Below are 133,844 nucleotides of genomic sequence, written 5' to 3'. Positions count from 1 at the left end.
TTTGAAAACTAAGAGCAGGCTGGCGTTTGTCACTGCTCGGATTAGACTTTAGCATAATGGGATTAGACGCCGTGGACGGGCGGAGGCCTGGCAGGAAGTCCACCACCTCCAGCCCGCAGGAGGTCTTCCACTTTTAGACCTCCAGACATGTCCGGTATTGAAGGATTTAAATGGAGAAAATGACTGGATATTTATACCCCGAGAACTTGAGTCTTCTGCGCCTCTAATATATTCAAACCATGTTTGGAAAAGGTCTCCGGTAAGCTGGACCTCCATCATCACTTAAGACGAACCGCTGGAGAATCAAAGTCCTGAATATCAGCTGTAAATGACATGAAATCCAAAGGAGATGAAGTGGAGCAGCGAGAACCTCCTCCATGAAGAACGGTTCACTCTGATGTCACATTCAGCTCACGAACATCTGACCAGAAAGCGTTCCCACCAACAGCTGCGGGTGAACGACGTCCAAGAATTGGGGCGGACTCCTTTGACCGGCCTGAACCTTCTCCGATCGCGTCCACAGAGCAGAAGCCGTAGGAGATGAGGAACAAGGAGCAACAGAACGGGAGGCGAGCGGCTTCTCAAGAAGCGACACTGATTATAAACCTGAACCGGAATGGATTCGGGACGAAGACTCGGAGAACCTGCGCTCACCGAGGTGCAGCTTCGCGGACGGATCAGTAACACGTGGAGGTCACCACGGAGGGTTCGGGCCAGAGGAACATTCAAACGGATTTGACATTCTTATCAGGGAACAAACCGTCCGAAGAGGGACGACATCCAGGAAGAGCGGATCCTCGTGGAGAGAAGACCAGGAGAACCCATGGAACCGGAAGGGTTCTTCTGACAAGAACGAGAGACACACGGCACCAGATGTTTGCTGAGTCCAGATACTTGAAGGTGTCAGAATCCATGTGTCTGTAGCTGATCGATAGTCCGATCATGCTTGGATGTCGGGTTTAGAGCACGTCGTGACATCAAGCTGCTTCTCATTTCCTCTGAGGACCTTCTGGTTCTGACCAGTGGGAGGCTTCAGGTCCTCTACCAGAAGAAGCTGGTCTGCAAAAGCTCCTGATGCTAAAATGACTTTGCGTCACGAGGAACCCAGAAACGGTTGCATGAGGACAGACGGAGGGATGGATAGATGGGGGGATGAGCGGACGGACAGATCCATGCTCTTCATGTGGATTTCCGCACACTTTTGAGAAGATACTTGAGAATCTTTAGTTGCATTTCAGATTTGGAAAACAAAAAAAACTCCCCTTCTTCTCCGCTTCTCCTCCTTCCAGACGTTGACCAGTTCTCAAACATGGCCTGCGTTCAGTTTCCTTACTTCTCTAAGTCCGCCCAGTCTCCCTGGTCCACCCAGGAGGTGTTTGTCAGCGGCCCTCAGAGAATGCTGTGGACTCAGGAGGGTTTGAGATCCAGGACCTCACAACTCTGCTGCCTCTGAGCAGCACTTTTGGAGGAAACACTTCTCTGAATAACCCAAGCAAACAGGCAAATATCAAATCTGTCATGCCTCACACACGCCTGGACACCAGACCTCTAGACATGGACCACTGTTTATGGTTTGTGAGCTTTACAGTTTCGAATTATTAATATCTGTCTGAGTGTGTGTGTGTGTGTGTGTGTGTGTGTGTGTGTGTTGTCGCCCGAGCAGCTCCACACTGGGCTTTCTGTGCGAACATTAAGGTAAAGAGAAGGTACATTACATTCAGTGAGGAGGAGGAGTTCTGGGGGTCCATCTTCACATGGAGCTCTGCTGGCAGAGATTATCCGAACATTTACACCGAGTCCGGCTCTTCACCACGGCGGGGGATCTGACCCTGTGGAGCGTGTCTCCCCCTACGTTAGTCCTCCAGCAGATGCATGGCTGTGGGCTCGATGGTCCTGCGGCTGTTTGGGAAGTCCTCTGCCCTCCCCCCCTACCCCTCTCATTCCCCCCCTGCAGTTACATCACAACGCCAGCTGGGCCGCGCACAGATGGACGGAGGGACGGACGGATGTTATCTGGTCGAGCCGAGGAGCAAGGTCCACGCGTCCTGGTGGGGCAGGGGGATCTGCGCGAGCTAGCAGACGTGCGCTGCCTCCCTGTCCTGGAATAGCTCCACCTCCGTAAAGACCATTAGCAGCCTAAGCTAAGCCTCTTAGCGCAGACTCCTGCTCTCCTAGAGCACGGGAGGCCAGGAACCCCAGCAGGTCCAGACCACAACTGCACCGGGGCGGAGTGGGGGGGGCGGGGGACAGAAGAAGATGCCCCGGCAGGCAGGAGGTATGGATGGCGGGCTGGAGACAAACCAGCCACCGCAAACTCCACAAGAGCAGAACCGTGAAGGCAGGAAGTCCAAGAACTCCTCGGATCCCTGGTGTTTGATTGTGTGATCAGCAGATCTTCACCTAAGACTCCCCTTCCTCAGCAGACACCTCCGGGAGGCTCGGACTCCCTAAAACCTCCAGCTTACACTTCAAGGCTCTCGTGACAACTATGTACTCAAAAAGGTCACGAGACGACGAGGTGTTCAGGAAAACTGCTAAAAATTATTTTAGTGGCTGACAAGGACCACAGAACTTGAGGAGGACCGTGATTATAATCCATTATCTTATTAGATTATGGAGATGAATGTGAGTTGGACCCGCAGGTTACATCCCCTGTGTGTGTGTGTGTGTGTGTGTGTGTGTGTGTGTGTGTGTCCTGCAGCCTGGATCTAATGCAAAGAGAAGACTGATCGTCTTCATCCCCTTTTGCCTGCTCCCTTCAGGGTCCACAGCCAATCATCTGCCTCCATCCAACCCTCAGCCAATCATCTGCCTCCATCCAACCCTCAGCCAATCACCTACCTCCATCCAACCCTCAGCCAATCATCTGCCTCCATCCAACCCTCAGCCAATCATCTGCCTCCATCCAACCATTTCCTGTCCTCCTTCTCATCCATCCATAGACCTCCTGTCTGGTCTTCCACCGGACCTCCTGCCCGGCAGCTCCAACCTCAGCATCCTTCTACCCAGATCTTCTCCATCCAGAACATCCACCATGTGCTGTCCCTCTGACGGACTCCTTCCTGATCCTCTCCATCCTCCTCACTGCCAAAAAGGAACCTCTGCATCTTCATCTCCGCCTCTCCGCCGAGGAGCTGTCAAAAAGACACGAATCCCAGCGCGGGTCAAATCTCAGGAGGTGCGGCTGTGTGAAGAGGATGTGAGAAGAACCCTGATCTTCATCAGGTAAGCCAGTCAGACGGCCGGTCTTCTAAACCCGGTTTCCTGCTGTCGGATCCACATCCGAGGAGCAGGTGGCCCGGGATGGGACCGCAGCCTCTCCTTACCCTAAACCAGCATGTTCCTCCACGGAAGATCTGGTAGAAACACCATCCTCTAGCAGCTGGACCTGTTTATCACTGCTCCTCACGGTCAGGAGGAGTTTGATTGGTCACTGAGAAGAAGAACCCGATCACATCCTGAACTTTCACTGGACGCTTTGAGAACCTGCCGTCATGGACGAACAAGTGAAGGAACATCACGATGACGCCGATCTCAACATCTACGCCTCTTGTTCTTTTAACTTTCACAGAGAAATGCGTGGACATGAACGAGGAAAGACCTTCTGCAGAGCAGCGTGATGTTTGAGCTCCACCTCCTCCACCCTGGGATCATCTCACCTTTGTCGTGAGGATGCAAATGCAGTCCATCCTCAGGAGTCCCTGCGGCAGACCTTCACCTCAACATCTCCCGGGCGTAACTTTCCCGCTCCGGCAATCGCTGCTTGTTGCCGTCGGCGACACCCTTCAGTCTCCTCTCTTTCTCTCTTCTTCTTCTCTCTCTTTCTCTCCTCCTCCTTCTCTCCCTCTCCTCTTCTTCTCCTTCTCTCCCTCTCTCTCGTCCTCTTCATGTCCTCCACCTGCCTCCACCTCCTCGTCCAGAGGAGGACTCTGCTCAGAAACATGGCCGCCGCACGCCCTCGTCTCCATTTGATGGTGGCTGGGCACCACATGGTGACCTGACGGCATGCAGAGCTTCATACACACACACAGACACAGAAGGGCAAGCAAAGAGCAGCACACACACACACACACACACACACACACACATGGATGGGCAGGCTAATACACTCATAGAGAAATGCAGAAAACACACACACACACACGCACCACTCTGCTGTTTTATGAGGTCAGAGTCTGTTTGGCAGGAATGAGTGTGTGTGTGTGTGTGTGTGTGTGTGTGTGTGTGTGTGTGTGTGTGTGTGTGTGTGTGTGTGTGTGTGTGTGTGTGTGTCGGGGGGCAGAACAGCAATGAATGCTCTACTTTACAATTTAACTGTGGGTTCTGGAGAACTTAAAGCCCCCTGAAGCTTCACACAAAGATGGGACTTCACTCACACACACACCCACACACACACACACATACACACACACAGACACGCACCAGATGTGCATGAGATGCACGGAAGGACTGCAAGGTGCAGGAAGGACAGCATATATCCATATCACTATCTTTCATGATATTTATAATAATGTTTCCCGTCTTCCTATCAGCACATATCCAAATGCACTGCAGACAGCAAAGTAGGAATTTCACATGTTTCTACAAAGTCCATTAAAACTCTTTGGAGCCTTGAATCACTTAAAAAAGCTCTGGGGACATGAAGAGTCGGAAGGTAACGGTCAGATATCTGTGGCATCACACACGTCTGGACGTGGTGTTCTTCACTACTATGGAGTCATCTTCAAGACCACAAGATCTCCAGGAACGAAGATCGGAGGAACTACTGTTTTTCACCTACAACCCGAATGATTTCCTCCTGAACAGAAAATATATGTGAGTGTGTGTGTGTATGTGTGTGTGTGTTAGAGAGTACTTCACCTGTGCTGGTGTCACTGGTATTGTTTCAAATAATATCAGATGATCGATTGATCACAGATTGATTCCAAAATCTTCTGCCCAGCGAAAAAAAAAAGATCTACCCAAGGAATCCTCCGTCCCTTAAGGATCCCACAGTGGATCCCAGCGTAGATTACATTACATTACATTACATTTGGCAGACGCTTTTATCCAAAGCGACTTACAATAGAGGACATAAGGACTGCAAATAACACTTGCAAATACAAGATCCCACAGTGGATCCCATAGTGGATCCCAGTTTTGATCCCTCAGTGGATCCTCAGCCTTTCGATCTCATAAGAAAAGCGAACCTTCTGCAGCAGTGAGAGCCGTCAGCAACGGCGCATCCCCACGGGAGTTCTCTTGGAGGTTCCTCCAGCAAAAACCAAAGAATAACACACGTCCTACCTTGACGGGGGGCTGAGGTCCGGTGGAAGTCCTGGGAGTGGCTGGACCTAGACCTGGACCTGGACTCGGGCCGGTGCAGATGACTTTTGGTGGCCCAGGACTGGTTAGGCTGAAAGGGAGAAGAGGGTTAGGATGTGACGGTCGAACAAAAATCAGTAGAGGATGGTTTCCAACCTACCTGAGATGTGGCTCTTGGTTCATCTCACCCAGAGGTCCGCTGAACGTGAACGCCCTCTGGCCCGGGCTACCGGGACTTGAGGCGGCCTCTGTGGCCACCAGGCCCTGGATGGTGCTGGACACCAGGGCTGAGATGGTCACCGGATCGCCAGGGGCGGGACTAGGTTGTGAACCGGCAGCTGCGGCGGAGCTTTCTGAAGATACCGGAGAGTCATGAGCGGCAGGAAGCTTCATCTGTCCAGACGCCTGAGAAGGTGTCTTTGGAGCTGAAGTCCCACCAGGAGGTTCCACGCCATTTTGTTTCAGTACAGAGGGAGACCCCGATGGAGATGTTTCTGCCGCAGTGGGCCGGGCGGGGGGGAGGGGGGCCCGGTACTTGACTCTGGACGGGGCTTCCTTAGGGGAGGTGGACTCCGATGCAGGAGGAGATGGCTTCACTGCCGCTACTCCTGATGGGATTGCAGGAGCAGGACCCTTGATGGACCTGGGTCTGGGGGCCGGAGGCTGCGGCGTTCCTCCGGGAGGCTGAGGGGCGAGGGGACCCGAGGTGGGCTGCGATGGAGCAGAGGGACCTTCTGGTGGGGTGCGAAGGGCGGGTTCCTCCTTGGGACCGTCAGCCTGGTCCACAGCAGACTGGCTCTCTCCAAGGATGGACAACTCATAGTACTCCTGGATGTCTGGAAGGAGAGAAGAAAGGGTTAGAAGAAGGTATGGCTGCATATGTTTCGAAGGATCGATGGAAATATAAAACGAAGCCTGGCTTATGTAACGTGGAGATGAATCGGGGTAACAAATCATGGCGATCCAGACTTAGAACAAACATCTGGATGTCCGTCAACATCAACAAGACCTCAGATCAGAAGATATCTTCATCAGAGGGGAGGCAACTAGGAAGTTGTTTGAGGAACAAATGATGATGAGGTGCTTCTTCATGGAGCAGTCACTCAGGTTTGACCTTCAAACCACCTCCGGGAACTAGCGAGGAACAGCAGAAAACAAAAGCTGCAGCCGAGGCGCCTTCGCTGAGAAGCTCAGACACTCCAGGAGGCCCCGGCTCCTTCACAGTGAGGACAACATGGCAGGTCACGGAGGTCCTTAAAGATCTCTGAGGGACATCTAGCAGCTCTGAACACATTCAGCTCTGATCAAAGAGCGTTTTATTTTTTTACACGCCTCATGGAACTGACTGTGACTCCACAGCTGCAGCAGGTTCTGCAGAACTTCCAGTGCAGTATCTTCAGCCAGCACCTCCGTGGGACTCACCGGCACACCGGTGACCTCTAGTGGCAGGACGAAGAAGCCGCAGGCAGCAGCGGCATGTTTATCTTCTGACACACACACGCGAACCGTTTTCCTTGGCCTTCTGAGGCAACATCTTCTGTGTCTGATCTAAGAGATGTTCTTGTGCGGTAGAGGTCCACCAATGTCCTCGCAGCCTGTCTGTCTGCCGACCCCTGGGTCTGATACCTCCTGAAGGTGTTCATGAAGCTGCTTGAGACCTCCAGACTTTCCATGAAACACACCTGGTGACTGAGAAGGTGTGAGGCTGAAGGAGGAGGCCGATGACCCGGCGTTCCAGGAGCACGGCGGGAAGAACGCCGGGCGGGAGATGAGACAACTGACCTCCACAGTTCGGACAAAGTCCTAGGTCTCAGCAGAAGAAGGCGAAGGTCAGGACATCCGTCTCACGTCTGCTTTCGGTCAAGGCCAAGAGGAGGAAGGACGGAGAACCTTTGAGCTTCTCATTGAGACATGAAACCAGGAACCTCTAGGACTTTGGATAGAGTTCCATCAAGAGGAGGAGAAAAAGAACCAAGAAACATGTCAGGGAGGACCGGCCCAGCCAGTGGAGATATAAGGGAACATCTTCACCGGGAACATCTCTGGAAACATCTTCACATCCTCACAGGAGCTGTGTGGAGCCGGTGAAAGTTCTTCACCGATTTCCATTAAACCTGTTTGTTTTTGTTTTTTTTGTTTTTTTTGCTCCTTGAAGTCCAGATGTTTTCTCAAACGACTGAAAAGTTATTTCTGCTCGCCAGACGGCCGTAATGACAGGCCCCTGAGCTGCGAGCGTCGGGAGGAGAAGAAGAGGAGGAACCGGCAATTATCTTCACGCAGCAATTAACCAAGTCATGGAAGGAGAAGTGTTTGGGCCAGGAGAAGTGGTGCGTTCAATGTCAGCGCAGGTTCTGGACACTGAACACACCGTTGCAGAGATATCTGCATTTCTTACATTCATGCAGCTGATGCAACACATATATATACTGTAATTTCCGGATGATAAGCCACGACTTTTTTCACGTAAACAACGATGCGGCTAATATATGGACTTTTTTTTGGGGAGGGGGGGGGGGGGGGCGCTAACAAGCTTCACACCGCTAAAACATTTATCCTCGTCAGATCGGACCGATGAAATGACCGGGAAATTCTGAGTCCGTTCAACTCCGACACAGAAGAAGACGACTTTGACGGTTTTAGTGCGCAGGAGGAAGCCCGAGATAGCGACCGGCTAGCTGGTGCGGCTTATATTGAGGTGCGCTCAATAGTCCGGAAATTACGGTACGTCTTCTGCTGCTCATCTGGAGTCGGGTGTCGGGGGCAGCAGCCGAAACAGTGCGGCCCAGACCTCCCCCTCCCTGGTCACATGGTCCAGCTCCGCTAGGGGACCCCGAGGCGTTCCAGGCCGGCCCGGAAACGTAGTCTCTCCAGCGTGTCCTGGATCTTCCCCGTGGTCTCCTCCCACATGGACCCGGCTGGAATGCATCCCCGTCCAGAAGGTATCCTGACAAGATGCCAGAGCCACCTCATCTGGCTCATCTATGCTGAGGAACAGCAGCTCTAGTCCGAGCTCCTCCAGGATGACTGAACTTCTCACCCTATCTCTTAGGGAGAGTCCGGCCACCCTATACAGAAAACTCATTTCGGACACTTGTATTTGCAATCTGGTTCTTTGGGTCACTACCCACAACTGGGGCCCATAGGTGAGGGTGGGAAGGTAGATCCACTTGTAAATTGAGAGCTCAGTTCCTTCTTCTGCGTCAGAGTCCACGTCGCACCCATCCACCTGTCCATCTCCTGCTTCATCCTTCCTTCTCTCGTGCGTAAGACCGTGAGATACTTCAACTCCTCCACTTGGGGCAGGAACTCCTTTAACCCTTTAACCCTAACCTCTTCCCAAACCCGGAGTGGCCACTCCACCCATTTCCGCTTGAGCGCCGTGGTCTTGGATTTGGAGGCCCTGCTCCTCATCCCGACTGCTTCACACGTATATGCAGCCGCTCGGCCATGGAAAGCCATTCTACGAAGGTCTCTCCTCAAAGTTCTTCATCTCATCTGTAGGCTACATGAAGTTTGGAGGTCTGTAGCCATTGACTCTACAGAAAGTTGGCGACCCCTTGGCCCTTTGCCGACCCCAATCCGTCACTTTATGTAGCCTAACACTACATGGTTGCTGTCGTTCCCGAGCGCTTCCATGTTCTTCTAACCCATCTGACGGTTGACTTTGGATTATTTGGGATTGTATTTGTCGCACAGGTGGTCTCCTATCGCAGCTCCACGCCGGAATTCATTGAGCTCCCGAGAGCGACCCATTCTGTCACAAATGTTTGTAAAAACAGTCTGCGTGCCGAGGCGTTCGATTTGAAGGGATTGGAACACCTGATTCCAGTGATTTGGATGGATGAGACAATACTTTTGGCCATATAGTGTAAATATATATACACACACACACATATATACACAAACACACAGCTCCTTCAAGTTATGGATCTGCTCCAATATCTCTGGCTGATTAAGGAACCCAAACAAAACACAAAGGTCAACACACACGTTTGTGTGTGTGTGTGTGTGTGACTAGCATCACAGATAAAGTCCTGTAAATCTTTATCTGAATTAATAACTGATTCTTGACGTTTCATTCTGCGGTGCAAGAAGAAGAAGAAGAGAAGGTGGAGAAGGTGGAGGGTGTGGTTCTCACCCAGCAGGGCACTGAAGAGCTGGCTCTGGAAGATGCTGATGACCCGGTCCAGAGACTGCTGCAGCTGCTGGTCCTCCTCCGCTGGGTTCTGCTGCCTCTGGTCCAGCTTGGCCCGGTACTGCTGCAGGAGCTCCAGGGCCCGCCGGGCATCTGGACACAGTAGATCATTCAAAGATTCGGGACCGGCTCCGTGTGAACGGAGGACCATCAACAGGTGATGAATGCTGACACGTCATCTCCTCAATAAAAGCAGCGAAAGGTCAAAGGTCGCTCTGGAACTCCTCCCACCTTATCAAACCTGATGTTTGCCCGTCACAGAAAGAGGAACATGTCCACACACACACACACACACAAACACACAGGCGGACCAGGTCCTGGAAATATGAAAAGTGCCCTTCAGCCCTTCAGATGTTCTGTTGGGTCCACCAGGGTTTGGATCAGCAGCTTTATTTGAAGGGTTTAATTCTCCAGACCAGGATCCAGGTGGGTCTCCACCTCTTCTCTTCTCCTGGACCTCAGGTCCTCCACCCAAACATCAGACACACAAGCAGCAGTCTGAACCAAACATCAACGCCAGCGTGGAGGAGAAGGTGGAGGAGAAGGTGCAGCAGGAGAGCAGAACGCGTTTCTCCCGGTTCCGGGTTCCCGGAGGTTGTGTTTTATCTGAATCTTCTCGGTGCACAAAAGTGAACTCAAAGATCGTTTCCGGTACCTTTCTGTCGGACCGGCATGGTGCGCCGCGGTCCTCCGGTCCTCCGGTCCTCCGTGTGTCGGGTCCCAGGCGTGCGTCCTTCCTCCGGGCAGAAGTGCGCGCCTCTGGCCGCGGTGGGTCCCGGAAACTCGGTGAAGTTAGTTTGCGCGCTTCGGCGTGGACGCGGACTCCCGGACCCGGACCGCCGTGATCCGGATCCCGACCCTGCGCCCAAACCGGTTCTCCGCCGTCAGACTGTAGACGCGGTCAGACCGGTTCTCGGGCTGCCCCGGGACGACGACACGCGCACGAACGCGCACGCGCACTTGCTTGCTTACACATAACACACACACACCCTCCCTCTCATCCCTGTCTCACAAACGATTGGATCACACACACACACACACACACACAAACATACAAACACACACAAATATACACACACATGAGCACATACCCTCTCTCTCTCTCTCTCTCTCACTCTCACACAAGAACACACACACACACACACACACACACACACACACACACCCTCTCTCTCTCTCTCTCACTCACAAAGGGCTGGATCACACACACACACACACACACACACACACAAACATACACACACATAAGCACACACCCCGTCTCTCTCTCTCTGTCTCACACACACACACACAAACACACACACTCAAGGCTGGATCACACACAAACACACGCACACACACATTCAACTGTGGCTATCAAAGCCAGACTGAGAGGCTTGGAGCCCATTGAGATGTTAAACAGCTGTATTGTGGAGAAGGATCACAAGAGGATCAGAGGAGGTCCAGAGGAGATCCTGGATCACAGGTGGGTCCAAGAAGGATCAGAGGAGGATCATCGGAGGATCACAGGGGAACCAAGGAGGTCCAGAAGAGGATGGGAGGTGGACCATAGGAGGTTCTGTGACCCACGTAAGAGGCAAGGATGACGCCTGCTGAAAGTGGCGGTGAAGATCCAGGCCTGGAGAAACGGCGGTCATGTGCCCGGAGCAGGATGATCAGCGTCAGCTCCATCATGGGCTCGTCATGACCTACATCCACCCGGACATCGATGTTCAGACAGGGTCGGCCTCCAGCCGGGCGTCGGCCGGGACAACGGACGCACAACAGACCCATGGAAGTTCACCTTGAAGCCATCCTGCTCCGAGAAGGTCTCACATCAGCCGACGGGCGCTGACATCGATCTTCTCCTGAAGGTCGGAGGCAGATCCACCGTCCGTCTGACCAGCAGAAACCCCTCAGCACCAAGAAGGAACCTGAAAAGAACAATCTTCTCCGCTCGATGTCCACCGAGCGATCGCGGTCCCGCGGGCTCTGAGGTCCGGGTGAAAACGGCTTTGGCATGACGGTTGCTAGGCGACATCCCAGAATCTCCCGGAAGAACCTTACGGTCTCCAAGCGAGCATCTCAGTGATCTGATGGTCCATCTTAGGAGCTGAACGTCACAGATGATGAAGAGGAGTTCAATCGGAGGCTCCAGGTGTTCAAGGGTGAAGGACTCCAGGGTCTGCAGATGCCATCACGCCAAAGTCATCTTCTACCTGACCCCTGCTGATGCTGCTGGATTCCATCTCCTGGGTCCTTCAGACTTCCTCAGGTCCCGAGCTCTGTCCGCTCTCGATCTCCTGCTGGTTTCAGCCTCCAGGATGACGAGCGCTGAAGAGAAGCTCTCGGTTCTTCTGCTTTTTCCAATGCCTTCGTTCGGGAGGCTACATAACCTCTGAGACCCTCAAAAGTCTAGACATTGGTGAATCTCCAGAAGGTGGTCACCATCTGGAATATGAGCCTACAGCATTTGCATTTCAGTTTGAGGGTTTGGCATCTTCAGAGCAGCTCAGGGTCTGGATGATGTTCCTCAGCAGCAACGATCTGCAGGTCTACCTTCTGTCTGTGTCTGAGGCTAATACACAACCTCACCTGTCTGTCACACCTTCTCTGAGGAGAAGGTGTTCTTCCCAGCCCTAACTCCACTCTGGTCACATCTGACCAAGAATTAATTCAGCAGCTGAATTATATTCCAGTCATTTAGCAGATGCTTTTATCCAAAGTGACTCACAAAAATTGCAATTCAATAACCGAAGATCCAAAGTACCGGTAGTCGTTATACAGAAGTCACCACTCTACAAAATAGCCACCACAAAACCATATACTGTACATACATACATTCATTTCTTTGTTTTTTTTTTGTTTTTTTTTTGGTGGGGGTGCTAAGTGCGATTAGTGGGGTAGCGCTTAGTGAAGAGGTACGTTTTCAGCTCCCGGCGGAAGATGCGCAGCGACTCTGCTGTTCAGACCTTTTTCGGGAGTTCGTTCCACCCCTGAGGAGCCGAGACCGAGAAGAGCCGAGACCGGTTCGATCGGCAGCCGGGGGCTCGGAGTGACGGGGCGGACGGTCGGCCAGAAGTGGCAGATCGGAGGGGACGGGTAGGGACACGTGGCTTGACCAGATCCTGGAGATAAGACGGGGTTGTCCCATTCACTGTCCGGTAGGCGAGCACCAGGGACTTGAACTTGATGCTGGCGGCTAGCGGGAGCCAGTGAAAGGACATAAGAAGGGGAGTCGTGTGGGAGCATTTGGGACGGTTGAACACCAGGCGGGCTGCTGCTTTCTGAATAAGCTCCAGAGGCCTGATGGTCACCGCTAACGTCACCAGCTAAGGAGTGAGCCTTTCTCTCACGCTCTCTCTCTCTCTCACACACACACACAAACACACTCAAACAGATGTTTTCTTTTCCCCCGCATTGTATTGTGGTAGCTGAGCTTCCAGCCTCCAGCAGACCAGGGCTGGCCAGTGTTCTCTCCCAGGGTGTTCTTCAGCTGATGATCATCTCAGGACACGTTGGAAGCTAAACTTCACCCCATTGGATGGAGCTCTGCTTCCAGTCTTTGGTCTCATCTGGCTGAACGTGGAGCTACAGCTCCACAGCTCCACATCTCCACGGACGGAAGCAGCACGTTGCAGATCAGAGGTGGAGACAATGGGAAGCAAAACTGCAGCCTGTTGAAGTGGCATTTTGTTTGTGTGTGGACACTGCAGCCATTGTTAGCATGCCGCGTGGGAACACACACTCTCTCTTACACACACACACACACACACACAGCAGCTGAATGCAGGTCATGGATTTAGGTTCGGGGATTGTTATTGATCAGGTCACAAGAGCTTATTGACCACTGGAGTCGGCTCACAAACACTGTCTGTCTCTTACACACACACACACCCACATCCCCCCCCCACACACACACACACACAGATGTTGGAGTAGGTGGGCCAACAAGGGATGCTATCCAGTATGTTGATCACTCCAAACACATACATGTGTGTAGGTGGTTGTGTGTGTGTGTGAGAAGAACAGAGGGAGGAACACATTTGCGAGTGTTTGTGTGTGTGTGTGTGTGTGTGTGTGTGTGTGTGAAGAACAGAGGGAGGAACACATTTGCGAGTGTTTGTGTGTGTGTGTGTGTGTGTGTGTGTGAACAACAGGGAGGAACACATTGGTGAGTGTGTGTGAGCATTAGCCTCTATTGTTAATTGTTAGCTCTGACCACAGTCAGCAGTTGTTCAGGAGAAGAAGGGAAGACTGGCGTTCCATGCGGAGGTGTTCCATCACCACCACCACCACCATGTCGTGGCTTTCTGCAACACACACACACACACACAGATTGTGTGTTTCCACCTGCAGTAGAAGGAGGGATTAGAAACCCAATAAAATAGATAAATGAGAGCTGACGGTGAAGTTCTGAGGGGAGCCGGTCAGGAGCTGTCTCCGACCGCACTGCCACGCCTGATCTGAATGGGCTTCAAGTCCCGGAGACCTGGAGGATGGAGCTGGGCGTTGCAGGTCAGGAGAAAGAAAAGGCGTCGGTCTCAGAAGGACTGATCCGGGATAGACGTCAGAGGACGGAGGGATAAAGAGCAGTGGGCCGCCGGTCCAGTGGACGGGGAGACAAAGGAGCATCTGTCGGAGGGTTTACTCTCCAGGCAACCTTCATCCCCCCTCTTCCTGCCTTGTCTCTTCTCCAGTCAACCCTTCTTCTGCCCGATCGACAGCCGTCTGTCTTTCCTTCTCTCCTCTTTCCATCCTGGATGGTCCCTCCTTCCTTCTTCCATTCCTTCACCCGGTTGGCTGACGAGCAGATACGAGAGCCTCCGGTGGATGTGGAAAATGCCATCCGTCGGTGGGAGGGGTGGCCGGGCGTCGAAGGGATCTGGTCGGTGTCCTCGGGATCGGCTCTCTGCTGTTTGCGGACCATGTTCTCCTGTTGTCCTCATCCAAACGTGACGAGAACTTCGATTGAAGCGATCTGGATGAGAACCGGCACCTGCTCATCCAAGGCGGTGGTCCTCAGCCGGAAGAAGGCGGAGTGTCCTCTAGAGATTCTGGGAGGAGATCCCACCCCCACTCGAGCTCAAGTTTCTCGAGGTCTTGTTCAGGAGTGAGAGGAGAACGGATCTGGAGACGGACAGGTGGATCGGTGCAGCGTACGGGGTCGATGAAGACTCTCATCGGTCCGTCTCTGTGAAGAAGGTGCTGAGCCCAAAGGAGAGGCTCCTTCTTCTAACTTGTGGATTTATGTTCCCAACCTCAGCTGTGGATGGAGACCAGAAGAACTAGATCATGAATCCAAGCGTCTGAAGTTCCTTCTAAGAGTGACCGGGCTCTCCTCAGAGATAGGGCGAGGAGCTGGTCCTCCAGGGCCTCAGAGGAGAGCTGCTGCTGCTCCTCAGTATCCAGATAAGCCAGATGAGGAGGTCCCATCAGGAGGCCTCAGGAGGAACCTACCAGGAGGAGGCCCTGAGGAGGGACAATGTCTCTGGTCTGGCCTGGACTGGACCAGGTGGACAGAAGATGGATGGATGGCGCTCATTCATTCATTCATTCATTCATTCATCCTCAAGACCATTAGCCTTGCACAAAGTGTCATGGGTGCTGGTTCCAATCCCTGCAACCAGTGGGTGAGGGTAAGGGTTCATCCTGGAAGGTCCATCAGATAGACATCCTCTCATTTTGGAACAAAGAGAACCCACACAGGAGAACATGTACCAGGCAGGACAATATGGAGAGGAACCGGGCAGGAGGACGTGTGGAGAGCCGAGGCAGGAGAAAATGGAGGGAACCCAGGCAGAAGAAAGTGTGTAAAACCCAGGCAGGAGAACATATGGAGAACCCGGTGCAGGCCCAAAGAGAAGATGATCTCCGGTGGGATCGGTCAAAGCCTCCTGTGAAAGAGCCTCTGACCCAAACTGGCATGGGGCAGAAGAGAGACGTTGATGGAAAACCTAGCAGATCCTGCGTCTGCGAGCGCCGGCGTGGATCTTCTGTTCCGAGGGCGGGAGAAGGACGCAGCTCAGCCACAGAGGAGCCCACAGTAGCAATAGTGACATTTTATTATTGTACAATAGAGACTTTAATACATTATTCCAAACACCTCTTATATACTGAAAAATGGTACGGCCCAAAGCCCAAAAAGGCTCGGGGGTCGCTGCACAGCGTTCTTTCAATTTTATACATATATCACTTTTTTGTAAAAACTGTATCTTAAATAATATGTACAGACTGCGTTTGCAAAATGCATTCTAAACACGGGATATATATTATATATATACTTCTGCAATGACATTTCTCCGCATACTGGAACTTAAACTGGAAGGATTCAACTTGCATGTGCAAAGAAAGAAGGAAGGAAGGAAAGAAATAGTCCTTTTAAATAGTCACTCATGATTTTCCTTTTTTTTTTTTTTTTTTTTTTTTTTTTTTGTGGTCCAACTTAAAATGGTACCGCTTCTCTCTCCGAGGTCCGAGAACGGTTTGAGCCACACAACAGAAGAAGCAGCGTTCCCGCGGGGTCGGAGCCGGTACTGCAGAAAGCATGAGTACATTCACGATCAGGAGGCGTCTCCGAGGCCCCCGGCGCGGACGGCGTTTAAACACGTACAAAACGGGGGGTTGAGAGCCATATACATATATTTATATTTATATATATTTTTATATATATATATATATATATGTGTATATATATATATATGTAATATATATTTGTATAGCACTAATTCACAGTTACAGTAGAAATACATTTTGTACAGATGTGGATCGCACACGTGTGGTCTCCGGGTCGTCCTGTGCGTACTTCCATCCATCAGAAGTGTCAATATAAAATATCACCGTTTTGGAGCAAAGCTTAGGAATATCAATATATTTAGAAAGAATTACCTGAAACATGGAGTAAAAAATAAGTATATTATCAAACCTTTGATTCTCTGTTCTCATCGCAACGGCTCGTCCCAGGCGGAGACGTGTCCGGGTCCATCTGGACTCTCGTGAGGAGGAGGACGGGGCGAAGGCGAACCGCCTTTCCGCACGTTCCATCCCGGCCGTGACACGGGAGAGCAAAGTCGGCGGCGTCCACGACCGTCTCCGTGTTTCCGGAGACGTACGATGGGCTCCTTGTTCCTGGAACTCCGCGAGCTCGTGTCAGAACTTTCTGACGGGTGAAGATTTGATGGAACTGCGGCGTTGAGGCGGGAGTTCCTCGCTCCTGTTGTCCACGCCGCCCGGCCTCAATTCATTTTACAACTCTCACCAACGGGGTCGGCAGATCTGAGCCACGTGCGGCCAGAATCGCCGGCCGGAGCCCGCTGAACCCGCACCTCGTACGGTGTCGCCCGACTGACCGAGGGAGAGTCTCCTTCCAAACGCGAGGAGACTCCAGACGCTCCGGACTGAAGGCGCCGGTCCGCAGCCCGGTCACATCCCTGCGGTTCTTCTCACATCTGGACCACAGAAATGCGAGCTGTGGTATTTTGGGGCGCCGTAAATATAACCGGGGCGGATCGGAACCTCGGGCTCGCTGCGAGTCAGCGACGGAAAACATCGTAGCGGGCGAGGAACCTGAGGCGGACAGGAAACGGCCAACCACGTCTCAGTACCAATAAAACCACGAGTAAGAAAAGTCATGTTGCCGAGACGACGGCGGGATACACGTCAGGCTCTCCCCGTGTGGCACAAATAGTATCAGTGTTACAGTGTACAAGTGTGTGTGTGTGTAAACATTAGCGGGGGTTGCTCTCGGGATGGCACTGCGGGGCAGGAGAGGGCCGACGCTCAGGCTCACTGCCACGAACAAAACAAGCGGCGGTGGAGCGAAGACACCGGCGTCCTTCCGGAAAGAGAAGGAGAGAGTCTTAAGCTTTTCTTAAAAAAAGGAGGAGAGAACCGAGAGGCCGAGGACAGCGGCTGGTATGTACACAAGGCGGAGTCGTCAAGGTTCCCGTCCCCCGTGCGACGGAGGCCGTGGAGGCTGCGGGAGGGCGTGGAACCAGGAGGGAGGTGAAGAGCAGAGAACGGGACCATGGGCAAAGGAAAGGCAGCGCAGAAGAGAAAGCGGCTTCCGTTTCAAACGGAAGAGGCCAATCGGGAGGCCGGACGATGGCGGACGCCGGAGAAGCTCTGGGCCGGGGAGAGCCGCGGATGGCAGAGCCCGGGTGTGGCGCCGGAGTTTGCCTTTGGTCCAGCAAAGCAAACCGCGGCCGGGTGTGGAGCCACCCGGAAGAAGAAGGTGAAGGAAGGCGGCTCCGCTGCAGCTCCGCGGGCCTCCGGTGGGGACGGGGGACGGGGGAGGTACGGGGGGTGGCGGAGGCCGGGGGCCGGGAGCCGTCTGTCTGCGATAGAACTGTCTCAGCGCGAGCTGCCGTCTCTCAGGACCACCAGGTCCACGGTCCGCTGGAAGCTCTTCAGCAGACAGACGGCCGTCTCGTGCTCCAGGTGAACAAAGCTATGTCCGTTAGCCTGCAACGCAAACACACAGCCGTCAGCAGCGCGTGTGTGTCCATGCCCATTTGTGTGTGTGTGTGTGTGTGTGTGTGTGTGTCTGTGTGTGTCTGTGAGGGGGAAGGGGTCTTCCGTTCCATCCAAATGATCTTTCTGACGTCAAAAGACAGTCGAGTAGCCCGATTGCTGTTAAGCTAAGCGTTCAGATTTAGTTATCTGGATATCTATCAGGATTATTTCTAATCAATACTAGAGTACTGATGAGGATCCTCCCTTTGAAGAGACAGTGAGTATTAGTACTGCAGACACTCATCTGTACTGTAGTGCTAACTTCAGACAGTATATCACTTCTGGTGCCTCCAGAAGTTTCTAGAGGCAGGAGGCGATCATCCCCCAGCTGTGAGTCCTGGCAGAGGAGGCTCTGAGGATGTGGGCCTTCAGAGAAGGCGGTGGACGGGTGGGGGGTCAGTGTGTGCGCGGCCCTTCTGAGGCCAGCGTGTCCAGGGGGCTGTTACCTGCAGGATCTTGTCTCCGGGCTGGAGGACGGAGGCGGCGGGCCCGTCATGCTGTACCCTAGTAACAAAGATACCCTATAAGTCAAAATGATACACCGTTAGGACAACACAGGGACACGATGGTTTAGAATCTTTGCCTTTCTCTTTTCCACCCGCCTACACCTCCACCCCCACCCCAGGCTAGCCTCTGCCAGAAGCACCAGGCCCCCTCAGATGCCTCCTCCTTCCTCTGTGAATTTGGAGAGGCGTGCAGATACGGCCGAGGAGCATCGACAGCATCCTCTGTTCTTTGGAAGCACCGACGTGGACGAGAGCTAGCGGAGCCCCAATCGCCTAAAGGTACCGACAAAGACTCGGCCAGAGAAAAGATATCGGAGGAGATGTGCCGTCAACGAGCGCGGAGAGGAGAAAGTGAGGAATGGGCTCTGACTAGAAGGGCGAGGCAGAAGGTCATTGGATCCCCAGGTTCCCCACTCACCAAGGCAGAGATTGTAAAAACACCAACATCTTTTCACAGGAAGCTAAAAGATGTTCTGGAGACACAGGGGGCAGGACATGTATGCAGGAGACACACACACACACACACACACACACACATACACATACACACACACATACACAGTGGCAGGGAGTCAGAGAACAGGACTGTGAGGGCGGCAGCATCTACACACTACAGGCCGGGGGGATGGACACACGCACACACACGCACGCACACACACACAAACACATACAGCAGATGTTGGAGGTATCACCAGGGACATGGGCAGGTGGACAGTGAGCCTCATACGTGTGTGTTTGTCTCCCAGGCCAACCATGAAGCTTCATGGCAGTGGACCGTAAACGTATTGATCAGTTATTGTTTTCAGTATCACTGATCGTCCACTAAACCTGTACGGAGCTCGCTGAACATCACGCATGTGCTTCAGAGTAGCTGGAGGTTGAAGGTGAGTCACCACAACCCAAACATCTACAGTCGTGAGAGGCGTTGCACGCAAAGCCGCCAAAGTCCAAGACAGCAGGAACCCAGAAGAACGCCGTTGCGTTCTTATGTTCTCACCAGCAGACCGGGTTCCTGCAGAGGAGCGGGTGTTTGTTACGGACGGCAGCTCAGCGTGCAAAGAGGACCAACCACGGGTTCTCAGGAGACCACGTCACTGAGGCACTGCCCCCACCTGGACTGTACATCAACAGTGGTTCCGGTTAATCTTTGACAGCTTCATCGGACTAGTTCATTACGGGATTTGACTCTATGCATGAGGGTCAATAATACTGAGATGATCTGACGGTGGGCGTGCCAGCAGTGACGTTTCACTGATTCGAGCCAAATAAAAAAAAGAAAACACAGAAGATTTCTCTTATATCTCTCTTATTATCTCTTATATCTCTGATTCCACCTCAAAAAGCTCATGAAGATCATGTGATCTCCACCTCACGTGGAAACGGAGCATGTTGATGTGCAAAGCGCGCTACTGTCCACCAGGGGGCGCCACACTCCGCCCCATCTCTGATGCCCCCCCCCCCCCCCCACACACACACACCGAGCCTCTCCTCTGGCCCTCAGGAGGCACAGCTCAATGTAGATGTAGGATCTGCTGAAGGCGGAGCGGTAGAGCGGAGCGGACGTCTCTCGGAAACCCGAGCCGGGGCCGGTGGCCCGACAGGGTCCACCTCCCTGGAGGTGGAGATGTTTAAAGTGAATGGACGAAGACGATGGGGGTGACGTCCTGCTCTCGCCAGCGCCTCGGGCAGCAGATCACCACGGATCTCAGGTCTTTGTCAAACCTCTGTCTACATCTTCGACCTGGCGTCTGGGCGCAGGTTTGAACCCAAACCTTCCTGATCAGCAGCTCATCAAAGTTGAGATGATCAAATCTCCTGCAGAACCCAGGATTCAATGAACGACCAGGATCCATACCAGGAGGACCTTCAGATACACTGTCCTGTCACCTCCATCCAGCCAATCATACTCCATAACACACTGCGTCAGTGGATCCCTCAGGTCTGAGGAGGGAACCTTCAGCTTTAAGGTGGAACCTTCAGGTTTGAGGAAGGACCTTGGAAACGATTCCTCTTAAATTGTGACTTCAGCAGATCCCCGGCGTCCTCCAGCTCCGACTTCATCGTCCTGCTGCGTTCTGACATCACCTCAGTCATGGCGTCCCATCAATAATTTTAAAAGTAAATTTGGACTTGAAGCAGCGCCACACGAAACCCAAAGATGGACGGATTCGCCATTACGTGGCGTTGGTCTGGGAGAGATGGGGAGCGCTTGCTCTTTAGATACCTTCTCCTTTGCTCAGGGGATTGTCCTCATTCTTCGGCTCCCACTGTCCTATCGCGATGTTCTCCCTTTGCACATTCCTACGGCCTACTTCTGCTTCTAGATACATCCGTATGACTTTAGGTGTTCTAGGTCAGGTAAGTGAGCGAGCGCAACCGCCGTCCTCCAAACGAAATCGTTCGTACGCAGGTTTGGGCCTTAAAATATTTGCGAGGGATGTGAGAAATTCATGGAGCGACGTCTTCGTCCGTCCAGGTTTGCTGCCATGGAAACCAGTCGGAGTTTAGCGGACGGGCCTGATGGTTCCTCTGGGTTAGACTGGCGAATTTTAACTTCATATCTGCTGAATCCTGCAGGAAATAACTGTTTAGCGCTGGCCCTGTTTGGTGCCTGCGCTCTAATAACGGATGGGAAGTGCAGCTTGCAGGAATGTTCTGGATGGATGCGGAGATGGGGATGATTAAATAACAGCACGAGTCAGCAACTCTAAAAAAAAAAAATTGTCTTATCTCAACTTATATGAAACGATGAATTGACAGTTCCTCTGTAATCACTTCAAACCAACTTCAATTTATGCACCACGTGTCACGCGGGCTGCACTGAGGCTGGAGCTTTAAAGAAGCCTTCTTGAAGGCTTTCTATTTATGGACCGGCTGTCTCTGCAGTTGCTCAACATCTGAATAAAAAAAGTCAGTATTATCTGTCATACTTCCCTTCAAAGTGTTGAACATCTAAGATCACCCACAACGTCCCACGGCGCAGCAGCCTTCCCAAAATAGCTGTCAGCGTGCAACCGGCAGCCATCTTTCTCCGCACTGACGGGACGGGAGAAGCGTGTTTGTGCCACGTGCGGGAGGCCAGGACAGGGACAGGAGGAGGGGCGGCTGGAGGCTTCGGTGGATCCCCCGCTTGGATACTCACAGAGTCAACGCCTCGGACCGCCTCTTCCACCCGCCTCAGGCAGGTCATGTGGTCGGTCCCTGCCTTCTGACTAGGCTAAGAGGTGCGAGTAATATTCTGTCCGTGGACGCGGTGACGTCTTTGACCGTCCCGACTCGGGCCGGGGGGGGCGACGCGCGGCGGTTCCGACGCGGCGGCACCGACGTCGGACGCCCACGCAGCCAGACGGGCGGAGCGGCGGACACGACGCTGCTGTCATGAGCGGCGGTTTCCATGGCAACTCTGAGGTAAAGCTCAGGACGCCGCGATTGGCCGGCGGGCCGGGTCGGGTCGTACCATGTCGGAGGGTTTGAAGGGGTTCCCTTGGCCGCTGATGCCGCCGGAGATACTGAAACCAAGACCGGGGTTCTTCTCTATTCTGACACATAACTGGGAGCAGTGGAAAGATGGAGAGAGAAGAGGGAGGACAAAACAAAGACCGGTGAAAGCCACATTTACACAACCGAACGGGCGGCGCGCATGCACGAGTGGCAAGTCTTCATGTGACGTGCAGCACGATGCTCTGTGGAGACTAACTGTGCCAGAAGATGACTCCGAGATGGAGTCAAGCAATAACAACTGCGCGCATCAGAATTCGTCTCACGTCTGGAAATCCTCCTCTGGTGCCGTCTCTGGGTCTGATTCTGCTCAGACATTTGCCGTTTTGACACGAATTGCGCACACACACACACACACACACACACAGATCCACTCTGGTGCAAGCACAGTTACGTAGCCTTGGCCTCGGCGTGTCCGACGGGAACAAAGGTGCCGGCTTATATCGGCACACATCCTCGTCAGGGTGTAACGGCCGCGCGCTAACCGACGCTTCGCCGGTCACATGAAGACGTCGCTGACTTCAACGCTGCCTTCATTGTGTTTGGCAGAACCGGAGCCAGAGAAAGCTGCGAGGGCGGCCGGTTTGTGCACTTTCAGTGCCCCCCGGGACACCACGGGACCGAAACCCTCTCATTTCGACCAAATTGTTCCTCGAGCATCGGCCCTTTTCATATCGACCTTCAAGACGGCATGAGAGGAGCTCTCTGCAGACAGACAGACGGGCAGACAGGCGGTCGGATACCTGTTCCTGGAAACCATCTGTGCTTTTCTGGCCCTTGGTCTGCAACAAGCAGCGAGCGCTCTGCGGTCGCGGGTTGGTGTGAGTGGTCACGACGACCTGATTGCTGTGGACCATGCCTTGGCCGCCGTGGTACTGGGGGTTGGTCGCCGGGAGGGAGGGCTGGTGGGAGCTGTGGGGATTGTACTGAGGTTGGTTCCCAGATGAAGACAGGCCCATGGGAAGGCCTGAGGGATATCCCTGACCCGGAGCTGTAAGGCGAGGGGCGTTAGGTGGAAACAAAGCAGAGAATTAGCAAACGAGTCGACGTTGACCTTCGGCGTTTTTACGTGTGCCGTTCAAAGCGGTCACCTTGAGTCATGTTGCCTTGATACTGCCCCGGACCTCCCGAAGGAACAACGGACAGGGGCATCCCCGGCTGGTACTGGCCTCCTTTGTTCATCATCCCACCGTCGTAGACCTGCTGCCCGACCACGCGGTGAGGGGTCGCGGCCGAGGAGGAGGACGAGGAGGAAGTGACGATCATAGCATTGTGTGATTGGTGAGAGGTATTGTGGGAGTGGACGCCCTGCGCAAAGACGTGGAGGACGAAGCAAACAGAACGGGGTCAGTTATCATGTCCTCAAGGCTGCTCTGCTGTTTGGGGCTCATCGGAAATGTCTCCGTCGTACAAAGAGCCGTCTCGGTACGGCCGTCCGACCACGAGTCTTCCGTTAACGGCTACCTGGGCCACAGGCCTCCGACGGCTGTTGTGATGAGCCGCTTCCGATACGTGTCGCTAATTTCTCAGCAAAAACAAAACCGCCCCGTTCCATTTAGACAGCCGTGTTTCTCCTCCAATAAGGATTCAGATGTACAACCACTCAGCTGGGTGTTTTGGACTGTCCAGACCCTTCGGACTACCTTGGGCGGTGCTGGCCGTTTCGGACTTCTCGGCAGGCCCGCCTCTGACAGAGTCTGAGGTGGATCAGACCGACCCTGAGATACGGAACGGCGCGAACGTCCACCGTCCAGAACCTGGTTCGACTCGGCGGCCTCGTCCCGGCAGCCGCGCTGAAACTTCCCCTACAGCTTATCAGATCTAGTCCATCTCCCAGCAGCAGATCAGCAGATACGTGGGCTTTGTGAAATATAAATAGTCCGTCTTTTGTCATGTGTTTTTTGAATAACAGGCTCCCGGGTTTATTTTTAGCCTCAATCACCTCGCCGAACTTTTTTGACGGAAAAGAAGTTTGAGGCTAAGCGATAACAGCTCTGACCTTTTTCATGAGGTTGTCAGGTGGGACGTCCCTCCTGCCGAGTGAGTATGGAACCCACTGATTGCTCACCGACACCCCCTCTTGATCATTATCCAGCATGGCAGCCTGCTGGGAGGGGGTCTGGGGGACGGGGAAGGGACAGAAAGACGTGACATCAACACCACTGAACTTTACGGCAGCTTTGTAGAACGCGTTCATGTCCGGGTCCACATCTCAGACCCCCGTCGCCTGGCTGCTACAATGACCTTCTCACCATCCCTCAGCGTAAACATACTATGGACGCAGGACACGAGATGCAACGTATATATAAATACATGTATGGATCTGTTTTGGTCTAATTACATTTTCTTCATTCATGTACGGCTTTCTCGTTTATACCTGTCCCATGCATGGCCAACTACTTCCTGCGTCAAATGCCCGTCACACCGAGAAACAAAACGTTACGACGATCAAGGAGCCTTCCGGTTTGAATGTCGCAAATGAAGCGCCCCGCGTTTATCTCTGGGTGTCGGAGAAGTGATCTAAAGGTGCCGCGCGAGTGTCGAATAGCCGCGGCGAGGATTAGACGGCTGCGTTTGAGCGAGGAAGCAGTGGCCGTTACTATCTATCATCCATAACGGCCTTCGGGTTGTACAGCGACGACGGCTCACTGTTTTCTTGGACATACTTACAGCATTGGCAGACGGAGGAGGAGGTAGTGGCAGCCAGCGGCCAGCAGGGGGCTCATGCTTAGTGTTATTGTAAAGGCTAAAGTTCAAAGTGCTGCTGCGCCCCTGGCCGTGACCCCCGCCCTGACAGAGCATGCCCAGCGTGAGCGTGTTGTGCTTTAGGACACCACTCTGATCGGAGAAGACAACATCACATGACAGGGGTGAATGCGGGGGTAGGGGGGCGGAGCCGACACAGCGTTCTGCAGCGTGGTGACGAGACACCGTGAGCCCCACGGACGGACGCGCACAAAACAACAACAACAGTGCAGAGTCGCTGAAAGCACAGAGAAATGTTAGCTCGTGGTTGTCAAACACACAGTGAACATTATGTCATACAAGCAGCAACTCCTGGATCAGGAATTCGGGTGTTTGTCAGCGTTAGCTTGGTGGTGTTCACAGTGGTGGTGGTGAAGGGGTGTACTGTACATATGATGGTTCTCGCCTGATACTAGGGTGGAACATCTCCCTGCTTCTGCTCCAACTCCTGCTCCAACTCCCGCTCCTGCTCCAACTTCTGCTCCAACTCCCGCTCCTGCTCCCGCTCCAATTCCTGCTCCTGCTCCAATTCCTGCTCCTGCTCCTATTCCTGCTCCCGCTCCAATTCCTGCTCCCGCTCCTATTCCTGCTCCAACTCCCGTTCCAACTCCAACTCCAATTCCTGCTCATGCTACAATTCCTGCTCCTGCTCCAATTCCTGCTCCCGCTCCAACTCCTGCCCTTGCTCCAACTCCTGCTCCAACTCCAGCTCCTGCTTCTGCTCCTGCTCCTGCTCCCGCTCATTCCCAGTGTGTCCGTGGAGTTCAGAAAAGGAAATCAACAAGCTGAGGGAGACTTGATATCATCTGCACCTTGTAGCCCTTTCAAATCCTCCATCATGAAGAAACGTGTTGACTTTTACTGATTTGATTATTGTTCAAAGGTCACCTTCAAACATTTCTATCCTGAAGGGTCGGAAGGAAAAACTTGTTTTGGGCGACTGTCTCGTAAAAACAAATAAAAAGCTTCCTGGGACTCGACGATTCCAAGGAGTTAAAGTACATTTAGGGACATTCTCGTAGAATCCAAATTGTCTTTTACTTGGAAAGAATCTGAACAAAACCAAAATCCTGCAGAATTCAGGCTGAGCTGCACTGCATTCTCACAACACCACGAATCCACAGCGGCTTGTCACAGCTATATGAAAGCTACTGGACACGGTGGAGCTTCTTGAGGGCATGCGACAACCAGATGAGACCAACCGGCGGCCCAAACTCCGTGCATGCTCACTTCCCCCCTTTTCTAGGTCACATTTGCAGAGCAGTGTTGTGGAAGGAAGAGTGGCTTCATACATTTGGAGATCATGTGGAGAGACCTCTTTGATAGCTGCTATCAAAGACCCAGTCCATGTAGGAGACCCAGCTGAGACCAAGCAGGAGTCACGTAACACAACACACACACCCCACGCTAATGCGGGATCTGTGAGCCAAACCTGACCAGAAACCACAGAGAGCTCCGGCTCCAGCTCTCCTCTACAGGAGGGGTCCATCGTGAACGTTCAGCCGAGCTCCACGAAGCTCTTTCAGGAAGCAGCAGAAAGCAAAGGCTTCGTGGAGAAGACGCTGAGAAGCCAGGTGGTCAGAATCCAACCAAACCCAGGGAAGTTAAAATAATTAGGCTGCCACTGCGATCCCTTACGCTACACTCGACAAAACAGAGAGATCTTCGGTGGTGGCCTCTGCTCTTCACCCTTCCATCCAGGAAGGTACTGAGGCAGGCTCCTGCAGAACCGCGGAGGAGCGTAACGGTTCGAAAAAGTCAACTTGAATGCGGCTTCTTCTCAAGGCGAGACTCAGGAGACCAAACCCCGAAGGCAGAGGACTCCCCTTTGAGGTGATCACAACCTGTCAGCACCTTCTGAAAGCTGGCTAATACCGCCACCAAGCAGGACCACGGCCACAAGGCACTTCCACACAGCAAACAGATCCAGTTGCCTTTGTATAACGCTGAGACACTGAGAGCGACAGCGTGGAGTGAACACACATGCAGCCAGACCGGCCAGTCCTGGAACACACACTTACACAGATACAGATACTCTGGATGGTGTGTGTGACAATGTGTGTGTGCGTGTATGTGTGTGTGTGTGTGTCGGTGAGTGTGGGTGTCTGAATCCCACTGACGTACCCTGTCCAAACGTTTGGCCTCTATGTGCCGCAGCAGCTGTTGCCTCCAATCAGCCGGCATCTTGGAGGTGATGTCTTCAGGTTTCTGTGGTACGACAGGCCTTACTTTTATGGTGTCATCGGAAGGCTTCTCGGGGCAGGTCGCTAGGGTGTAGTCGGGGGGCATCTTCTCCAGCAGGGCGGCCATCGTGGGACGAGCGGACACGGGACGGGCCTGGGGATCGATATTTTAAGCGGTCTTTGAATGTCTCCCCGAACTGCCGGCCAACATGGCGGACAGGACATACCCTGGGGTCGGCCTTCAAAACGGAGGACGGGTGAAAACGACCGGACGGCGAGGAGGCAGTTTCTCCGCACAGCTTTTTTCATGTCCATCGGAAAAGCGGCAGTCAAATGACCCAAAATGGGAGAGACCATAAAAATGCCACCGTTGATTTCTCCTACTCCCGCTCCCGCTCCCACTTCCACTGTGTGCAACTGGGACAGGAGAGGACCGACCGCGGACTGGAGAAGCTTCCAGGGAGCAGCTTGGCAGGCGTCAAGGTGTTTAGTGTCGCCGCGGAAAAAGCAAACTCCATTTGCATTTTCGCATCTGGTGATCTTTCTCGCTCCATCCGCTCCCACCCTCTGGTCCAAACTTGCTGGAGCCCACGGCATCCTCTATCACTCCTGCTTGGTTTTTATTTAATGATCCAGATGCTCAGGGACACGAACGGCTGGCTTAGTTAATTCTCCTTTAGTATTTGTCTTCTGAGCTCACCCTCCCTCTTCTTCAGCTTCTTCTTCTCCTCTGCTTCCCTGATCACATGCAGTTTCACCATTGGAAGGAGACATCTAAGGTAGCAGCATTCACAATGTGGACAACCACAGGTTTGGAAGAACCAGTCCTGGCATGGAAAGCTGCTGTTCCAGAGCAGATCGACTCTAGAGACCTCCTCGAAGCATACATGACTCCAGACCGGACCGTTCCAGGGAACACTGAGCCTCGCCTGACTGTGGTCCTCACAATTCAAAAGGTGAAGTATGTTTTAGCCATTCCAAGCCTTAGTGAAGGGTCAGGAGACCAAGTCTGCATCAAGAACCAGATGTTCAGTATGCCCCTGGTAACCCCTCCCGGGTTTTTTGGGAGCATCCGACCTCCAACCTCAGTACGTTCGTACTGGTACATGGTATGCGTACACGGGCCTGTCGCTGTCGAGGGGATGAGGTCGGAGCTACCTTCATTACCTGAACCTGGATCACCAGCCTTATAAAATCCAAACTCCTCAATCGTCAATGAAGACACTTTATGCCAGTTTGTATGTTGTTATGAAATGTAGTCCACCGGGAGCCTTTCTAAGCAAATTAAATAGTGGTAAATCTATACTAAAGACAAGAATGCATCAGCAGAGGCTGATGGGACCATCGAAAGCAGGGGGGTCAAACGTACGGGCTTGATCTGGCCCCGCGAGACTATTTTGCAAAGCATAAAAATGACCATCAGTTTTTCCTTGAAAGACAGTGTTGTTATCATGCCCGTGCATTTGACCCCCGCATCGAAACCATCTACCTGAGATGCTCCGTAGGTCTCGGTGCTGTAGCTCCTGGCCGACAGGGGGCGCCGCTGGGTCAGGCTTTTGGTTGGATAACCGATCATTGGCTTCTTCTGTTCCTGGTAGGCGGGGTAGTCGTCGTCATAGCGACCGTTTCTCTTGTTGTGCAACATCTGGCTGTCAGCCATGTTGCTCACCGCAGCGTGGTCCATGGGAGAAGAGTAGGCCAGAGCCCGGCCGTAGAGGGGAGGGTCCCCCTGTGGAGGGCATCATGGTTAAACACACACGGAAACACACACACAGACACACACACACACACACACAAACAGAAGCTCTTGTACCTGCTGTCTATAGGAAGCTTCCTGCAGGGCCTCTTGCTGTGCTTCGTGGACTCTGCGGAACAAGGCCAGCTCCGTGGAGCTCACCAAGGAGTCGGCTCTCCTCAGGAAGCCTGGCCGCGAGCGCTGCGAGGGGATCGGCTGCTGCTGCTGCTGCTGGCCGGGTGGACCGTCCTGGTTGAGTGGCGATTGTGGAAAAGAAAACATCTCCAGCGGAGGGTAGGCGCGGTACCGGGGGCTCACTAACTCCTTGGGTAACGTCTTTCCTGGTTGGGTGATGTACTCCAGAGCCTTGGATGAGTGGTTGACATAATCGGGCGTATTTGGGAAGGGAGGAGGGGCCCGCCGGTCGATGGTTACCTGGTCGGTTAAAATTGATGCCGGTGAGTCCGAAGAAAGATCGCTTATGGCGTCTTTTAGTTTGAGATCTTATCAAAACACACGCTTTGGCTCGGCTCAGAACAACATCATGTCACACATGAGGTTTACGCGCGACAGAAACATTTTTTTTCTGGATTCCTTCAAACGTCATCCCCGGGTTAGGGTTAGGCTCACCTGGGGGTTGTAGTTCTGGTCAAAGTGGTAGGCTTTCTGCGGGATGGCCGGTTTTTGGTTGTGTCCCTGCTGGTTATGGTTGCCGTGTCCCGGGAATCCCAGCTCGTCGTCGAGCATGGGGGCTGACTGGGACCGCGCCATGTTGCTCTGCTCCAGTGAGCCCGGCAGCTCCGGACGGTCCAAGCTGGTCTGCTGCTCGATGGAGGAGCTGTAACTGTCCACTGGAATGCTTGAGGGCGACAAGAATCATCTGCACAGTCAGGTCACATGACAGGAAATCGGTTGAACCGAGGGAACGTCATCTACCTGTAGACTTTATAGGATCCGATGTCGATCTCGTCGATGCTCTGTGACTTCTTGAACTTGGACCTGGTCTCCTTCATCATGGGGGACAGGCGGTCTGAGCTTTTACTCATCACCACGGTAACCTTGTTGCCGCCGGTGACGCTAAGCTGGTCCTTCCGGCCCGGCTCCCCCTGGTTGTCGTGGTACGACCAGCTGCCGGGCAGAGGCCCGGCTCCTTGTTCCAACCTTGGAGCACAAACACCACATGTGGTGGAAACCGGGACACAGATACCGAACAAAGGAGTCCTGCTAAGGATTCTGCAAACGCTGCTTTTTGCGCACGTTACTGCGAAGAGCGAGGCAGAGTTGGAGCGGTAGTTAAAACACACTCCGGCACCTTCTGTCTGCTGACTCACTTTGATTGGACCCTGCCAATGATCCGTCAACGATCTGATTGTCAGAAACACCGTGCAGAGACAAAGAACAGGACGGCAACAGAGCCTCCGCGAGACAATCAAAGATCCCATTAGCAGCAAAGTGAGCGGGGAAGCGGCTGGCCGCCGAGCGCTTGGTGTTCTGGGTTGATGACGGACACTTGCACTTTTTAATTATGTGCGTGTCCACGAACTCTATCATAAATTTAGCAGACTGATATTTCAGGCTGTACGAGAGACCGGGATGGCCGTACTCATAGCTGGCAGAGATACAACACGGCGGCCGAGGTGATTACGGACCAATTGTTCTCAGCTCACTCTCAGAAAGGTCAATCTGTTCGCAAGTCAGGCCAAGAGTTTGACTCGAGAGAAATTCCCGTTGCTCGGAATAACGAAGGAGAAATGCTCCGCAGCAAGTGCTCGAGCGCAGGCTCTTCCGGAAGGTGTTACCTGGGGCCCATCAGCTTGCGGTCTGGGTTGGGGCTGGAGGTGGGCGTCAGGTCCAGTTTGGAAGGAAAGGCGGTCCTGTCCTCGAGAGGGCTTGGGGTGCGCGTCCAATTCTGCCAGGGGTTCTGGGAGGGCGCGGGGCCCTGGGGGTCGTTGTCGGGGGCGGAGCGCTGGTTGCCATGGAAGGGTAGCGTCTGGGTATCCAGCTCTAAGGGAACTCCCACTATCCGCTCTTGCCTCAGGAGGGGGCGCCGGCCGTGGGTGGACTGGCTGCGGGGTTTGGAGCCCAGCGGCGGGTTCCCCTGGCCGGCGGAGGAGGAAGAGGACGGGTCCAGAGGAGACTCCTCGGCGTCAAAGCCCGTGTTGTCATAGTGAGGGGCTTCGGACCAATCGAAGGGCTCGCTCAGCGGACGGCGGTCTCCGCGCTGCTGCAGGGCTCCTGATGGAGGGGTGTCCCTTTGAGAGAGCAGGGGCTTTGAGTCGATGGGCTTGGGGAAGGACTGGGCCAGTCTGCAGGAGGAGGAAGGAACAAACGCTTATGGCTCTGAACCCATGAGGTGACAACTAAACAGATGATTCACTTGTTTCCACTTCACACGATGAACTATGTTATATAAAGTGCGCACGTTGGCACTGGTGGCAGCTCTCGGACCAGCACGTCACCCAGCATGACTTAAATGTGAGAAGAACGAATAGGAGCTGCGGAGATAGACAGGGTGTTCCACAGGATGTGGTCCACGCGAAGGTTGGCACGCTTCGAAAAGCTCCAGCACTTCGACTCGGATCACGTTCCTCCCTGAGGCGGCCCAGACATCAATACTGGACTCCTGGATGTTGAGACCCGTGAAGGGGTGGATCAGCAGTGAAGATGCCTGCTTTCCAGGGTTGGATCAGGATCTGAATTTGGTTCACAGAAGGCGGGTGAGAAACCGAGGACTCTAAGCTCTGCTGGAAATCAGGTCTGTTCTACCCCTCCATCCCCTCTGGGACTGTCTTCCTGTGCTGCACTCAATAACCTTCTAAGTGGAACATCACCAACATCTGGGCTGGACAGCTTTGAAGCAGAGGAGAAGAATGAGATAGATGGAGGGACATTTCTGGTCTGAGGTCTGCTGCAGGGGTGAGGGGGGATGGATGGATGGATGGATGGATGGATGGATGGATGGATGGATGGAATAAGAATTGCAAGAATGAAGCCATGGCATTGAAATATGATGGGAGGAAAGGGTAGACAGTTTGTGCGTGTGTGTACCTGTTGGTCCAGTGTGTTTGCGGAGCCTGCTCCTTGCCGGGCGCTGGCAGGGCCGGGTTGTGTGTGTGTGTGTGAGTGTGAGAAAGTGTGTGTGAGTGTGTGTTCCCGGGCGGGTTGGAGGAGCCCGAGGAGCCCTGGGAGGGGGAGTAGTCTGAGTAGGTGGCCGAGGAGCCGCTGTGGTTCAGACAGTGGAGCTTGTCCACCTCCTCGTCCGTGGACTCTAGATGGAGAAACACAGCCGGAGTGAGTTTGGACTTGCGAGCCTTCTCCGAGAACAAGCCACCTCCAGACTCATGGACCACCTCGCACACGGTCAGCTTCTAACCCTGTCAGCTTTTGATCACGGCGGACCGTCTGGGTGTAAGAAACCGAGAAACATTCTGAGATGGGAACCTCTCTAAGGCTCTGGAACTCCCAGCAGATGTTCCTCTCCGAGTATAAAACACAGACTCAGCCTTTGGAGAAGATCTGAATGAGATTGAACGTCTGTCCGCCTGTTTAGGAGGCCCCACCATGAGGAACCCGCCTCTAATGGTTCGAGGGGACCAGGCCGTCCCATCAGAAGTACCCCAGATGGTCAGACAGTCAGAGGTCTCCAGATAGGACCTACAGGGTTTGAACCTGCACACCCACAGGACTAATGAATGGACACCATTACAGCAGTGTTGTACACACACACACATACACACATTTGAGCACTGTGTGTTGTTAGCAAGTGTGGAGTGTTTATGCACCTTTCTTGTCCTTCCCCAGCAGCACCACCTTGGGTTTGTACATGGGGGGCTCCACCAGCGTGGGCCTCATGTCGGAGATGCGGATGTCGTTGGGCGAGCCGCCCATGGAGTCCTGGGGAGACAGGGAGCTGCGGTCACAGGCGTGGACGCGAGCGCGCACGGACACAAACGAGCGGACCCGGACTCACCTCCGAGCTCTCCGTCAGGTCCTCCTTGTCCTTCCTCTTGGGGATGTCGATACCGGAGTTGTGCATCGGGCCCTGGTCCATCATCTGCGACTGAGAGAAGTCCTGCATCTCTCTGTCCGTCACCTGCAGGGAGGGAGGGTGCGCGTTAGGAGCGGCCGCTTCCTCCCGCTGCCCGTGGCGGCGGTCGGGAGGTACCTCTTTGGGGGGCAGCGGCCAGGGCGGCTCATACGGCTCTTTGCCGTGATGCGTGTGCTCCATGTTGGTCCCCGCGGAGGTGGCGGTGCCGGTGCTCAGCTGGTGCTGGTGCTGGTGCTGGTGCCCGTGGCCCGCGTGCACGCTCTTACCCACTAAGCTTTGCACCGACTTCACCATGTTCTTAAGGTCCTCGGGATACGGAGTCGGGTAACGCTTCAGGTTGATCTCCACCTGCGACACAAAGCTCGGCAACGTTGGTGACTTTCAGACAGCGGTGACTTTCAGAAGGGACGACGGAGGCCCCGACCTTGACCTTCCCGGAGTTGTCCTCCTCTTCCTTCTTGTCTTCAAAATCGAAGGCCACGGTCATCCTCTGCTGCCTCTGCTCCTCCCAGAGCGTGGGGTTGAAGCTGTCGCTGTCCGACTGGTAATCTGCGCGGGGACACGGTTAGAGCCGCCGATGCAGCCGCGGGCTCTTCACACATCGTGAAGAACAATAAACACCCAGTGAAGGTTTTCTGAAGCCGACTGCACGGCTAAGACACACATACACACACTCACGCACTCACGCGCACACACACACACGCACACACACACACTGTACCCTCATCATGTCGGGGTTGTTGAGGAAACATGTAGTTGGTCAAAACCTTCTGTTTGGTTTCAGGGTGGGCTTCTGTCTGCAGCGGGATCAGAGCCTTGGACTGCAAACACACACACACACACACACACAGACACACACACACAGGTCAGGGGTTAGAACTGATGGAAGCACCTGGGCTGATCCTGTTTGTTGCGTGCGTAGCTCAGGGAGACGGCGGAGAGGAGAACGCGTGATGCCTGCCTGATGCATCAGACACCCGAACTCACATCACATCATAACACTTTACAAGCGCGACCTAAAATGCGTCCGGAAACACCCTTTCAGGCGCCTCGGCCAAAAGAAGCTCCGCGTTTTGTTCTGGCGGGAGGTTCTGGGGGTCGAGGACGCGGTTCTGGAGGAGGCAGGAGATACCTGATTGTCGGAGAGCCACAGGGCCGCCAGGTCCTTCAGCTTGGTGAAGGTGAAAGGCAGGTTCTTTAACCTACGAGCCAGAAACAGTACCAGAGGAGATGTTTGCTCAGCCCACGCACTGTACAGCCTGCAGAGCAGGTAACCATGGCAACACACTCACTCATTCCCATGGCAACAGCAGGCCGTGAGAGTTACAGAACCGAAACGGTCATTAACAAGGTGTTCCCTTAGTGTGTGTGTGTGCGTGCGCGTGTGTGTATGTGTGTGTGTGTGTGTGAGTGTGCCATCACTGAGTCATAGCGAATATTTGCACATTACCGAGTTGACGGTCAGTGTGCAGTTTGGAGGATTTCCTTCTTTGGAACAAGTGTTTCCACTGAAGGAGGGATCTGAGTGTTTACAATGCAACTGAATTTTGGGGGGGAATTTGAATTAAATCCAAAGGGGGTCTTTAAACGGCCATCAGGTGTGTGTATGTGTGTGCCTGCGATGTGGTCAGCAGAGACATCCCAACATAGAACAGAAGCTTTGAGGAAACTAAAGTTCGGATTCTACCAGTTCAAATGTCTGTTTTGGCCTTGTTTGAAAATGTTAGTCAGCAGAAGCGCCGTCTCCTGAGACGTCACATTGCGACAGCGCTTTCCTCGCTGGAAACGGGGACTGTCACCGATAATACCACTGACAGCTGGTAACAATAATAATAATAATAATAATAATAATAATAATAATAATAATAATAATAATAATAATAAGAAGAAGAAGAAGAAGAAGAAGAAGAAGAAGAAGAAGAAGAAGAAGAAGTATTATTATTATTATTATTATATATATTATTATATTATATTATTATTGTTATTATTATTATTGTATTGTTATTATATTATACTTATAATAATAAGTATTACTATTATTATTATTATTATTATTATTATAAATAATAATAGTAATAATAATAATAATAATAATAATAACAATAACAATAACAATATCAATAATAATAATAATAATAATAATAATAATAATAATAATAATGATTATTTACATTAATGATAGTTAATCATGTGGGAAAAAAATACAATATAATAAAAATTAAACAATAATAATAATAATAAAAGTGATGATGCAATGATAACAATCATACTAATGATACTGACAAAACCAATAATACTAATAACAACAACAATAATAATAATGTTTTCTGTCTAAAAACTCAATGTTAAAATTTGGCAGAACCAAATCCAAAGTGGCACAGTGACGGCAGCACTTCCAAAGCTGTGGATCATTAGGGCTGTCAGGTCTGAGAAGGGGTGACCTTTGTGAGTGTGTGTGTGTGTGTGTGTTTGTGTATGTGTGTGTGTGTGTGTGTGTGTGTGTGTACCTGTTGTCACTGAGGTTGAGGACTCGTAGTTTGGTCATCTGTCCGATCTCATCAGGAAGGAACTCAAGTTTGTTCGACCTCAGTGACATTACCGTGATGTTCTTACAGTTTCCAATCTTTAACACACACACGCACACACACACACAAACACACACACACACACACACACATACATACATATATATATATATATACACAAAATTAATCAGATGACATTCCCCGGCAGGTTATTAGTGCACACACACCGCTCCAAGGGACAGCTCTGGGTGTAAACCTCCCAATGCTGTCAGACGGGGGTGTTCAGATCTCCTGATGGCCTCACCTCCCGTGGAAGCTCTGTGAGGAAGTTCTCATCTGCGGCGAAGGTCCTCAGGCTGTGCAGGTAACCGACGGTGGGAGGCAGCGACTCCAACTCGTTACAGCTGCAGTCCAGCTCCTCCAGCAGAGACAGACTGGGTGAGAGGAGAGAGGAGGTTATCTCGGCCTGGACGCCAGCGTGAAGCTCCGCGTCCGTCGGTTCAGACATGTGACGTAAGGAGTTCGATAAGAAGAAAACACATGAAGAGTTAATCCGTGACAATGGATCTGATAACGGATGAGGGGGCACTGTTAATAACCAATGGAATCGCCGGGAACAATGAATTATTCGAAACGTGATCTTCACAGTCTGCTCGGATTCTAGCTTTACGTGAATTTCTGCACGGTTCAAGAACGGCCGGCATCCGTTTTCTGCGGGAGCTCTTCATGTGTTCATCTGAGAAAGAGAGAAAGAGAGAAAGAGAGAAAGAGAGAGAGAGAAGCACACTGAAGAACCCGTGGATGACTGACAGCCGGTGGAGAACCTTCCACTGATTGGACCCAATCTCAATCTCATCTCCCTTGACCGCCCTGTCGCCTGGAGTTCTTCAACGTGAATCTCAGCTCCCCCGGTCACAGTCAGATCCCCGGGAGGTCCCGCACAGGATACCCCCGCCCCCCCCCCCCGCCCCCCCAACCCCCCCGCGCCCCCTGCAGGCGCCATCCTGGGCGCCATCCCGGGCCCTCTGCACCTTCACAGCAGGTCAGAGCCAACGTGACAACCAGCCCACATTAGCATGGTGTCAATGTTTACACGGACTTATTATCCCTGAGAGCCCCGGCCATCTGGGCAGCATACGGCCGCAGAGGAGGAGGACCAGGAGGACGACGGCAGAGAGGAGGAAGAGGAAGAGGACAGAGAGGAGACACAATCGGACCGACTGAACGGTACTGTCACTCGGAGTCTCTACGGCTCGATGAAGTATCGCTACTCTCCTTAATACTCGCATGTGTGCAGTATCTTCATCTTCTCCGGCCTCAAGTTACCAGGAGACCGACTTTGGGGGACAAAGAAAAGCGGACGAAGTACTGACACATACGTTCACTAGAAACACTGGACATGCAACACGCTACTACTACATGAGGTGGAAGTGCCACTGTATATAAACACACATATATATATATATACACACAAATATAAATAGATGTATATATACACTCCTTAAATGTTTCTGCTTATTTATCGCAAGGGGAACTTTGGATTGAGTCTTTCTGAGAAATAATTGTTTCAATATCAGACACGTTTGGTCTGAGAGCACATATTTGAGGAAGCTTTCATGGAGCCACTGTGACTCCAGATGTTTCCTCACAGCTCTGCAGCTCAGATGGTCTTCCGTGAAACCCGACTGTCCGCTAAAAGGTGACGCGTGACTTCGTGTGCTTGCATGTTCCGCCCGTTGGACTTCATCGTAACGCGTACCGATGCTCATACCTGAGCGACGTTCATGAGTCCGTGCGGGACGGAGTCGGAGCCTGCAGGAGCATGGGGGGTGGGGGGTGGGAGGGGTGGGGGGGCGCGGGGGGTCTACTCGTCTACTCATCCAAGCTAAACCCGGGGACTCGTTCGGGGAGACAAACTGTTTTCGGAGCGTTTAGATACAACACGACCGTAGCGCCGGGGCAGACGTGCTAACGAGCATAGCTTTTGGAGAATGGGATCCATCACAGGCCGAGCGTGTCCAGCGCCTCAACCAAAACAACATCTGTCACCCCTGTTTTTCACACTGAGCTTAGCATCACGCAGGAATGCTGTATTCCTTTGTGTAGAAACCTGGTGGAGTGCATGATCTGCTTCTCACTTTTAATAACACACACTCTTAATCTCTGTGTCTGATGGGAATGTGCACACACACACACACACGCACACACACACACACACACTGTCATCTGTGGAAGGAGCAGACCTTTTTTTAGGGTTGTATTAGATTAACAGACTAGATTAGCAGATTGGAAATGACATGAATTGATTATAGATGAGAGTAAGAGATAAAACATATGATTAAGAGTTTAGAGATTTGATTCATAGATGAGAGATTAGATTAGGAGATAAGGGATTAAATTAAGAGTTTCAAGATTAGATTAAAGGATGACAGATTAGATTAAGAGATTAGAAATTAAATGAAGAGATTGGTGAGCAAGAATATGAAACCAACCAGAAAATGGTGAGACACCACATTTCTAAACCTGGTTTGGGATTAAGCTCTTAAAGCATCTTCCAGATGCTGTGACATCAGTGTGATGTATGCTAACACTGGGAGCGCAGCGTCTCCTTGTATATACACTCTACATACATATATATATTGATAATAATATTAACAATAACAATTGGTTTAAGGCGCCCACTCAACATTCAAGGATACCGAACAGACAAATACATATACATTTACACTAAATACACAATAACAGTGACAAAGTGGTAAAGAAAAATGAAATAGGCCGCATTAAACAGATATGTTTTGAGTTTTATATATACATATATATATATATATTAGCGCTTGGAGAACCTCTGGCCTGTGCTGGATTAGCCTCAGAAGTGGTTGTGTGTGCAGTGTTGTGTCGTGGGGAGACCAGATTAGGGGCTCCTCATTTCAGTTTGGAGCTTCTTGGAAAAGAGCGATGAGTGTGATGAGTCTGCTGGTGGTCCTGTATCTGTGACGCGGCCGAACACCAGTCTGCCTCCCGACGCAGCCCCGGATCCACAGAGCTAAGGTTACTCACCCTTGCTTGGGCTTCGCACTAACGCCACGGCAACGCAGCAAACACAACACACAGAACCCCCCCATCGTAAGGCAGCGGAACAACACAGCAACAGAAACAACAGCTGCCGGCCGGGAGCCAATCAGAGGGGCCCGTTCAAATATACCGACCCCCTGGATTGGACTGATGGCTCAGAATGTGTGTGTGTGTGTGTGTGTGTGTGTGTGTGTGTGTGTGTGTGTGTGTTTGTGCCTGTGCATGCATCCTTGCGTTTAATGTGCATGTCTGTTTGTGTGTGTGTGTCTGTGTGTCTGTGTGTGTATGTGTGTGTGTGTGTGTGTGTCTGTGCATGCATGCTTGCGTTTTGTGTGCATGCCTATATGTGTGTGTGTCAGTGAGAGTGAGTGTGTGTGTATCTGTGTGTGTGTGTGTGTGTGTGTGTGTGTGTGTGTGTGTGTGTGTGTTTGTGTGTGCCTGTGCATGGATGCTTGCATTTTGTCTGCATGCCTATATGTGTGTGTGTGTGTCTGTATGAGAGTGTGAGTGTGTTTGTGCGAGTGTATGTGTGTGTGTGTGTCTATGTTTGTGCCTGTGCATACCTATATGTGTGTGTGAGTGTGTGTGTTTATGTGTGTGAGTGTGTGTGTGTGTGTGTGTGTGTGTGTGTGTGTGTGTGTGTTGTACAGACTGTCCTACCTGCCGATGCTGCTGGGCAGTGCTGTCAGCTGGTTGTCGTCCACCTTCAGTGTCGTCAGCTTCTTCAACATTCCTGCCAAAGGGCGGGGACACGCAGACACACAAACACAAGGATGACTCACAGCAGGTGTGTGACACACACAGGTGCATAGCAGACACACACACACACACACACACACACACACACACACTCACACTACCCTGCTCCAGGACACTTAGGAAACATCCCATTCATTCCCCATTGAAAGCTGAAGGAAGCCAAGGGTGGGCCGAGCATTCCTGCTCCTCTGCTCCTCAGGGATCCACCGGCAGCGTCACTGCCGTCACTCTCAACTGGAGCCGAGATTCTCTTCCTGACTGCGTGGAGCCGATGATGGCGTTTTTCAAAAAGAAGAACTGCCGAGACCCGATGGAAGTATAATGAGAATAGTATCAAATGACATATATTCCGGATGAACCGCTGAACCTCTGGACTTCTGGACCTCCGGAGCATCAAATCTATCAGAAAAATCTCCTCTTTGTGAAGAGTCGACATTGCACTGCAATGTTCAGCCGTTCAGGTCCACATCTGCAATCAGAGGTAAGAAGGTGTGTTTGTGTGTGTGTGTGTGTGTGTACCTATGGTGTCAGGCAGGTGCTGCAGCATGTTGGAGGACAGTAAGAGGTCCTCTAAGGCCTCGCAGCCTGACACCTCCGTGTCCAAGGTCTCAATGCGGTTCTTGGCCAAGTCCAAGTACCTCAGCTGACGGAGCTTTCCTATGGACTGTACATTCGGGGGGGGGGGGGGGGGGGCAGACAAGGTCAGCGGAGTCTGAAGATGTTTGGAGGACTTTGACGGTGCTCACGGTCTCACAGGCCTCGGTTCTCACCCCGGGGATGGACTGCAGAGAGTTGTTATCCAGCCACAGCTCCTTCAAGTTGTGGATCTGTTCCAACACTTCCGGCTATTCAAGGAACCCAAACAAAACACAAAGGTCAACACACACACACACACACACACACTGTGTGGAAGTCACGGAAATACAAATGGAAAAGACCTCTCGGGAGGTCTCTAAGACTTCTCTGAAGACCTCTCAGGAGATAAGAAAGGTCTGCAGAGTGGATGACGCTGGCAACCTGCAGCCTTTCCATGTGGACAGGAAGTGGACGGACAGCTTCCTGTCCGACCCCAGAGCTGCTGTGTGTCACCCCACATTGAGTCCCACAGATCTTCTGATTTCAGGTGCATTCATTTATCTACTTACGGATGCAACTATAAAATGATTTATTGATCATGGTTATTAATTTGTTTGTTCATTCAGTTGTTTATGTGTGCGTTTACTTATTTATATTTCTATTTATTAATTCCCTTCTTTGTTTATGAATGTCCTTCTTGGTTTCTGCTGTTGCCGGAGGTGCCGCGTGAAACCCGAAGGTGATATTTTCTCACCAGCTCTGAGAATTCGTTGCTGCCCAGATCCAGCCTCTCTAGCTGCGACAGTCTGTGGATGGACCTGAGAGGACGACACAAAAGCGTGAGGTGAGGGAAGTCAACTTCTTCAAGGAGTCCAGAGGACACCAGCTGACAGTCATACCAGTCAGCCAGTGTGTGTGTGTGTGTGTGTGTGTGTGTGTGTGTGTGTGTGTGTGTGTGCGTTGGGTTTCAGTCCAGATTTCTGGATTGAAGAGGCCTAACTGAGGCGAGTGGTGGGTAAGATGGCTCCAGGGGCTTCTACGGCACCAGGACTTAAGTCTCACACAGTAGTAATAATAATCATAACAATGATAATATTATCATTATTATTTCAAATAATGAAATGCTGACATTGGTCCATCTTCAAAGCCTATAAATTGCACGCTGTTTCCAATCCCTGCATCGCCAGGTGTGCTGGGTCACCTTGCAGGTGCACGCTACATGCCGCGAAGCTAACCAATCAGAGGTCAGCGCTCGTTTCCCAGGAAGAATCAGCTGTTTTGGGGGGATTTTAGCCTCCTGTGGTTTGATATTTGGACCAAATAACAGGAAGATGAGAACCTTCGTCATCGTTCCGCGCGGATCGTCTCACCCGAGGCGGGAGGCTATGCTAACTGGAAGCTACGCCAACAGGAGGCTACGCTCGACCACACGTCTTAACTGTGTCCGTCAGAAGAAGGGATGAAGATGCGCTAGATTTAAATCCAGATTTCCGTGGACGCCGAACAAGCGGCTACCAGGAAGCGTCTGTGGGCGCGCATGTTGGAAAGCGAAGTCTTACTTTGGCATGGTTTTCAGGTGGTTCTCTCGCAGCTCCAGGATCCGTAGCTTGGAGAGCCTGGGACACAGAGAGGCAGAGTGTTCATTCATTCCCTTCCTGTTTCCTGCTGACGCCACGGGAAGCAACTGAGAATAAAGCTGGAGTTGATGAATGATATTCAGAACAGCTGAAACTTCAGCTCCCTGCGCTGGTCAGTGTGAGCGGAAAGGGTTCCTGGAGAACCAGCTCCGTCCGGCACAGCAGGTTTTTCGAGGATTCCCAGTGAGGATCTCTGAGCTCCACAAAACCTCTGCAGGTTCTGGGACGTTCATCCATCCAGAGCCAGCAGTGGAGTGGGCACACACGGGGGTCAGAGGTCAGGGTGTACCCACAGCAGAGAACCATGGACAGACGGCGAGGAGGAGGGTTGTGAAGGTCCTATGATCAGATAGGCCGAATGAAATCCTTTACCTGCCAAAGTTAGCGGGCAGGTACTCCAGGAAGGCATCGTTCAAGAAGAGCTGCGTCAGATTCAGGAGCTGCGTGAAACCATCTGGGAGTCTGGAGAGAGCGGAAGGAGAAGGAGGAGGAGAGGCTAGGACCAGGATGAGGGTCAGATACAACCGACTATTCTGAAGCAGGGAGGTCCAGGGAGACAGTCGGGTCTCCAAACCATTTCAGGTTACATCTGGATTGGTTTGGAAAGTCCACATACTGTAGGTCCCGATCTTTGAGCCCACCTCAGATCAGGGACAGCAGGGGTCAGGAACCTTTTTGACTGGGAGAGCCATAAAACCCAAATATTTCTAAATATACTTAATTAAGAGCCATATTGTATTTTTAACGCATAATAAATTAATATGTCTTTAATGCAATCTCTGGTGCTGCACGGCGTTGTTGGAAGTGCCACTTCATATTTGACCGTTTCTCAATGCAATTTTATCATTGCATATTAGACATACCGCAGATCCAAATGCAAAATCCTCTTGTCCATGCAGCACGGAGTGCACAGTCATCTTCCCCTTTTTTTTTAATCTTTTCGTCATCTTTTCCGTTATAAGGGTTGAAGCGGATAAACAAGTTGGCTATCTGATAAAAATGATTTCTTCATCTTAACAATGACCCGGAAGCCATCGGTTCCCGACCCGACCGACGGGTGACCCATGAAATTTATCTTCCAAACTAATGACACAGTAATATGAAGAAATATAACAAGGATTTTCAAAATCAGTTCCAAACTAATTTTTTTTTTCAACTCAAAATCATCTGGATCCCATCCTGACACACTGGAGGACAGAATGCTTCACAAACACAACTTTATCAACCTTTACACAACGACGCCATTTTCATAAATATGTCCGTATGTATTTGTGTGTGCGTGTGTGTTTACGTGTATGTGTGTATGTGTGTGTGTGTTCGTGTCCTCAGAGGGTCTCAGCGGAGTTTAACTTGCACCATGTTCCCATGACAACTGGAAACATCCTGCGACTCTTCGTGCCTGAAGATGAAGATGACTCATCATATGCACGTATGCGCGCACACACACACACACACACAGACACTGGGTGTAGTTTTACAAGCAGAACATCTAGTTGTGAGAGCGAAAGTGGATGTGTTGAAGTAAAAACAAAGCAACATCTACAGTAACATCCCTCAAGGGAGGGAAACAGACACCGCAAACTAAATGTCTCCATACTAGTTTCATTTAAAGTCACTGATCAGGAGATGAAGATTCAGAGAGGAGCTCCAGATTGTCTGCAGGGTCTTACTTGGTGATGGGGTTGACGCTGGCCTCCACCACAGACAGGCCTTTGCAGCACTTTATATTGTCTGGAAACTCCTGGATACCTGGAGAGGAGGAGAGAAGAGAAGAGAAGAGAAGAGAAGAGAAGAGAAGAGAAGAGAAGAGAAGAGAAGAGAAGAGAAGAGAAGAGAAGAGAAGAGAAGAGAAGAGAAGAGGCACTGTGAAGCATCTGCTTCCCACTGGGACTAAATGACGTGCACTGGAAGTGACTGATTATGGGATGTTTCTGATGCGTTTGTGTGTTTTAGGATTGCAGGAAAACTCAGCGCTGTCCTAATTTCTTCCCTCCCTTATCTTCTTCATCTCCACAAACCACAGATAAAACTGCATGCACAGAAATTAGCAACCTCGCTAATGTGAATCATAAAGCTGTGTGTGTGTGTGTGTGTGTGTGTGTGTGATACCATTTTTGCTAATGTCCAGCTCCTTGAGGTTGACCAGGCTGGCGATGGTGGTGGGCAGGTTGGACAGGTCGTTGTCGGGCATGCTCAGCTTCTTCAGGGCCTGGCAGCTGAAGAGTTGCTACGGAAACACAGAGCAGGGTTGGTGGTATTTGACAGGATGACGCAGAGGTTTATGGGACGCGGAGGCGCTGGAGGCGTCCGCGGTCTAATGTTGGGGAAAAGCGTCGCTTTCCTCTTTGAATAATGCAGAATGGATCTCCCCCATACGGAGGCCCCTGAGGACCAAACACGCAGCGGAGCGGACGCACAAACATCACCGGAAATCAGCCCGATATAGCGTAGCAACGCAAATCAGCGAAAGCGGAATAGCTCGGAATACAAAACACCCGGAGCGGCCGCAGCGAAGAACGAAGAACCCGAGACCCAAACAGCGCCGATCGTGGACGGCAGAGTAGGTTTTCCCCTCGGCCTCGGCCAGGAAGCCGGAGAAGCAAAAGCAGAGTGAGACGGCCGTGAGTGGAAAAAAATAATCGCGACTTTAACCAGAGCAACACGGAAGCATTCAAATCTTCTCCCGCACGCGAAATACCTGGATTAGCGACAGGCCCGCTACGTTAGCGTCCGGTGAGCATCCGCATTCAGGATTTGTGTAACCAGCTAAACCCAGAGGAGAGAAAATGATCCATGAAGATCTGCCCGTTCTGTGAGGAGGGGCTTCACGGGCTGGTGGAGCGCTACTTATTTCCAACGACGTCTGTACATGGAAATGTCACGCTTCTCGCTGCTTTGTCCGTGCGTCCCGCCCGCCTGGACGCACGGCGGGAAACCAGCGCCGCTTTCAGAGCTTCTTCTTCGGCCCGTTGTCTTGCTACCACTCTCAGTCACGTCTTGAATACGAACTCCCGCCCATCAAAGCTAACTATGATTAGCTTTTCGATTCTGTTTTACTTCCTGCTTTTGTCCGTCACCTGCTTTCTGCGCGTGTCTTGGCACAGCCGGCCATAAAAACCTTGGGGTCACTCGTGACTTTGCTGAATGACGCTCAATAAAGTCTTTAAATCATTTGTGATCCCGAGTTAGTCACCTTTCTAAATGGATTCACCTGAATCACATATTACGGGATGTTCATCACCTAAAGTCTTTCTGATGGCTGATGATGATCAGGCGTTTTCTTCAGGAATAAACTGAAGGAGAAACGTGGACGTGCAAGAGTGCCTTCAGCAAACAGGCCAAGTCTCTCTCTCACACACACACACACACACACACACACACACACACACACACACACACACACACACACACACACACAGAGGCACGCACAGAGTCCGTGTATAGAAATGCCAATCACTCAAAGGCTCTTAATGCTAAGCAGACAGACCCAGTTAGCCGTCTTCATTCATGCAGGCTATATTTAGAGCTTCAGCTCAACATCTCAGTCATTCAAACCAGGACAGCAGGACAGGACGTCGATATCTTCTCTGTCCCCCGAATGCTGGAAGGATGCCCGTCTTGTTTTTTTCCTCCGGGAGCGGAGGCATTCCTACGGGGTCTGACGGGCCGGGACGCCTTCCTGCGGAGCAACCCTGATGTTTACTGGAAGTCAACGTCCCCCTGGACTGATCACTGGCTCAACTCGGGATGAAACGCGTCCACGGCTCCCTGATGGAGATGTCTACCGGCACCAATCCGACATCCTGGAGCCGAGCGCCGACTCCTCCGACTGGGGCGAGAACACCTTGACACACCTCTGGCCGCGTCTCAGCGGTCTTCACGTCTTCCTGTAGCTTCAGACATTTAGGAAGCCGCCCTCGTTCTCTCCCTATCAGAGAAAGCGGTCCTTCAACTGAAGAACCCTTGGTGTCGGCGGATTGAGGAGGAGGTAGGAGTCAGAAGATAAGTTCTGGCTTCCTTCCGCCCATCTCAGACCTAAAAGGGTAACGACCACGGCAGGAGACTGAAAAAAACAGCGGGCGTGAGCCGTCGCTCCACCCGGAGGGGGGAAGATAAGGAAGTGAGGTCGCGGTCAGACGTGAAAGGAGCTGCTCCAAACAAGCCTTCACAGATCCAGGGAAGGAAGGAGCTGCCTCTTGGTGGCGGCCAACCGGTCTCAAGCAGAAGCCTCTGGAAAAGGCTCTGCTGGGAGTTGAGTAGATGAACCAGGAAGTCATCCAGGAATGCTTCATGATGGGATAATCTTGCAAAAAAATCCTCAGTGGCTGCAGCCGGAAACCTCAGGAGGAGTTGCTGGATGTTAGCAGGCCCGGATGCGGATGGATGAATGAGCGCTCTCAGACGAAGAGCTCCTCCAACCGCCACCCAGGTAGGTCGGGGCCTTTCTGTCACAGATGAACTCATTTGGTCTCCATATTTAGTCCTTGACGCAAACTGGCACCTTAACCTCCCAAGATGTCTACTCAGCTTTGCTTTTGATTCGTTTTAGGCTCTTTTGCTGATGTCGGGACCAAGAGGAGGTCGGAGTCACGACCTGTTCAGGTGCGGTTCTGAGAATACACCGGAAAGGCGACGCGCAGAAGGTCCGGTCTCTGCATGTGTCCTCCTGCATGGACAAGTCCATCTGCGCCTCAAAGGATTGTCCCTGCGGGCATCCGGGAGGACTCGCGTCCTCAGACACTGACCTCGGACCGGATGCAGGTCGCGACTGCTTCGTGAACACAAACCTCACCCCGGCCAATCGGCACTACCAGCGGTTCCATTGTGTTTTGGGAAAACCTCTGACGCTCTCAAGACCTTCGTGTCCAACCCACCGGTGGAAATGAACATCGTGTCTCATGGAGGTTTCCGTTTGGTGGTTTTTGATCGCCTCCTCGGACGTCCGGCGGCAGACGTCCCTCCAGCACTCGGGGAGTCAGATGTTTCACGTCGGGGTTTTCCTGTCAGCCGGTAGAGCCGCTTGCTTGAGTTGAGACTGCTCCACGCTTTCGCTGTTTGCGTGTCATGCATTCATGGATACTTCTAATCCTGCAGCGAGGCCACAGGGGGCGGAGCCTATTCCAGCTGTCATTGGACCGCTCCATCATAGGACGTGTGGAGACACGCGACCATTCACACATCACACAGACACACAACCCTTCATCCTCTCATCCATATGTCTGGACAACGCAGGCTCTCTGAAGGACCTCCCGGAGAAACCCCACGCCGTGGGAATCCGAGCGGGGGGCTCCCACAGTGAAGGGCGAGAGGGTTCTAGCGCAAAGAAGTGTGTTTCCGGGTACCTTGGGTAGCTCCTCGATCTGGTTGGCATCCAGGTAGAGCTCCTCCAGAGTTCTCTCGAAGCTGAAGATCTCCTTGGGGACCTGCTGCAGGCTGCAGTGAGAGTAGTCCAACACCGAGATCACTTCCTCCTCCCCTCGGAAACAACGGCACGGCACCAGCCGGCCAATCAGCTTCCGCTTCGTGGTCATTTCCAGACACTGCACTGTGGAGACCAGAAGAAGAGAGAGATGTTAGTGGACGCTCAAATGTCTAGACCTGCTCCGTGAAGTCCTCTTGGAGTTAAAGAGACGCCGGCATCATGGCGGTCGTGAGCTTCCGCCATCAAACTCTTACGCAATGTCATTTTCAGCGCCGATCTGGGCCTGTTTGCACCAGACATCTGAGCACACATCTGAGAAGACATCTGAGCAGGACAGGAGGAGAGGGGAGGAGAGGCACACACACACACACACACACACACACACACACACACTGCTCCCTCCTCACCTCAATCAAGAAACTGTAAATCTGAAAATAGGAAAATCACTACTCAAGAACGACTTCATAAACTCAGCTGGTTAGTGACCCCGCTTCACTTGCAGGACACACACACACAAGATTGCGCACTCACACGCATACACACACACACACACACAAGATTGCGCACTCACACGCACACACACACACAAGCACACGTACACAAGCGCCCATATACTCCGCAGCAGGCTCGATTATGGAGTGTATTGACCGAACAGCTTAAATATGCAAATCACAGAGCACTAAAAATAACTTGCTGTTTTCGGTGTCGGGCAGAGACAGCAAATGTGTGTGTGGGTGTGTATGTGTGTGTGTGTGTTCTTCTTTACCTCAAAGAAGATCACGAGATCATGACTTCAATCTCTGAAATCAATGAACACACTGAGAACGTCTTCAAAAGGTGTGACACCGACTCCAGATGGTTTGTTATCAAAAGGAGAACCACTGGTTCTTGTCACAAACATTCTTTTTATGTGATATTATAATTTAACAAAGATCTGGGAACTTATCCATCTATCATCCATCCATCCATCAATCCATCTATCCATATATGTATCCATCCATCTATCATCCATCCGTCCATCCATCCATCCATCCATCCATCCATCCATCCATCCATCCATCTATCCATATATGTATCCAGCCATCTATCATCCATACATCCATCTATCAATCCATCCATCGATCCATCCATCCATCCATCAATCCATCTATCCATATATCATCCATCCATCCATCTATCAATCCATCCATCCATCCATCTGTCCATATATCTATGCATCAATCCATCAATCCATCTATCCATATATCTATCCATCCATCCTGATTCATTAATCCATCCATACAGCCATCTATTGATCTATCCATCTCCATCCATCTATCATCCATCAAACCATTCATCTATCTATCTATCTATCTATCTATCTATCTATCTATCTATCTATCTATCTATCTATCTATCTATCTATCTATCTATCTATCTATCTATCTATCTATCTATCCATCCATCCATCCATTTATTCATCTATCCATCTATCTTTTCTAAGCGGGTCCAACCCTGTGTGGATGAACTCGGGTGGGGACACCGGGGTCCATCAGGTCCATCAGGTCCATCAGGTCCATCAGGTCCATCAGGTCCTGGCCCGAGCCGAAGGAGCCTGATGGAGTCTACGGGAGCCTGTGGGAGCCTGCAGGAGCTGACGGGGGTGAGGTGGGTGAGGTGGGTGAGGACGTGGGGCTAAAAATGCGTGGGCTGATAACAGGAGAGTGCCGGCACCAATGGGGTGACGCTGGGATGTCAGCTCCATTGGCCGTGATGGCTCCGGCTGCTGCTGCTATGGAAACAGTATGACAGAGCAGACTGACTCTGCAGAGCAGCATTACACACACACACACACACACACACACACACGCTTCAACACAATGATTAGAACTTAGAAGAACTCTGTGCGCACACACACACACACACACACACACACACACACACACACACACACACACACACACATACACACAAAGACATACACAAAAACACACACACGGTGTCATTGCTCCTCCAGCATTTCACCTCAAGTAGCCCCTTTTCTCCCTTCACCTGATGTGTGTGTGTATGTGTGTGTTGACATGTTTGTGCACGCGCTCACACACACATAGCCCCGGAGGGTGTATCCCCCAGGGTCCCGTGGCAGCCGTCACTTCACGTGCAGGCACGGGCATCACCATAGTAACCGCTGCCATAGAGACCGTCTCCCAGGAGCCGGGGTGTATTTTTACTCGTCGGCTCTGTCATGAAGCGGAGCAGGGCGCTCAGTGGGCGGCCGCTCCACATTCAGCCCGGCTTCATACAAAGGCAGACCGTCCAGCAGCTGGAGAACACACACACACACACACACACACACACACACACACACACACACACACACGCACACACACAGCCCAAGTCTACCTCTCCTTTGACAGAGGCGGGGAAACAATCGACGCCGTTACACTCATTTCCACAGGTGCTCCTTCACAGGATAGCCAATCACAAAGCAGGGGACGCGGGAGGAGCGGGGAGCATACCTGCATGACATCACAGCGACCGCGGCCAATCATTGCCTGCGACAGTGATGGGGGAGAGTCTGTCCTCATGTGCCAGCACTCCTGCAATGTCAGGCTCAAGCTTTTGGCCAGAACGTCAGCGTGCGTGCGTGTGTGTGTATGCGTGTGCATGCGTGTGTGTGTGTGTGTGTGTGTGTGTGTGTGTGTGTGTGTGTGTGGGAGGCAGTTAGCGAAGCGGCAGCCAGGAACATCCTGTCCTGGCTCCTCTATGTTGAGCGAATGAGCAGCGAGCAGCCGTGATTTGAGAAGCCGCGAGGAGAAGCTCCCGCTTCACCTGCACCTGAATCACATCCCTCTAATCGGGAAGTATTGATTATCGGTAAAGGATCATTCAAACACCTCCACATCTCACACCCTCACGCCAGCTCCTGATCTACATGAGATCAAATCTAAAATATGTTCCTTTCCTTTCCTCTGAAGGACCTCTATGGGAGAGGATGTCCAGGTGAGGTGATGTCCATGAAGAGGCCTTCCCTCCACTGGGTCTGACTGTTTTTCATGTTTTCTCTACATTCCCAAACTCGGCCGAGGAACATCTTTAGTACCAGGAGCTGAAGACGAGGAAAGACCTGGCGACCCGAATCAAACATCGGCATCCACGCTCCTCCTGTCGTCGCGGCTCCAGCGGCGCTCCGAGGAGATAATAAGGAACGCGCTCTTTCCTCAGCTCCAGGCCTGGCAGGAGAGTCAGAAGACTCCAAGGTCCAAAGCCCTTCAACACCAACCCGACCTCGGCGTCTTCAAGACACAAAACTTCAAATTCAGCTTCGGAATTCTGTGGTTTGAACTCGCACAAGCTGACCCGGAGCGGCTGAAGGTCCGGAGCATACCCGATCGGGACTCCCGCAGAAGGTTTGAAAGACGCAGCGATGAATGCAGGGACTTCCACAGAATGGGTGAAAGTACAGGGGACTCAACCTCCCTCTGGAGCTCTGACACACACACACACATGGACACACACAAAAAGTATCAAAAATACTGAGGCAAGAGGTGCCATCTTCTCCACTAGTGGCCTCTGGACCTTGATGGACCCTCAGCGAAGGAGCCTTTGAGCAGAAAGTGTGTGAAGGTGAGGAACAGTAAGTTCAGAGTGTGTCTTCAGAGCTCTGGTTGTTGCACTGGTTGCTGCTCGGTTGACCTCCATGCACCATGAAGATGGAGGTTCTACATGTCCTCCTTTGCTCTGGTGCCACATCAAATTTTCACCCGACCTGAAACGCATCACTCCCCCCCCCCATCCTGTTTCCAGGCCAGTCTTCTCCTCCTCCTCCTCCTCTCCGTTCTTCCAGGGTTGCGCTCGGTGGCCCAGTTCTGCCCGAGACATCTTCTTTTTCTTCGTTCTCTCGCTCCACCTCAAAGCTCCCCTCACAAAACTTTTTTTCTGGTTCCTCCTCCTCCTCCTCCCTGCTGAGCGTGAGAGAAGGCTAACGTTCCTCCCTCTCTATGGGCTTCTAGGCATCTTCTCATGTCAAATGGTGATGAATCTACAGGTGGTGAAGAACCTCCACCGGCTAGGGTTCGTTTGCTCACGTGAAGATCCGACCTGAGTTCATCTTTAAGTGTGAAAATGCGACTTCACATCGAGATCCGACGCCAAGGTGGAACTCAGCTCTTTCACCGGGAAGATCCAGTTTGACGGTTGTGCTTGGATCTTGAAGAATTGGTTGGTTCCAGGACAATCCGAACCCGAGCTGCAAACCGAGTTTACGACACCGAAGACTCTTCAGCTTCCAACGGGATGGAGGTATCTCATGGACGTCGGTGTGGCTCATTGGAAAAACATTATCAGTCATGGTCTTCTGAAAGCCCAGGATGAGGTCCTTCATGCCCGCGAGCCTCAGATACCGATCCCTTCATAAGACAAAGATGCTGGACTGACCTCTGAACCTGGAACCAAAAACCTCCACACTTCTTCTCAAAGCTGTCGGCGAACCCATCCACATCTCACCCGGGTCTGATCGTCTCGTCTTCATGCGTACGGTCCTTCATGTGAGGAGCAGTGACAGAGGGTGGCCTCCTGAGAGCCTTCAGGGAAGGACCAGAGCTGACCGAGCCCATGTGTCTGCTGTTAATCCTGTTTATTTACTTTAAGGTCACCTTGCCTATGGGACGTCTCTCTCACACACACACACACACACACACACTGCTGACCTAGAAGCTCTGCTCTATTCATAGACAGAAGGGAGAGGAGGGCGGCCGTCCCACCAAAAATCGAGGTTAATTTGCTTCAGCTTTTTAAAAAAACAGCACCGTCTGTCTTCAAGGAATGAGACCTGAAGTTGGAGAAGACCACCTTCTCGCCGACACACCATCAGACAGGAAGTCTGACATCCGCCGTCTGAGACCGAAGTCCGCAGAGACGTCGCCCAGCGCCATCCGACGGTCCAGACCCGCAAGACAAGGTTCTGCGTGCGACGGAGTCCCGATCGCGGGACGAAGGTTCACCTTCACCTGAAAAGAGCTCTCTGTACCCACTGTGAGGGCTGCTGGGATGTAGAGCGGCCTCTCCATCTTCCCTGCCTCTGCGGGTCTCTGACGCTCTGAGTCAATCTGTCCTCTCCGCTGCCGGCTGCCGGCTGCCGGGCGGCGGCGGTGCATGACGCTCCTCCGATCTATTCATGCGTTCACTCTATCCATCACCTGCCGCTGATGCCTCTGTCACTCCTCGGCCTCGTCTTCCTCTTTCCCCTTCCTGCCTCCTCTTCCGACTCACAGAGCACACGCTTTGAATTTCACCGTACCTGCCTTCTCGTGGATAAGAAAACGCCGGTTATCCTCTCATTTGCACATTTGGACGGTTTGGGCTCTTAAATGAAGCCCCTGGATGTTTTGGGTCACAAGGTCACCCCCCCCCCCCCATCCCTCCAGCATCTCTGCAGGCTAACCGCCGTTTCCCCGGCGCTGCATGACGGCTCCCATTTGCATAAACAGCTTTTTGTAAGTTTTATCCCTGAAGCTTTTCTTAACAGTCCATGGAAATTGCACACTGAGCTGTCGCCATGGCAACCAGGGACTCAATTACCCCAAATGACCATAAAACACTAATTAAAAAGCCCTGGCTGAGAGCAGCGTTTTGACAAGCCTGTACGCAACGTTCAGCGCTCAACCCGTCCCTCAGGTCGGGGGGAACCGCGGAGATGACCTCCTCGGCCTCTTCGTCACCTTCTACCACTCTCGTGTGTGTGTGTGTGTGTGTGTGTGTGTGATCACAAGTAGAATGTTGCTGGGATGTCTTTTTGTGAAGTCCATAAGTTTCAATCGTCATCCAACAGTCCATCATCTCTCCCTGATCACTTTAGGACTCTGGAGAAGCAGGAGAACCTCAGGAGAACCTCAGGAGAACCCATGCAGGCACCAACTTGGCACGATGAGAAAAACCGCAAAGCCTGTGTGAACAGCTTCGTCCCAACGGGAACTGAGACAGCCAAACCGATCATATCAACAATGGTCTTCATTGGAAAATGCACAACACTATTAAGTTAAGTAAAATAAAATGAAGAAGAGGCTGTATGAAAATCATGAAGTACGATGATGGAAAACACAGATCGCAGTGGGAAGTTCGGTGAAATCCTTGCGCAGGCTAAACACCAAGATATGTAAATGTACGGGACTGTCTCCGAAAATTAGAATAGCGTGATAAAGTTCTTTATCCTCTGTAATGCAATTACAAAAACAAAAATGCCATACATTCTGGATCCATTACAAATCAACTGAAAGCCTTCTATTATTTTAATACTGCTGATTACGCTTTACATCTTAAGAAAACACAAAAATCCTATCTCAAAATATCAGAATATCATGAAAAAGTTTTTTTTTTTTTTTTATTGGATTACAGAAGATAAAGAACTTCATCACAATATTCTAATTTTCTGAGACAGTCCTGTAGATCTCGAAAGCGTTTTGTTCAGCAGTGCTCAGCCCTGAGCTGGAGTGTCACCCTCTCAGGAGAAGCAAAGCGGGAAAGTCAAAAACATGGCTGAAGACGCAGAGAACCCGAGCAACCAGCCATCTTTACAGACACACAACAACAAGTGTGGCCAGAACCCGGTGACTGTCCTGCTCCCAGCGTTCACCTCGGTAAGGAGCAAATTTACTGGTAGGAAGAAGATCGGTCCCACCAAAAGCAGCAGCAGGGTCTCACTGTGGAGGAACAGAAGCCACCCTGATCGCATCTCCGCGTGGAATCAGCAAAGCCTCCACAGAAACACTCCAGACGGGACTTTACTGAGAATCCTTCAGAAAAGGATCTCAAACAGGATCCGGAGCTTCAGACAACTTCCCCAGATGCTCAGGAAACTGCTTGAATAGGGACTCCAGCGAATAATCAAGAGAGACGACGGAGAAGGTCTGCACGCAGGTGACAAATGCCGGGACCTCGGGACGACTCGAAGATCTCGTGTGTCGTTAGAATTAGAGCAGGAAGTGCCTCCGACGTGTTCATGTGACGGAGGAAGAACCTCCGTTGAGCGCCGCGTGTGTGCTTCAGCCTCCCGGGTCCACCTGCGGCTTCCAGGTCTGATGCTTCTCTTAGAGTTCTCCGATCTCCATCGACGGAACGTCTTTCTTAACGCTCGTCGAAAAACCCGCGGTTCTCGGTCCGCTGCGGTATCTCCTCCACTCGCCCGTCTTCATCCTCTACCTGCTCCTTCCAACATCTACATCCCGGCAAACATCCCGGAACTCACACCCGCAGACCCCTCTGGTCTGAATAACACACACCGACTTGCTTCTGCTTCCCAACTCGCCGCCCCCGAAACTTCCCCGAAAGCGACGAAGATCGCCGCAGCGGATCCCTTCATGCTCGGAGAAACGCGGGCGCTCGCCATCTGTGCACGTGCAGAATGGAAACACTGCTGACTGCATGCTACTGCTGCTTCACCTACAGAGCCCTGAAGACCTGCGGGACCTGGCCTACATCATGCATGGATGTGGCACACTTCGCCCAGAGAGGAGGAGGAAAAGGAGCAGGAGGAGGAGGAAGCTTGTGAGGAAGAGCTGATAATACATGTAAGCAACGAGCTGCAGAGATAAACACATGTGCAGATCACAGAGGAGATCGAGTTAGAAAGGGTTTCAGACCAGCAGCGTGCCGAGAAGATTCACGGTCAGCAATCTTCTCCCTCTCGCTCTCTCACACACACACACACACACACACACACTCTTCATAGTCACATGCAGCACCAGAGACATGCGTGGATGTGAACTCACACACACATGAAAGGAGTGCGGCATCCCCTCAGTCACGTGTGGTGGAGCGTCCATTACTATTCCCCACACATGGATGCCCAGGAGAGCCAAGGCGTGTGTGTGTGTGTGTGTATATATGTGTGTGTGTGTGTGTGTGTGTGTGTGGAGGGGAGGGACTGATATGTAAAGAAAGATAAAAGGATGCGGTCTGAAAGGACCATCCCACATGTAAGATGACGTTCCCTGCTGACGCTCAGCAACACGGCATATTGCCTTCACTCTGGCCCACGGGTGTTACAGGTGTTCCAGTTTGCAGGCGGCTCGTCGTGGCCGAGCGCGGTCCGGACGTGATGAGCCGTCTAAGAAGGTTTCGGCGACAAATACGTCACTGTGATAGGTATCTGCGGTATATCTATAGATAAAGAGATTTCTCGACATCATCTGACCAATAGGCACAACTTCATCTTCAGCTGAGGGACGTCGTATGATCAGAAAAGGTCAATAAATCCACAATCAAACACCAGCGAGCGCCGTGTTTGACATCCGTAGGGGGCGGAGCCTATCCCAGCTGTGGTTGGCCCAGAGGAACCCGGAGAACGTGGAGGCTCCACACAGGAGGTCCCCTGTGGGGATCCAAAGCAGGGACCTCCCGCTGACCTCTGCTCCCCCGGTGCCTTTCTGGAAATCATTCAACCGTCGTCAGCTCGAAGAAAAGTCCCACGAGACGTCTTACGTTTGAACCAGCCGGACTTCCTCCTGTCGGGAACGCCTCGGTCAGCCGAGCCTCCCTCACCTCCACAGGTCAGCTACAATCCAACAGAGCGTCACAAAACCTTCTCCGGCATGTAGGGCTCTTCCTCTCCACCTTTCACCTGAAATGGCCGTCACAGGAATCCCAGAAGCAAAATGTTTGAAGAGTGTCAGGTGTCAACTCTGTCAGCCAGGCGGCAGGTCCGTCCAGGAGGTCCATCCAGGACCTTCATCCACTTCCCTGTCTCGAGCATTAATCCACCAAGGACCTCTGGAGGAACGGCATCAGATTCAGTTTGTCACCGCGAATTCAAGGAGATTCCCTTCAAACCACAGGACGTAATATAACTGAGATTGAATGAAGGAGCTCTGCCGTGCTCGGTGCAACTGATGTTGGATCTGCGTCTCCAGGCCTCGCCTCCGTGCGCAGGAGCAGGAGGAGCCGCTCTCATTCACAAAGCCCCGGCGTCCTCCGTCTCCTCCCCGCCTCGCGTCCCGAGGGAGAGCCGGGGACGGAGGCGACGGGAGGGAAGACCAGCGCCGGGTCGGAGGCGAGCGTCCCTCCTCCTCCATCTCCAGGGCAACACTCCCGCATCTGGACCGAGCGACTACCAGCTTTCTTCTCAGCTGTGGAAGGCGTCCTGCATCTCTATCACCTCGGGGCCCAACGCCCAGCGGAGGGTCTAACCCGGCCCACACACTTCCTTCACGAGGCCCTGCTCTGATTGGACCTTTTTCTGATGGTCAAGGTCACCTGACGTCATGGGTTTCAGAAGGTCCCGTTCCACAGGGCAGAATTGAAACATGCCTAGTTTACTCGAGTAACAGGTCAAACTGGACAACACAGGAGGAGTGTGAAACACACACACACACACACACACACACACACACACGTGTCTGCCTGCTAAATGTGTCGGCGGTGGCCTGCGGTGGAGCCAGGTTGTAGCTTCGCTCCTCATCAAGGCGTGAGGTCCGGCAGAGGAGCCAAACAATGCAGATGAAGACGCAGACGAGTCTGCAGGACACCTTCCGGAGGCGATAAGTCGCCTGGCTCCCTGGCGCCGCCGACGACGGCCTGACAATGAAGACGCAAAGACAGCCTGGGAGTCCAGAATCGCAAGAACGAGGTCTTCGCTCGTCCGCGCGGTCCAACTCTGAGGTGAAGCCTGGAGACCCTTGAAGCTACGAGGAACAAAACTGTCTGCCGAGATGGAAGAAGATAGAAGAAGATGTCCGGTTCCTTCATCACTCCGTTCTGCAGTGGAGTGAATCCTGCTGCCTCCGCTGTGATCATCAGCTGCCATGACGACACGGTGAAGACAGAAGGAGTGTATGGAGTGAGGGGAGAGTAACCTCGGGGAGATGAACATTCAAAGTGTCCGGCGCAACCCTCGCGTTTTCGCCTCCAACCCCTCACTGGCCTCGGGTCGGACCTCGGGACGGGGTGACTGAAGCTCTCAAAGCTCTCCGATCCCAACCTGGGAAGGAGGAGGACCGGATTTCGCGCGGATCAAACCAAAGGACGAAGAAATTGGATTGGATGGAGGCGGGTGACAGGGTTGGGGTCACGGCACCGCCGACTCCTGGGGATTTTGGACGACAGGCTTATTTACTTATAAAGTGATGTTGCTGGTTCAGTTGTTTTCCCTGAGAGAAGAAGTGAAGGAGTGAAGATGGCAGGTGGAATAAATCAGAGCTGCAGTAACAACGAGCTCCGGCTGACGTCTGAATATTTCATCCGTGTTTCTCTGCTTCCTATAAATAGAATCCCACGGCTTTGGACCAGAGGCTTCGCGCCGAAGGTACGAAGAGGAGGGTCCGACCCCGAGCGCGGCAACAGAAAGCTCGGTCCTCGTCTAAATATAATCACAGCGACGGGAGCTGCGAAGATACGGGTCGGCCTACAAAATGAACAGCGCTAATTCACGAGTGATATTAAGAACCTCCGCGCGGTTCCACCCGCAGCCAGGAGGCTTCGGTGACGGACCCAGGGGGCTCTGTTGCGAAAGTTCAGCTGAGGAGAAGCGAGCAAACCAGTCCTGTCAAGAAGTCGAGATGTTCTCCTCAAGCTCTGCTTATCTGATCCCTCAGAGAACTTCTCAAGAACATGCTAGGAAGGAGCACGATCCAATAAGATAAGAGTTAAGCAAATCTAAATGGACTTTTCTACTTCGAAGGCCTCGTTCTCTCCATTCTTCTCCGTCAGAAGTCAAATAGAGCTTCCTTCGCTTCCCGGCTGCCAGGTGCTGTCTGAGCCCGTCCATCTGCTGGTGGATCTGCAAGCGTTGGTCCAAAGGGAAAAGCCAAATATGTGTCCTTGATCCAAAGGCGCTCCAGTTCCAGATGAGGAGACGTAAAGGAGCCCGCTGTTATTCATATCTGGTAAGGACTGATCTGAGGAGAACGCTGGAGAGCTGTGCGGTCACCTGACGGGGACGCATGAAAGTTGAAATGGGAAGAAAGAGGTGTCGGAGAGGTGGAAGCAGTGCAAAGCAACAACAATTTCCTTCGGGATGAATAAAGTTGTTCTTAAAGCTTTGAACCCCAAAGATCTGAGCGCTGTAATATCACCCTGTGGTGAAATTTTTGCAGCACTGACCCAGCGCGCAACCTGCAGGACACACAGTGGAGACTGGAATATGAAGGACAGCGTTGGTATGAAGGATGTGCACTCCACATGCCACCTTCATCAACACCACCAGCACCACACACACACACACACACACACACACACACACACACACAGCGGCATCATTATCTCAAGGCTAACGTCACGCCGCAAGCAGCGGATGCATTGGTATCTCCGTCCCCTTTCCCTCTCCGGGTCTCTCTCCCTCAGCCCATCACCATGACGATGGGAGCAGGTTCCGTGGATACGGTCACTTAGCAACCGGCGGCAGCGGCGAGCCGTCAGAGTCGCCGGAGCCTTAAAGAGGCAGCAGAGGAGCCGAGGCGGCCGGCCGAGCTTCGGACCACGAGACGCTAATTTCTCTTGTCCTCAGCTGAACGGAAGGGAACCAAAGGCAGCAGAATTTTTCCGGGATAAATTCTGGATGTCGGTCCGCTGACCCACCAATCGCCAGAGTTCCGTTTCACCTTTCCGGTCCTCTGCTGCCTTTTAAAGCCAGACTCGATCCAAAGTTATCCTTGAAGGAAGACAAAACCAAACACCGTCAGATGACAAGATAACGGAGCTACCAAAAGAAAGGCGGGAGAAGACACCCCTCCAGTCCGTCAATAGGGGGATGAAATGCTGCGGTCTGTGGAAACCAAAAACGGCAACGGTCGCTCCATGCTAAGCTAAGCTCAAAGCAGGGCAGCTACTTTTGAGATGTTACGATGGGCGTGGAGCGGACCTGCCATGGAGACAGTTGTACCGGCGGCTCCTCTGGGTGATCCCTGGACCCCCTGAAGAGGCGTACATCGGATCCGCGGGGAAGGAAGCGGGACATCCTCTGTCCCGGGAACGAAGCCGTGCCCCTTTTGTGTCCGCAGAAGGACACGTCTGCTCCAGAAGGAGGAAGGAGGCCGAGGAAAAGGCCCGTGTCGATCGCACAACGGCCCAGGAGGACGCTCGCCGAGGACACACACGCCCTGGAGAGGGAGGCCGACAAACACATCCCACTTCATGTGTGACAGTGTCAAAGTCTGACGCTTTGCGGGGTTTCGTGGGACGGAACCTGACCTCCCTCAGCATTCACAGCATCCCCACACAGGAGACCAGAGACCACGTGGAAGACCAGGCTTTGGACCACGGATGGTTTTATGATTTTACGAGAATCCGGGCTCGACTCAGAGGGGGATCGGTGCAGGTTCTACCCTGGTCCGGATCACAACCCGGGACCAGGGTAGAACCTGGACCTGGTGAATGAATGAATGAATGAATGAATGAATGAATGAATGGATGGATGGATGAGTTGTTCTCTGTTCCAGCAGCTCTTCCAGGTTCTTGGTTCCTGGCTTTTATACCAGATACTCTGATACCGTGTCGGGGTAGGAGTGACATGTTGGTCGGAGCCGGGTTTTCGGCTCAGCCCGTCGACTAGAAGACGCGAGGTGGAAGGAGAGGCTCTGAAACGAGCCAAAGATCCTGATGAAATATTCCCTTCGATTAGAAGAAGCCTGTTCAGCGCGATGGCCGCCGCTTCCTCTTCGGTTAGCGTCACCACAGCGGGAGACAAATGGCCGACGATACAAATTATGATCGGCCAATAAAACGCGCTCACCTTGAACAGGTGAGGAGCGGCAATAAAGCAGCGGCCCCATGGGAAGGAGCGGCACCAACCACAGCATACAGGCCACAATGGACTCCACCACACAGTACTCCACTGCTGCATTTCACAGGTGTGTGTGTGTGTGTGTGCGTGTGTATGTGCATATGTGTGTGTGTGTTATAAAAGCACGAAGACACGAACAGAGGCTGGAGGTTGCACTCAAGGCAAGAGAGTGTATGACACTGCACCATCTATCACACATCTCCTTACACACGCACACTTCCATGCACCAACGCACACACACACACACACACACACACACACACACACACACACACACACACACACACACACACTCTTCCCGCAGCTATGGCTATTTCATTAGCCCATTCCAAAACCTGAAGAGCGTGTGTGTCGCATCCACCCTGATAAACAGATGAATTCATCCGCTCATCCGGACATCCGCAGGCACGATTTTGGAAAGCGGCGGCTGCGTGGAGGAGCGGCTCTTCTGCGGGAGATGTTCTCCCGCAGGAAAGCCGCGGACCGCGGCGCGGCGCGGCGGCGCGGCGGCGCGTCTTACGCTGCAGGGCGGAGTAGTTCTCCATCTGTGCCGCCGCTGCGGACCCCGGAGCCCGGATCCGACGGACGAGACGCTCCGGTGCCGGACGGGATCAGGCGGACAAACCGAGCCGGTGCGTGTCGTAAGCGTGAGGCTGGGCTCTCGGTGCCCGCCGCATCCTCAGCGCCCCCGGGGCCGGGAGGAGGGGCCGCGGGGGCCCGGCCGCTCCGTGGGGAGGGCTCCCCGGGGGCTACCGGGGCGCGACGCCACGACGTTCCTCCATGGAAGAGCTGCGGCTCCGGGAGTCCGGGGGGCTCAGAGGTCCAAGGAGATCCAGGGGGGGTCCGAGGAGGTCCAAGGAGGTCCGGAGTTCCGGTGGAAATCACAGTCCGGGTCAGCGGCTGAAGACGCTCAGCGCGGTGGAGCTGCGCCCCTTCCGTCTCTCCTCCTGCTCTTCTTCTGTCCTCCTCCTCTCCTCCTCTCCGGCACCAGCAGCCACTGCTCTCTGCGCAGGCGCGTCCTCCCTCCGGCGGGGGGGGGGGGGGGGGTGTAGGAAGAATGGAAGTCGTCGTTTGATCTTACACACACACAAACACACACACTCAGACACACAAAACCACACGCGTTATCAGACACAAAGGCACACATAAGCGCGCACTCAAACGTGCACCCGCGTGCATGCGTCAACAGGCACATACCTGCGCAGGAGTTTGTCACTGAAAAACACCGCCATTATACACATAAACAGCTGGGATCCATCCATCCATCCATACATCCATCCATCTGTCCATCCATCCATCCATCTGTCCATCCATCCATCCATCCATCCATCCATCCATCTGTCCATCCATCCATCCATCTGTCCATCCATCCATCCATCCATCCATCCATCCATCCATCCATCCATCCATCTGTCCATCTGTCCATCCATCCATCCATCCATCCATTTACTGCATCAGATGCAGTGGATTCAATGGATGCAGTGGATTCGGTGTTTCTGTGAATTCAGTGGATGGTCTCTGCTCACCTGCAACCCCTGACCCCACTTCTATTTCTTATCTTGCCTTCATCTCATCTTATGTTATTCTATATGTTCTTCTTGTTTCCTTCTGTGTGGAACTTCTGGCGTCACACTATTTCCTCGGGGATTCTGATTCTGATAGTACGAAAAGCGAAATGTTGATGTTGCTCAAACGTATACGTCCGAACTGCAGAACCAGAGAAGGTGCTAATTCTGCGGGGAGTTTCTGTGAGGTGTAGATGTCAGCTGGGACTGGATTCCCCTGCAACCTTTAAAAGGATCAACGGCTCAGTGAATGGATGGATGATTGCTTGTATGGAAGGGTGAACCACGAGGAGGAATCCGTGGAGGATTTCTTCATGATGCCAAGGAGTTTTGGGTCAATGGATCTGAACGCACAACGGACACTAGACGTGCATGAAAGTCATTTGTCCTGGGAGAAGGCAGGAAGACGTCTCACAACCCTCCAGGAAAGGACGCTTGACACCGTTGCCTTTCCTCGCCGTCCATTCCGACTCCTTGCTTTCCACCGAGACGTCCCACGGCACGGGAGGCCGGCTCTCCCCACAGGACAGCTCTGCTCGACGTCCATTCTCTGGAGATTGGCGGCTGAGATAGTCGGACTTGAGCTTAACAAATACCAAAGCTGGTTCACGGCTCTGCCGATGATTCACCCTCAACAGCTCCAGAAAGGAAGACCATCTGCCATATGCCATTCATCCATGTGAGGTTCCTGGGCTGAGACTTAACCAGCGGCGGAGGAACGCTCTGCCTCGACATCTCAGAAACCTCCTTTCATAGGCAAGGATAACAGAAATACAGGGTTTGGAACTCCTCTGGGATCGCTTAACCCTCGTGCGATCTTAACATTGTGTTTACTCCCCTTGTCTTATGGGTCAAAAATGACCCATAAGACAATCTTTGTACCCTAGTGGTGTACAGCCCACATGGAAACATAAACAAAAAAGAAGTATAACTTATGGGGTCTCTTTAGGAAAAGTCATAAAATGTCAAGTTGGAAAAAAATAGGTTAAGGTGTTTTTTTCTACAGCTAAACATGATAGTGGGTCACTTTTGACGCGCAAGACAACACAAGGGTTAAGTATCTATCCGTCCATCCATCAACCCGTCTAGCAATCTGTCACGTGTATGGTGTGTAAACTTGCTTCCTGTTACGTGAACGTTCTCTTTCCTTGTCCCGCTGTTGTGGATCTCATATGCTTTGTGTGTCAGTGTCTGTCCCCCGGTTCGGGCGGAGGCCGGGGAAATCACAGAGCGGGGAGGGAACTCGCAAAGAAAGCGGTAGCGTAGCGGAGGTCAGCGAACGGCCAGTAATGGCGGCTTTGAAACATGATGTCCGTATAGGCGTCACAGGAAAATGCGGCGTGATGCCGCCTCGCTGCCGGTGACCCGAGCCACCTGATACTCCAGGATAACGGCGCGCCGCCGCCGCCCCCCCTCCGACAAATGACATCGTATCTGCGTGCCATCTGGGCCTCCTGGCAGCGCCCGCTCAGGCCAGATGGCGGAGCTGGGATTCTCTGGGACCGACTGGGTTTAACAACAGTCTGCGAGAGAGCAGGAAGCCGGCCGGCCAGCGGCTCTCCGTCAGTCATCCGGACCGCAAGCTCAGTCGCGGGTCACCTTGAGGCGCTTCGCTTTGAACGGGCGGGCCGGGAGGAAACACTCACGCCGACCTCCTTCCAAAAGGGGGGCCCCACCTCGAAATAAGAGAGCCCTTCGGCAGGATTTGCTTATAAAACATTTCTATTTCTGATGATGGACGGTAGTACAATTATATGGAGGGGGAAGATCCATGTCTCCTCGGGCAAATTTAGCTTGATCGTTATCGGAAGTGCTTCGGCAACCTGCAATCACCGGCTGCTTTGCTCGGAACGTGTCCGTGATCATTTGTGGAGAGCTGAGGGAGCACTCACTGTGAGAGCGCCTCTTACTTATGGTTACCAACCATGCAACACTCACTCATTCTGCTTCTAACTGCGGTGGTCTGCTTCATTGCCGATGCCCCGGCCTCAAGGGTCTAAGTGTCCAGGGCCTCTGGACCTTCTCTCCGTCCGCGCACACAGGTTTCACATCGGCTCAGATTCAGGCGGCTGCGACGGAATAACCGATGCAACGAAGTTGCTGATGATGTCTTTGCTGCCGTGAAACATTCAGAGGACACAATAAAAACCAACCGGTGGCCTTTCGGGGGGTTCACACATGAAACACTACGTTTCTAACACAGTGACCCACATCAGCGCAGGGATTTTGTCAACATCAGTGTCTGGCCAGAAGGTCTCGATTAAAAAAATCAGCAGCAGACTTTAATGTCAACTAATAGGACATGTTTCATCGACGTATTTTGAGAATTCCTGATGAAAGTAGTCCGATTGATCAGAAGCATACAAGTGCAGCGACCGACATCTGCACCACCAGAGCTACTCTGCCTTCCTCACAGGTGATCGTGAGGACCAGCTTGGATAATGGAGAACGACACCCTGAGCGGAGTTTGGAGCAGAAACCCCGCAGCCTTTCACGGAGATGCAAACCTTTCGGAGGCGACACATTTGCGTTTCTGTGCACATCTGAGGCCTCTTCTGCATCTCGTCCAGGAGGCTCCTGCGGTACTCCTGTTCACCGCAAGACTGAGCAGGCCTTCAAGCTGACGGTTATCCAGATGAAAACATTTCACGGCGATCCAATAGCCTCGAGTCTTTGTAACACGTCGCTGAGCCGGATCGATTCACGAGAGCCAGGATTTGTCCGCATCTTCTATTTGGGGAGCGTAGGACTCGTCTGATTTTGCCCACAGGTCCTATTTCAGGCAGCTCAGGTTTGGAGAGCCAAGATGATCTGCTATAAAACTGTAAAGCGCCGGTCGCTTCCACATTTCACCGTCGCACATGAAAATCACCGCAAGAGACTGACAATTTATTCTGATTATGGCGGATGAAAAATAACCGCTGAATCAAAGACCACGGCCAGGCTGGGGCTATTTATAGCCGGGCTGTTGTTCAGCGCCAAGGCTTCCCGATCGGCTGAGGCCGCTTTAGTGCTTGGTACCCGCATTAACTTGGTGAACATCTAATGAGCTGAAGATGATCCGCAGACGACGGGAAACACGTCTACAAGGGGAAGAGCCCAGTGCAGGTGAAGGTAGGATTTGAAGATGGTCTCGCAAGAGCCGTCGACCGAGACCCCGACGGTTCAAAGACCCGACCCCGCAGAGCCTGTCGGGTCTCCTACCGCCTCGAGCTGCCCGTGATGAGGCAGGAACCACCCGGTGGTGAGGAGAAGCGCGCCAAGCCGTGGCGGTTATCACAGTGGAAGCGTCTGCACATGAGGTTCAGTGGTTTCGCTGTCGCTGGAACGCGCTCGTGCACCGAACCTCTGACAGACTGAGAGATCTCAACCCTTTTATCACTTTATCTTTAGCTTTTTAAGCACCCCGCCATCCAGGTCGGTTTCGTGCGGACCTCCCAAGTTCGGACCTCTGAGCGCCGGCACCGTCGGCGACGTCCTTTCCCATCATTCCACCGAAAACACCCCAAAGCGTCCTCCCTGAGCGAAGCCTCTTTCTGTGGAACACTGTGACGATGTGATGTGGTCTTTCACTGGGAAGCAGCCAGAGCTGCATCACACTGTTTTCATCTTGCCAGAAATGCCTGTGGTTGCTATGGAAACCCACTCTCATGATTCTCTATGTTTTATTTATTTTGGGGGGCAAACGCTGCAGGTTCTCGCGCGGAGCCCGCCGCCGCCTGCAACGCGAGCCCTAAGATCTGCCGGGTATCAGGTGCGGGAGGAGACGGCTCCCGCTGAGACCCGACCCGCCGCTCCGTGGCCGAGAACATCCCGAGGAGCTGACGGCGGACAAACATGTGATTCAGGATTTCCCTCTGAATCCCGAACAAGCATCGGGTCCTTTAAGAGCGCTTCCCTGCCCTCGGTGCCCCCGAGACAAGAGCTGCAGGTGGTCCTTCCTGCCAGAACAGCTGGCGCTGATGTTCCAGGGTGTGTCAGAGATGTATGGAGCACCACATGGAGAGCGTGTGCCGCTTCCTGACACGCAAGCTCTAAAAATTAAAAATGCATCCATATGGTTATTAAGTTTAGTTCAAAACGTAGACGGTGTTCGGAGGAATCATTGTTCAAAGGGGGCGACCACCTCTGGTCGCTTCCAGCTCTGCCTTCGGGGTTCCCCGCCACCGTCGACCTTGATCGCGGAGCAGATCTTCTCCCGCCCCGGCTGAGCCAGCAGGACGTCGGGCTCGATGCCCGCGATGTCTCCTCCGTGGTGCTTCTTCGCAAAGGTTCGAGATCCGCTCAAATCAAACACGAACCGCACGAGCCTCCAAGTCTTCTTGGAGGAAACTGCCTCGGTTGCGTGTACTGTGACCTCCTGAACGTACAAAGTTCTTCAGGAGAAAGAGGAGTGGAGGAGACCCTGGAGGCACGGCGGCTTTTGGACACTAATCGTTCAACCCGACTGCCTTTCAGAGAAGAGTCCTGGAGGACGTTGGCTCCCACAGTGGGCTCCCAGATGTTGTGTTTTCTCGCGCTGCCTCGGGGCCTGTTGATGAGAGCCTGACGGTTGCGGAGCCATCCGGCACGTGCCTCCCCCGTGGAGACCGGACCACGTGCTGAGCAGACAAAACCCAACCCCCTCCAAATGCTCACATCTCATGTCGGACTACGTTAAGCGTGGATCAGATGATCGGGTCCTACCTGGAGACCCATCCCAGTCGAGTCCTCTCACTCCGCAGATCTGAGAACATCAGGCCTCCATCCGGCCCGGGCCTTATATGGTGGTTTGTGAATGGGCGTTGCTAGGTAACAGGAGGCAGGGAAGTCTGGAGAGCTGCTTCTTGTATTTGGAGTCATGACGGAAAAGGTTGGAGCCACAGAGGAAACGGCTCCTCTTCTGGTCCGGGCCCATTTTCATGCCCAACGTTGGCACCTGATGAAGGCGGGTTCCAAAGGAGAACCCCGGTGGACCTAAAGGAGGACGTTCCTGCTTCCGGTAAAAATCCCATCACGAACAGAGCTGGCATGTTCTAGGTGCTGCACCTTCATATCTGAAGCTCTCCTTGGTTGTGGATGTACACTGGAAATGAAAGCATGGAAATAAAAGCCATGGATGAGCTGCATCGTGCTGCATTCGAAACCAGGGGTTCTCCTGTGCGTGCACGGGTTTGCTCATCACTTCATCTCGCAGCGGTAATCTGGTCTCCCGGGTGCGATCGCTCTTAGCGGCTAACGTAGGTGACTGGCTGAATGATCGGCCCGCTCAGGATGCCTACATGTCTCCATCCTTGGACCACCTTTACAGACCGCCAGTCTCTCCATTCCAACCTAGTGAGCTGCTATATCTTAAAATGGAGAGAAGTATGGATGGATGGATGGATGGATGGATGGATGGAGGCCTTGGGGGTTCTCCTCTCCCTCCAGCTCACACACTGCACCTCTCAGCTTCTCACCTCCCGGCCTCCGCTCACTCTCACTTGCGTCAGCAACTTCTGCCTGCTGATGAATATATGAATGAGATTACTGCACACACACACACACACACACACACACACACACGCCTCGGAGTGGGCCAGACACGTGCGCAGGGCCTCTGCTGAGTGGTGGCGGCGTCTCTGAGTGGTGTTTCTACAATCCCTTCAGTTTGGCCGGAGCCGAGGCCGGATGAGGAGCTCGGTTTCACGCAGCAGGTCCGACCACAGCAGAGCCGTCCCTCCTACCCGAGGATCTGAGAGGCCGGAGGTGAGACCGACCCTGAGAGGAACCCTCCAGGAGCCGAGGTGGAGCACGCTGATACTGAGAACGGGCGGAAAGACGAAGGGCGCGAGCGAGACGCGGCGTGGAGTTTCACCGTCAACTTCCTTTCCCGCCTTCGTTCCTCCTTCATTCTTTCTCGGTCTTTTCCTTCTCGCCCTTCACTGTAGGCTCTGTGTTGCTATGGCGACGGTCGCTGCCATTGCTGAAGAAGGAAGGATAACTTAGGAGAGGAGGAGATAGCAAGGAGAGAAATGACGGAAGGAGGCAGAGATGGAAGTCTAGGCCGAGGAACCAGGATGAACAAAAGAGAGACATTCAAAAGGAGCCTCTTTGAAGATAGAGAAGATAAAGAACCTTGGTTTTGCTCCTGCGAGCAAAAACGGAAAGAAAAAATACCGGTGAGAGCATTTTACTCTTGGTGTTGGACGATCTGCAGATGCTGAACCTTCTCCTGCTCAGATCCCAGAATCCGCTGCAATGTCCTTCTTTCTCATATGGACACCAGGTGGACATGAGGAGCCCCCGGCGTGGAGTCGGTTCCTCTGCAGAGAAGAACCCGGACTTCTCTCTGCCAGGAGAGGCTCCCAAAGGCCGGACTTGTGTTTGTCATCCTCGGACTTGGCCCTCTTTTAATCGTTACCGTGGCTCTTAAAATCGCATCGACCCGACTCGGTTTCTTGCTCGGAGCTCAGATCCTGATGGACGAGCAGATAAAGCGTTGTGTTTAAGCTGTGGGCCGAAAGGAGACATCCAGGACCGGGGCTTTTGGGGTTGGAATAGGATGACTGTTGTCAGCCGACCCGGGGTGGAACTTCCCGCATCCGGCCGGCGCAGGAGGAAAACCACATCAGGGAGAGGAAATACTCCAGGGTACCAGGGAAGTAGCAGACAGTCCTGGTACAGGCAGTACTCGAGTATTTATCCTTAGCCGTGGGCTTTTCAAAGTATACATTTCATCATCGCCAAAGTGCACATTTCATCCACCACCATATTAGCATCACGGCCATTAGTGTTGTTACTATGCATGAGCACGGATGTTCTCCAAGCATGCCAATCGTATACATTTCTGTCTAGAATACACACTTGTAAGTCCAATATCTTGGTGCGGAGCAGCTTCCTTACATTCGTTGGCGAACGGCAAAAACAGGTTTTGTGGAAAAACCACAAGTTATGAGAGAACACCTGTGAGAGGCTGCCGGACCAGAACCCCAGGAGGACCACAGCTGAGGCCTGACAGCTGCTGCAAATACAGAACCGCCGCCAAACCAACCCAGAGCAGAAACACCCCGGACTGGAAGCAGGTTCCCCACGGGTTCAGGTGCAACCGGAGCTGGACTCAGACCTCCCGAGTCTTACATCAGGTCCATGAATGTACATTCAGCACCAAAACGAAAGTGTCCTTTTCCACCTCCTGGCTAATTTACTCCCAACGCGCAGCGAGCCAAGCAGTCTTCGGCCACGAACGCATCGGAAGAAAACCGCAGCGACGTACGAACGTATGAATCGAAGCTCACAATCCCTGCAGCGACCCTACACACACATTCCCTGGAGCTGGAAGGTGAGTGACAGGCTACCGCCGTCAGTGAGGTCATTGATGCTGCGTCGGGTCAGAGTTGTTTTTTGCTGTCCCTCACAGGTGTGATACGTGTGACAGACACGTCAATATCCCAGCACCCGTCCGTCCATCCATGAAGCCCTGTTTGGAAGAGCAGGCCGCTCTGGCCTGTGGTCTTCCATTAAGTCCCTGCTCCATCGGTCGTAGCTGCTGCATCCAGCAAGAGTCCTTCGCTCTCCGAAAAAGCCTCTTTTGAGGTCGACTTTCCCTCTGATGTTCCGGTAACGTGACTCTGCGCTGTTTGGGTTTTTTTTTTCAGAAGCCATTAACTCCTCGGTTCATCGCGGACGGAAGATTCGGTCCCGTGCGGTCATTTGCCGTCGCTCCAGCGGCCGTGAACTTGTCCCACTCTTGTACGGAGGCGACGTCGCAGTGACGAGAAGGCGTTCCGGCAAATCTCTCTCGCAAAAGGAGGCGTCGGCGGCATACGTGGGAAACGCGGCAAATACGACGCGCAGGTGGAAACGGGCACGCCCAGATGTGTGTTATGGTTTGAAAAGCGTGTTCACGTGTGACAAATACGGCCTCTCGAAGACTTTGGATTCTCCGCATCTTAAACCAAACGCGTCCACGCTCCTCGTCTCCTGGCGGGGGGCAGCACCCCTCCAGGAGTGAAAAAGCTAAGCAAGCGTGCGCCAAGGGCTCGGAGGTCAGCAAAGACCCGCCGAGGTCAACAGCTACTTGCAGATCCAGGTGTGCAAAGGCCGAGAAGCACATCATCATCTCCCCTAAGCTCCTGAAGCATCATGCTATGGCTGGAAGAGGAGTGGCCCGTGCTGCCGGAGCATCCCTGCCGAAGGACCAGAGGCATCTTCATCTTCAGTCCTCCTGAAGATCTACCGGCTGGGCCCAAAGAGCCGGCAATCTGAGCAAAAAGCGTCTCTGACGCTCCACCTAGTGCCTCCGTCCAGGGAGCCTCCTTTCCCTGACTCAGCAGGACCGTTTCCGTGGCAACAATACACACAGAGGAAGAAGGAGAGACGAAGGACAGAAGGATGGAAGGAACAATGAGAAATGTGGGCTCTGAAACGGGTCTGTGCACTCGCCCACACACACCACACACACTGACACACACACACACACCACACACACACACACACACACACACACACTTCTGATGAGGCAGAGTCACATCTTACTGGTTCCTCCACATCCTCACTCATCATTTGGAGTTCAAGTCCTTCCGAACAGAGAAAACCAGAGCTTGAGGAGAGCATCAGAAGGCACCTAGAAGCCTTTAGGACTTCTAAAAAGCTAGCCTGGCCGACCTCTCCTCCAGCTCTAAGAAACGGGGAGCTCACGATCGAAAACCTCCTTTTCTGATGTTCTTAAACTGAATGCATGGCCAGGTTCTGCAGGCGGTGAAGGTACAGAGAATTCAAACTCAGCCTCACTCCCGTCAGCAGTGACGTCCTGCTTCAGAAGTTCATCAGATGTGCAGGACGTGAGGCCCTCCGGCCGTGTCTCCTGGAGCCTAACCCCGACCCACGCGCCGAGACACGTCATGAAGTCATCTAAATATGGTTCACCGTCCTCCCGGTGAGAAGAACTTCCTCCGAATGTGTCCTACCTGTTCCGTGGCCGACGAGGATCGGGATAGAGGTGTAGGAGGTCCAACTCTCGGTCACCCTGGAGATCAGTGGTGGTCGAAGCCTATATCCCCGGGTGACGGCCTGTGGTTGGTCAGGTTCATCTCTGCCTCCCGGAAGCTCCGCCCACCGGCCCCTCGCCAGGCCTCACGGGTACCACCTTCTGCTGCCCATGGTTGGGTTCAGGCACCTGTTTGGTTCCTTCGCTCCCCGTCTGCTGGTCCTCCCGCTGACTCCCCTGGGCCGGACTCATGCAGGGTTCCTGTGTGGGCAGAACAGGAGGCTGTCAGAGTGTGTGGAGTGTGTGAAGCGTGTGGAACGTGTGGAGTGTGTGATGCCTCGGCGGTGTCAAACAGGTCTATTCATTGATACTGAGTTTGGATTCTGGACAAGACCCTGCTTTGGGTTCAGTCGGTGACCAGGCCACGTGACCGGTGGTGGAGCCACGTGCAAGGACGAGACCATTCCCCCGGAGCGGATGCTTCCTTCCGGACCTTCGGATGTTTTTGTCGAAATGGAGTCGGAAAAGCTCCTCCCGGTATCGGACATGTTCTGCAGCCACGTTTACAGGCTGGGCGTCCGACGGTTTTCCATTACAGCAGACTTTCTTCATCAGTACCGGAGCATGAGAGCTTCACGGAAATGATGCGGAAGCAGTCAAACATTATCCAAGGATGAAAAAGAAGTCACGGAGCTTCCAAAGGAGAGGTTTGTTTCCACCCATGAACGTGTCAGGGTTGGAGTGACTCCTGAAGGACCTGGAACGACCCGCTGGATCCATCAGGTCACGAGCAGCCGGCCTGGGATTCAATTCGAGGGCTTTATTTCTCCCCGCCACCGCCGCCACCCTCTCAAACATACAGATCACTTCCTGTTCCTGTTTCTCCTCCAGCTCCTGAATTCTGGATTCATCTCCACAACCCGCGGGTTAAACAGGAAGTGTTTCCCCGGCGGGGAAAAGAACGGTACCAACCGACAATTAGCAGAGCGGCGGGAGTCGGTCGGTCGGCCGGCCGACGGACCCGTGATGCAGGGACGCCGGTCGCCATGGAAATGAGGCAAGAGTCATTGTCGGGCTTATTTTCGAGACAAAGGCCCGTGTCCAATGCATGATTAGAGACGGCGCCGGAAACGCGCACACACAGCGCTGTAGCTGAATGGGTTTCTCCAGACACACTGAACACACACAACTCGCTGGACCGCTTCACTCCGTACAGCATCCTCCCACTCAATGCGCCCCTTTTTCCACCGGCACTAAAATATAAACGTCCCTTTTCACAACTTCGGCGCCACTCTTCACAGGTGTGCTTGAAGGAAGCTCAGCAGAACGGCCTAACCTCTGACCTCTGACCTCTGAATATCAGCTTTTGGTCACTGATCATTCACAAGCAAAGCCTTTCCTGCTGCTACGGCAACCACACAGACAAAGGGGGGGCTCCCTTTTTTTTGCTGCCACCTGTGGAAGTTGAGCTTAGCTGCCCGCACATGTGTGTGTGTGTGTGTGTCTGTGTGAGAGAGAGAGAGAGAGAAAGGTAGCATCCACTACCTTGTAGACAAATGAATTATTTGAATGAATTCAGCAGAGATGGGGTTTTTAGTGAGTAATAACTGAATGAATGGTCTTTGTGAGGACGGCTGGCCTTTGCAGCTCCAGGGACTGAGAGGGACCGGCTCTGTGGCAGCGGGATTTCCGATTTAGAGGTGGTGTAAATCGTAAAAGTGTTTCCTGTCTGCGTGAACGCCGCTCTAAACTCTTCCCATCCGTCTGTTTATCCCCCCTCCCCCTCCTCCTCCTCCTCCTCCCCTCTCCCTCCATCCCATCCCGCCAAACAGAGCGGGAGCGACGGGTGAATTAATAAAAGAGTTAAAGTGGAACACAACTCCCTGAGGTGGAGCCTTTCTGGGACGGTCACAAAGAGATGCGCGTGTGTGTGTGTGTGTGTGTGCATGCAGTGAAGCGTAATCTACACCCGACCGGGGGAAGACGCGAAAACGTGAGGATGGGGTTGGTGTTCGGTTCACGAGTGAGGAGGGAGGAAGGGGAGGGACTGCGGGAGGAAGCCATCCCATCAGCAGCGCTCTGCCTCGGGTGAGAGACGGGACAGTAGGAGGGGAGGAGGAGGAGGATAAGAGCAATGTGAGGAGGAACTGCCCGAAGCGTCCCAATCCATGATTCTCCCACAGCCTCTGTTTCCCTCTCTCCTCCTTCCTCTCCTGGAGGACCTGTAAAGACCTGGCAGAGGAAGCCTAACCTTCAGGTGAAGAGCCAGTATCAGGTCCTTCTTCTTCTTCTTCTTCTTCTTCTTTCGGCTTTTCCCTTCAGGGTTCGCCACAGCGAGTCAACTTTCTCCATCTAACCCTATTCTCTGTATCCTCCTCTCTCACACCAACTACCTTCATATCCTCTCTCACTACGTCCAAAAATCTTCTCTTTGGTCTTGCCTGGCTGCTCCGATTCCAGCATCCGTCTACCAATATATTCACAATCCCTCTGCTGTACGTGACCCAACCATCTCAGTCTGGCTTCTCTGACCTTCTCTCCAAAACATCTAACATGTGCTGCTCCTCTGATAGACTCATTCCTGATCTTATCCATCCTGGTCACTCCCAAAGAGAACCTCAACATCTTCATCTCTGCAACCTCTCGTTCTGCCCGCTGTCTTTTTGTCATTGTAACAGTTTCTAGTCCATACATCGTCGCTGGTCTCACCACTGTCTTGTACACCTTTCTTTTTATTCTGGCTGAAAGTCTTCTATCACATCGTACCCCTGACACTGTTAGCCACAGGTTAGCCAGTATCAGGTCCACTTGGTAGAATTATTCTGATTTTAATCTAGATCCATTACTTCATAATCCCCGTAACCTTGGCAACGATGACACTAATTCTCAAACTGTATCCTTAATTCTTCCATCCACAGCAGCGTCATCGAATACATCTGAGATGAAGGAGATCTGCAGGAGGCCCTTGGTACTTCACAGCCCGCTGACCGGAGCTCTGAGCCGTCCTCCACTGTGCCAGGCGGGCCCAGAGACGAGCCGCGGAGCCGCAGGGCCTCGGAAGTCGTTTTCGGACTCCAGGAGAGGACAGACCTTAGAGAAGTCCTCCCGCACCTGCTGTGGGAGTGGAGTGGGGCCTCCAGACCCCGTGTGGACACCACACAGCCCCGGGCACGGAGGGCGGGACGTTACGCAACCGTCCAAATCCAAACTCGGTCCGACGTCTGGACTCTGGTCGTGCACATCTGACCCCCCCGGGCCACGGTGCGCACGCCATGGTCACGTGACCCGGCCTCCGAGGGGGAGCGGGTGTTGGCTGGAACGAAACACATTCAGAATTAAGAGGAGAGAAAACACGCCCTCCGGAAGTTCATTGGAATTCCAGGCGTTGCTGTTGTTCTGAGCGCAGGGATCCAACCGGCAGCCCCACACACACACACACACATACACAACACACACACACACACACACACACACACACACACACTCACTTTGTCCATCACTGTTTTCATCTGTTCCCCGACAATCTGCTGACTAAAACAAAGGGGGAGGGGCGTCTGGGGGGATGTAAATGAAACAGCGAGTGAAACTGACAAAATTAAAATATGAATGAGTGATTAAATGTTTATGACTCGGCTGCAGAAGACACACACACACACACACACACGCACACACGCGTTAATTAGTGGCTCCGCTGCTCCCGAGTGCTGTTTCCACAGAGAGGCTGCAGATCGGTATCCTTAATAAAGGAGGAAAAGCTGCAGGAAACGGCTGTGTGATAACAGGAAGGACACACTCGTCTAATGACCATTTATCTCCTGCAACTCATTTGTGCGCTGAGCTCAATGACACCTCCTCATCCAGCGGGACCCGTGCAGATATTCTCAAAGCACAAACACACACACACACACACACCGAACATACAGTCCGGTCCTGGATCAGGTCCTGGATCAGGCCAGACTGTTGCTAATGGGTGAGGTGTCAGTTCCCGGCTTGGACGTGCAGTGTGTTGTTGTGTCCAGGGGGGCGCTGTGTGTTGCGTGTTCTAGTGTGTGTCACTGTGAGCTCTATATGTGGTGGTTTGTGTTTCTGTGTGATTCTTCTCCACATTCTGCACACAGTTGGATGTTTACATAAAGTTAGCTGTCAGAGACATTCAAAGGCTAAATGTTGCTTTTTGATGAAGATATAAAGACTGGCTTGGGCTGATGGCGAGTCCTGAAATGAAAAAAATCGGATCGGAGAAAAATATGAACATGCCTGTCAATTATTCAGTTTGTTCGTGTGGCACGGTGAGGAATAACACCCCCACAACACACTCGCACGCACACACACACACACACTCACAAGCACAATTCCACGTAATGCATTGAGGCGGGAGACGGAGATGAAATCTGGGAGGAGAAAAACGCAAAACATTGAAATGGATCAGGAGTGGAAAGAAAGAAAGAAAGAAAGAAAGAAAGAAAGAAAGAAAGAAAGAAAGAAAGAAAGAAAGACAGAAAGAAAGAAGCGAGAGGGAGAAAGAAGTGTGTCTTGCAGAAGCCCAGGGGGTATCCTGCCATCCCATAATGCTTTGCCGTAACCTACTTTGGTATTTCTGTTTCTGCCTTTGTCTCTGCAGTGCCCTGAGTGGGCTCGCCGCCTCACACACACACACACACACACATATCTTACGAGATGTGTGTGTGTGTGTGTGTGTGTGTGAGTCTCCTCCCTCTACACCTCTCAGGAGCTGCATGGCGTCCTCAGGACCGCGGCCCGGTTCCTGCTTCAGGAGGACCATCTGATCCAGATCTCCGCTCAGCTCCTGACCTTAAAACCGGTCCAACTCTGCAGGTCTCCCAGCCAGAGGAGACCGGCCAGGACGTCCTGACCTTCACATTCAGGGCCTGGACCTCCTCGGTTGGTTCTCACACACACGCATGTGAAAACACAAAAGAAAACATCAAAGTACGTCTGTGTTTGTGTGTGTGTGTGTATGTGTGTTACCCAACGCAACTGCAATATTTGCTTCCATTAGACAGTGTATTTGGGTGAATGTGTGTGTGTGTGCGTGTGTGTGTGTGTGTGTGTGTTTCAGAGCTTTGCGGTCTGAGTGGGCAGCCTGACGACAAGCTCAGCAACACTCCGTTACCATGGAAACTAATGAGCAGGCGAGGGAGAGGAGGGAAAGGGAGGGCGGCAGGAGGAACTCTAGTGATGTACGATATGCAGTCAGTATCACAGTGTGAGTTTGTGTGTGTGTGTGTGTGTGTGTGTGTATTTGGAGTGAATGTTACAATCATATATGTTCGGTCCAAACACACCTGTTGCATTATTACATAGCAGGTGATCAATGAGACGCCTCTGCGTTCCGGCAGGGGAAGCCGGCGCCGTAGCCTGATGATGGGGGAAGCCTGCACCTTAGCTTTGCGGCGGGGGAAGCCCGCACTGAACTGGGCTGAACAGGTGGGCATCAACTCACACAAGCGCACGCACACACACACACACACACACACACACACACACACACACACACGCATGCATGCATGCATGCATAGATGGAGGAGTTTGATATGCCGTGGAGACCCCTGAAGAGAAGAGCCCACAGGAAAAGAAGAGAGGAAATATCCAGACGTTTAAATCTGCTGTGCTCAGGCTTTTGAACCTTGTGGGTGTGTGTGTGTGTGTGTGTCTGAAATCAACCTTTCTATATCTTCAGGTTACATGTTCCAGATCATTCCATGTGGCGTGGCTTGAACAGGCTTCTCAGTTAAAGTGGTGACTAAAAAGTTTCTCGGAGTTGCGGTACTTGTTATGTGTACTGTATGCGCGACTCCATGTAACCTGTTTGTATCCGAAACGGCCGTCGCCATGGTTTCCACGTCTGCCGCACTGAGACGCGCAGCGACAGCAGGATGTTCATCTGCTGGCAACCCCAATCCACCCCGTCTAATGCCTTAATGGATGGTAAGGCTCTCTGATGACTCACACCCTCTCCCCAACACACACACACACACACACACATACAAACTTCAATTGTGATGACTACCAACAAACTATGATCTAAAGGGCCCCGATAAGAGCACCCTTTCTCAGTGGATCCGTGTGTGTGAGTATGCGAGTGTGTGTGTGTGTGTGTGTGTGTGTGTGGGCGAAGAGTGAAGCTAACTTGTCATGTTGGTGGACAGAGCATATCTGCATATTCATAACCAGTGTAAGCCATACCTCGGTCCCTCCTCTTCATTGCTGAAGACACAAGGGTTATTTCCAGCTGAGGAAGAACACCTGGAGAATTTATCAGGAGGGATACGACACGCCGGCCAGAGGAAGAGGAAGAAGGAAAAGTGAGGAGGAGAATGGCAGTGGGTGGGAGGAGATGACTCGGTGTGGAGTGTTATGGTAACATGCAGCGAGAGGAGAAGGAGGGAGGTGATGTCGTCGGGTGTGTTTTATATTCTGCCGGTCAGGTGGATGATGAGTTTATGGGACGTGAACAAACAGTAAATCCCAAATTAAATCAATAGAATCTGCCAAATCTGCCACGCACCTTTTATTGGATTTGAATGTTTTCCTGTTCTATTCATGTCATGCAACGGAACGAGGGTTTATGTGATCTAGATTCACTTGTAAACCGTATTTGTTGCCCCGATAATGTTCGTTTTTCCTCGGCTCTCGTGTTTGTGGGCCCTGCCGGTTCCCTTCGGCATCACAGAAAACGGCGTGAGGACGACGTCATCCGTTGTTTCACAAACAACAAGCCGTGGATCGGGAAGGACATCCCAGGCCTTCTCAACAGAAAGGAGAGCCTCCATGGCCGAGGACCAACAGAGCCGCTGGCCTGTCCGGCAGGGGGCCGAGCAGGGAAAACAACTACGAGGAGAAGGTCGAGGCCGAGGCGGAGCAGAACAACGCAAAGAGGTGTGGAGAGAGAGGAAGAGGATAACTGGCTGAGGGAAAGCTACACCAGGAGTCAAAGGTGGCCCAGACCTAAGGTGCTACCAGGTGCTACAGACCTAAACCTGTTCTTCTGTAGGTCTAAGGGTGGACCTGGGCCCGTCCCCACCTCCTTCCCCCCACTTCCCCCCATCGACATGTTGCCCCCCGAGAGACGATACTTCGGTCGTCGGAAGCATCGACGACAACGACGAGGAGGAGCACAGAGGTCCGATCGAGGTCGTTCGGCGTCTGCAGCTCCTCCAGACCTTCTACCAGGCTATGGTAGCCAGTGTGCTCAACTTGGCTACGGTATGCTGGTGGGGCCAACGGGCTCAAGCGGGGACCGAACCCAGACCGTCGGGCCCGGAACTGAGGGGAAGGTGAAGAAGAAACCCGGAGCAATCCCGGACAAGCGTTCTCTCCGACGGGCAGCGCCTTCAACCCAAAGCTTCAGCCGATCCCTCGTGCCGCGAGCGTCCCAAGCCGCATCCGCAACTCCGGACACTTCCTGCAAAGGTCACCTCATCCCTGACCTCCCACGGCAGTTTGTCTGTCTGTTCGTATCCCTTCGTATCGTCGTCGTCTCGATCCTTTTCCGATTCTGCGCATGTTGTTTTTGTTTACCTGTCCTCTGCCCTGTGCTGCCGCCGCACCTGAATTTCCCCCCTGGGGACCAATAAGGTATAATCTTTGCTTCTCTTATCTTAATTAGTCTGGCCGTTGAAAGCGGTCCAGAGAAGAGAGCAGGTGCAGGTGCAGGTGCAGGGAGAATGGCGGCGGGCAGCCCGGGTGAAGATGTGTGAGATTGTTGGCGGCGAAGGAACGGAAAGAGTGTCAAAAGACATCCTGTGCTCTGCGAAAGAGCTAATTTCTCATTCCGAGCGGCGCTGACTTTATAACACACCTGTTACCTGAGCCTCGAGGAGAGCCTTTTGACTCGAGAAGAACGCTCCGGCGCGCGGTTTTGTAGACGAATCGGGCTCCATCTTCCTTCCGCACCTCCTCGCCGCCCCGACGCAAGGCTCGAGTAGCGTACACGCATTTCCGCGCAGATTTCTTGATCGGCGCGTCGGATGTGTTTTCATCTCCTGTTCGATACGTCTCTGATCCCAGAGAAGGTGTTTCTCCCCTCCTTTGTCTAACCGGCCCCTCGCATCCCCGCTCGTTTCTCCACGTTTCATAATCCTGCTGAGAATGATGCAACCGTACAGTAACTACACGCGTACGTCCCGGGCCTCGACAAAACACTGCAGCTCCACGATTTGCGCACCGGAGAAACACCAATGAACAGAGATGCCAATCAGAGGCTCTCACGGGTTCGGGCGAGTGTGCGGGTCTTCCACGACGGGGACGGCGGCCTCTCGTGGCTCGGACGTTACACGTCCCGGTAATGGAAAACAAACCCGGATCTAACAATTGAAACAGCACAACCGGGAGTTTGTCAGTGAGCCTGCATTTCATCCCCGGATTACGCCTCAGTTGTTCTATCATCACACTCTAATCACAGACCATCTGCTTTTCCCTTAAAGGCCCCGAACAACACCCAGAAGAAACACTCACGCCCGGTGCGTCGAAGACGTTCGTTGTCTCCATGGGTGGACCAGAGGCTCAGTGCTCCCGCCCGCGACGACACGGTAAGGAACCTCGGTGGTTCTTCGACAGGACGCTTTCTTTCAAGAGGTCAAAGAGGACACATGCTCTGAGGAGCATCTCTAAACTCAGACCTTATGGACCGGCTCCACGTTCTGGTGAGAGCTGGTTTTCAGGTGCCGCTCGAGGGCATCGCACCATCTTCTCCATCTGATGTGGAGGAGTCATCCGCGCCCGGACGCGCACGGCGCTCCCTCCCACGCAACCCCGCCGCGCACCGGGGTTTTGACGGAGACCGGCCCTCCGGTGCGAGCGCCAGCGAGAATGGATGATTGTCTCTCTGCGTTGCCAGGAGACTGACTGTCCAAATGAAGCCCGCACCTTCTCACACCAGCCGGATGGATGGAAGTGTGTGTGTGTGTGTATGTGACCAAACAGTGAGAGAAAGCATACAGATGACGGAGCGTGTGATCTTGAGGTCAAATATGACTACGGTAAAGTAAAAGACACAGGAAAGTGTGCGCAGAGGTTGGTTTGTGGTGCATTTCTCGCAGTGGAGTGTGAGTTCGTAGGTGCCTCCTGCTGACGCCCTGCCGCGGACTGAACTCTCAGAATTTGACTTGACGGAGAGGCTTCGGGCTGCGGCGGATGCTAATCGTCAGCGAGAGCTCCTTACGTCGGTCATGTTTGGGGCTCAAAGCCGCCGCCGCCGCCTTTCTCGGCGTCATCCTCCCTGCCTCTGCGCCGCACGCCGTCTCATGAAGCAGCGATGACTCCCGAATAACAGCAATAGAGGAGATGTTTCCTCCTACACGGACGAGCGGCAGCTCCAGAGACAAACACCTCCAACTTCAGCTGCAGCACGGACATGAAACACGAACGCAAAACTGCCTCTGCATCTATTCAGTTTATAGATCTGCTTGGCTTAAACGGATCTCCGCCGATACGCCGCTGCAGACGGAGCTCGGAAAGAGCGGCGATATCACGAGCAGGATGAGGGACAATGTTGGTTTCCGTTCACCAATACTTGCATCCGCCATAACTTCCCGATTGCTTCTTTAGGATCCGTTAATACTCGGGTGGTCGCCGTCGGATTGTTTTACTTATTCATCCGTTTACTGACTCACTTTTACCTTTATCCTTTTTTCATTCCACGTGCTGTCATTATTTTTCACCTTCGTGTTGCTACAGATTTTCAGTGCAATGGGCTAGGTTTATTTCAGAAACTGAAATGCGGATTGAATATTCTTTTTCTTATTTTCTCTCCGTCATTCAAAGGCTGGATGTCCTCAAGCGACGGGAGAATTCTTCAGGGCACTATTCATAAAGACGACGTATTCTATATGGATTATAATCGTATAAATAACCGTGTTTTTTTTCCTTCCGAGGGATTATATCCGCACATGCACCTTGCGGCAGCTTAGTACTCAATTTATTCACCAACAAACTCGGGTTCCTGCTTTCATTCAATATCCATGGTATCCTAGCGTTCTTTTATGCTGTCGGTGGAGCGAGCTGCGTCTTAGCATGCTGCTCTGGCCGTTGTTGACGTTAGCCGTGCGTTAGCCTGTTACTCTCAGCAGCTACGGCGTTTTCAAACACAACGTAACGACGTTTTACATTTACCGACCACGCCGCCGTCTCCCAAAGCAAAGCTCAACATCTCTAAAATACTCGTTCTTCCAGATATACCGCAATCACAAGCTCAAAAGAGATTTACATTCTTTTATCCGCTATTCAAACGGCTTTCCTGCGCTCAGGCTTATCCCGGCCGTCATTGGCCAGGAGTTGAAGGCATGCTCGCGTTCATCCTCTCATTCACACGTCTGGACAGCGCGGGGTCTCCGGTGAACCTCGTGCGCGCTTATGGGCTGTGGGAGGAACCCGGAGGACCCGGAGGACCGCGGGGAGAATACGGAAACTCCACGCAGAAAGGCCCCCTGTGGCAATCCAGCCGGGGACCTTCTAGCTGCGAGACAGAACGGCTAACCGCCGCGCCACCGTGCCGCCTACGCGGTTCACATTCATGGGAAAATACTTGTGTCGAATTTCAGCGGGGTTTCGGTTCTCCCCGCGTTTACTCGGTAATAAAACCGCAGTTCCGCGTTCTCCGTCCCACTGGTGATTCGCAGTCACACCGCAGCCTTGGACCATGCTTCGGCGCTTTGCAATCAGACAGAGGCGACAGACCGTCAGACTATCAAAAAGCCAACGGCGTGAAGATCCTCTGATGTTCCAAACCAAACAATTTACCGCCTGGGACAAGGCAGAAGGCAAACTGCACTCCAACTCTGACTCCACAGTCTGGGCAATGTGAGTAGTTTGGGCCTCTGTTGTCAGGAGCTCGGCTCTGAAAAGACGTCAGGAAAGTTTTAACACCTGACCTGAAGCATGTGTGTGCATGTTTGAGTGTGTGTGTGTTTGTTTGTGAGGTGTCCTCAGGTGCTCGTTCAAGGAGCACTGGTTTGGAAGAGCAGCTAAGCAGAAGGTCCCTGGTGGTGCAGAGCTGATTCCTGGGGGCCCAGAGGGGCCATCTGTCGCCTTCCAAGGTTAATAATGGAGGTTTCAGGGAATCCTGGTGGCGTGCGTGTCGTTCCTTTGTCCGAAAAATTCTCTCCCTTTTCGGCATTCGGACATCTGCTCCTCTCACACGTGTCTGACATCATTAAAACCATTCTTTTCCATTCAAAACACACGCGTCGGCGCAGCGTGGAGGAAGCTTTCGACATTTTCCGTTTCATTTTTTAACTCTGCACTTTGGAGTTCGTTAAACAAAGCATTTAAATTCAACCACAACTGATTCGAAAACTCCAGCATGAGGCCTTTTTTTTCGCAAATCTAGTTTATATTAAAACTCAGGGCGAAGCTATAAACAGATTTTATAGACTCCTTAACAAGACGCAAGCTCAGGCTTCCCGAGATGGATGTTCGTGATTTTCAGTATTTATCTTGGAATTATGAACGTGATGGTAGGACGGCTTCGTGTAGAAATAGCCGATAGTTCTCACTTCGTTTCGACTTCTTCATCCGGAAGAGGCGGTTGCCCAGGTGTAAGCGCGCGAGTCTCGTAGTTGCGGACGGAAACTTGTTGATTTGGACGCCATTTAGCCGTCTGATAGCGACACATATGTCAAAGGCTTGACACGCCGTTGCGTGTTGGCTTTGGGTCTGTCACAAATCTTCCTCCTGTAGTTTGTTTCTTCTAGTTTCCAAGCCCAAACTGTCCTCACTCGCTCTTTGGCAATCTCTGTAGTTTCTCTGGAGGGAAAAACCTACAATTTGAGGCCATGTGATACTGCGCGTGTGCCATGTAATACTATCCAATGTTGCTTCAGAGGACGTGACAAAGTCCTCTCCAGCACGGCTTTTAGACAAACAGATGGCTCGCGTCGTCGTGGGAGTTCTCTCATCGTTTGCACCGCGGCCAAAAATCTTGAATGAAAGAGTCCCCCCAATCAAAGCGAAGGGCTGCTTGAGACACTTCTTCATCAGCTGGCCCGTGGTATTTTACCACGGATCTCTACGCCACGGGTCAAACCCACCGACTCCTGTTGCAATTTAAAACATGGCTTGGATCAAAACTTTGGGGAAACTCAGCAAATAAAGTTAAGCCTCGGTATATCAGGTTCCAGCAACATGTACTTCAGGTGTGAAAGTAGGAGTGTCGTTGCGTAACAACGCCGTCCGGCAGTTGTGCAGGATGCTCTCGTATGCTTCAGTTCGCTGGTAAAGATGTAAGGGTTTGCGATGGTTCGACTTCTCCGAGTCTGTATCATTGCCGATCTACCGGAGCTGGAAAGAGGCTTGGTTTTTGTTTTGTGACGAGACACGGTCCGACGGATCGAAGTTGCTTTCGGTTCTTCTAGTTTCATTCCTTTATCCCAGTTCTGCTCAAGAAGTCAAAGCTTGAGCTCAACCCTCGGAGGCGGTAATGTCTTTGGTTTATCGAAAATGGTGAAAATCAGCACACGGTTTTCACCGCACGGGAGACACGTATGAACAACCGCAATCTAGAAAGTATCTCCAAATGTCGAGGCACTGCTACCCTTTCCTAATTTAGTGGAGAATGCTACCCTTCCCCCTGAAAGTCAGCGAAGTACGAGTACCAAAGGCACGAGAAGAAGTGGCGAAAGTACTTGAGTAAATGTGCTTCATTACTGTCCCCGTGCCAAGTGTGACATTGACAAAGAAGCGTCCGGCGAGACTTGAGGAGAATTTCCCGTGCAGCGCAGACCTGGTGTGAGGCGGTCGGAGTAGAGGTACCAGAGAAACCAGAGATATCAGAGGTACCAAAGACATCAGAGATACCAGAAGTGCAAGAGATACCAGAGGTACCAAAGGTACCAGAGGTACCAGAGGTACCAGAGGTGCCAGAGGTACCAGAGGTACCAGAGGTACCAGGGCACGGTGCTGCATCGGCTCGCTGAAGTCTCTGATACGAGAGTACAGATAAAGCATTATGTAATTAATATACCGCCTCCTATGCAGATACTGTAGACAAGCCTAGAAATCCTGGCCTGAGCTGCGACTGTAGCCCCGGAGTGTTTAACACAGATCATAAATACACTCCTTTTAATCACTCCAGCCTCTCTTTCCAGCGGCGGACCCGGAGCATTTAAATTAGTCATACAGCGAACTGTTTTTCACACAGTAACACATGAAGCCGCCGCACAGCGCGCAGAGAAACGAGTCTTTCTGGGTCTCACCCACAGACGGTACAGAACAAGCGGCGTCGTCAAAGCCCGAGGGGATCTCGGTCGCCCGTGTTTCGCGGCGCTGGCGAGGACGGGTGACGGCCGGGGAAAAGTGCCGTGGAGCTCTCTTACCAACAATTCCCCGTCTTCAGGAATTCTTCCGCTCCTCTCCCCTCAGCCGGCTTCCTCCGCCGCTCCGCCGTTCATCCCTTCCAGGAAAAAGAGCAGGAAAACAGGGGGAGGTTTCAGATCGTCGGCATCTCCCCTTCTGGGTTTTTCCCCCTCTCTTCCAGATTTCTCCACAGTCTCCGAGGGGAAGCGGGAGCATCGGCGACACACTGCTGCGCGCTCCGCTGCAGGAGGCTGGCCGTCAATCACACAGGTAACCTTGGGAACCGCTCGGCCCGCCCCGCGGCCGACGCCGATTGGACGGCTGGCGGAGGACCAGAAGTCACAAGTCCTCGCGGCTCCACAGATGGATACCGAAAGCTGTACTGGGATCACGGACTGAGCCAAACAAACAGTAGTGGATTGCAGTACTTGTGAATTCTCTCTTCTCGATCGCTCTCGCTCTCTCTCCCTCCTGACTCGGGAGCCTTTATTTTACAGTTGCCTAGCAACAGAGGGGCATGCGCGAGTGTGTGTTGCGAAGCAAAAGCAGTGTGGGAGATAGGAAGGAGTTCAAGTCCTCAACTCTCTGCGTTTCGGTCGGAGGACTGTTGAATATTTCAGCTCTCGGCAGCGGCGGTCTGCCTCTTCTGGAAACCTCGGTGAGAGAAGCTCCGCTCTCGCCGCATTCACAGCGTCGGGAGACACGGGACGGCGGATGACCCGTTGAAATGTACCGCAAAAATGTATTCGCCGACTTCACTGCGTCCGAGGGAGGCCGTGAGGCTCCATATGGCGGTGGCGCCTTCTTTCCTAGTCTCAATTTTGGGTTGGAGGTGCGAAAAAAAAAAAGCATCTCACGAAAATAGTCACTGCAGCACAGCGGCCTCTGACAGGCGCCGGTATTACGAACTGCCTGGTCACAGAAATATCATATATGTGACAGGGAAGACTGAGACGCCATTGGACTTGTTCGTCGCTTAACTAGTTGCCTATGAAAGAAGTCCAATTTGGAGTCTCGTTGGTCGGGTGGTCCGCAGACGGACAGCGTCCTTGTTGTTATCTGTGCCGTATGTGGCCGAGGAGAAGAGTCGCAGTCTTGCTTTGCCCTTCAGAGGAAAGCGAAGGAAAGCCATCGACGCGTTCGGCAAAGGCCGCAAAGACTCCGGTTATCCCAAGCATCGCCGCTTTCAATCAATGGCGGCATGTCGCCTTCCCCTCCTCGGTCACCTGCGTCCTCTTGAAGCCGAGAATGGGGACGGTCCCGGCTTTCCGTTGTCTGCCGAAGGTCCCGGGAATTTCAACTTCTCCCTCCAAGTGCCTTTGGATGTCCGGTCCGGGCTGCAGTTGCCATGCAGGCCAGTTCAGTGATGGGATTTGTTACGGCAGTGTCAGATGTGTCGCTTGTGTTCACGGCCTCTGTTTTACAGGAGAACGCGCGATCGCGTTCCTTTCAACTGACCCGTTTTGGTTCGGATCCTCTTCATAAAAAGGCATGCAGGACCGAGAGGCAACTCCGTGTGAGGAGCTCCAGAAAGAGCCGAGAAGACAGCAAGTGTCCTTCGAGAGTCCCGGACGAAAAAGCTGCAGTTCCACCCGCTTAAAGCGTTGTGTTATCTGTCTACTGCAGCGCTTGACACACCTATTTCAGAAGTATTCCTCACCTCGTGCGCCGCCGCTCTCTTTTTTGCATTAAGGTTGTTTTGATATTGTTTTCATATTGATAACTTCTCACTGATAGTTGTTTACCGGGACACTTTTTCTTTTTGGGTGAGGTCTTGGTCATTCTATGATTTGAGCCAGTGGTCCACAAATTACGGCCCACCTCAATATTTTAACCGGCCCCTGAACAATCCCAGAGATGCATTATGATTTTTTTTCATTCTGGCCACGTAATCTTGACTTGTACATGCATAGAACGTAACATTCTATCCCAACCTTCTGCAGGCTGTGCCTTATCGGAAGCCCATCCCATGAAAAAAGAAAATCCTGGACACACCCCTGTCAAATAACACGGAATAATGGCGAAAAGATTAGGTACAAGAAATTTAGATTCAGAAGGCAGGGCATTTAAACGATTATTTTTTTGTTCAATTCAAAGAAAAGGCTGTTCGTCTCATCTGTCAAGAGATGAGACAAAGACATTTTTCATTAATAATGGTATTATTTATTTTCTGATTTTTTTTCTTCCTGTCAAGATCCCAGAAAGGGTTAATTTTTGGTTACGTGTGGCTTTTTGGAAGACAATAAATGTTTACGTCAAGACACCTCTGCGATCGTCAGGGAAAAAGTTATTTGGCCCTCGCAGGAAAAGGTTTGGGGACCCCTGATTTAAGCCAACAATTAAATCTTTCTCTTCAGTGAATTTTGGTATCTCACACAAATAAACAAATGAATAAATGATCCCATTTTACAGACAGACGCTCTAAGCGCTGCCGCGGCAATCGAGCGAGATCCTCCATAAAAAAAAAAAAAGCCATGCAAATTATAGACATTCAAATGAATGGAGGAACCAAGTGCAGGTGTTCTGTGGTCTCGGACATTTTCAGAATACCAACATAAGCACATAATCCACAATTCCACAATCTCACTCCCCTTTCCCACTCGCTAACATGTCCACACATCCTGCCTATTTTTATTTATTTTATTCATTGCCATTTATTCTTCTCACTCAGTTTATATTCTTGCTTAGTACTAGTTGTGTATTTTCCCCCCCTCACTATTCCTTGACGTTGCCCATTGTCATCCTTGATGTTGTTATTGTTGGTGTCTGTTGTCCACTTATCTGCTGTGTATATATTTGTGGATTTTTTTTGTCTCCTCTTCTGCCTTTCTATTTCTATTTATACTCATGTTTATATTCATATTTCTTTCTTTTTTTTGACATTATAACCGTTATGCTGCTGTGACAAAGGAATTTCCTCAATAGGGATCAATAAAGTTGATCTTATCTTAAATACAGTTGTTTGAACCTGAACAGCTTAAGCCCATTCAGCTGCTTGTCAACAGCCTAGTGGAGCCCTGGGAACCGCAAATAACCACAAATATAGAAATATATTGCTTTCATGAAAATATATACTCACTATACTATTTCTGAAATCATTTTTAAAAATTAAATAATTTGATTTTTTTTTTCTGAAAAGTTCCCAGCAGCTGCAGCAACCGGCTTAGTACCCTCATCCATTTTTATTATTGTAATATTTTTTATGTCCCGGAAATATTGTAATATGCCTCCCCTGGATGTTTTTGACCCGAGCTGGCCGAACCAGGCTGGGTGAGTCGCTGCTTTAGCCCAGTGTTAGCTGTGTCGGACTCCTGAAACACACTTCCGGCTTCCTGAACCCCCGGCTCGCAGCTTCATCATGCGGACAACCGGCAGCGAGAGGTTTCAAATAAACACCTACCCGGAAAGTATGGCTTCCCGCGGGCCCGCTGGAGGGCAGCTACCGGCCGCAGATACGGTGGAGCTCCGGGGGACGGCTTTCGATGTTTGGAAACGCAAGAAAACGTCAGTTTCCGAGTAAATTCATGGTGTTTGCTGGCTGTTCCTGGAGCGAAGATGCAAAGTATGGGGTCACGTTTAATAAAGGTGAACATTAAATACCTGAGTTTACAGGGTGAACGCTAAACATCAACAGCAAAGCAAATATCTTTGTTTTACATTAAAAGAAATATAATGTTTAGCTTTACATGACTATCATTGTGGAGAGGCTTCTTCTAACCCAGACCCGGGCATTTTACAGTCTTTGGGCCACATCTGGCCTGTTTTGCTTTTTTATCCGGCCCGCCAAACTATTTTCTTTAAATACTTTAATATATTTTATATAATTTATTTTATTTTAATAATATTTTCAATCAATATTGAATGACTAAACTTTATTTTGTCGTCTTGTTTAATTTTGTTTGGATGTTTACATACGAAACAGTGTCGGTACATTTATGTGATCATTCATGATTTTTAAGTTTAAATAAAATGTTGAAAATTTCAAATATTGAAATTGTAATTTTCATTTTCTTCAGTTTACAAGACACCCAGTTGGCCCGCGTGTAAAAATTAAATGGGAAATGTGTCCCACCAGCTAAAATCATTGCCGACCCTTGTTCTAACCTGTTGGCTTGCTTCCTGAAATCCCATCGGAAGCATATTTGTGGCGAAACTGCCCTCCCGTCTGGTCGTCAACGCAGAGCTGAATTCATTCTCAGTGTTCGAACTTAATTGCTAAATAAAGTCTATTGTTCTTCATACCCTGTCACACTTTTCCTGCTCAGACTGAGTCATCTTGTTGGTTCTTTCACGAATTAATATTTGATTTCCTTCTAACAGCTTACCGACCTCCCGCTTTTACTGGTGCTTCTACTAATTTTTGTGACGCTTTTTCTTCTTACTTCTGAAAAATGAACCCGTTGACGGTGGAAACCCCCGCGGGACTTTAGTTCGGCGCAAGCACTCCTTGCGTTTGTCTTTCCAGCCTCAGTCCTGACCGGATCTGCGACCCTTCGAAGCCTTTTACGATTATCGCATGATTTATTCACCCGACTGCGTGCGTCTATTCTGTTGGATTCCATGTTACTGTTACTGTTAAGGGTGATGACCACAGTAAAAAAAATGTTACCTGTTTTAAGCAGGTGAAAGAGCAGAAGTAAAGAAGCGTGCAGCTAGTTTTCTCTCCCAAATGACATCTCTATTGATTTAACAACACAGATTCACAGACACATCTGTATTCCCAGCATCAGTTTGTTTAAACTCAGATTAAACAGTTCTTTTGTTTAGTTTCTAAGAGTCCTTGTGACCATTTTCACTGTTTCCACACTATCACATTACACCATATTCTTGGTCACTTCTGCTTCTGAGATGAACACGTCTGTATAACTATATATTTACATTAACAGTTGCTGTGCATAAAGTCACATTGTTTTAGATCACAGTCTACTACTGGTTCAAAACATTTAAAAAAAGTGTAAACTTCACAAGAAATGTGCATCTTTCTCTGTGCATATGCCAAAATAACACAAAGTTGCTCTAAAATGTACAGGCTACTGAAATATGCAGCATTGAATGTGTTGACTTCCAACCATTTTCTTTGAAGACGACAGAGTTCAGAACTAAACAGGATTTTACAAAATAAATCAGCAAAAAATACAAAGTGCCTATTTCCCCATGAGCGTATTTAAATTCCGGCTATTAAAAACCACCGTTTGCACTCGGTCGTTCTCAAAGGACACCAACACCCGTCTCTACCCTCTGACTTTTGGCGCGCAAAATGGCGTCCGCTCGGTAAAACTCTTTCATAAGTTGCTTTTTGTAATTCTAAATTAATGAAAACAACATCAAATACACACACAAAATTCACCGAAATAATGCTTGATTACATGCAAATAAAATGTGTTTTTAATAGGTGATTTACCAACCTGTTTTAAGCAGGTGAAAGAGCAGAAGAAAAGAAGCGTCCACCTCGTTTTCTCTCCCAAATAACATCTGAAGAGACGGCGGAAGCGTCCGCCCCCTTTACCGCTCCCAGTGCAACGAGAGAAAATAAAGGTCCCGCCCCCCAATTTTACAGAAAAAAAATACTCGAATTGAAATAAATCACCAAATAATAACAAATAAAAGTGGTCACCCTATTTTAAGGTGTGCCACATTACACTCTATGAGCCCCAGAGGTCACGCAACGACAAGATCCGGCATCGTTTTCACGAGACGATTCCTCCCGTTGAGGAATCTCTGTAAACAAGCCAAAAGGGGACTCGTGATTGGTCCAGGTGCTCTTTGCAAAGGACGCCCAGGTACGACAAGACGGCACATTCGGTCCGCGTTGAAAAGGATCTTAAATAACGGATGAAGTCACCGGGCCCGGGTGTCAGAGTGAGTCACGGGTCGCTCAGGAAGAAGACGGATATGAAGACAAGAGTATATTTTAATGATAGCGGGTCTCGGGGTTACAAAAAGTAATGAGTCATTTTGCTGCCGGGTGTAAAATGTTTAAAAATCAATGCGCTGGAAAAAATCCTTCCATTTATAAATACATTTCTCAGGCTTGTGGGCGTCAGCTGGGTCATGGAGAGGCGCCGGAAGAGACAGGGAGAGGGGCGGCGGCGGCGGCGGCGGCGGCGGCGGCGGCCCTTCATCGGCACCCGGCGGCCCAGATTCGCGCTCACGCCCGGCAGCTGGGAGGAGGGTGGGGAAGCGAAATGTTGCACCGTCAAGACATCCCGGCTTCCTTTTGTTTGAACACCCAGGCAGAGGACGGCCGTGCAGCTCTGCATACAGGCCGCGGCGTTCTGTGCTTCAGAACAAAACCTGCCCGGAGGACTTTGGAAATCAGGAGGAGAACGAAGATGCACTGCAGCTGCTCGCCCGACATCTTCAGACTGGCTCTTTTTAATGTTCTATCATTTGAGTTTCTTCCTGAGTCTAGGTTGAAGGTGTGCTTATCAGGCCACGTTTGGTTTGGTAGGTGCGGCTGCTCCGAAGCAGTGAGCTAATTGTTGCAGTGACGATGGGTAAACCCATGGGTGCTCTCTCTCCACGGATGTTTTCAAGCGGCGAAGAATGAGTTGCCTATGGCGGTCCGGGCTCAAAGCCCACGTCGGAACATCCGAGCTGTTACGGAACCGGGAGAAGCGTTCACGCGAGAACGAATGTGGACTCCGGCTCCTGGAGCTGGACGGTGTGACCGGCAGAGATAAGCGGATTATCATGAGGATTCATTTCTTCTGATTTGACCTGGATTATGAGCTGGACAAGGGGGTTTCCCGCTCCCGTGGACACGAGGACGGGGTCCTTCACCCTCGGTCTGCATTCTCCTTCACACCCGGATCGTCCCGTATTCCGACCTACGTCTTGCGCTCGTGTCCGGATTGGTGAGCCCTCCTCACCACATTCTGAGGCGAAGGCCTGCTGTGGAGCAGGAGACCCAGGAGGTCCTCCTCCAGGAGCAGCTAAGCCTCCAGCTGGCCAGGAACAAGCATCACGGCCTTAAGTTATCCCTGCGCCCCGACTCTGGAGGCCTCTTCAGTCAGCAAACTCAGCGTCTGTTGCAGATCCCCTGATTATCTCCATCATCACGGGGGAAGAAACAAGCACTCGAGCACAGCAAATGTTCTCTTTTAAAATAACTTATCAGGCTCTGGATGTGTGTCGGTCCACTTGCCGGAGATGTTCGATTTTCATACGACGTCATGGGGACACGGGCACCAAGGACCTGTGGAGGACACCTGCAGAGGAGCGAACGTCTATGAGACATGAGGTCCAGGCCACGGCAGCCGTGGGGGTCTGAGAACCCGGAGGTGGGTCTGCGCGCGCCTCCGCCCGTTTTCACACTTCCTCTCCGAGCAGAAGATGTCATCCACGGCCTCCGCCAGATCGCCAGGCAACGGGCAGAGATTTAGAGACAGGCCCTCTTCCCTTCTCCTCCTCCTCCTCCTCCTCCTCCATGTGTGCCTCTCCAACCCTCCGCCCACATCCATCTCCCGCATTCGGCGGTAAAACACGCCGCTATTTATGGCGAGCGCACACAATGTTTCTGTGGTTCGCGGCCGGCAGGTGTCCTCGGGCTTCAGGCCGGATCTTCGCTCCTCCCTTGAGAGATACGGCTTCTAGGACTGTCCGGGGCCCTACCGCCTCGAGTCCGGTCTGCTCTCTGGGTTCTACGGCAGATGATCGCTCCTGTTTTTATGCAAACACTGGAAACAAAGAAGCACTGGGGAGAAACCAACCCAAAGGAACGGACACAGGATTGTGAGACCCCCACACGTGTGTGTGTGTGTGTGCCGTGAAGGAAGGGGTCTCAAAGCATGGCCCACCTATTCATAAGGACACACACACACACTCACACAGCAGAGGGAAGGCAACCAGATGAACATCAAACATGCTGTCCTTCATCTTCTCACCCCCAGTATAGGAGATGTATAGACTCCTCACTTTTCTTCACACCTGAATTTCCCCCTTACTGTTCAGTGCTACTCCTGTGTTTGTGTGTGTGTGATGGTGGTAATAGGAGTCACTGGGCTTGTGAGAAGGTGTATGCTGTATTGAGCGTGGGTTTGAGGGACACTGTGATTGCTCCAGATTCATTTAGAAGAAGTGTGATGGAGAGCCTGCTGACATGGAAGCACTTACTAGCAAACCAGAGGACCTGAACCTCTGGTGAAGGTCACTTTTTCTCAGCACAGCTGAATAACACGAATAAGTACAGTTCAAGCGGCAGCTTGTGATTGTAGGTTTCACCGTGTGCGTGAGGAACACCGAGACTCATCTGTCACTTCCTGTATTTGTCGCTTCCACATCTGTTCCCAACTTGCACAGTGACCCAGGGCAGAGCGGAGCTGCTTTGGACGAGCTGCCGGTGGGAGTGGAAGCGGCGCTCCGTGACAGGCGCAGGAAGTGGGGCCACGCACCCCACACCATTCCTATCCTTTCAATTGCATGTTTGAGACAGGAAGACAGGTTTGTGGGAATGCTTTTGGTGTCTCCCTGCGCATCTTGGATGTTGTGTGACAGAGTTGTTAGAGGACCATCAACGCCGCAGCCTGTCACATGACCACTAGAGGGCGCTGTGGGCCAGTAGAGCAAGAAGCAGCTTGACGTGGGCTCCGCCAGACCTAGACAGGTGGTCTTCTGTCATCCGTGCAGTGAGCTGGTGTCTCCTCAGGATGGAGCCTTCAGCCCGCTGGACATCTTGGACGGACGCGACCCCGAATGCCTTCTATTTCTGATGCTCAAACGGACCACAAGTCCAAATAGCTTCAAGCTTTTCTGCGGAAATATGTCACCGTGGGACACGCGGACAACATTAACAGTCGACTGGGCATGGGCTGAGAAGGCCCGGGGCCAGTGGGCACTCAATTGCATTATTCTGCGTGCTGTGGCCACAGCTGTACCCTCGCTGATGAAACACTTATCTGGAGGAAAAGGAAAGAAGAAAGAAATAACCCAAAAATCGAGGCAAACGATCCGACGATCTGCAAGAGGAAAAGATCCAAAACTCAGCAAAATGCCAAGCAGAGATCCTTTAACATCCCCTGGAGATGGACATCAGACACACCACCTGCAGCTGAGGGGGAAAGTCCCTGGAAACGAGCGAGCTGAGCGCAGGCATCCTGGCCTGATAGTTTTCACTCACACACGCTGACCGCAGCTCCAAAGCGGCGAATGCCTCGCCGGTAAGCCACGCAAAGCGGCCACTGGGGGTCGCCAGTCCGCCACCCACCCCTCACACCTTCCATCAGCCCCGGACAAGGCTGGCGGATGTTTGGGAAACAGGGGAGACACGAATCCTTGCTGAATCCAACGTGGACGCAGGGGAGCTCGGGGTACCTTTGGTCTCCGGACGCAGCCCGACCCGAGCGGCACCGGCTGTGGGATGTTAAGAAACAGCATCATGTTGATGGGTATCAAGGAACTCCTGCCTGGTTTTGGGTCTCCTCACTCCCTGAGAAGGTCCACAGAGACAACCAGGTCTCCCTGCAGGCGTGACCCTTCCACCGGCGGGGCCAACGCGTTCAAGATTCCAAGCGGCGGTCATGTGTGCAGCCGTCCAATGAAACGAAGCAGGCGCAGCTAAGATCGCCCCTCTCTGAAGACACCAAATAAACTGATCGCCGGGGGTTCAGAGAACAGGCCAACGTGTGCTGGTGAGGGTCGGTCCTCCACACGAGTCCTAGGCTCGCAGTCTAGTTCACAGGGCGCCGGTTTCTGCCCAAAACACTGAACTCAAAGAGTTTGTAAGACGATCGAACACCTTCATTTTGGAAGGTGTGGTCAACCAGCGGGTGAAAAACAAAAAGGTTGGCTACCTCTAAAAAGGGCTGTCATAAGCAGAACGTCGTAGTTCCCCTTTAATGTTCCTGAACACTTTGTTTGAAACGTGGCTTCTGTTGCCGTTTGTGATCTGAAGGTGCTTTGCTATTTCCACAAAAACCTTCGCTGTGTTCAAGGATCATTTTAAGACGGCGGCCGAGCCTCTGCGGGGTTCCGTTCCCGGACGTCACGTCCTTTAACATTAAAAACAGCCGTCCGGTGAAGACCAAAGTAAATCCCTCCCTGCTCCAGAAATGGAAGTTCTTGCCGCAGATCTGCAGGAAGGTAACCTTCCCTCACCAGAGGCGGCGCAACACACACAAGTTAACATTTAGGCGCGGCCCTTCAAAAGGAAACAACGACTTACATCTGCAAATTATTTATTTTTTACTACAAGTATACAAAACCTTGACAGACTATGAAAATGGATCTTATTTACAAAAACAAAGGTGGCGGGGCTGGACAGGCATGCCGTGCTGGTTTTTGTAGGTCGGGAAAATGGCGAGATCACGCTGAAGATCCCACGGAGGCCGACTGGCCGGCGGGCTGCGGGAGACAGAGCACAGGTGGAGCGTCAGAAGGCTGCGGAGTGTCGGCGCGCCGCCTGGCAATCCGTGGCCGAGAGAAGGAGCCCGCTGGGGGCTCGGGCCGGCGGATATTCAGAGATACGGACTACGCGGCCGTATGTTTAACGACCTCCGTGTTTGGATGCTAGAAATCGGAATCCATCGGGAACCACGGGTGGCCCGCCGCGGGAACGGACGCCCGGCTCTAACGACAGATAAGCCTAACACTCGCCTCCTGGGACTTCTCCTGCTGCACTCCATTGCTGGCACTAGAGTCCCCACTGCCATTAACTGTGGCTTCCTGTTTGGCCTGCTTAGCATCAGCGTCCTTAACCGGGCTCTCCTCCTCGGGTTTCCTCTGTGTAGAAACAAGACCAGGACAAGATGGGAAAGGGGGGAGCGGGAGGCCCGACGGCTGGATTCCATGCAAACACCTCAAAGGCTGACATTTGGAAGAACACACCCAGAGCACAGGAAGTACGCATTATGCATGCCGGCAACAAGGTTCACGCAAACTCCGCTCTTCCGCCATGCATGCACAACCTCTGCTCAAAAGAAAAATCACACACTGCCCAGCGGTGCGGTCCGTTCCGTCGGAACAGGCTCAATGACTGAAAGACACGGGAAAAACTTTCCCAGGGTCCAAGGTGGAGATGGACTGGGATCTAAGAGGGTGGGCGTGTGCGGATGAACGCCACTCGACATGCCATGAAACGCCCGCTGCATATCTGGGGTTAAAGGTAAGAGTTCCTGTTTCTACAGCGGGAACACGATGTGGAGAGAATCGGCGGGAGGGATTCTAATATCGGGACGGCAGGTGTGGTTGGAAGGGGACTCACCTTTTTCCTGACGAGGTGAGAGATGTCCGAGACCCCCTTGGAAGACGAGGCGCTGTCCGATGATTTGACTTGGATCTTTAAAAAGAAGAGACATTGAGGTGCAAAGTCACGTCGGTCGGTCGCTGAACATCCGAGAACACGGCCTCACCTGGCTGCTCGACGGGAATGATGATGATGATGAAGAAGAAGAAGAAGGCCCTCCGTTCTCACATGGGAATGAGGACGAAGTGGAGGCACCGCCCTGTAAAAGTCCATAACTGCTAGATCAATATGTGCTCTTTGCTGATGTTTGCGAGGCGTCGGCGTCCAGAACTTACCAGCGTCTGCTGGATGGCGTGGGAGGCGGCGGTGGCCGTCCTCTGGCTCTCCTTGGCGTCCTCCACCTTCTCCTTGATGTCGGGCAGGAGCTGGCTCAACTCCTCCATCTCGTTCTTCTCCTCCAAGGCCTTCTCCGCCCCCTCGGCCGCCTCGATCACCTCCTGCAGCATGGCTGAGCACAACGGCGGACGGGAATACGTCGGTATCCTCTCGTTTGTCGGCGGGACCCGGCTGCCGGCGCTCGCGGGGAGGTCCCGCTCAGGAGAGACGGCGCCGTCTTACCCAGGCGGGTCTCGATGACCTTGATGGAGCTGTTGTAGTGCTGGATGGCCTGGTTGTACTGGTCCATGTAGCACAGCGTGGTGGCGACGTGGTAGTGCGTCTCGGCCAGCAGGCGGCTGTGAGGGGGCAGGTGCTTCAGCTGCAGGGCCAGACACTCCTGGAAGTCCTCCAGGGCCTGGGGGTAGTTCCCTGAAGACACCGGAACCACATCGATTGGATCCTTTTCGCGGACCCCGCCTGCGGCTTCCCCAGTAGAAGAGGCCAGAGCGCTACGGTTCACCTACCAGACTCCGCACTGACTTCCCCCAGCTTCAGGTAGGTCTGGGCGGCCATCAGCTGATCCTCTCTACCCTCCTTTCTGCAGGGGGAAGGAGAGCAGCATGAAGCCGGGTTGCCGGATCTTCCGGCCGGCCCGATGAGGTCGCCTTGCACCCACCTTTTGTAAATGACCTTGGCGACCTCCAGCATCTCCCAGGCCAGCTGCAGGTTCCCAACTTCATCCTCTTCCTGAGGATGTGTTGGCAATCACACAGGTGCTGTTGTTCTAGATTTTTCCCCAGTGTTGATGTTTAAGATCTTACCTTGTCGCCATTTTTCTCCGCATCTCCTTCGTCGTCATCATCGTCGTCTTCATCGTCATCATCTTCGCCTTCATCTGTGGAATCCACAGGAGGGTGATTAGCTGTTCCTGAGGCTGGCTGGTGCTACGGGGTTCCCACTCCTTTCCAGGGACCGGACCTGACAGGAGAGCTCAGGCACGCCTTCAAACCAAATGCTTTTTGTAAAAAGGAAGAGTGATCCTTAAATCCAGAGAAGGTTTGGCTGCCATGAGGAGCTGGTCAGGTGTTTCCCTGGGAGATGTGGGAGCCCCGTGTCCATGTGGGACCTGTTGGACACGTGAACTTTAGCTCTGCTCCCGTGTTTGTTCCCGTCACCCTCCTGACACCACGGCGTGAACTAGGTGACCACCTGCACCAAACCGTGCCGAGTATCCAAATATCTGCCTGCCCTCTGGTTCCTCCTCGCCGTCCTCCTCGGAAGCCTCCCCGTTCTGCTCTTTGGAGGTATCTGCCTTCTCTTTGCCGGGAGATCCAGTAGGACCTTCACCGGTGCAATTCACAGCATCTGCACTCTTCTCAGCTCCGACCACTTCAGCTTCCTGGCCTGGAGTCTTCTCTGGGTCTTTCACAGAGGAGGCGGCGGCAGCAGCAGCAACGTGCTCAGATCTGCTCACAGCAGCTTGGACGGACGGCTCTGACGCTGCGGCGCCATCTCCACTTTCCACCTCGGCCTTCTCCTCCGCCACCCGAGCACCACCGTCTCCATTGGCGGCCTCCACCTCGCCCTTCTCCTCCTGAGCGCCGCCATCTCCTGTTTTCTCAGCCATTGCCTGGTACACCTGTTTTCGCAGCTGGTCTCGAGTCTCTTCTGCACCGGGGTTGCACACAGAGACACGCCTGAATAGACCTGCTGTTACCATGACCTCTGCCCTGCTCCTTCCTGGAGGAGACCGCAGATCTTTGGGCAAACTAGATCTAGCTGTTATCACGCTCCTTGGGTGTCAAGTTTTCTTCCAGCGTGCCGTCGACCAGAGGTTTAAGGAACTACAGGAGACCCATCACAGTCCTTAATGCAACACGTCTTGTTAATCGACATGTCAATTCGCGGGTAACGGCTTTTTCCTGCGGCCGCGGGTCAGTTTGAAGTGGAGACTCACAAGATAAAAACACTGGTTATTCACAACAGCTTTAGACTCTTAACCACGTTAAACCAAATTCAGTCAGGTGAGACACAGGTGCTTAAAAAGCCAAATCTCACCGTCCAGATTCTTGGCACTCTCAATATTGGAGTTCTGAGGCTGCTCCTCCTCCTCGGACTCTTCTGGGACTCCCTCCAGGGCGTTGCCGAGGACCGTGTTCTCCATCCTGACCACAGCGGGGACGTGCACGGTTAGAGAACAGGTGGAGGTTGACCTGAGACCACGGCGGCGTGCATTTAAGCGTTGAGCTGCTGTCACCTGGCTAGCTCCAGCAGGGACTTCCCACACAAGAAGAAGGCCTCTCCACACTCCTCTGCAGTGTCCCCGAACCTCCCGGCCCTGACGCACACAGGCAAGGGGTCTCAGACCTGCACGGTGACACTTGGCACAAGTTGTCCTGGCACTCACAGCATGCTGCAGGCGTCCTGGAACACGCCGACGGCGGAGACCACGTCCCCCATGACCAGGTGACGGTTCCCGGTGCCCAGCAGCTTCCTGGCCTCCTCCAGGACGTCCGCGGCGCTGCACAAGCGGGGGAGGGAAGCGGGGGGGGGAGGGGGTTAGTCGGGGAGGTCAGAGGGGTTCGCTCGGCGTGGTTCGCTTCGCGCGGCACTCACCTATCCGCCGTGGCGGCCGCGGAGGAGCACGGCTTCTCCTGCGCACTGCGGGAGGAAACACACGGAGGATCTCAGGACTTCTGCAACTTCAGCACCCCCACCCCCCTCCCCCCGGCTAGCAGGCGGCGGTGTTGTTGTTATTGTTGTTGTTGTTGTTAGCCGAGGGCTACTAGCGTCGAGCGCTTCCGGACAAACTTTACGCGTCCGGTCCCGGAGGAGGCCGGCTATCCCGGTTCCCCCTCCCCCGGCTAACCACGCAAGGTCGCCGGGGTTAGCCGCGTCCGCCGCGGGGTAACTAGCGACAAACGTTACCCCGCCGAACAGCAGCCTTACCTCCCGGAGCTGGAAGCGGGCGACGTTTCCTCGGGCATTTCCTGGGCTTCTCAACGCGGACGGGCGAACGGAGAGCTGGTGTTCGGCGGCGGCGTGGACGAACGGGACGAGGAAGAGGTGGACGTACGGGCTCTTTGTTGGCGCGCTTAAATAGAGGAAAGCAGCCTTTCGACTTCCGCTCCGCTCGGAACGCGGGAGATCCGCCTTAAAGGGGCCGCGCCGCGTTGCGTTCAGGGACCGTCGGAGATCCGCTCGATCCAGCCTCATGTACTACGCCGTGTCAACAGATGTATTTTCCGTCCTCTTTCTGACACTCTTTGTCCTTCACATTCACCACTATTTGTAGTCAACTTTGGGAAACCCGTGCGTGATCTCAGTGCGATGATTCTCTGGGACGGGATCCCGGTAAAATCGGTTGGAAGACGCACTTTGGACGGAAATGTGGTAGTTTGGCTTTTTTCCCAGCCGGGGAAAGGGGAAGTAAACGTCTCAGCCGGATGTGACCGGAAGTGAACCCATCTTTGTGGTTTGCACGTTGGCCCCGCTCCCTGCGCACAGTTTCAAGCCCTCCGGCCGCAGGAGGAGGTCACAAGGTTCCTGGGCCAGAGCAAGGGGGACAGAACAGACGGTGACACCCAGGGAACAGGCCCGCCACAAATGTAAGGAGGACCCAAGATGACCTCCCCCTCCGGGAGGACCGTGACCACGAGGTGAAGGCCCGAGGCGGTCAGACGAAGGAGAGGACCCGCCATCTCCTGAAGGACGTGGACTATGGCTTCGTCATGGTGCCGATCCAGCCGCCGGGGGCCGTGTGGACTGCTACAGGTGTGACGAGCCCTGTCGCAGGAGGTCAAAGGTGGCAGAGAGGTCTTCTCTGGCCCCTCAAGAAAACGACAAGGAGAGCCATGGCCATATCCTCGTCCAATGAAGAGGGGCGGGCCGAACGGAAGTCCCCCGACCGCCTCCAAGAGGCCAAGCAGAACATCTCCGTCGGCCGACTGAGCCAGGCCTCCCTGGTTCCCCCGGCCCCCCCGTTCCCCTGGTCCGGTCCAGTCCTGTCTGGAGCATGCTAAACTCCTCCACCACCGGCCCCATGTTCCTGGTCAGCTCCTGTGCGACTTGGCTCCCCAAACCCCTGCCGCGAGAGCCCCCCTCATCCCGCCCAGAGCTGTCCCACCCAGGCCGGCGTGGAGGACGTAGTCGCGTGCGTCCCCACAAGTAACAGAGAGAGGATCCAGCTAGATCTGGCTGGCCAGAAGTCCTCCTCGGGCCTGGAGGTGTTGGATGAAGTTGCCGTGAAGAGCAACCGCCCGCTGCAGAACCACGACACATCTCGGTGTGGAATCTCTGGATCACCTGGATCGCCAGCGGGTCACCTTCTACAGAGCCTTTGACCTCTTCTTTCAAGACTTCAGGATTTCCATTCAAACTGTGTCCTCCACATTCATTCTCTATTACAGATGTTGAATATTAGCGGTTGTGCTGTAGTGATAGTCCGTCATCAAAGTTCCTATCAGAAACCTCCTTTCCGAGGCTCTGCTGGGCTGCCCACTCTTTGTCTCAGAAGGTGTTTTTAAGGTTCTTTGTCTCACTTGTGTGCGCAGACCACGGACTGGACTGGACCGAAAACACAGACGCGGTGAGGGTCAGAGGAAACTCCCGTCTTCTGGTCTGCAGAGCCATGCTGCAGATGTTAACAGACTCACTGAGCTCATCGGGAAGGCCGGTCCAACCCCGGGAGCAGAGCCGGAGTCCCGTGGAGGTTTCAGCGAAGAGATGGGGGGGGTCTTTCTTAGCTGTGGCCTTCACCCTTTCTGCAGCAAGGAAACCTGAGCCAACAACAGAAGTGGGCGTACGGTCACTGTGAAGACCTTCACAAAAAGAATTCCCCTCAGATTGACTCTTCTTCTTCCTCTCTTCCCTTCAGGGGTCCCAGCCCTCCATCCAACCCTCTGCTCTGTCTCCTCTCCTCCCTGGTTTTCCCCCAGACCTCCTGCCTGGCAGCTCCAACCTGAGCATACTCCCACCAATATATTCACTGGCCCACCTCCTTCCTGCTCCTGAATGGGTTGACCTTCTGCGGTTGTCGCCCAAATGCGGGGACCTTCTGTATGACGCGGCAGGTGGCGTGTCCGAGCCGGGGGCCACGCGATAAGAGGGTTTGACGGTGAAGGAGAAGCGGTCCAGCGTGTTCAGGTCACGGATTCCACCGGCGAAGATCTCCCATAACGGAGACAACTGAATTCGGCCCAGAGAAGCAGGCAATTTGCAGAGGAGAACGATGTCCGAGATGAGGCCAATTCCCACCGGCCCTTCTCACCCGATCTGTGAACCGCCGACCGATCCGAAGACCTGGGTTGGCATTTCATGTTCATCTCATTTCATTCATCTATGTATGGAGCGTATGAGATCTCCCCATTTCCTACTGGATTGATCAATTATCAGTCATTACTCTGATTCTTCACTTGTCAGTGTATTCGAAGGCAAAAAAAAGGGTCCGCCAAAGGAGCCGCGGGGTCGCCGTGAGCTGTAAACATACCTCTTCACCAAGCATTACCCTACTAATCACACTTAGCCCCTAACCCCCCCCCCACCAAAAAGAAACAAAACAATGAAATGAATGTATGTATGTACATGGTTCTGAGATGGCTATTTGGTTGAGTGGTCTCTTATGACTTCCGCCTACTGTGCCTTCGGATCTTCAGTGACTGAATAGCACTTCTTGTAAGTCGCTTTGGATAAAAGCGACTGCCAAATGATTATAATATAATGCAATGTTGCGGTTGTATCGTGTAGATATACCAGCAACACAACCGCCTTATTCGAGCCTCGTTGGCGCAGTAGGCAGCGCGTCAGTCTCATAATCTGAAGGTCGTGAGTTCGAGCCTCACACGGGGCACATGATTTTTGCGTCTTTTCTTCAGACGGGAGTTAAATGGCATGTTTTCCTCTCCTTTAATCGCCGTTAGCATGCACGCTACATGCTACGGCTAACACGTCCGCTTTATCTTCACGGTGATGTTAGCGTCGGAGGACGCTACAAGGCGAGGAGACGGCTCATCCTGCAGGAGGTGCACTTGCCTGGGCAGGACACGGTCCAGGACCGGGGTTCCTCCCGGGAGGAAAGAGTGTTCCTTTTCTCAGAGGAATATCAGTGATCCGGAATATCAGTCATACGGAACACTTCCGGGTTGGGGACACGTGGCGTAAACACTTGGCGTCTTTTTAAAAGTAACTTTTAAACGAAAACGAAACCCGTTTTAGTGTCTGAACGCCGTCTGTCCCGGGGGTGACCGGCAGGAGGCGCATCGGCCCGCTCGGGGAGCGACTCTGGAGAAAGTTGCGAGGACTATTATGGGATGGAAACAACTCTGCCATCTCTTCCATACAACGAACAGCTGTACGGATTACTTCCTTTTGAGCTGAAGTGCAGCTTCCGGTGTGTCTGCGCGGCGGAAGGATACGCGGATCAATTAAGTAATTAAGCCGCAGCGCTTGTGAAGGGCGGGGTGTGCTTCGGCCGCTCCGTCCGCCCCCCCGGGGGTCCCCCGTCCTCCTCCTCTCCAGCTCTCCCCGGGCTCTTTGCGCTCACTCACTGAGATGTTGCGATGTTCCCCGCCGCTTTGCGCCGCGTGGATCTGCGTGGGCTGATGCTGCTGTGGCTCCTGGCGGCCGGCGGCGGATCCGCGGACCCGGGACCCCCTCCGGACCGATGCCGGGAGGTGAAGACGGCCTACATGATGCGCCAGATCGGCCCGGCGGAGCTGGTGCCCGACACGGCCCGGACAGGTACGTGGGGAGGATCCACGCCGCTGGTGCAGCCAGGGGATCAATATATCTTCTTTCTTTCTGACACATGCTTTGAGTCGTCATTGTGTCAGGAACCTCCTGAGCTTCAGCTCTCCTCTGCGGATCCTCACAGGTTCTTTCTGCTCCAGACGTGAAGTTTAGCCTTGCGTTCAGGAGCTCTCAGAGGACCTCCGATGAGGGATCTGCATATGTGCTCGGAGTTGAAGCCGTTCCACCTGTAGATATGCTGCCGTGAGGTTGAGCGCTGCCGTTTTCCGGCGGATGTCGTGGTGAGAAGGCGTGATCGTGGGCCTGGTCGAGACGATGTGTTTTGCGGCCTTGGCCTTTGCCTTGCGGTGGTCCAAGTGGAGTGATTGTGGAGAATCCACAGCCGGGGAGATGCGACGGCACAATCCCTCGAGGGTCCGTACTGATCCTCCACGAAATGGCCCGACGGGTCCGTTTGCAGTCGGCCGGAGAAAAGATAACCCGTGTTCGGTGTCGTGGGCGACTTCCAGCAGGAGGCCATGGCGAGCTGCCGGGTCAAACACACGCATGCACGCACGCATACACCCATGCACGCGCGCTTTTGGAGAAGCACCTCAACAGGTGGGTCGGGAAATGCTGAGGTGCAGGTCCGGCTCACGGACTCATCTTAGAACCAGAAGGACTCTCATTCCAGAAGAAAGTTATGTGGAGGCCAGGGTCTGCTTCTGGGACAGAAAGCGATGAGAGAAGTCGCCTCGTGTGTTTTATTCAGAACCCAAACTGAACGTCCGAGTCCCGTGTCGCTCCCGGCAGAGCCAGCGGCACCGGCAGGATCCCTGCACGCCGCGCACCGATCGCCGGGTCAATTCCAGGTCCGGTTTCCAAAAACAACAGATCCGAAGGGGCGATCTCCTTCTGGACCTGCAGGTAGAGCTCCGGATTGTGTTGGGATGATTGAAGATTATGGTTGCCGCGGTAACAAACGCCAGCTCACACACACGGCCCGTTTCTGAGGCGATAGAATAGGCATCTTGTCTCGGTCGTCCACACCTGAGTCTGACAACTCAAGTGTGTGTGTGAGTGTGTAACCGAGTGTCTCACACACGCAGTAAAGTACATGTAGATGTATAAATGGCCCTTTCATGGCACGCTGAGCAGTGCTGCAGGAGAGGTCCAGGTCCAGAAGGTTAAAGACGGCTGTTCTGGAGCGCAGAGATGCTGCTGTCCATCTGAAGTCTGACAGCAAAGATTTGTTCACGCCTGGTTTAGGGTGAGACTAAGTGTCAAGGAAATGACCGTAAATCTCTACATTGCTGCCTTTCAAGTGTGTGTGTGCGTGTGTGTGTGTGTGTGCGTGTGTGTGTGTGTGTGTGTGTGTGTGTGTGTAAGGTCAGATATAGGTGAACGTCCATGTCTCTCTCTCCCTTCCTTGATCTGAGTCAGCTGTTTGACATCACACACACACCCAAACACATACACACACACACACACACACTCACTCCGGTGAGGGTTGCATGTCATCATGTCAGTTCCAGAATAGTGTTCCTTACATGTTCTCCTCTGCACCCAAAGCTCCGAGGGGGTCTCCACTGAACACACACACACTTTGTGTTTACAAGTTATTTCTTTCCTGATGAGCCCAAAGAGAGCAGAGAGATTTATGGTTGCAGCTGTGTGTTGGTTCACACACACACACACACACACACACACACACACACACACACACACACACACACACACACACACACACACATTTCCTGTGTGTGTGTGTGTGTGTGTGTGTGTCTTTCTTGCAGGAAATGGATTATTTGGTATCAAATCAGTGTCTAGTTTCCTTCCATCTATTATGGATGGATGCAGGTTGAGAAGGTGTGTGACGGCGATGAGAAACCATCTAAAAGCCGATGAAATCTACTGTAGAAAGTTAGATGTTTTCGCTGGCGGGGCTCTCCTGGCTGCGGAAGTGTTGCCGTTGTCTTGTCGCTGTCTGACACCCTCCCTCCCTCTCAGATGCGTCCCTCCAGGTGTGCGCCCACGCCGGGCCCAGCTGCTGCAACGGCAGGATGGAGGACGGCTACATGGCGGCTGTTCGCAGCGAGACGCAGCAGAAGATGCGCTCTTACAGCTTCGAACTGAAGTACCTGCTCGGCGGACACGCCAAGGCTTACCAAGGTGAGGGGCCGCGGAGGAGGTCGTGCCAAGAAGCCTCTGCTTACGGCGCTGGCGTATCTCAGTGGGCGTCGTCCCATGATTCGCGTGATGTGAGTGACAGTTGTTAACTTCGGGATGTGAGATATGACTGACTTCGGGATGATCATTTGCTGTTTTTGAAATGATTTGGTTTTAATTTCTTCAAAACCACAGGAAAATGTTATTTGATTTGCTTCCATCTAGAAATAGCGATGAATCCCCCGAGAGAGAGAGAGAGAGAGCGTTTTGTTCCAAATCTAGGAGTAGAAGGGAAAGTCAGTGTGAAATAGTTTGAAACCTGCCCGAAAACATCCTTGACATCAGCCGAGGGAGACTGTGCCGTGTGGTGGAGCTGAGTTTGTTTCCAGTCGTTACTAAAAGCAGTGTTTGCCCGCACCTTGTGCTCCGAGCCTATTGGTGTGTGTGTGTGTGTGTGGGATTTCAAGACAATACTTCTGTCTGGCCTTTGCGGTCAGCCATGCATGATGTTCGGCCGTGGCTCCCGTCTCCTGGCCGGAAGGTCAGAATAACTTTCTGGCTGGTGAAGTTAACCGCTAGTTCTGGAGGGAGGTCTCCAGGTCGCTCTCCGGGGTTGGGGGTCCTGAACGCCTGTCGGGGCCGGGGTTCGGCTCCAGGCGGCCTCTTGGAGCGCCGGCCTCCGAAAGAGGCCGTGTGTGGCGCGAGGCGCCGCGATGGCTCGCCAAACAAACAACCCCAGCGCCGCTCTGGGGGAGCGGCTCGCCGGCCTCTCCCCGCCATCCTCCGGCCGCCGCTGCTGCCAAAAATCGGGTTTTGTTCTTGCCCAATGAGAGCGAAGGACCAAAAATGTTTACATTCAGCACGTATCCGCAGCAAAGTGTTGTTGCCACGGGTAACAGCCGGTCTCCAACGGCCTGCTCTGAATGGGAGGAAGAATACTCTGCTTGTCCGCCTGTCTCTCAGCGCCATTCAGCGCCTCTGTGTGTGCGCGTGTGTGTGTGTGCAAGTGCACGCATGTGTGTGCATGTGTGTGTGTGTGTGTGTGTGTGTGTGCTTTGTGCAGCACATTGTCAGCAGGGCAGAGTTGATGAAGCCCAGCAGACAGACACGGCAAACATGGCGCGCTGCGGCCGCTCCGCTCGCAGGATCGCTTTCAGAGGCTATTTCTGCGTCCTGGATGCCGGGAGCGTCGGCGAGCAGCGTGGCCGGAGCGGGGATCCGCGCCAGGCTCCCACAACCGGGATTCCGCAGGCAGCCGCCAATAAAACCGTCTTTTTAAAATAACTGCCCTCCAATCCGGTTCCTCACACGCGTGCCCTCTTTTAGATTCCCTCCATATTCAGAACTCTGGTTTGGACAAGTCAAGGATCCAAAAGGATCACCTCTCCGTGAAGTCTAAGAGGCAAAGGAAACATCTCCTTTCCTCTGACAGGTGTAATCCACCCCCCCTGCTGGCCTTCCCCAGTAGATCCAGGAGACCTTCCTGCACAAACTTCTCTCACGTTTTGCGGCGTGGGGAACAACGTGTCCTTTTGTGTGTATACCAACACATTTATACGCCTTTCCAAATCAATGAAATGAAAGCTCCAGTTCGTCACGTCGCCTCCGGAGGTCCCAGTCTTCCTCTGCGCTCGTCGCGTTTATTTAGGGACTCGTTTTTATTCCCGATGATTTCCAGCGATCATCGAGCGGCTCGGCCGTCAGCTGGCGGGAGACCGTCCGCGAAAGAGGCAAAAATAATCCCCTGATGCAACTTTAAACTGCAGAGGGCTGAAATGCGGAGGCCAAATCCATCTGCGGTGACCCCGGTGGTCTTCAGCAGCTGGGTCGGGTCTCAGAAGATCCCCTCTCCTAAACACACCGATCACTGACACTGTCCCGGGGCTTTATTTACACCCTGTCCATGACTGCGGTCTGTGTGTATGCGCGCGCGATTGTCCTGTTGCTGTCAGACCCTGAGCAGCAGCTGTCCCTCGTCCCACGGGAGTCCGCCTGTCACTTGACGCCGTGTTAGCGCGCCGACGCGCGAGAGGGTCGCTCACCTCCGGCTCCGGGAGCCGCAGCCTCCGCCCTGTGTGCACGGAGAGCCTGGTTTCAAGCGTGCCGAGGTTCTCTGAGCGAAAGGCGGGCTCGTTTGATACAAGAACCTGGACGGTGTCTGCACACACACGGGTTCGTCCCCTCATTCTGTGCTAGTGAAGCGAGAGGCCAGGACTTTAGACCCGGATGCCACGACTGAGCTGCTCACTGAAAGTCACAGTTAAATAGGTTTCTCTCTCCCTGACACCCCGGCATGTGTGTGCATATGTGTGTGTGTGTGTGTGCTTCAGGATGCCATCCTATTGACATCAGCCTGTTATAGCTGGCAGGTTTCAAACCGACGCAGGAAACCCCGAGGATCACGGGACGGGGCCTCTCATTATCACCTCCTGCAGATAACGGGGCAGGATTGAAGGCCAGAGCTATTTTGACTCCTCGGCAGGAGACGGTCAGTCCAAGGTGAGCCCGACCCGGAGACGGGTGGCTCCTTCACAACTGGATCCTGATGACTCAGGATGGATGTTGCTGAGCTGTAAATGGACTTCACACACACACGGATCTGCTGTGCGGCGTGTGTTTTCTCTGTAACCGTGCAGCCGAAGTCCAGGTCCAGGCCTCCCGGAAGCCTGCTTTGGGCGACGACGCCAAACAAACAAGTCGCTTTTTCTTGGTCATCGCGATGAGACCAAGTGTCTTCGCCGTCCTCCTCGGCGCCTCGGCCCAGCCTTCTGTCACACAGCCGACGGGGTCTGTAGAGAAGGTCCATCACACTTCACACTGAAGCTAATCTCCCAAACTGGACTTGAAGTTCAGGTATCTCCGTGAAGTTCTAGACCGTGTGTAGAGCGGAGTGTAAACCGTCAGACGGCAAAGATGTTTGTGTTCCGGTCAAAGTTTGTTTCCCCCTTCATTCACCGACGAGTGTAACGTCTCCATGATTTTCCAGCGATTGGATCAGTTTCCTGATTTGTATTGAGCTCATTTCCAGGTCGTTTCCCCGATCATCGCTTTTATTTCATCCATTATGCAAAGAGCAAGTCAATGCAAAGCCAACAAACTCATTAAAAAGGTAAATATGATGGAAAAAATTGAGATTTTCACGAGATGGGTGGAAAGCGTGATTTCTGGAGACAGTGGCAGACCGGACTTCCATCAGGATGAACCAGCAGCTGCTGTAACGTTGGAGTTGTTGGAGTAGCTTTACGACCAACCGGACGCGATTACTTTCAGTCCAACGCAGATGTTTCGGACCTGTTGTCTCCTCTCCTGCAGAGACCTTCCAGTCCCTGGTGTCCTTCACGTCCAACCTGACCGGCACGCTGTTCGACAGCGCCTACTCCGCCCTGGCGTCAGACTGCCGCCCCCTGGTGCACCAGCTGTTTGCCGCCTTAGACCGCCATCTTTCCGGAGACCCCGGTTCCACGCTGGACGGCGCCGTACGCCGTTTCTACGACGACCTCTTCCCGCTGGTCTACCGCCGCCTCCTCAACCCCGGGATTGGCCGCGCGCGTCCTCGGAGCTCCGTGATTGGCGGTCAGGACGACTGCCTGCGGATGACCAGACACGACGTCAGCCCCTTCGGACCCCATCCCCGCCTCCTGCTGGCCGGCCTGTCCAGGGCCCTGGCCGCGGGCCGGGCGCTGAGCAGGCTGCTGCGGTTGGCCGGGGAGGTGGTGGACGCCGCCGACAGGGCGTCGCTGTCCAGGGAGTGTGGGCGGGGCTTAGTGAGGATGCAGTACTGCTCACACTGCAGAGGCCTGACGCTGATCCGGCCCTGCACCGGCCTCTGTGTCAACGTCATGAGGGGATGCCTGGTAAGAAGCCGTAACCCACTCTCTGTTTGAAGGTACAGAGCTCCCTTAAGATACCAATTTAACTCACCATTTAAAATAACAGAAAAGAAACTCATTCGTTCTGACCATACTCCCTTCAAAACTCACAGGTAATGATATGAATATAGAATAACACTGAAAGAGAAGGATATTAATAATGTAATGTCATGCACTTGCTTTCTGCGAGTCCGTGATGATTAAAAATAATACATAAAATTAGCACTTCTTCTTCTCCTTTGGGCTCAGCGAATCCACCTCCGTCTAACTATTCTCTGGATCCTCCTCTCTCATACCAACTCCCTTCATATAGTCTCTCGTTTCGTCTGTACATCCTCTCTTTGGTCTTCCTCTAGACCTCCTGCCCAGCAGCTCCAATTCCAAGACAAAAGAAAGACATAAAATGATGCTACACACGAGATAGGGACACGATCCAGATATGCGTACCGTACCAACTCCCTGGACCAAGTGGTCCAGGGAAGCTGCGAGGCATTCTTCAAGGTGAGAGCGCCGGGCGCCGCCAACTCAGAAGATGCGGCGGCGTCATAAAGCGTATTCCAGTTGCGGGAGCTCGTTTGGTGCGCACCGAGCAAATTTCTCATTTTCAATTTTCTCGCTCTCTTATTTGTATTATGACATTTTAACATTTTTCCAGGATAAAATTAGGTTAAATCGCACTTTGTTTCTTAAAAAAAAATTGTATGTAAAGTGATAGGTGTCTTAAAGGGCCACTGTACTCAGTTCTCTGTTTAAGTGAGAGCTTCTGCAGCCTCCGTATCTGGCCGTCTCGGTTTGAACCGCTCTGTTTGAAAGCCGCGTAGCACCCGCGCCCCTCCGTCAGCTTCCCTTCAGTCCGTCCAGGACTGGCCTCCAGCCGTGGTCGTTACAAATGCAGAACGAGCTGGCGAACATCTGCTGTGGAGGGTTCTCACAAGGCCGACCCAGTGGTGGCCTCTGGTGGGTTTGGTGAACCTGAAGGTAATCCAAGCAGGGGCTCCATCTGAACCGCTTGAAGTGTCAGGATTGGATGCGTCCCGGTCATCCAGCCCCTCGTTTCTGCAGCACCAGCACCACCTGAAGTAAGCCTCAGCAGGGCCTGCCGGTCTTTTGTCTAGGCACGAAGAGCTGCACGGACACTGCGAAGGAATTGAACCCCGAGGTCAGGGCTGGGATGCTGGTTTGTGGAGAAGGTGTCCGTATCTATTTGACGGACGCTCTCCTCTGTGCAGATCCCTCACCCTCCAAACTGTCCTTTGGGTGAGAGGGTGAGAACAACACTTCTGTGTTTCCCCGATAACCATACCCACAGTTTTCTGACCAATCACATGATAGTCCTCGGAGAAGCCATGAGAAGAAGGTTGTGCTCAGATGCGGTGTGGAGAACATGCTGCGGAGGCCTCCAGGTGTTCTTAGAGGAAGTAAGCGGTGGAATATGAAGCTGCGGTGACCGTGTGTTTACTGGTGTATTAGCTTCAGGGTAGCCCCGTGTTGATCCAGCTGTGGAGGCCATTCACACATCTGCACGTGCTTTCTGCAGAGAAGACCTCACACTTAACTCCAATACAGCCGCCGTCATGCCTTTGGAGGAAGATGCCTTTCTGAATTACAGATCAAAACAACACAGCTACTTTGTTCTCCTCCTCTGCTCGATATCTGCTGGTAGTAACATGCTAACACTGACGGAGGCTGCAGGAACATGCTAACACTCCGCCAACACCGACGGAGGCCGCAGGAACATGCTAACACTCTGCTAAGACCGACAGAGGCCGCAGTGACATGCTAACGCTCAGCTAACAGCAACAGAGGCCATGCTAACAGTCAACTAGCATGACCTACAGATCCTCTCTAAGGTTTCAGTTGCTCTGCTCATGAAACGGGCTACAAGTTGATCCAGACCCCTAAGATGGTATCAAGACACTAACGTGTTAGTACCACAGAACGGGTGAAGGCTTACAAAAAGAAGGGCTTTCATTTGGCCAAAGGTCATCTGAGGGCATCATGCGGGGTTCATCCTCTTGCTCAGGAGCCTAATGTCCTTCTCCCGTCCGTTCTCCTTCTAGGTGGGGATATCCGAACTCGCCGCACCCTGGAGGACATTGGTGGTGTTGCTTCAGCGGTTAGCTGCCACCTTGGCCACCAGCAGCAACCACAACAGCATGGAGCTGGCTCTGCTGGCGGTGCGAAACCACGTGAACGACGCCATCCTGCACGCCCAGCTGCACGGGCCGCGCATCACGGCCACGGTAAGGAGACCGGGCGACGGCGCGGCGGACGTGTGAGGAATTTTAGAGTCCGTGACCGTGCTGCATCATCCTCTCCATGTTTGCATTTGGGCAGCGGGCGGAGGAAGACCCTGGGTTCCTCAGCCTGGCAGCCGGGCATCTCACAGGGCCTTCACCGAGACGGGCTAAAAACACTCACCCGCAAGGGACACGGGGGGTTCCCTCAGTCGGTGTGTGTGTTGGTGTGTGTGTGAATACAGATCTCGCGGCAAACAAAGGCCGCGGTTGGCGGGACAACCCCTACCCAGAATGCAGCTTGGTTCTGAGGGATGAGAAAGTTTCTGTGGCTAATCTCTGGACAAACAGCGGCACACAAGGAGGACACACACACACACACGCTCACACACACACTGCTGGAGGAGGAAACAGAGTAGCGGTCCAAAGCTGGAGAGAACACTGTGGACTTAGTGGAGTAGATTCCTGAGAAGTAAACAAACACACACACAAGCAGAATTGTGGCTAATAAGAAGATAGCACTTCATTAAAAGCTGGACCCCGTCGTCCCGTCCATTCACCGGCCGAGGCCCCGGCGGCCCGCATCGGCATGGGCGGATCAGAACGGGCAACCACGGACTTGCACATTCGCTCACGGGCCGTCAGAGCTCCACCGAGTCACACGGGGGGGATGTTTGTGACAAAGGTGAAGGACTAATCGTTCTGATGGTCTCAAATCACACACACTCATCCTGCAGCGTAGACTGGAGCTCCCGGTGTTAATGCCCCCCCCCGGAAGAGGATGAGGTCTGAGTTTGCTCCCCAGCTGCTGTCAGAGTGTCCAAACAGAGCTTGCTCCTCTGTTTGGACACTCTGGAGGTGGCCTCGGAGGAGGCGCGGAGAAAGGAACGTAGGCTCCAAAGAGAGCTGATATTTTAGTCCAGATTCTTCTCACTCTCCCAGTCTAACAGAAGGGAGGATATCATCTGTGTGTGATCTTCATTCCCCCCGTCTTCTAGCATTCAAACATCTTTCAGCAGCTGTCATGCGTCTTAGCGGACCTGTGGTTTCATGATTTAATACCGCTGAAACGTGAGCTACCTAAGACAGTGTTTCCCAACCACTGTGTATAAAATGCCTACTTTCACCTGATCGGTCCGAAAATTATTTATCCAACGCAAATAATGTGTCTTCCTATGTCTATGTGGGCAGCGTGCCCGTTCGATGGCAACGGGTGGTGAATTAACCTGTGCATCTGTGTATTAGAGTGATTAGTGACGCTTTGCGTGATACATTTTTAAAATAAAAAGTGCTTGTATCTGCGTAAACAAACGGGCAGCATTGTTTAAAACCACCAAAACGAGTGAGAAAGCAGTGAAAGCTTGCTATAAAGTTGCTGAACTCATCTCTAAATCCAAACAGCCACACACTGTAGCAAAACATTAATACTAACTGCCGGCAAAATCATTGTAGAAGAAATGCTCGGCTCCGGCGTTGATAAAGGAATAGCCAGAGGTCTCTCAAATAATACCATTTTCAGACATATTGATGACATGTATTCCAACATTGAAAAAAAGTGTTCTGGAAAAGTTGCACATCAGTGGGAAATTTGCATTGCAACTTGACAAATCTACAGATATTAGATATATTAGATTTCACACTAAGTAAATCGAGACTACGGTTTCATTCTAATTTGTTAAAAAATGTTTTTGACATATTTATTTGGTGGTGTGCCGTGTGATTTTTCTAATGTAAAATATGTGCCGTGGCTCAAAAAAGGCTGGGAAACACTGACCTATGAGATGAATCTGCCGTTGTTCACGCCCCCGTCTCTGCAGGTGGAGAAGGTGTGTGGACCTCTGGCAGCCGCCGTCCGTCCGACCGCCGCTCAGGCTACAACCTCTGCGAGCCCCGCCGGCCCTCGGACGTCGTCCCCGAGCCCCGGTGACCGTCAACGTCCACAGCCTCCGTCCTGGAGGTTAGACGCTCACGTGACCGCGTGACGTGTTTGCTCCGTCCGCTCAGTGCCTTGCTTTGACTGCAGTGCGTTTCTGTCCTCGCAGATCTTTCCCCCTCAAAGGCTCCAGGAGCGACAAGAGTCGAAGTCTGAAAAAAATGTCCAGGTAAATTCATCTGAGAGCGGTAAACGACGGATCTCCGGTTCTGTTCTGCTGCGGGCAGTTTCAGGAGGGGGGTCCCCTTGTGACTGTGTCACAGGGAGTTCGAGGGATCCATCCAACGCTACCAGTGGTTCTTCGCCGAGCTCCCGGAGATGCTGTGCGAGAGCGAGCTGGAGGTCGAGCAGCACACCTGCTGGAGCGGCCAGGACGTGGTGGAGAGGTGCGTGTTTGTAGCTCACACAGGACTATGTAGCAGAGGTTTTTAAGACCCCTGGTTGGACCTTCATGTGGAGGAAAGCACTGAACCAACAGACCACATCTACTGGTGCTGTTGGTACAGATGGAGGCCTTTAGCCTCAGAGCTGCAGCACGTCTAAGGCCTTCAAGCTGTCTCCACTGGTCATCCCTCAGCATACTGATTTTAGCTCCCGATGCTACATATTTAGCTCCCGATGCTACATATTTAGCTCCCGATGCTACATATTTAGCTCCCGATGCTACATCGTTAGCTCCCGATGCTCCATCTTTTGCTCCTGATGCTCCGTCTTAAGCTTCCGATGCTACATGCTTATCTCACTATGCTACCTGTTTAGCTCCCGATGCTACATGTTTAGTTGGCTACACGACATGTTTCGCTGGCTGTGCGACATGTTTTGCTGGCTACGCTACATGTTTCACTGGGTATGCTACATGTTTCACTGGCTACACTAAATGTTCAGCTGCCTACGCAACATATTTCACTGGCTACGCTACATGTTTCACTGGCTATGGTACATGTTGCACTGGCTATGCTACATGTTTATCTGGCTACGTTACATGTTTATCTGGCTACGCTACATGTTTATCTGGCTACGCTACATGTTTATCTGGCTACGCTACATGTTTCGCTAGCTATGCTACATGTTTCGCTGGCTACGCTATGTGTTGAGCTCGCTCCCAAAGCTCACTCTGAGCAGGCCTTGTGTGTGATGATAGAAGATCAGTGCAGATTGCAGTTGGGCGTCATCCAGAAGACGCTGCTTGTCCTCCATGTGAACAGGCCCGGGCTCTGGGAACACCAACTGCTGCCCCCCGTCTTTGGCTGCTGGTCAGATCTGGCACATCTTCTCCTCTTGGCCCCCGTCTGATGTTCTGTGGTGGACGGGTTTTTTCATCCCTGTTTGTCCCCGATCTTCCACTGGCTTCCCAAATATGCCGTTAGACGGGGACATGCCCCCCATCTGTCTCCTCATATGCTCTGTGTTTGGATGTTTGGCGAGCTCCTGAGACGTCACCGTGCATCGGTCACGCCGTCAGAGTTCTGCTCTCCTTGACTTCCTCCAACACTAGACTGAGATCCCGGGGTTCATGGAAGAACCCCGTTAGCCTCACACATCTCAGTGATCTCTAAAATTATCATGCTCGCATCCCTATCGTCACCTGGAGGCGAGGCTCTGCAGATCCACCTGGACCTTGTCCCTCTAGAGGCGAGCATGTTCTCTGCGGCTCCGCGGATGATTTTCTTTTCAAAAGCTGCGCTCTTCCCCATCCCTTCATTGGTAGACCTTCCCTGGAGAACCCTGGAGCCTCCTGTGCCCTCCAGCTGGGTATTTTTGGCTCCTTTGTTGGCTGAAATGAAAAGAGCTTAAAGAAAAGATGGGAAGAAACCCTGCTTTGTCCACCCTTGGAGAACATGGTGACATCACACCAGGGAACTGGTTGACCTGCGTGAAAGGGCCGGTTTGTGTGGAGGTCGGCGGTTGGTCCTCGGACCCGGGCTACGTCTGCTTCCTTCTCTCCTGCACCGTTCGGTCATCATGCATCCGGACAACAACACGGCACACAAAGCTCACAAAGGTCCTGTTTGTATTCCGCACAGCATCCGCGCTGTGTGGAGGTCTCCGCTCGAACGTCAGGTGGCATGTCCTGCTGGGTCTTCAGAAGAGCCCCCCCCAAAAAAGGCGACGGTTCTCCTGGGGGACATGAGGCTGTTCTTAAGAACGTGCCTGCCGCCAGGACGAACCCCAGCATTGGCCGCAGTCAGCAAAACCCCGTGCCGGTAAACCACCGACAACGGGCCCTCCAAAGGAGACGGAACTTGTATCTTCGGAAAGTCCTCCGCCGTCGCGCACCGCAGCTTTCGCTCCAAGTGGCCGCTCGAGGAAGTGTTCCTCGTGGCCTTGAGCTCCAGCCTGAGGTTGCCTCCTGAGCGTTCGGAGCCCGGGGCTGGAAAGCGGCCAGTCTGAGCCTCTCTGACCTCTTTGCATCTTCCTCCCCCTCCGACGCATCCAGCCATTCATCCTTTTATTCGCCCGTTCCATTCATCTCTCCATCCCTCTGTCCAGACCTCCATTCATCTCCTCCGCCCTCTGACCTAGTTCACTTGCAAACGTTTGCGTCCGTCAGCGTGTTTCGCGAGCAGGACGGACAGAAGACGAGGAGGTCTGAGGCCGGAGAGAGCTTTTCTCACAGACGTCGCTTGACTTTCTCGTAACGGCAGTGGAGAAGCGGCGCAGTGGATCTCTCCGTTAAAGTCGGACTTCCCGTTCGGAGAACCAACACCGGAGACGCTTCGCTTTGGGCTCCAGATGTTTCTCCCATCTCATCAAACACACCGGACCTTTGGAGGTGCCCGCTTGGATCGGGCGCGTGCCGACCGGCCTCCCGCTCCGGAGCCGCGCGAAACGACCGGATTGGTCCGAGTTTAGAAGATTTCACGTGACTGCCGTGGTCGCTGGCTCATGAGTCTCCGGGCAGAGGGCCGCAGTACCGGCAGGCTGACTCATGCTTTCACATTTCTGTATCTGTGTTTTACTTCAACTGCTTGAGGCTTGAAACATTTATGAAATTCTGCAAACGGATGCTGCTGTAGGTGCCGGAAGTCTCCAGGAGAGGGAGCCACCCTGTCATGATTGGAAGTAGGAGGCCGTGAAAGCGTTGCTTCCCACCGAAGACCTGCCACACCCATGGCTTTTGGTCTGACATCCTGAGCAGGCTGAGGAGCTGCTGTGAGAACAAAAGATGGGACCTGGAACAGTGTCTGATTATCACAACCCCATGTAGATACAGCATATCACCTTCCCGCCGTGTGTGTGTGTGCGTGTGTGTGTGTGTGTGTCACAGAAGTGTCATGCCTCAAAGGAATGCATGGAGCCACATCTACAATTGAGGTGTCACCTCCTAATTGCTGTTCCCCCAGATCAGATCTCTATCTCATAATTTAATTTTCGCCTTGAGTTTATGCCTGCATGCTTTGTGTTTGTGTGTGTGTTTATGAGTGTGTGTGTGTGTGTGTGTGTGCGTGCCCTTCCCCTTTGCTGCAGAGATGAGACAAAGGGCTGGAGGTTTGTGAGTGTTTCCGTAAGCAACCCCTGCGGTGGCGACGGCGGCAGGGAGCACGATGGCTGCCGTGCTGCCGGAGAGTTACGTTCATCATTCTTCACGTCGCGTTAGATGTCACTGACGGTCAAATATCTGCGTCGTGGGGAAGATTCCCTCCATCTGGCAGGAGAACCAGTTCAGATGCTGTAAATGGTTCTTTTGCACCTAGTGTGCGAACGAGTGTTCAAGTTTCCAGGCGTCGCGAGTAATTGAGTAAAATTGACTTCTCGAGACGTCCCTGCAGGGCGGCAGCTTGCCACCGAAAGCTGGAGCTTCAGTCTCGTAGCTGTGGAGTCTCCATGTTCTCCCCTTGTCTGCGTGTTTTCCCGCAGGTTCTCCGGGTTCCTCCCGGAGTCGAAACGCATGCCGGAAGTTCCTTGGAAATCTGTGGCAAATTGCCCCGATGTGTGAACGAGAGCGTGAACGGTTGTCCGTCTGGTCCAGGTGGACCAGCTTCTCCTGGTGGCAGCTGGGATGGACTCCAGCAGCTCCAGGAGAGCCACCACCAGGAGCAGGACAAGCCGTAGACGATGGATGGATGGATGGATGGATGGATGGATGGATGGATGGATGGATGGATGGACGTCCCTGCAGATGCAGTATACATTGATCCTTGGGTGTTATTAGAGTGCATGTCGCTCCCTAGTGGCCAGAAATACACAGAGACGTTGGACAGGTTCTGGATGTTCAAACACAGATGATATTCATACACCTGTTTAATGCGTGTATTATAATTACACACTGCTCAGAAATATAAATGTTTATCAAACAAACTATGATAAGGACGTTAGGTATGAAAGTACTTTCAAAGGCCAGGATGCAAATGTCTCCTTTAAGTTGTTATGGTTGCTTCAAGTCAAGTAGAAAAGTATGTACCGTAATTTCCGGACAATTGAGCGCACCTTAATATAAGCCGCACCGGCTAGCTGATCGCTATCTTGGGCTTCCTCCTGCGCACTAAAACCGTCAAAGTCATCTTCTTCAGTGTCGGAGTTGAACGGACTCAGAATTTCCCGGTCATTTCATCGGTCCGATGTGACGAGAATAAACGTTTTAGCGGCGTGTAGCTCGTTAGTGTCCCCCACCCAAAGTCCATATATCAGCCGTATCGTCGTTTACGAGAAAAAAGTCGCGGCTTATCGTCCGGAAATTACAGTAAATGTACGTTTCGATCTGTGGAGATTATGTGGAGGTCGCTGAACACCTGGAATCCTCACGCTTCTTTTGGAGTTGTGTAAACAGAATTGTCGCTCAGATAAACAGTCACCCTGTAGTCTGTGTGTGTCGGTGCTAACGTGCCGGAAAACAAATGAGCCGGCGGACGTGTGCGGCGCCGTATCCTCCTAGCGGCGGCGGCCTCTCTCCGCCGTAAATCTGATATCCGCAGCCGTTCACAGCCGTAGCTCTTCCCCCGCCGCCGGCGGTCCGTCCCCGTCTCAAATATGTCCCCTTCTTCAAACTGCAATTAGTTTCCCGCGGCCCGACCCGCCTGCTCTCTCGGCGCTCCGTCGTCGTCGACGTGCCGAAGGCCTCCGGGCAAGACGGAGAAGGTCGGGGAACGGATGCACGGGGGCAGTGTCGATCCCAACTCTCTCCGAGTCGCAATCAATAATTCATCGCCGCCTAGTTAAAGTGCTGGAAAGTGTCGGGCGGAGCGGCTCTTTGTCGAAGTAAAGATTGCCGTCTCCCTGGTAACAGTTGTCCAATTTGCAGACGGCTCCGGCTGTCACTCAAGCGGCTGTCAATCAATAGGTGCTGAGGGCAGAAGCTCAACTTATCTGCTATCTGGGTTTGTCTGATGCAAGAATCCATTTCTGTATCTCCAGGGTGTCGAGTCGACGGCTCCCCTTTATGAGGCGGTTCGTCCGCGGCCCGCAGACCCCGTTTCTGCCTCCAGGCGGCCGGGGAGATTAACGAACGCTCATTCTTTTTACGCCGACCTCTCAGCAGGCCGGATCTAACTTTATCCTCCAGAAGCCGGAACGTCTCCTTGGTTCTTGTAGCTGCTCGCAAAAACACAGGACACAGAGGGTTGGCGTTAGGGTTCGAACGACACCGAGGCGAATGGAAGCGGACGAGCCGGTTCTGGAGCGGGCGGGATCCTCGGCGTGGGGCGGCTCCCCGGGGAGAACTCGCCGCTGGCCGATCACGGCGGAAGCACGTGGGTCGGTGGACATGGAGGCTGACAGTATCTGTTGGAGTTCCAGGGAAGTTAAGAGCAGCAGAGGACTCGCATATGGACGGAGTAGACCGTCCAATGAGCACACAGTTTGCAACCTGGGATGCGGAGAAACCTTAAACTCTTCAGATTTCCCCTGATGAATAATCATCCATACAGTACAGGTACAATAGGTGATCGATGCGGGTCAGAGGTTCCTCAGAAACCTTGACTTGAGGTGCACGTTTGGATTCTATGTGAACATTGGACCAACCGGTTGTTGATATTTGACGCCCATGCATGGAACCTTCACTGGACACCTTACCTGGAGGTTGGTAGGTCGAAGAAGCCTCTGGTATGAGGGGGTGAAACGTCTTCAAGTGAAGAAATTCAAATCCAGTCGCCACAATGGAAGAATTCACCATGACTTGGATGACTGAGAACCTCCACGACCATCCATCCTCCTCCCCGCCCTCTGCACACTCCACCTTTCAGATCCAAAGCCTGGTGTGTGCCTGGTGTCCTGCTCCTCTGGGGTGTGTGTGTGTGTGTGTGTGTGTGTGTGTGTGTGTGTGTGTGTGTGTGTGTGTGTGTGTGTGTGTGTGTGTGTGTGTGTGTGTGTGTGTGTGTGTGTGTGTGTGTGTGTGTGTGTGTGTGTGTGTGTGCGCGCGCTGACTGATTCAGCCCTGCTCCTCATCTCCGGGCTGATTTGGGAGGTCCTCTACCGGGCCTATAAATCACAGGTGATCTTCTGAGGTCCTCACTGAAGGCGGCATCCTGCATACAGCTCCTTTCTGGGCTGTCAGTCTGTTACCATAGCAACCCACCAGACATGAGTCAGGCAGGTTGGAAGGTGAGAAAATAAAGCTGGTGGAACATAGATATAATCTCAAACTTCTTCCGAGCTGACTGCTGGTCCTCCTCCCCCCCCCCCTCGTCCGAGGAGCTGACGCTGAACTTTGCTGCCAGTTAGCAAAAAAGGAAAGAAAGAGAAGTTTGTATTGGGAAGCGTGAGGAGAAAACGGCACCCTTTGTTTGTCCTGGTCTTACGGACGAGGAGGTGTAAGATGTTCAGGTGGCCTTCACTGATCCCTCAGTGGGCCCAAGATGGAGCAAACCTGAGATGGCTGATCCGCACTGCCAAAGAGGAACCTCCACATCTTCATGTCCGCCTCCTGTCTTCTCCTCCGTGTCTCCTAATCAGACCCCGTGTCCGCTCTGTCCTCGAGTCCATGCACACACACACACGCACGCACACACACTCTGCCCCCTGTGTGGACGTCCCTCACTCACCCCGCTCTGTGTTGCGTGGCAGCTACGTGGGCCCGGTGGTCGGCAGCAGTGCGGCGGCCCAGAGGGAGAACCCGGAGATGAGCGTCCGCAACACGGACCCCGTCCTGAAGGGGGCCAAGAGGAGGCTGGAGGACCTGACGCAGGTACGTGCACGTCCACACCTTCTCCGTGTCCCGGATCTGTCTCTGGGTTTGAAGATCCACCGGAGCGCGGCCCTGGCTTCCATGGGGTCATTGACGGTCACAGATTGTCTTCCTCCATCGTGTTTACATATTCGCCCGTTTCTATGGCGATGTCTTCATTCCCCCCCCTGGACACACACATCCTGGACCACGGGCTCAGGGAAACACACCTTCTACTCAGCCTGAATGGAGGTCAGACACGGGCAGCGCTGCAGCCAGACAGCCAGCAGATGATCCTTTCGCTTCTCAAGGGACCCCGACGAGACCCGCTCACGTGCGCGTCCATGTCTTCATGTCCTCATGGAATATTCATGAAAGAAAAGGTTTATTTTTCCCCCTTTTGCGGCTGAAGGTCTTTGGGCGCTCGCTCCCGTCCCGCTGGTGAGTCCATTAATCATGTTGCCCTCACGTGGTGGAAACATAGAGTCAGCATCCCTCAGCGCCACACACACACACACACACACACACAAATGTACAAACCGCACAGGCGTCACTTCATTATTTATGTATGAGATTTGTTTTCTGCAGCCCATTAATTCTATGTAACTCATACATGTCCTGTTAGTGTAATGGAAACAGGACTGAAGTGGATCCTCTCACACACACATTCACACACACAAACACCCAGACCAGCTGAACTTGAATCATGTGGAGTCCTCCTCCCCGCTTGGTTCCGTCTGCAGGGTGGAGAGAGGAGCTGAAAGCGTCGCCATCTTTCAGTGTGGAGCTCTTTGGTCCTGCATGGCCTGCAACCGTCTGCGCTTCGTGCTCGGACGCTGCCGACGGGAGCGGCGTGCCGGAGTGAAACCGCGGAGGCGCACTGGTGTCTTGATGGTGGAGAAAGGCAGGGGTTAGGAGTGAGAAGTGCTTCTGCTTCTTCTCCTCCCCTCTTTGGTTGTGAGGCTGTGGCCTCTGATGGACGCCGTCAGCGCAGTCATCGTCTGCACCCCATTCCATCTCCATGTTACTCAGGATCCCCCCTCTTGAGAAGGTGCCGTTTCTCAGCAACCTCCACCTTCTAATGGGAAATGGGTCCGCGTCCCCGACGGACCACGGGTCGGACATCACGATCCGGCCGAAAGCACGAAGCTGAGAAGAACCGCCCGCTCCTCGGTGCTCGTACAGCTCTGGGTGTGACAAAACCAACTCTTCTCTCCGTCCTGCCTCTGGCCAGATGCTCCAGAGGCGGAGGAGGAGGATGGAGGAGGTGAGCCTGACCTTAGTCATCCCTCCGTCCGAGCAAAGGTCTCCTCGGAGCTCAGTGCATTTCTTCTGAATGGCTGAAGGAGTCCGAGACATGAACATCTGCGTGGGAAACAGGAAGAAGAACGGCAACAAACCCGAACAGCCGGTGCAGCTCTGCAGCTCGGCTGGCCTTCAAACACAGCTGGAAGCACAGTTCACACGCAGCGCACTGAGGGCTGATCCTGATAGCTTCTTGTGCTCACACACACACACACACACACACACACATACACGTGTCCATTGAAGGCTAAACCTGCTGCTGTGTGTGTTTCAGGTGAGCTTTTACATGAAGGTTCACTCAAACCTTCAGTAGACATCATTCATCGGAGTGCTTGTGAGTGTTATGGAAGTGTGTGTGTGTGTGTGTGTGTGTGTGTGTGTGTGTAAAGTGTGTGTTTGTGTTTTACATAGGAACTTCTGGTGGAGCTCGGCTGGGTGACCAGAGCCGGAGGAAGAGTGGAGGACGTGCAGGAGGGGAGCGCACACCAAGAGGCAGGCAGCGGAGACGAGTGTGATGATGAGGACGGATGTGAGGCATCTGGAGAGGAGAATGGTGAGAGACACACACACACACACACACACACACACGCGCGCGCACCAAACATACACTCACACATTTAAACACATGCATTGATTTATAGTCATGAGCCTGCTGGCATTTTATAAATATTGAGATTCTCATTCATGCTGAATGTAACACAGCAGCACACACACACACACTGATACACACACATGTACACACAGGAACAGGATTAACACACGTGCACGATACACACTAGATACACGCTCACACACTCTTCCCTTCGGCCTGATGGTGGTTTCAGAATGCTGCAGCTCTCCCACATATCTGGTGCCAACAGGGAGATGCCCGGGGTGGGTGTGTGTGTGTGTGTGTGTGTGTGTGTTTGTGTGGTAGTGGGAGATGGATTCAGCCTCTCTTGGGGTTCCTCCCACTCTGCCTCTCGTCCTGCTGCCCTCAGCAGTTTCCTTTCCGGCCCTGTTGACTCGACAGCCGGGTCTCCCTGGAAACAAAGATGGAGGAAAAGAGCCACCGCACTTTCCTTCAAGATTGTTTATAATGTTTTTATTTTATTGTACTTTTTATTCATCCCTTGCGGGAAATTCTTCTCTGTATTGAACTCATTATGGATGATGAGCAGTTGGCAGCCATCTATTGGCGCCAGGGGAGCAGTTAGGGGTTCGGCGTCTTGCTCAACAACACTCGGACACATTAGGAGGAGTCGGGAATCCAACCAGGAATGTTCGTCTCCAAGGAAACATCAGCAGGCCGCCGTGGAGGCTCGGGCTGGAGGTCCTCGTCCTCCGTCCAGGGCGTCCTCCCTGGTGGTCCTCTGAGACCGTCCTCATTCCTCCTGGAGCTCTGATTCCCTGTGGTCTCATCAGATCCAGGTCAGTCTGAGAGCCTCCACCACGGCGCCACAGCAGAAAGCATCTCACACACACACACGTGTGCAGAGGAAGGGTGACGTGGTGGTCTGACCCCAAGGCCTCCGTTAAATGAGGAGCAACTCGTGCTTCTGGTGACCCGCGTGATACAGAAATGGAAGAAGACGATGGAGTTGATGAGTTCCTCCCAGACGGTGAACAGGCCTGCGGGGTCGCGGCTCATCAGAGCTTCTGGGACTTTTATCGTCCTCCTGACGTGTCCATTTGATGGATGAGCCGACGCACTGACACATTGATCTTCTCCTCTGCTCAAATCTCCGTCGTGCCCGGCAGAGCGATGCGAAGGATGCGGATGACGGACAGAGGAGACGCCCCAGGAGGTTGATCCCGGGGCGTCTCGGTGATGTCGGGTCAGGTGAACATCTGGAGTGGTTTTCAGCGCAGCACGTGAGCGGTGCAGGGGCGTCCACGGGTGCAGCGAGACCTTTTGGGAGACATTTATGTCACCTGTTAAACGAGAACCTCCATCCTGAGGAGGCTTCATGCGGTCTGGTTCATCTCCATGCATTCTGTGGATATTCAAACAGATCTTCTGATCCTGGGTAGTTGGCGGAGATGTTCCGCTACTTGATTCCACTTGTCTTCCTTTTCTCCCCATGAACCTCCACGTCTCCTCCGCTCCTCCGGCTGCCTACAGAGGTCCGATGACTCATCCTTCTCTCAGGGTCGTGGCTTTCTCTGCCGTTCACAGCGCTGCTCTTTTGTCTCCTATAAATACGGACGGCCGCTCGGCTCCTCCCGGCCTGCGGTGCGTCGGGCTCTGCTCCACAAGCGCGGCTTCTCCGAAACCCCAAACAGCCACTTTCGTCTGCAAAGCATGTCCGACCCGGGAGGCACGGCGAGCCCCGGCTTTACCGCCACACAGAAATAGATGGAGGCCACAAACAAACACACACACACACACACACTGTGTGGGGGTAGCAGTGTGTGAAAGGAGAGATAGCCAGAAGCAGGAAGATCTTCTGGGCAGAGGCGACTGCTCATTAACACACACACACACACTGTCTGCGGTACTGAAAACGTCCACACTTGCACAGAAAAAGCTCATTCTGCCCGCCCTCTGTCTGTCTGTCCGTCTGTCTGTTTTCCCCCTGTGTTTCGTGCTTGTTTGCTGGCTCTGAGCTGAGAGCATCGAGAACGTGGAGGTTAGTCATCTCCTCCGCGGGGATGCTGTTCTCTCTCACGCTTCCCGCCTCCCACTCCTTCCCGGACACATTCGGATGAGCGTCTCCACACCCTGCAGGCGGCGCCCTCTGGGGCCTTTAACCGGCGAAGGCAGCGAGCGTGACCTTCACACCGGTCTGGTATTTCAAGGCGAGGTCGGCGAGATGTTACGTCCGCCGTGAGGGTTGTGAAGCGGAGATGGTTCAGTGGATCGTTCATGGGGGAAAACCGTGTCGTTTGGTCAGAGCCCTCCATTTCGGGGAGGTGAAAGCGCGGCGTCCTTGGAGCTCCATGTCCGCACCTCCGTCCCAGACCTTCCCCCTCGACCTTGTCCTTGTCGACGTCACCGCTGAACACCCGCGGAGTGCCGGTGGGAGGGTCCCGCAGCGGAGATCTCCAGAGCCAGCTCTTATCTCCCAGCAGACGCGGCGGACATGTGGCCGGTCGGGTAATCGCTGCTTGCGATCGTAAATCTTCTGCTGCCTGTCACCGCCAGTCACTCGTTGATAAGATTGATGAATATCAAGTGTAGGGATGAAACACATCCCTTCACAAGATGTGGAGCTGAATACGATGCTTATAAAAATCAAAACAAACCTTCTTCTCCTCCTATGGAGTATGAGAGGCTAACCTGCTGTAGGAGTGGAGATGTTTGGTCCTCAAAGAAGATCCTTCCAGTTCTTCTTTCTTCACCTTTGTTCCCCAGAAAGTCCATGTTTTCCCCCCATGAGTTCATGTGTTTGAGCAGGTCCCAGGATGTGGTTCTGGTTCTGGTTCCAGCAGCTCAGAGATGCTTCTCTGGACTTTTAGACAGTTCAGATTTTGACATTAAAAAGCCCATGTTTATCATTTATTATCGTTCTTCTCTCACAAGAGCTTCTGTCCAGGCTCATCTGGCTGGGATGTCCCACTCACAGGACCTTTGCTTGATTTCCTTCTCATTCCATCATCTCAATGTGAGAAGCGCCAACCCTGTCTGTGCAATCTTCCCTGAAGCTGCCTTTGTGTGTGTGTGTGTGTGTGTGTGTGTGTGTGTGCATGTGTTTCCTCCCCCGAGAACTGGCTGGAGTAATGAAATGCTCATTACTGATTCAGCTGGAGATGTGAGGGATACATTTACATGCTTACACACACACACACACACACACACACACACACACACACACACATCAGAAGGATGTGAGGTGACCTTGAGAAGCGCCTGAGTATCTGAAGTGTGTGTGTGTGTGTGTGTGTGTGTGTGTGTGTGTGTGAGAGAGAGAGAGAGTCATTGATTGTTGTTCTCATGAACATTGAAGAGGAACAAGATGGGTCATAATTGGGGTCTGAGTTGACAGTTGTGTCCAAATCACCACAGGCGTCTGATAGGGGAGAGCATTATTAATGCACTGCCATCCTTTGCACGGTGGGTCTTTGTAATTGTGAATGATCCCATCAGATCACGCCTCCCTGACATCCTTTCATCATCTAGTGGAACACACACACACACACACACACGAGGCGGTGAAGCTGTTGGATCAGCAGGTGAGGTTCGAGCTCCAACATGCTGGTGCAGATCCTCGTCTCTGTGCCGGCAGAAGGACTTCTATCAAAGCATAGCTGAGGCGTCGCGTGGGACGCCCTGCGCTGACGGACAGCTCCAGGAAATGCTCTGTCACAAGGTCGGGTTTCAAAAGAGCAGATAGGAAATGCGGATCCGGTCTCAGAGGCTGGGTCCGGTTCTTGATCCTGGTCCAGGTCTAGTCGGGTCCCTTCAGTCAGTGGCTCGCTGGACTCTGGCGTCAAGGAACATCCAGATTGAAGCTCAGCATCTCCAGCAGTGGACCTCTAGAGGAGGTCACCTCGGGGTCGGGAAACATCGGCGAGACATGACGGGAGTGACGCAAAGAATCCTCAGCTGCAGCCCAGGACTCGGTGTGTGTGTGTGTGTGCCGGTGACAAACGCACCCCGTTCAGCAGCAACGTTCACCTCCAGGCAGCCCAGGCTGCAGGAGCTGCAGGAGCTGCTGGATCTCTGGAGGAGCTTCAGGAGCTCTGCAGGCCTGGTGGAAGGACACCGGGGAAACCGTATCCAGTGAACTGGCTGCCAAACAGCATCGGTGAAACCGACGTCTCTCAGGATCGTGTTGATTTGGCCACCAGTTGCCTGCTGGAGCTTTGCGTCCTGTAATGATAATCATAGTTTGAAAATATATCGATCGATCGATAAGTCTGGCAGGTTTTGAAAAAACAGATTGAACATCTGAACGGATACATTTCCGAACCATTTGTTATTGACAAAACCTTTGAAAGAAGTAAACCAACAAACAATGAAACCATGGAAACCAGCAGGAAAGCAGGTTTGATGGAAATGAAAGGAGCAAATAAGGAAATAAAACCAAAGAGTTTCTGTCGACAGAACGAGAATGAAGGAAAGATCTGGCTGTCACACCGCCCTGCCTTTGCAGCCGCGCTCATCAATAGCATTTGATTTATATTTCAGAAATCATTGATTTCTCAAAGGGGATGATTGATTGCGGGAGCTGTGCAGGTATCACGCCAAGCAGGGATTCTCTTCCTGCTTTTGGGTCCCGCGGCTCTGCGGCGCTCTGATTTATGGCCCGGCACCCCCGGCGGAGCAGCTTCGCTTCAATCCGGTTCCGTTTTTATCTGATTTGGGGAAAGCGTCTCATTCCTGCCAGACGCCAACAGGAGCCGTTATCTGCTCGCGAAGGCGGGGGCGGGGGGGCATGACCCCGAACCGGGGCATCGACGTGCACGGAGCCTGCAAATGTCACTCCTGCATTCAGAAAACACACACACACACCACTTCATTACTCATTGTAGGAAAGGTTAAACTGCCTCCTGTGCCTGACCGCTGACATTGTTCATCCCCCATCCACGCCCGTGATTGGTGTGTGTGTGTGTGTGTGTGTGGTGTGTGTGTGAGCGCATATCCCTGTCTGCCAAATGTGACATGCTCTGGATAGTTGCTAAGAGACCTTCATGCCGTAGGGCATGTAGAAGGAGACTGCATGTTGAGAAAACACACACACACACACACACACACACACACACACACACACACACACACACACACACACAGGAGTGCATGTATGCACATATGAAGAAGGCTGTCAGGCCATCAGACTGTCAGTTCCTTCCACTCCCATCCTTCCTGGGCTGGAGACCAAATGACTCCAAAATCTTTGGATTTGTTGTGAACGAAATTTAAAATGAACCATTCCAGCTTCTTGCGTCGATGAATGTCTTTTCTTACTCTCTCTTTTGCCTCATTACAACATGAATTTTACTGAATAGAAGTTTAAATATGTTAAAACCGGCTGCAGAGAGGTTCCATTTCTTTTGGCAGAACATGTCGTGTATGAAAATACAGTTAGGGAAAAGATTAGCATCCAGAAGAAAAGAGACACGTTCCGTTAATTCACTGGCCTTGGGCCTGTCCGGAGCAGCCACCTGATATCTCGGTGTTTCTGGATCAGAGAATGTTGTGGTTTGTGCGCTGGATCCCACCTGTGACCTCACAGAAGGGGACGACTTCCATGAGTTCTTCTGTAAACATTAGGACCGGAGATCGGGATGATTACAGATACCGAAGTCCTCATCCTGGTGTGTGTGTGATGACAGGACTGCAGACACCTGCACAAGCCCCGCCCCCTGACGTGACCTCGCAGTTCTTACTGAGACAATCCGGTTGACCTCTGACCCCCCGTGTCCGTGACATGGGGTTCCAGCCTGTTGCCATGGTAACATGTCCAGCTGAAATGCGAGCCGCCTTGGTGACATTGATATTCCCAAGGAGAGCCTGATATCACCTCTCAGGACCAGTAATCCTGCTTCGTGGTAGCCGACCCAGGTCCACATACACACGCACACACGCACACACACACATACACACGGGGTCATATGTTTAATCCAACAGTACACCTGTGGTTCTCTGATTGGTCCACACTTTGCTGTGTTTTGAATAAAAGAAGAAGAAGCTTGCCTTGGAGGTGTGGTGGGATGAGCCCTGGCTGGCGGGGCATTCCTCCTGAAGCCCAGCCCTGCGGTGTGTGTGTGTGTGTGTGTGTGTGTGCGCGTTTGTGTGTGAGGCTGCACACACACACATGCACAGACAGACAGGAGTCGTGGGCGATGGTGGAGGTGATTCAGGACAGATGTCTGCTGTGGTAAACACACTGCAGCAGGACAAAAAACAATCCCAACATCTTCTGCGCACGCACAGGACACACACCTCTCACACGTCTCCGGGCGGGCGGCCCACTCCCACCGGAGCACTGTGGAGTTGTGTGTCCTCTCGGTATCATTATGCTGTGTAATATTTGTGCGTGATGAGTGTGTGAACACCAACGGCTCACCTCATTCCTCGGCTGCTGAAAGAGGCCCTTTGTCTATTGTACTCCTAGTCCATTGTCAGAGCCAGAATCAGGTTTCTGCCTCAGCAGCTGTGTGTGTGTGTGAGTGTGTGTGTGTGTGTTTGCCAAAAAACCACACACACACACAAAAAACATGAGCTGACTTTTTTATTCAATTTTTCCTGCAAGTGCACTGAAGTGTAGGAATCCATGTGGCTGATGTCTGTGCATCTGTGCGTGTGTGTGCATGTGTGTGTGTGTGTGATATGTGTGTGTGTGTGTGTCGTGGCATTTGCATGTGCATGCGTGTGTGTAGCTGGAGGCAGAGTCTGTCTCCCTCCTGTCCTAATCCACTCATTTACCTGGGTTCTTCCCATGAGGTGCCTGGAGAAGTGCCAGGACACACACACACACACACACACACATACTTTTGAAAGTGGCAAAGCAGATGGTGTAGTCTATCTGTATGCCCGATAAATGAAGGAACTGCATGCACATGCACATAAACACACACGTTGTGCATGCTTGTCTGTGTGTGTGTGTGTGTGTGTGTGTGTGTGTGTGTGTGTGTGTGTGTGTGTGTGTGTGTGTGTGTGTGTGTGTGTGTGTGTGTGTGTAAGGAGCAGCATCCATCTCTGTGGGGCCGAAGGCGGGTTTTGTCCATAAATCATTGAGGCGTCTGAAGCGGTGGTGAACCTGTGTGAACCCTGCAGGGTCTGGAGGTCCAGAGAAGGTCTTCTGCTCCGACTGGTCGCCGGTCCATCCGCGGTTCCTCCCACTCTGATGCTGCGCTCTACATATCTACATCTCATCCCATGACATGTAGACACTGACTGGAACGACAGTCACGTTCCCTTGTGGTCCTTCTAGAAAAAACAGTGATGTTTTATTCGAGGTGAAGAACATTCACTCCATCACCTAAAGCTCCTGGGGGACCTGGAGGACCTGGAGGGCTGCTGAAGATCAGAAGGAAATACACCCTCAAGAATACATCTGTAGATAATACGTTTGTAGATATTGAACATTTATATTTTATATAATATTATATATGTAATATTTTATATAAACATCCATAGATAATACAACTAGTCCATAGATAATTGGTCCACAGATAATACGCCTCTAGATATGAGGTCTATAGATAATACATCTATAGATTATAGAATTAGTCTATAGATTTGAGGTCTACATATTAGGTCTATAGATATAACATCTATAGATAATAGAACTGGTCCATAGATATTATGTCTATAGATAATCGATTTATAGATAATTGAACCAGTCTATAGATATTATGTCTATAGATCATAGCTTTATAGAGAAAACATCTAAAGACAATAGAACTAGTCTATAGATAAAAGGTCTACATAATATATCTTTAGATAATATATCTATAAATGATAGATTTAGAGATGATACGTCTGTAGATAAAACTATACATATTTGGTCTAAGATAAAACCTCTATAGATAATAGAACTAGTCTATAGATATTATGTCTATAGATAATAGATTTATAGATAAAACACCGATAGATAATAGAACTAGTCGATAGATATTAGGTCTACATAATATATCTTTCGATAATACATCTATAAATGATAGATTTATAGATAATACATCTATCGGTAAAACTATAGATATTAGGTCTATAGATTATACATCTATAAATAATAGATTTGCAGATAATGCTTCGACAGATAATATGTATATAGATAATCGATAGATTTCAGCCCATGGTTTGGAGATAATATATGAAGACTTTAAATTCTTGGTGTCTGGAAGAAGTCTATGGAGGGCGTCTGGTCCTGGTTGTGGAGTTGAGGTGTGTCTCCTGTCTGGGGACGCTCCTGCAATGAAGGGGGTTGTCCTGCTAACTGGGTGGTTTGAAGGAAGGTGGAACCTGCGGGGACCGAGCAGGGCTCACACCTGGACAGCGACAGCGAAGGTTCAGGCTGTCTGTGGACGATACATCTACAGATAATGGTCTATACAGGATCCGTCTGTCGACGTTCCAGTGAGCATCTAGTTAGGGTTCAGTAGAAGAGCCGTCTTTAATGAGCGTTTTGCGTACATCAGGTGCCGAAGCGGGAGATCGACCCAGCGGCCGCAGCCCGGCGACCGAGGACGCGGCCGCCGCTCCTCCTCGTCTTCCTCGTCCTCCTCGTCCCGGCCGACCTTCGTCCCCTCCTGAAACCCCGCCTCCACAGGTAGGTGGTTCAGCGCCTCGCTTCTTCACCCGACTCCATCAGAGACAGAGTGCTGATGCCTCCGGAGAAGGCGGGTGTTTCTCATGCATCCCTTTCGAACCCAAGGCCGTACGGGGAGCCCAGATGTTTGTAGGTGTCTGAGATTTAAGAGTGAAAAATAGCACCTCTGCTGGAGATGATTTCTACGGGTTTGACGGGAGAAGCCAGGTAGAGCAGACAAGGAGTCCAGGGTGGAGATATCTGGGGCTGCCGGAGCAGATCCTCTCCACGTCTTCTTCTCCCATGAGACCAGAGTATGATCTGACCTCTGAAGCTGTGCCATTCATGAAGGTGCACTCCCCAAAAACACCATGTCCTCCACGAGAACGTCTCCTCGCCGTTGCTGATGATCCGGATGCCGTTCACGCTGTTGGAGGTGTAAAACAGCGGGATGCGGCCGCCCTCCGTCACCCCGCTATCACTCCATCAGCCCTCCATAAACCCTTGGTCACCCCTATATCACCCCTTCATCCGGCTTATACGTATCCTTTGTCGCCCCTCCATCACCGATGGGCCACTGCTAACGCTAGTGGTTCTCTGAATGGTCGTCTCTCAGCGTTAGCTTCGGTGTCGTAAACACGCAGGGATTGTAGAAGAGCGTCCTCGGTGGTAGGAGATCATCTTCTGGGAACAGACCCAGAGTGTCCAGTAGATGTCCATTGTACCCTGAATGCAGGAGAAGGTTCTGTTGCTTATCAGGAGGGAAAACAGATCCTTACAAGGTTCCTCTTCCTCAACCGCTTCCTCTTGGTTTCCCCCGTGGTCCAGATGGGTCCAAAGGTGTCCGAAGGCCCTCTGCTGAGTCATTCAGAGAGCTTCCACGAGGTTCTCAGACCTGCTCCTCGGGTGCGGATCCCAAACATCTTGACCCCGTTGTCCTCTGTCCGTCAGGTGGCCGTCCACGGCTCGGCCGACCCCGCGCCGAAGGCGGACCTCCTGCCTCTCGGCCTGCTGCTCCTGCTGCTGTCGCCGTGGGAACCGCGCTGAGCCGGGCGCCGGCGAGGACCGAAGGGATGCTTCTGGATGTGAGGAGGAGGTGGAGGCCCAGCTGGTCCTGCCTCTGGGCTGCAGCAGGTGTGCTGACCATCACCTGTCCTGACCTCCATGTCTGTATTTAACCTGCTAGCTTAGCCCGCCGCTTCGGAACGTGTACATACAAATATACAGTTTATATATATATATATATTCTATATTTATATGGAGTTTCTATAGATAACCGCACCTGGGTGTGCACATACAGTGCAGGGCGGATCGACCTGGGTATTATGGGATGTTTGCGTTCCTTTGCGTGACCTTCGCTCGGTGCGTCGGCGGCAGACGGCGGTCCATGACGCGGTAGATCGGGTCCTCGGTGGGATCTCTGCCGTCCTCGCAGAAGGTTCACCAGAAGAAGAGAGAACGTGGAGCTGAATGACCGCCCGAGCCGTCGCACCGGCGGCAGCAACGGGCGGGCGAGTCCTCGTGCCTCCCGGAGAAGACCTGGGGAGTATGAGAAGGTCATGCAAAGGACGATAGCATTCGGAACAGTGTGATGGTGCGAAGCCAACCAGGAAGTTGTTTGGTTAGAAGAGATGTGATTGGACGGTTCCTCGCTCAAAGAGAAGACGTCTTTTCCTCCTCCAATGGGACAAACAAAACACCATGGACCTCCTCTGGGAGACACACACACACCAGTTAGCTCACACTGCTTCAGTGGATCTGCTGCCAGCTTTGCGGAATGATGTCTCCTTCAGTTGAAGGAGTGAAAGATCTAAAGTTTAGTCTGACCTCCAGAACCTGGGAATCTCTTGTCCTGTTTGCATCCAATGAGTCCTGGATGTTACAGCTTCAGTTCTTCTTGGCTGGGTCTCCGCAGCCAGCAGCGCGAACACTGATGGCAGCGGTTCAAAGTGACCCAGATGAAGCAGATGAAGGACACAGAGCGTATCTGGAGCTTCTTCTCCGAGGCTTCACGCCACGTCGCCTGGAACACCAGCTCCTGCCTGGGAGCGTCGCACCTCCAACCCGCCACTCTGCTTGTCCTGCAAACAGGGTCCAGGCCCAGGAGCTCAAACGACGATAGGTGACACAACTGATAGTGAACCTTCAGACAAACACACACACACACACACTGGCAGCATGGGTATATTCCTGTCCATGCGGCTGCTGTTGTCCAAGAACCCGGAGGACTTTCACGAACAGGAAAGGAACAGTTTGGGTTTCCTGGAAGAACGAGGGCCTCACAGACACCGTGGTCCTCATGGCATCTCCAGCATCAAAAGAGCTGATCCACCGTTTTCATGTCAACCACCAGACCTGACGTCAGAGAATGTGAGTCCCAGTGTCAGCAGACGGTGAAGATCTGAGCTCCAGGATGAACCTTACGGGGCACAGAACAGCCTGCAAGATCTCCACGTTTGGTTTGGCACCTCCATCCAACTCCTCATATTCAGAGCTGACAGCGAGATCTCCTGCGGTGGTGCTTCTTCTGCAGGCCACGCACCCTCTCTTCTTCTACTTTGGACTTCACTTTGAGAACGACATCAATATATCCAGAGTTTGTTTGTTTCTACTAGACCTCTAGAGGAAGTGCACAATGACAGTATTATTAATGTTGCTAGGATTATTCTGGGACCCCCCCCCCCCCCTCGTGTGTGTGTGTGTGTGTCTGTGTGTGTGTGTGTGTGTGTGTGTGTGTGCGTGAGTGTGTGTGTATGTGTGTGTTGAAGCCCAGAGGCGGAGCTTCTGTCCACGGAGCCCTGACCCTCCTCAGCCTGTCAGCTAACATCACTTTAATATCCTGCTAATAAACTCTGTGTTCAAAGGCCCAACACAGTGTGTCTTTCATATATCCTTCTGGAGCTCTGTGGAGAACGCAGGAGCACACACACACACACACACACACACACACACACACACACACACACATACGCACACACAACACAGGTACTTTGTTTCAGACAGTCGTCATGATTGGAATCCTAACGAGTCCTCTGCAGTTTCAGGTGTTTTATTGAAGATCCAGGTCTTTGTCTGCAGAAGTACCTCTTAGTCCTGGTCTGGTTCCTGGGCAGATACAACCCCCGTGTCCTCCAGGGACCAAACGATATTGATAGTGAATGATCTCCAGCTGATCTCCTCCTGAAGCTGCTACCCCCTGGGGCTCAGGACCTGCTGGTCCGAGTCCTTCTCCGACACTCTGGTTGACCCGTCACTGGTTGGTCTGTGCTTCTGGTTCTTGAAGGTTTGATTGGCTCGTCGGCAGGAGGCTCCTGCTGGGCAGCGCCGGAGCCGACCTTCTCCTCCTGCTGCGCCCCACGTTATCCTTCATGTCCTTCAGCAGTATCTTCCTGAACATCCTTATTCCTCATGCACCGGTTTGAAGGTCATGATGATGATGTTTAAATTCATTTTGTGGGCGTTGAACTCCATCTGGGTATTTGGTGTCTCGCCAAAGGGAACTTCAACCTTGCTTTCTGAATGGAGGTGGAGCTCTGAATCATCTACATCGCCTCAAACGGCCTCATTGTTCCAGCAGGGATTTCACTAACGGCTGGATCATCAGAAGCAGGTCTTGGTCTGCTTGATCCATGGTCTTGTTAGAATGCAAAAAGTCCCTAACCTCAGAAGTTTGTATCTCCACTGTGTCCACACCTCAAAGTCCAACAGCTGAAATGGATCTGGAGATGGAGATGTGAGAGGGAATGATGCTCGCTTTTCTTGGAGAAGGACAAGACGGCCAGATGCTCTGACTGCGGAGATGTTCGCAGTTCAAGTATCTCCAGCGTTAAGGCGTCTCTGGGAACATCTGAAAACCAAACACGGGTCAGTTGGTCTTCTGACTGGATGCGAGTCCTAGAAGCAGGCCTGTGGTGATCAGGGTTCCAAGAAAGAAGATCTCTAGACGGTCTCTATATGGATGTGGATTTTATTTCCATGATTTGACCCCCACAGAGGTTTCAGAGAGGAAGCCTACTAAGAAACATTCAGATACCAGACCAAGTCCATCATCGGGCTCGGCGGCAGTCAGAGCAGGCGGCCAAACTCGGCCGGACGGCGGCGGAGATGACTTGTGATGTCCGACAGCGTTTGGACTTGAAGAAGATTCCTCCAACTGGACTGGGAGGAGGCCTCAGGATGGAGGATGGACCTGCTGGTCCAAGGCCTGGGACTCGGGGAGACCGGAGATACCTCTCCACCCTCCACAGCCCATCTGCCACCGTCACAACCTCCGTCAGATCCGCCAGTCTGTAGCCCTGAACCTGACGGTTGAGACACCTGGACTGACCCGGTGCTGTACCGAACCTGCACAGCTCATGGAGGTCCATCTCATACTTTTGCCGGCCTGAGGAGGGACCTTCTCACTCCCAACGCCTGGACGGTCTGAGGAACGGAGAAGTTCCCCTTTGCGTCACATACGGACTCAAGCCGGACCCACATCCATATGTAAACCTAA

The 133,844-nt window shown here is 52.6% G+C and overlaps 4 protein-coding genes and 1 non-coding gene across 19 annotated transcripts in view; 2 read left to right on the top strand and 3 right to left on the bottom strand.

The window, feature by feature from the left end:
- The window catches only part of LOC147225523 (discs large homolog 1-like protein), an 84,397-nt gene extending 74,048 nt beyond the window's left edge, over positions 1-10,349 (bottom strand). Inside the window, exons 1-4 of one of the 2 annotated variants that reach the window (XM_086161107.1) lie at positions 10,155-10,349; positions 9,443-9,592; positions 5,465-6,140; positions 5,287-5,395 (exon numbers count right to left, since the gene is read on the bottom strand). In XM_086161107.1, coding sequence (XP_086017233.1) covers positions 5,287-5,395; positions 5,465-6,140; positions 9,443-9,592; positions 10,155-10,173 — 954 coding nt within the window. In that variant the 5' untranslated portion in view covers positions 10,174-10,349. Of the gene's footprint in view, positions 1-1,715; positions 1,764-5,286; positions 5,396-5,464; positions 6,141-9,442; positions 9,593-10,154 lie in introns of those variants that run through there. The other variant, XM_086161110.1, reaches the window with a different exon arrangement.
- Positions 10,350-15,525: 5,176 nt separating this feature from the next.
- lrrc7 (leucine rich repeat containing 7) lies at positions 15,526-83,574 on the bottom strand. Of its 13 annotated transcripts, none has more exons than XM_086162060.1 (33): positions 83,296-83,574; positions 69,942-70,222; positions 46,619-46,821; positions 43,386-43,503; positions 42,947-43,025; positions 41,649-41,738; positions 41,199-41,255; positions 40,394-40,457; positions 39,834-39,908; positions 39,583-39,727; positions 38,965-39,037; positions 35,537-35,666; positions 35,215-35,330; positions 33,840-33,909; positions 33,429-33,528; positions 33,132-33,256; positions 32,825-33,055; positions 32,630-32,752; positions 32,442-32,553; positions 31,708-31,927; positions 30,459-30,965; positions 29,596-29,820; positions 29,290-29,518; positions 28,738-29,094; positions 28,414-28,653; positions 26,866-27,078; positions 24,667-24,834; positions 23,996-24,115; positions 23,088-23,304; positions 22,740-22,987; positions 21,956-22,048; positions 18,439-18,513; positions 15,526-17,941 (listed from the first exon to the last, which is right to left on the bottom strand). In XM_086162060.1, the coding sequence occupies exons 3-33, from the start codon at positions 46,805-46,807 to the stop codon at positions 17,831-17,833; spliced, it is 4,920 nt and encodes a 1,639-aa protein (XP_086018186.1). In that variant the 5' UTR covers positions 46,808-46,821; positions 69,942-70,222; positions 83,296-83,574; the 3' UTR covers positions 15,526-17,830. The 13 variants fall into 13 exon arrangements, with proteins under 13 accessions (XP_086018186.1, XP_086018185.1, XP_086018183.1 ...); XM_086162059.1 differs by lacking the exon at positions 83,296-83,574 and adding an exon at positions 38,290-38,307 and having other exon boundaries at positions 69,942-70,200; XM_086162057.1 differs by lacking the exons at positions 69,942-70,222; positions 83,296-83,574 and adding exons at positions 38,290-38,307; positions 59,970-60,450.
- Positions 83,575-93,433: 9,859 nt separating this feature from the next.
- LOC147225521 (histone-binding protein N1/N2-like) lies at positions 93,434-97,958 on the bottom strand. Of its 2 annotated transcripts, XM_086161971.1 has the most exons (14): positions 97,785-97,958; positions 97,452-97,496; positions 97,243-97,356; positions 97,093-97,173; positions 96,894-97,000; positions 95,657-95,730; positions 95,512-95,582; positions 95,360-95,433; positions 95,076-95,264; positions 94,793-94,965; positions 94,624-94,716; positions 94,476-94,550; positions 93,869-93,994; positions 93,434-93,616 (listed from the first exon to the last, which is right to left on the bottom strand). In XM_086161971.1, the coding sequence occupies exons 1-14, from the start codon at positions 97,820-97,822 to the stop codon at positions 93,578-93,580; spliced, it is 1,299 nt and encodes a 432-aa protein (XP_086018097.1). In that variant the 5' UTR covers positions 97,823-97,958; the 3' UTR covers positions 93,434-93,577. The 2 variants fall into 2 exon arrangements, with proteins under 2 accessions (XP_086018097.1, XP_086018098.1); XM_086161972.1 differs by lacking the exon at positions 93,869-93,994.
- Positions 97,959-100,610: 2,652 nt separating this feature from the next.
- trnam-cau (transfer RNA methionine (anticodon CAU)) lies at positions 100,611-100,683 on the top strand. The gene has a single exon. It is a non-coding gene; the product is annotated as a tRNA-Met (tRNA).
- Positions 100,684-101,139: 456 nt separating this feature from the next.
- On the top strand, positions 101,140-132,214 carry LOC147225519 (glypican-5-like). The gene is made up of 11 exons (XM_086162321.1): positions 101,140-101,573; positions 103,572-103,733; positions 107,043-107,584; positions 109,660-109,842; positions 111,654-111,793; positions 111,879-111,938; positions 112,033-112,155; positions 118,769-118,889; positions 120,585-120,726; positions 129,240-129,370; positions 130,301-132,214. The coding sequence occupies exons 1-11, from the start codon at positions 101,393-101,395 to the stop codon at positions 130,394-130,396; spliced, it is 1,881 nt and encodes a 626-aa protein (XP_086018447.1). The 5' UTR covers positions 101,140-101,392; the 3' UTR covers positions 130,397-132,214.
- The last annotated feature ends 1,630 nt before the right edge of the window (positions 132,215-133,844 follow it).

The sequence above is a fragment of the Fistularia commersonii genome, chromosome 16 (genome assembly GCF_037954325.1).
Source record: "Fistularia commersonii isolate RoL2024-O1a breed Wild chromosome 16, RoL_Fcom_v1.0, whole genome shotgun sequence".
In the NCBI taxonomy this organism is placed as follows: domain Eukaryota; kingdom Metazoa; phylum Chordata; class Actinopteri; order Syngnathiformes; family Fistulariidae; genus Fistularia; species Fistularia commersonii.
The sequence above is the reverse complement of the archived record's forward strand: the minus strand, read 5'-3'. Positions and strand labels throughout refer to the sequence as shown.

Bases quoted from the DNA above. Each gene is read 5' to 3' on its own strand.
- lrrc7 (XM_086162057.1), bottom strand. From the start codon at position 59,994: ATGGAGAACTACTCCGCCCTGCAGC. The intron at 39,038-39,582 runs GTACACACACAC...GCCCTTTGGCAG, and splicing joins GCACCTGCCTGACACCATAG to GAATGTTGAAGAAGCTGACG. The intron at 27,079-28,413 runs GTAGATGGTTTC...ATCGATCCCCAG, and splicing joins AGACCTACGGAGCATCTCAG to GCCCGTCCCGTGTCCGCTCG.
- LOC147225521 (XM_086161971.1), bottom strand. From the start codon at position 97,822: ATGCCCGAGGAAACGTCGCCCGCTTCCAGCTCCGGGAG. The intron at 95,583-95,656 runs GTAAGATCTTAA...ACACATCCTCAG, and splicing joins CGGAGAAAAATGGCGACAAG to GAAGAGGATGAAGTTGGGAA. The intron at 93,995-94,475 runs GTGAGTCCCCTT...GTTTCTACACAG, and splicing joins CTCACCTCGTCAGGAAAAAG to AGGAAACCCGAGGAGGAGAG.
- LOC147225519 (XM_086162321.1), top strand. From the start codon at position 101,393: ATGTTCCCCGCCGCTTTGCGCCGCGTGGATCTGCGTGGGCTGATGCTG. The intron at 101,574-103,571 runs GTACGTGGGGAG...CCTCCCTCTCAG, and splicing joins GCCCGACACGGCCCGGACAG to ATGCGTCCCTCCAGGTGTGC. The intron at 103,734-107,042 runs GTGAGGGGCCGC...CCTCTCCTGCAG, and splicing joins ACACGCCAAGGCTTACCAAG to AGACCTTCCAGTCCCTGGTG.